Source organism: Telmatherina bonti (genome assembly GCF_933228915.1).
Source record: "Telmatherina bonti genome assembly, chromosome: 9".
Classification (NCBI taxonomy): Eukaryota; Metazoa; Chordata; class Actinopteri; order Atheriniformes; family Telmatherinidae; genus Telmatherina; species Telmatherina bonti.
In genome coordinates, this window is record NC_136627.1 from 24,796,681 (window position 1) to 24,940,859 (window position 144,179).

At 38.0% G+C, this 144,179-nt stretch overlaps 6 protein-coding genes across 6 annotated transcripts; 4 read left to right on the top strand and 2 right to left on the bottom strand.

Annotated features, from left to right (window-relative positions):
* Positions 1-11,764: 11,764 nt before the first annotated feature.
* Positions 11,765-38,925, top strand: sh2b2 (SH2B adaptor protein 2). Its single transcript, XM_079246713.1, has 9 exons — positions 11,765-11,937; positions 27,112-28,048; positions 33,415-33,516; positions 33,738-33,829; positions 34,192-34,292; positions 34,382-34,546; positions 34,663-34,865; positions 35,348-35,522; positions 37,530-38,925. Exons 2-9 carry the CDS (start codon positions 27,143-27,145, stop codon positions 37,862-37,864), a joined length of 2,079 nt encoding a protein of 692 aa, XP_079102839.1. The 5' UTR covers positions 11,765-11,937; positions 27,112-27,142; the 3' UTR covers positions 37,865-38,925.
* A 3,551-nt stretch (positions 38,926-42,476) lies between these two features.
* dnajc30b (DnaJ (Hsp40) homolog, subfamily C, member 30b) lies at positions 42,477-44,410 on the bottom strand (the record flags this gene model as incomplete). Its single annotated transcript, XM_079245973.1, has 1 exon — positions 42,477-44,410. One exon carries the CDS (start codon positions 44,408-44,410, stop codon positions 43,283-43,285), a length of 1,128 nt encoding a protein of 375 aa, XP_079102099.1. The 3' UTR covers positions 42,477-43,282.
* A 1,042-nt stretch (positions 44,411-45,452) lies between these two features.
* Positions 45,453-52,006, top strand: bud23 (BUD23 rRNA methyltransferase and ribosome maturation factor). Its single transcript, XM_079245895.1, has 12 exons — positions 45,453-45,594; positions 45,884-45,921; positions 46,353-46,448; positions 46,796-46,878; positions 47,583-47,679; positions 47,787-47,883; positions 47,976-48,026; positions 48,173-48,258; positions 48,454-48,499; positions 48,590-48,651; positions 51,089-51,178; positions 51,300-52,006. Exons 1-12 carry the CDS (start codon positions 45,547-45,549, stop codon positions 51,352-51,354), a joined length of 849 nt encoding a protein of 282 aa, XP_079102021.1. The 5' UTR covers positions 45,453-45,546; the 3' UTR covers positions 51,355-52,006.
* An 882-nt stretch (positions 52,007-52,888) lies between these two features.
* stx1a (syntaxin 1A (brain)) lies at positions 52,889-120,466 on the top strand (the record flags this gene model as incomplete). Its single annotated transcript, XM_079247065.1, has 10 exons — positions 52,889-52,918; positions 67,930-68,007; positions 75,072-75,171; positions 98,186-98,260; positions 102,724-102,797; positions 103,278-103,386; positions 113,120-113,193; positions 113,295-113,429; positions 115,278-115,388; positions 120,389-120,466. 10 exons carry the CDS (start codon positions 52,889-52,891, stop codon positions 120,464-120,466), a joined length of 864 nt encoding a protein of 287 aa, XP_079103191.1.
* Positions 120,467-132,668: 12,202 nt separating this feature from the next.
* LOC306760181 (caspase a-like) lies at positions 132,669-134,390 on the top strand (the record flags this gene model as incomplete). The annotated part of the gene is made up of 7 exons (XM_079245974.1): positions 132,669-132,753; positions 132,851-132,933; positions 133,159-133,335; positions 133,425-133,659; positions 133,756-133,902; positions 134,012-134,121; positions 134,271-134,390. 7 exons carry the CDS (start codon positions 132,669-132,671, stop codon positions 134,388-134,390), a joined length of 957 nt encoding a protein of 318 aa, XP_079102100.1.
* Positions 134,391-137,862: 3,472 nt separating this feature from the next.
* Positions 137,863-140,222, bottom strand: LOC306760750 (caspase a-like). The gene is made up of 7 exons (XM_079246730.1): positions 140,053-140,222; positions 139,801-139,955; positions 139,399-139,575; positions 139,073-139,307; positions 138,830-138,976; positions 138,611-138,720; positions 137,863-138,461 (listed from the first exon to the last, which is right to left on the bottom strand). Exons 1-7 carry the CDS (start codon positions 140,135-140,137, stop codon positions 138,342-138,344), a joined length of 1,029 nt encoding a protein of 342 aa, XP_079102856.1. The 5' UTR covers positions 140,138-140,222; the 3' UTR covers positions 137,863-138,341.
* Positions 140,223-144,179: the final 3,957 nt, after the last annotated feature.

Consider the following 144,179-nt stretch of genomic DNA (forward strand, 5'->3'; position numbering starts at 1 on the left):
AGTTGTGTATGAATGGGACCTTCCTGTTGAAAGAAATGGTTTGAAAAAAAAAAAAAAAAAAAAAAAAAAGGACCAAGTGGACAGTCATGTCCTTTCAAGTTGCATGGGCACCTGACTTTAGCACATTTTTTTTTTATCCAGTTTGTCATCCCTCTGTGTGTGTATGCATGATTTTGTTCTTGATTTTAAATCATGAGAATTTGAACTGACACTGCAATTTTATTATTTATTATCACCAAACATTGGCTGTGTTTGGTGAACACACTAGAAGGATTTTCCACCCTTGATGTGATAAAACGTGTTTTCTCATGCAGAGATTAAATCACTTTCATTATCATGCATGGTAACAAAGTAGCTTATTTTACCTCAGCGACTATATAACCTCAGTAAAATTGAGAAAGTTTGAAATGCAGGTCGCAAGAAATATAGCTGTTTTGTCTTTTTTTTTCTTTTCAGAAATGAATGAATAAATAAGTTCAAAGAAAAATCCTACTCATGTTTTTTGTCTTTATAAATGGATGATTATGCGCAACCATACCAAACAAACTGAAGATGAGTAACTTTGGTACTTTAGTATGGTAATACATAAATATAGTTTGTATTTTTTCCTAAGTTGACAGTGATGGGGTATAAATGTGTGCTGATACTGAGCACCCTCTGGTTTCTTAAACAGATGATACTAAAGGAAAAAGGGGAAGTAAAAGACTGATGTCTGCATGAAGTACAGAATCTGCTGATTGGGGATTTAGACCTCCGTAGTCCCACTTAAAGTTACCCTCATCTTACTAAGACCGAATTCAACTGCATTATTCATGGGAGGTCTCCTCTTAAAGAGCACCACGGTTCGCAGCCATTAAAGATTGGCTGACCTCCTCTTCCACTTTTCACTGCATCTTAAGCACCATTTTGCTTATCAGTCAGAGCAGACTGAGCTATCTCAGCACAATTACAGCCTCATTCTGCCCGCCAAAGCACCATTCACCTTTAACCCCAAACTGAGATGAACACACCTCATTCCCCACACCCACTCACCCTTTCAAACATCCCCATCTTACCTCTGCATGCCTTATCTCAGCTTCTCCAGCTGCCCATCATCAGCTCCATCCTCCATCTAGAATAACAAAGGTTTTAAGTGAACCTAATGGCTTGATGTTATTTTTACTGCCTGCATTGGGTCATTTATTCATGCTGATCCCTGGTCAGAAAGCTTTCTGTAATGACAGCACACTGATAGGTCAGCGTTTAATTTTTGTTGACATGTCATCTTTATTTCTAGTCTCTCTTCAGCCAGGAGCAAATGTCTTTCTGCAGTCTGTTGGGCTGAAGAGGTTTGAGACTATGAGAATATTGGATTATCTCATTTCCAGTTTGGGTTCAGCAGACAGCACAAAAGTTATGTTTTATTATGGATATGAATTATTTAGCTGACTGGATTTCCTACAAACATAACTGGCAGATTTTACCGTGCATTATTGCTGGCAGAGCTGCTGATGCTTTCATTATCTGTCAAAAGTTTTGTTTATTTATTTTTGATCAGTTCAGTTCAAGAGCTATAATTGTGTGACAGAGCTGCTCCTGCCGTAAGAATTCATTGTCTTGGTAATTCTTTAAGGTTTAAATTAGAACATTTCAACAACCAATAAGGCAAAAAAAAACCAAACAAAAAAAAAAACAAACAAACACAAAAAACAGAATATTGATTAAAAAAAACAAAAATAATGCTGAACACAATTTTTAGCACCTTTTTGGAAAAAATTAGATCAATTACACAAAAATCCGACCTGTGCTCCCTTTACCTGATTTAATGATGATAGAATGAAAAAGGGAACGAATGTGTCCAAACCAGAAATCCTGTCGAAATGTTTCATTATTCTTAAGCTTTCTTTTTTTTTTTGTCTTTTCACTTTTATTTGGAAACTGTATATAGTTGGAAATTTTTCACTGTTATTTTTTATACATTTGCTGGTACAAAAATATTCTGAAATCCCCTGCTGAGAACAAGCCAAATCCACACTCCTCAAATGTCTCAAGTAATTCTCAAGTCAGTTCAAAATCTGTGCTTCTCAAGAACAACGAAAAAAAAAAAAAAAGCATCCTTTTAGATCCCCTTTTTTTCTGCAAAGGTCTATGTCCACATTGTTACGAATATAAGTTGCAGTTACTTTGAGTTAGGAGCATATTTCAATTATATGACCTCCCAGCAAGTTCACATTTTCTGAGTGTTAACAATACACAGTAGAGCAAAGGTAACTTATATTTTCACCATCTCGTACGAGTAAAAGACAAGTAATTTACTCTGGAAGAGTCATGCAAAGTCTGCCCCAAAGTAGGATTATGTATTCAATCCAATTTTCCATGTCTGCCTGAGTTTATCTGTCTGAAGTCTCAAAACAAGAGTAATCTTTTCCTTTTTTTTTTTTTTTTTTTTTTTAAACATTTCCAGTATTGTGTTATGCCATTCTTCTTTTTTCACTTGCCTATAACAGAAGCTGTCTTGATATCACACTTCCATGTCAAGGCCTGAACATTTCCTAGATAGAGAGCATTAAAAGTCAGAGGTATTTCAGTCTTTAAAACAGCATGACATGTTTTATGAATATCTCTCCATTACAGGGTAAGTTTAGGGCAAACTCCAAAAATATTAGTGGTTTGCCTCATCTTTACCACTTTGTATCCAACAGTTCAGAGTCAAGCCTGGCTTCTAACTTGATGTGGGGTTATTCCTAAATTTCAAGTTTATCAACATCCCATCTTTCTGGAGTTACTATAAATATCTCTTCACAGGAGACATCTCCAATTGCAGTGTGAATTACGTAGGAAATACCACACAAGACATGTAAATTGTCTTGTTGGACATATTGAAGTAGCAGGTTCATCTTTTGACATAATGAACCTTTTAGATCTCCATGATTGAAGGCAAAGAAGGATGCAAATATTTAAAGAAATATTTAGGAACATGAAACAGAAGCAGCAATTGTTGGAACTGCAGAGATTTAGTTTGTTTACAGGCAACTACATGTAGCTAATTAGCAAAAGATCAGCAGGTAAACATGGTGGAGGTGCTCTCATGCAGTGAAACTGCTTTGTTGTCTTGATATTAGTGAAATATAATGAATTACTTCAAGCAAGCTTAGATGGGATGCTTTAGATGCCAATTGAAAACTGAAACAAAACTGTATTCTAAACATTTATCCACAATAAAATGAAAGTGTTGAAGTTTATATTAGCTAACATTGCCTTGTTGTGCTACTTTAGATTTTATTATTTAGAAACCCAGTTACTAAACAGAATGTGTAATACAGTAAAACGTTCACATCTTGCACATCACACCTTAGCCTTAAATTCTCATACATTGTGTTGGTAATGAATGCAACATTTTCAGTGGCGCCTCCATGGCTGAATGAGTCCTGTTGGGAGGCAAATTATGTGAACAGTATGTATGAATCCTGCTTCAGTAAGGCAGGTAAGATTTCTCTTCTCCCAGACGTCCCTCCCATTCAGAAGCATCATCTTCATTCACTCCTTTGCAGCTGTGAAAATCTCATTCAGTGCTTTCATTGAACTCATACCATTCAGGATTTTCTTCCTTTGTGTCACTAAGTAGCTCAGACCATAAACTGCTGAGGACTGTTGCATGGATACAAAGAGTGTGTGGGAGAGCACGCATCTGAAAGATTGAGGCTGGTGTTAGTTTGTACATATGCGTGTGTTGGAGGGTTGTCACAAATTTTAAAAGAAAACATAAAAACAACAAAACATGTGACAATTCGAACTTTCACAGTCTTCTTCATAAAAGCTCATGTCCTCACCTCTTTCCATTATTTCCACTGCCTGAGTAAAGTCGCTTTTACCACCCTCCGCGATTTAACACCTCCCATCTCTGTCCCCCCATCACTGGTGTTGCTATGGAAACAAGCCTCCCCTGTCAGGTGGCTCCATGCTGAATGCTCCCCTGCGCTCTGATTTGCTCTGACACTGGCTGGTTGAGTCACTCTGCCACGTGATCCCATATCAGCCAGTTGGGACCCTGAATACGGAGCCGGTCTCTGTTGTCTGTGTGCCACCACATGTACAGTCTCTTCTTCATTCAGCCTGCTTCTCAACTCATCCAGGAAAGTGACAACAAGCGCTAGAAGTTAACTAAGATGTTCTGTTTGCCTCTCTGAGTCCAGAACCATCCTTATGCACACATAAACCTTTCTTAATGTTCTTTATCCGCTTGGTTTTTAATAGTATACCATTTGATTGATTGATTGATCAATAAATTTCCATGTACTCTATGTGTAATAACTTTTTTTTATTTCCACTATGACATTTTGTTATTACAAAACCTGACAAAGAAATATTTACTCCTGTTCTGTTCTGTGTAAAAATGTGTGTAATTGTTATTTTCTATTCCTAACAATGTGTACTCACATCACATGGCAATCCAAGTGTTTACCATTCAGCATAATTCAATATAGCTCTTTCCATAATTATATTTTTTCACTTATTTTGTAGCAAGCAAAGGTCTCCCATAAGGTTTGAGGTCTCAGACCATTTTGTTGGAAGCTTGGACTTTAATTAAGCTACTTGGAGTCATGACTCGTTCAATATAACTGTCAAAATAAATTACATCCAAGTACATTTTTAAGACTTACAAAATAGTGTCAGGCCTCAAACCATGTCTCAGTAATCAAGATTCATAGGGTCTTCAAAGGAGCTGCCCAGCATTATGAAGAGAAAAATAGTTAGCAGAATAAGCAGAAGAAAATGAGGAAAATAATTTTAAGGTGGGTTCTTCCCTCATACATAAAAATATAATTACTGGGATTGATTAAGAGATGACATTTAATGAGGATATGTAAAGAGGAAGGTGAGGTGTGAAGTATAAAAAAAAAACTATGTAAGAGAACTAATTCATAGGTTTCCTTGCTGGATATTAAAAAAAACAAAACAAACAAAAGAAAACAGTGAAATTGGGCAGACCGGGTTATGGTGAACAGCTCTTTACAATGTTACCTCAATGAGTTATTTATAAACTCTTCCTACATCCTCACCAGAACTTTCAGCTATGAATGGAAATAAACAAGCCTAGAGTATTTTTTGTATTTAGTCCTGTGTTAAAACAAATAACAGGAAAAAAAAGTGCAAAGTTAAGAGCAAAGTTTTGCTTGAAGAAAAGAGGATGTAGATCAGGGACCTTGAATCAGGGCTGGCGCCTGCAGGTTTTCCAAGTGTCCCTGCTGAAACACACCTGACTCAGACAAGCCCTGCACATGTCTGCTGAATACACATAGATTTGAATAAAATCCCTAACTTAGACGATCATGAGATGACTAGAACATCTTTTTAATTCTTTAGCATCAGAGATTGATTTTAATTTGGGTTTGCGCTGCTGCCCATAACACAATGAACATTTCACTGACAAGGAAATATTGAATGTTATTTTTGACTCGTTGCATTTGAGAAATGGGGCTTTTACTAAGTCAGCTATGAACTATAAAAAAAATTTTTTGTTAGATCTCAGAATAAGGAAAGAAAATCCCCACAAAAATTCTGGTTTTACAAAATTAATAGAAAAAGTGTGTGGTTGCTGTAAAACTATCACAAATACACTCGAGGAAACAGTATATGATTATATGGCATGTTTCATTTGAAGGAATGAATTAATGAGCTGTGTTTCATGCTTTAGCTTTTTGATTATCTTAGTTGTATAAAATATGGTTAAGTTTTCAGGCTGCAACAATCAGCCATGATTATATAGATTATGTTACTGCTGTTATCCTGATATAGTAAGAAACTAATAAAATTCATATTGTTAATCAGTAAGAGCACTACTTTTTTCCAAAATGGAAGTTTTTCCTAATATAAATACTAATAAAAAATACTAATACCTAGAAAAATGTCTAAGTAAAGTAAACACTTTATTAAGTGTTCTTATTTTTACTATATGTCTCTCCTGCTGCACGATGCAGGTTATTTCCGTCATCTGTACAACATGGGACTAACTGATGTGCTTTGCTTGTGCTGTTGACAGTGTTATTGATGGTGTGATTTATTCTGCTATCTTGGGCTAACCTCCAACATGGCAAGGATGACATCACCATACATGTCGTGCTTCACCTCCAATCAGCTCAGCAGGAGAGAGGCACACACAGGTGCAGGGTGACATAGAAAACACACACACACACACACACACACCAGTGTCTCACTGGCAGGTTGTTGTAGGATCAGTGCTGCTAATTTCTTGGCACCTCCTGAAGGCTGATTCAGGTGAAAGTTTGTGTGAGTCTGACTGACACTTTTAACTCTGTGTGATGATATCTAACAAGGTCTAATGACACACACACACACACACACACAGGAGAAGCATGGCTTGAATTAAACAAAGACTGAGTAATTCTCTCCTGTCAGTGCATGATTCATAATTATATAGGACTTCTTTTTCTGAGTCACTGGTACTCCTGAACTAAAAAATAAAAATTATATTATGTCTGATAACTAGCAGTAACCTCTTTCTATAACCAGTAGGAAAGTGGAGTTAAACCATCCAATTTGAAATCACACCCATTAACCCCTAACCCTGGCCACTAAACCTAATTAGTTGAATTGGATATGGATGCAGTAGCAGGAAGCTCCAAGTCACAGTCAGGCATACTTGGAAGGTGGGGTGGGACCAACCAACTCTGCCTTTATCAAAAACATTTTTGTTGTTACTTGTGAGGCAAAACCCACAACACATTAACCTCCCCCTAAACTAAATAATGAAATAATAAAAGTAAATAGAATAGGTATTTTGTGTTCATTTATAATGATTGTGCAATGATTAAAGTTTTCTTTGATTACATTTCTTTACTATTTTTCTTTAATTAATTTATTTTTATAAATATATCTTTTACTAGAATTAGACCAAAGAGGTATAGCTGCACCAGGCTGTCCTAAGGTCTTATAATCAATAACACTGTATTAGTGAAGTGTCAGGTCGTACTAATGGTGTTAGTCTCTTGTAAGAATGACCCCACTTCTGCATTGAAAAGAATGGATTCCTCTCACCGTTCTTTAGGTTCAGTAAATCAGTCACTACGAATGCAAAAATGAACATCTGACCATCATCTCCTGCTGCAACATTAATAACAAAGGTGTTACACATTTACAGTCGGCATAAGTATTGAGGAGCACTGGAAAAGGTAAATGGAAAAAAAATAATATTAAGTTTTAAAGCAGAAGAAAGAAAATGTTACCACTGTGACATCTTCACATGAGTGCTGTTGAGCATCTAAAAACCACTCTGTAGTCTTCTCAGATCTGATAAGCCTTTAAATGCATTAATCAAACTGGCCCTTCTGGACTGATGCTTGTTTTTCATTGATTCGCTGATGTCGGAAACCACACACAAGCACCATTTCTGTGGTATTTTACAGCAGGTCAGATGTGGGCCTGAATACCTATGGATTCTCATTACATGACTATCACAGAGACATTAACTCCTGCAAAAAGCATTTTTCACAGTCTGTTTTATTTAGTTTAATCTTGAGCTTCTTCTGGTTTTGCATTTCTGTCTCTGGTATTTTGACTTCAGGTTACAGCATCAGTACCTTGATTGCATCCATCCCGAGTTGAAAAGTTTTTTTAAAGGCAAGGTGCTTTCTGTAATCTTCAGTACTGTGTTTTCCTGATCAGGAGACAGTGAGGAGCAGTTTCTTATTAAAACCTGCTGACACATTGATCCTCAAACACCCCCAGGAGGCCGATGTCCATCTCAACCATTTTAGATGCTTTTGTAAGAAATCAACTCCAAAACACAGTTTTTTTCCTCCCTTTTGATGTCCTGCTCCCTCCCAGCCATATCTCACCCTTCTAAAGTCGAGACATGGTATATGCAGTATCTGAACTCCTAATCAATGAGGCTTACTGAATAGTCTTGTTGTTTAATAGAGGGTCTTTTAAGGGTCATCTGCCATCAAACTGAACTGAGTAAACACAAAATACTGTGACCTTTGTGGCAACATGGGAGGAATTAAGAAGAAATAGTGTGATAAGATGGTAATTTGTACATAGCAGTGAGTTATGACATGAAGATGATGGGACTGCAATAGATGCAATGCGGGAGAGACAGGGAGGGTTTAAGCAGCCACTGCCCCCTCAGGTCTCACGTCAATTTGTCCTTCTGGCAGGAAGTGTTTAAGGATCAATAAGAGGCGAGGGTCTCTGGAGGGAGACAATGAGAGCGCCTTCACTCAGCCCAGAACTTGTTTTGTTTCATTAGGCTGCTTCTTGCTGGGTTTAACTAAAGAAGAATTGGCTTAAAAATTTTTCTTATTTACAACGTCACAGTGATCACTGCAAATAAAAAGGTCGAAGGAGGCTCCTCTTCCCCCAGTTATTATTATTAAACTGATACACTGAACACTTTTTGTGAGCATACTTTGTAAGGTAATTTCAGAAGGAAAGATAATACAAGAAGGATGTTTTACTGGTGAAATATATACACAGTATTTAGTAGGGGTGAGAAAATCGAATCGAAAAATCGAAAATTGGGATTTTTTTGCTTTACAATTTTAAGATCGATTTTTTGTTAAAAAAAATCTAGGTTTTTTTCAAACAAATAAAAATAATCCAGTTTAAAAAATTTGTCATTTTTATTGTTTTTATTGATATTTTTACTTGTCTTCTGGGGCGTTAAAGCAGCAGAATGATGATCTGGCTACTGTGTTGTTTTTTTCTAATTGAAATCAAGAAATACTACGAGCAAAAAAATAAGTTTTATACATTTATATTGTTTTTAATCTACAAAAATCAGCAATATCAAAGAATTGTGAGAATCGCAATTTAAATCGAATCGGCACCCAAAAAATCGGAATCGAATCGAATCGGGACGAAAGTGTATCGTCACAGCACTAGTATTTAGATAGTAAGCTGGAGTTATTGTAAATGATTTATTAGTATTTCAGTAGACAGATACAATTAACCCTTCTGTGTCTTCTGTGTTATTAGACTCATGACTGCTGGTATGAGAATGATCTAATTTAATGTCCTTAAATTAAAAGGTTTGGGTGTCATTGAGCTGTTTCATTCAGTTCAGTTCAGATAAAGTGCCTAAAACTGGCAACTCCTGCTTTGTTTAATCGTCTGCTGCTAATCATTGCAGAGATCACTTAGAGGTGCTTAGCAGCTGAGAAAAGAGTACGGCAATAAGATTAAAACATCGCTTGTTTAAGAGGAAGCACTAAATACTGACCTTCTGGAGGCACTCATCCTACCCCCAACACCACCTGTCTGTAGTCTGGCCAGGTCATTATAAGGTTATTGTTTCACCCTTTAACCCCACAGACTCAATCCTCTCAGAGTAGAGAGGATTATAATGAGGCTAAGTCTCTGTGCCACTTCATGAGAGGTAAGCATCAACAAACCACACAAGAAGTCAAACCTGGCCAGTCAACATCTATGTAGTTGTTATACTAATAATATTAACCTTTTAGTCATGAGCCAAAGCTCAGAGGGATTTACCTGAAAGAAGAGGATTTCATTCTGGCAAACTGTTTAATGAAGACAAATAAATAAAACAATGAAAAGAGGTTTTGATTCTAAATTAGTAAACTGTAAATTGATTGTAAATGGTGCTGACATGGTCCTGGTTTGTGTCACTTTGAGTTGAGTAATGGAATAACATAAAAAAAAACTGCAAGTCCAACTTGTTTGGACTAAGATATGTCATGCCATTTATTTTCATTTTTTGAAAGTTCAGCCGATTGAAAACTGGGCCTCTGAATCCACATAAGGAACGTTATCTTCTCAGTGTGTCGTTAAACTAATGTTTTCATAGGTTCAATGGAAGGATTTATTGTTTTTGGCTTAATGAGCAGTAATTGCTGCCACTTGAGCTCCAAACTGCAGTTAAGGGTCCGATTTGCTCAATTTTCACTTGACCTGCTTTGTGTTTGCTGCCTCCAGTGTGTTTCGGTATTTGCTGGCATGACTTTTTTTCAGCTGTCTGTCCTCATGTTTTTGTCTTGTTGGATAAATGTCTGTGGGTCTAGCTGAAGGTATATACGATCGGATTGAGAGAAAACACATGAAGAAGGCTGGATCATTTTGCCAGTCACTGCTGTTGCTGTTCATTTGCACATTTTAAGCAGCCGGTCAGTGCATCTGTTGTTGGACTGGATGATATTTGTATTTTCAAAATCACTGCATATGCCTGTGGGTGTGTGTGCGTATGCTGTGAAGACGTGGTTAAGTGTCCTTTTTAAAAATGTTCAAATTTGGATTCTATCCCACAAAAACACAGACACACATGTAACACATCTATTTTTTCCTGTTAAATCAATGGAGTAACAGTGAATGAATGGGCTTAGCTAAGGAGCTGAGGCATTGATTAATAGCTCAGTGAGACAAACAGTCAGTGAAGGAAGCTGTCAGTTCAAGTGTGATGCAAAGTGATGTTCAGTATCCATCCGTCCATCCATCCATACGTCCATACATACATACATACATACATACAAACATGTGCTTAATCCAGTTGATGCACAATACAAAGAAACTAAAATTTATCCATAAACTATCAACTCATAGGATATGATAAAAAATTTTTTTAGGTTGTCATCTATCCAACATTCTGCTCATGATACCCACAAGTCTATATGCACATATAGGCATATGCTTTACTTTGCGCTTGTTATCGCTTTGTGAGATTTAAAGATCACTTCCACTTAAATGGTTGTATGTCTCTTTGCAACCTCTTTGCTTGTTTGCATATCTTTGTAGTACTTTATTTAAGGCCATTTTTAGAAATATGTCCCTCTCTTGTTTTATGCTTACTTCACTTTTTTCAGCTTTATATGTCTCTTTCTGATAAGTAATTTTTGAGAAAAAGCCAGTACCAATGTTACCACATGAGCACAGTAATCCATCAACGGAAGTAATCATGTACTACAAATCCTCCCAAAATGTTATATAAATCATCAAACAAGATGTGGATACAACCATCTGCATTTAAGTTTCCATTAAGATGAAAAGTACTAAGCTTGAAAAAAGCAGGCAAAAAAGTGATTTGATTTTTCAGAACCTCTGGAAATATTGCTGCGGGTTTTGTAGCAGCTCAAGAAATGACCATGTTTTGAGAGCCATTCACAAAGAGAGAATATACAACAATAAAAAAGAAACATTTATTACAATTGAAAGTAACTAAACCAGGATTTAAAGAACAAACGTGTAATAGTTCAAATAATCAGAGATTGGGATATTGTGTAGAATTATGTTAACTCTGAAAGTGCTCAGGTTTGGCATTGTTTAAGTTATCATTATATCATTTAAGTTTTGTGACTTTAAATGAAGATTATTTGGTGGGTCAGGTCTATTGTTAGTAGATATTTCAGATCATTGTTCTCGAGAAACTGCATGAATTTGATCATTTGATCCAATAATTTATGAGCCAAACAAATGTTTTACTTTAAAAAAAAGAAAAGAAAAATGAAGGATGGAAAGAAACAAACAGACCAGAATTCAGGGAAAAGGCATTTCTCTTTGAAAAGGATTTTCTCTTTGAATGATCAATACGACAAGGTGAAGACATGCTTTCTGTGTCATACACACATCCCACTTTTGTTATGAGAAGTCCCTTCCGACAGTCGCTGGACTGAGAACTAGCTTGTTTTATATTTTCAGCTTTATTGTGAAGGTATTATCCGGAAGTAGCACTCTTTTTAAAAACATCTCTCTTTGGTTTCTCGAGGTCTGTGAAGCGGCTGAGCCCACAGTGTTCAGCAGCAGTAGTTGAGTGCGTCGAGCAGAGATGGAGGGATATCTGACCGGCTGTGAGCTCCTGTAAACCGGACAGAAGACCAGCAGCTGAACCAGGCGGGGAGAAACCAGCCATGATCGGTTTTGAAACGTGAGCATCCTCACAGCAGAACCAGGATCGTCTGAGAATCATGATGAAACCAGTCTTGTGTTGAGGTGAGTGCTGCCGGTTGCTGCAGCCGCTGCTGCGTTTTCTTTTTCTGATATTCAGTCAGATGCGTCTGGAGCATCCTGGCGATGGTGATAAGAAGCGTTTTTCTTGTGCTCATGTTGCGAGGAGGAAAGCATCGTATCGTGATTTATAAGGAAAACAATAACAGACCAGCAGGGGTTGACGAGGCGGAGTGGAGGCTGATGTGTTAAACCCGCTTCTTTCTCACGGTCATCCTCTTAGTTGTAATTCGGTTTGTGATGGTAGAGAGCAAGTGCGGTGGTTTGATCATCGCATTTGGTGTAAAGAAACGAAGAGCGTCCAGATGAGGTTCTCCACATTTAGAGGGTGGGGGTCGCGATGTGGAAAGAGGCTTCTACCATGATCCATTTAAGAGACTTGAGGGATGAAAGTGTGGTCATTCATTGGACGTTTTGGGGGCCTGATGGGATCTGATGTGATGTAAAGGCCCTCTCAAGATGATCTAGAATTAATGTACCGATTCGTGACTCCACTCACACACACACACACACACACACACACACACACACACACACACACACACACACACACACACACACACACACACACACACACACACACACACACAAGAGCGCGCGCGCAGGCTCCCATTCATCGCCAGTATTCTGAATCCAGATCTGCCAGCCATTGAGCAAGAGGGTGCTGATTCCCATTCATGAAGTCCAGTACGCAGCCTCCACAACGAGCCACTGTTTGCTTTAAATGGCTCTCTGGGCCTGCAGTAGGCCTATTATAGGCCTGCTATAGACTTTCTCTCATGCATCTTTTTATGGACAACCTTAGATATCTGATATGAAGTTTGTGAGTCTGATTGAAAAGACAGATAACAGTGATACAAAAATTATTTCACTAAAAGTTAAGCTTCCCAGATATGACCTAGCTTTTGTGCCATCTTATACTCAGCTTGCATATTCAGTACAATACAAACAGCATGTTATAAGTCTTTAAATAACCGCAGTTAGGATTTATTGCAGGTCAAATATTAAGTTGTGATTGTGTTGTGAAGTAAAATTATGTACCTAACATATGGAGCTGTTCAGGCTAAACTAAGTATGTATATTGAAATATTGTTGTAGTTACTTTATTGTGACACAGCATCCCTTCATGGTAACATTTTACAAAGATTCAGCCAAACAAAGTAATCCGTCAGCTTTATAGTAATATGCCAAATTTGGAGTTCTTTGACTTTAATACATTTAACACCATGACTGTCCTTTGGATGTTTTGAAAACCACAGTTTTACAATACTTTGATCTGTCTGGTACCACTCATGTTAGTCTGCACATCCAGCAGCGGATGAATAAAGAACCACATAATGTGTGTATTATTTATATATGTATGAAATGGATTGACTTATATAGAAAAACTCTTGCATCATCATCCCCTCTTAGAGCACCAAGGTCAACCAACCAGATGCTCTGAGATGTTCAGAGATCTGGGTACAAAAATAGAGACTATAAAGCTTTTGTGTTGGCAGCTATTAATATGTTGTGCAGCAACTACACAAACTTCTGAAACTATAAGCTGCAACTAGACCTGATGCATTTTTTATTGTTAATATTTTTATTTTGTATTTTTTCCAGGCTTGTTGCTTTGTTTCTAATTTGGTTTGCTATGTCATAAAGCCCATATTATGTTTCCAGTTTGTTCTGATCGGATCAGCTATGTTAGATAGCTTTTTATTTTTAGTTTTATTCTTAGTTTACCACAGCAATGCCAAAAATGATGGTGAATACAGTAATTAGCAAATCTAAAAACATAAATTACACAATAGAACATAGAAAACACATCAGTGGTTAAAAGTGGAACATTTTACTATATTGTGAAAAAATATTAGCTGATCATTAATTTGGCAGCAACAGCTCATTTAAAAAAAGATTGAACACCATATTTACCTCTTCTTCTTCTAACAGCAGTCCTTAAACAGCTAGAAACTGCTGAGACAAGTTGTTGAACCTTTGAGAGAGGGGTGTTGTTCCATTTTGTCTGAAAAGGGACTCGACACAACATTCCTGGGTCTTTATTGTCTTTTGTATTTTCTGTTGCCGAAAGGTCTGGATTGGATGCAGGATGCAATTTTGCATTGTCTTGCTGAAATATGCAAGTCCTTCCCTGAAAAAGGTTCTATGTATGGCAGCACATATTCCTCTAAAACCTGAATACACCTCACAGCAATGATAGGAGTTTTCCAGATGTGTATATTTTCAGTTTTAAAGGTACTAATGTAACCTCGTACCATCAGATATGCTGGCTTTTTACTTGATCATAAATAGCAAGTCATTTTTTTATCTCCTTATCTCCTCAGTTAATGGCATGACAGTGATTTTTTTTCTTAAATTGTGATTCCACTAACCACAGGATTTTTTTTCCACTTTATTATATTTGCTATGCCAGAGAGGACATTTTTGGATCCTGCTGGCCTCTTTATATAAATTTTTCTTTGTATGACAGAACTTTGTGGATTTGTGGATGGCACATAGACCATGTTAACACACCATTAATTGTGGAAATTACATTAAGTTTGTAAAATTATTTCAGTAATTGTCTTGGGGCTAAAAGATCACAGGCATCCAATAATAGTTTTCAGTCATGTCCCTTTACATTTGGAGATGCCTCTGGATTCTCTAAATCCAATTTGGAAACATTATTTTAAGATTATTCCACTATTTATAAAATAATCTGTGTCTTACTTTTGAAAGACTCTGCTTCTCTAATGTGCTCTTTTTGTAACCAGCCTCATTAATGAGCCATTACTGCCAATTTTCCTGATCAATTCCGACAGATCCCTCCAGCCACTTCTTCTTTGCATTACTTAACTTTTCCAGTGTTTTTTTTATCCAGTACATGAATCTCCATGTGTTGGGGATCTGTGATGTGAGGTGTCTTATTACTGAAAGCAAATTAAAAACATAACACACATAAACGTTCCACAAAGGTTGTTCAGTATTTTTTTTCTTCTGTGCATGCCTCTGTAAGAGGCCCGTGGTCATCTGTGGAATTAGTTAGACCCAGTGTGTGAGAGACAGGAAATGGAAGTCAGTGGTGCAATGTGCAGCTCCCACGCGTGGCGTCCTTTATCGGCTGCTGCCATATGGATGCCTGAGCTCGCTCAACATTGACATTGTCGTTGTTTGCCAGAGGAAGCATGAGGGAAAGCCTCAGAGAGGACAGTCTGCCTGTCGAGGACACGCTAAAGTGTGATGAGTCTCTGCTATCTATATCATTAGATGTGGTTGGAAACCCCGCACAGGTAATTTGGTGAGGACTTTACTGATTTGGTGCTCAGGAATTCTCCATCTTGTTATCATGTCTGCATTCTTATCACAGGTTAAATCTGTCTGCCGTCACGTATTGTGCACACACACACACACACACACACACACACACACACACACACACACACACACACACACACACACACACACACACACACACACACACTGCCTGTATGCAGCTGGTGGTTAAGCGTCTGAATTAGAGCTTAACAGCTTTACTAATATCTGCCTGTGTGCCATCATTCCTCCTGTCTCTAGTGGTCCTGTGTCATGTTGGCACTGATAGAGAAACGTCCCAGACAACATTCAGGCTCATTCAGGAGACACAAGGTTATCAGTGCCTGGGTTAAAGGTTACTAACTGGCTGCTCTTAAGCCAGTAGATCTAAAAGTAGGTCAAGGTGGGAGTCTATCACCGCTGACCCCTTTCTCTGCTCTTTCTCTTGCGACCACGTCTGATCCCCCTCCCTCATCATACCTCTCTATCTGCAATCTCTCCTTCCGGGGAGCTTTATCTCGTGTCTGTCTACCTTGCTTTTTTCCCCTATCAATCATCACATCTTTTTATCCAGTGTTAAAGCTGATTTTCATAGTTCCTGTCTCTGTTTCTCTCTCTAACTTCACAACACACACACACTTGGATGTTTGCATTCTGACTCCTTAGGTGAGAACGTTTTTGTCAACGTAGCTTCCCTCTTGAGTTTTTATTTCTATTTCCACCCTTCCCCAACTCAAGAATAAAACTTAAAATACATCCTGTTCATTCCATTTACATCTCTGTTTCCTATATTGGTGACGCAGTCAACCTCAGTTTCAGTTTTACTCATTTTTACTTTACAAATGAATGGATTGCATATTAAAAGGGAAAGTATGCTATCTGACTACTGTGATGCAGTGTAATTAATACTCAAGCTCAAGTTTTACATGAGAAATGTAAGAAACATAACTCTACTTGTACTAAACAGCGTGGGTTTGTCATTCAAAAAAACAGATCATATCTATCCTCTAATTACAAAAAAGTTAGAATACACAGGTTCACAACATACATCTGTTTTTGTGTAATAAATCATAGCAACAGCCAAACCTGAGCTCAAGTATTGTTTTGAGTTGAAGTCAAGACCCTTTTGACTGATCTGTATCTGTATAACTCATCTCACATTGACCCCCAATGTGTGTTTTACACCAGCAGGAATGTGTTGATTAGGACCTCGCTAACTGGAACACCAAAACAGGCTGCCATTGCCATATTAATAGTATACAACATAGCCGGCATTTCTTTTGAATGATTAAAACAGCTGCAGTTTACCAATATTACCAAGCTAGAGAAAGATAATGACAAAAAGACAAGGTCTCATATTTAAGTGATGAAGAATTACAGTACTTATAGTCTATTTGCAGCAAAGTGCAGTAGAAGAATACAATAATTGGTATGATTTCATTTTCTAATGTGACTTGAATCAAACTAAAAACCTTGATTTGGACATCCTCAATGAAAAACTATATTGCAGATAAATAACACCAACACAGAGTAAAAACTAAACAATAAGTTATTTAGATTATCGTGCACATAAGCCGTTATTGTGTTACTCTTTCTGGATGCAGTTATTTTCATTACCTGTCTTTGTTTTTTTGGATAATCAATTGCTCATTTGATTGATACGATATCAAAGTAGTCATTGTTAAGTAATTTGATATAGCTAGCATTAGCTAATTTACATTGATTAAACTTACCACATATCTACAAATACTGACTGATCACTATATTGTGATTGGTCGTGATTGCATATTCAATCACTTGGCTTACTTTTATAAATTAAAGTTAGTCTGGTTATAGTACATTTTATTTTATTTACATGTTGAAGGAACACCAGCAAGGGGAACATTTTCAGAACACGCTTTTCTTTTCTTTGTTTCTTTACAAAGAATGTGAGTAGAATGTAAATTACAAAATGAAAAATAATGCCTTCAAATGAATTGTTTTATTTCAAATGAAAGTAAAGAAAATGGAAGACTTTCATGTTGGAAACAATACTTGCGTTCCTTAAAAAAAAATCAAGTGGCCAGAAAATAAATTCAGATTGATTTGGAGAATAAGAGATCTGAAGATTGAAGAACTATTTTTCCAAGGCATTCTTCTCTTTAAAACATCCAACCAGTCAAAGCAGGGCTTTGTTATTACAGAGGTTATTCTCTGCTAATGTAGCCTGACCTGCCTTGACTGCAACCGCCTTGGTCCTGCGAAGTTGCTTTAATGTTATGTGACAGGATGACATTGTTGGCACTGGTGAAAGTCAGACAAGATTTCTAACCAGGATGCTTCACTTCAGGACCCTCAGGAATCATGTCAAAGTAGCGCTGAATAGCATTAAGTCAAAGGCACCGTAGGAAATCCTGAATCATTGAATGTGTTTATACGAAAATGTTGTTGGAATGTTGCAGTTTCAAGGTGAAAAGCTCAGCCACGATGTTGACTCCTGATTTTGCTGATTATATGTCTTCTATCATATAAACAAACAGCTCAAAATGTTCTTTGAAGGGAGGGAGTCTTTAAAGCTCATAATGATGTATTTAGAGTGCTTGTTTAGTCAAACTGTGAGTCCAACTTCCCACATTTAAAAACAAAGTAAAGCAAATAATTAATACAAGGAAGGGTTTGTTCAAGTTGGAATCAGATTTGTTTCTCATATCAGAGTTGTTGGAAAGACGTAATTTGAAATCACATCAGGTTTGTGTTATTAGATATCAATAACCTATCTGCATAGGTTGCTTTGGTAACAATACAAGTATTAGTAACTTTTAGGATCATCAATAGATATTGCTGTTGTTCTCTGTGCTAAACTTCAAAGCATTCCTGGCTCTAGATTGGACGTTGTCATTTTGTGTAGCATTGCAGCTTGTCCAAAGGACTCGTTGCAGTTCTGTGTGAAAGTTTACAGCATCCGAATTGAGACATATATCAGGTCTATAAACTGATCAAATTTCAACCACCTCAAAAGACTTGATGAAATAAGCCCGGATAGACTTTGCATGTGTAAAAACAGAAGATCCTAGTTTGCTGGCCAAATAAACCCAATGACATCATCAAAAGAGTGTAATGGTGGGAGTCTTTGACTGTACAGAGACCTCCCTTTAATCTCTGTAGTAATAATAGATTTTAAAAAACATTTTTCTGACCTTTACCAGTTAATCTCTTGACCCCGGTTTCAGCTCTATTTGACATGTTTTACAATTATGCTAGTTTTGGTTGAACATTGAGTCACAATAAATAAGTTGTACTTTCTACAGTGCCAGTGGTGCCACAGTTCAGGGTTAAAAGTCGCCAAGTGGGGATGCATATACATTTGTGGAAGGAAGTGTATGTTACAGTGCCAGTCATCTGTGAATATTAAGGCATGAAATCCTTAACTTCACCATGTATTCTGTTGCATCTAAACCTTACCATGTACACTCCCCATTTAACAAAAATCACACACACTATTTTGTTAGACTGCCTTTAGCTTTGATTACGGCACGCTTTTACTGTGGCATTGTTTTGATACGCTTCTGTAATTTCGCAGGATTTAATTCCATCTAGTGTTGCATCATTGTTCACCAATATCTTGTATCGACTATAGAAGAGACCAACTACTGTGAAAAACCTCTCTCAAAGATTTTCTATGGGTTTTAGGTCTGGACTCTGTTGTGACCAATTCATGGGGGGAAAATGGAGTTTCACGCTATCTTACCCACTCTTTCACAGTTTGAGCCGAATGAATCCTGGCCTCGCCATCTTGGAATATAGCTGTGCTATCAGGGTAGATGGAATGACCTTGTCAGTCAGTATATTCAAGTAGGTAATCAACACATATTGTTGCTGAACCATGACCTGACCAACTGCATTAACCATAAATCATACCACTACGGCTCCAGGCTTGTATAGTAGGAACTGGGCATGATGGGTACATCATTTCATCCTCATTTCTTCTGTCCATAGGGTTATATGACTTGCTGCTACCTGAAGCATAATCCATGCAATGGGAGTGCTCTAACCTATTTGGTTAGTCAAATCCAGATGTTGACTGTTTGTTTTTGAGGAACAGTAATAATCTTAAACCTAACCATTCACAGGTGAGGGTGCAGTAGAGAAGTGAATGGACAGTGGAAAATGTCATGTCAGTGGGTTTTGATACTACAGTATCTGACTTGAGGCAGGAGACTAGTGCTATGTTCCACCTTTCATCCTCTTTAAAAACAACCAAATCAACAGTTTGAAATGTGTACATCATCATGTAGCAAGTTGCATCAGGCAAACAGTCATCATGTAGCATGTTGCTAAACATAGTGAGAGCAGAGGTAAAAGTTGGATCTTTACATCATCACATTTAGTGTATTCTCAAAGGAAAATGAGTAGAAACCAGGGGACTGTTTGTAAGTCTTAATTGCCAAGCTGTTTTGCACTGAGAATCAACATACGTAAGGTACTTTTTACCATGACATCTGCACTAAGTGTTGTTCTGCACCGGCAGCCTTCTTGTTGAAGAAAATATGATGAATAGCTTCACACAGTGTTCAGGACGTTGTGTATGTGCATCGCTTTACTGTACTGAGTGTACGCCTAGTAGCTGTGCTGTGGAGCAGGCTAATCTTAGAAAACATAGCTAGGCCCAAACTCCCTGGGGCGGGAACACAACATCACCAATCATCCTCATCAGCCAATCACAGAAGGTGTGCTGCAGGCACGAGGCTGCTCGCAGCATGTAGTATAGGAGTCTCGTCATGGTGTTTATCTCTGAGAGAGCACAGAGCTTTAAAAATACAAATCTATGTGCATCTGTTATGCGTTGCTACAGTATCATCTCCTCACATCTATATTACTACCTTCAACACAGCAGTATTCATGATGCATATGTAATTCCATTCTCTGAACAGTTCAGTACTGTGAGGACTCTGCAAGGTACATGCAGTGAAAGGATCTTGTACAATGCGTTTTGCAGGTTGTAGATGATTGCTTCTTCCTGCACGGTAATGTCTCTTTCCTCCCCAGTCAGTTTACTGTTACAAACAGAACTCCCAAACATCTGACAGAGATATCTGCCCTGCTCCCCTGGGTGAGGAACCAGCAGGAGGAGGGAGGGGGGCAGTAGTGGTAGATTTTTACAACAGATAGGCAAGAGATACAGGAAGGAAAAAGGCTTTTGAGGCCTGAAGGATGGTGTGAACACTTTCAGATTTCCCATGACTCTCTTTCCTCTGTGTTTTTTTTTCCTCTTGGTTTCCAGCCCATCAGAGCTGAAAAGAAGTCTGAGGGGAGTCGTGGCAATGTGAGAATCTACATGGTGCTCTGCTCCCCTTGTCCTGCAGCATGTCTCCTTTTCAATGTGCTCCGCTTGTCTCTTCCACCTCCACACACTCACTGATTGTTTTAGCAGCTGGCCTGTGGAGCAAAAACTTGCCCCCACTTTACTGATAGAAAAAGTTGACCGAATCTTTAACTAAAAGTACTACTATAACAACAACAAAAATACTTAAAATATAAGGAAAAAACTAGATAACAATTTGTCAAAATGAAAAGAATTATTTATTTACTAATTTTACCACAGCCTTGCATAGCTGCCTGCATTAAACAGCAGGCAGACGAAGTTAGTAACTCTGTGGAGCTGTAAGAATCGATTAGAACATAGACACTTTAGAAATTGTGAATAAAAACTGAATGCAATGATGTGGAGGTGCCAACTTCTAATATTTTATTCAGAATACAACATAAATCACAGGTCAATAGTTTAAACTGAGAAATTGTATGATATTAAGGAAAAATATGCTCATTCAAAATTTCATGGTGTCAACAAATCCCAAAAAAGTTGGGGCAAGAACCTATTAGAGGCTGGAAAAAGTCATTTGAGCATACAGCAAACACCTGGAAGACCAATCAGCACTTATCAGGTCAATTGGCAATATGATTGGGTATAAAAAGTGCTTCTCAGATTGGCAGTGTCCCTCAGAAGCCAAGATGGGTAGAGGATCACCAACTCCCACAATGTTGCGTAAAAAGATAGTGGAACAGTATCAGAGAGGTGTTACCCAGCGAAAAATTGCAAAGAGTTTGCCGTTGTCATCATCAACTGTGAATAATATCACCAGAAGATTCAGAGAATCTGGAAAAATCTCTGTGCGTAAAGGTCAAGGCCGGAGAATCATACTGAATGCCCGTGATCTCCGGGCCCTTAAACGACACTGCATCAAAAACAGGAGTGCTACTGTGAAGGAAATCACAGCATGGGCTCAGGAGTACTTCCAGAAACCATTGTCAGTGAACACAATCCACCGTGCCATCCGCCGTTGCCAGCTGAAACTCTATTCTGCAAAGAAGAAGCCATTTCTAACAAAGATCCACAAGCGAAGACGTTTACACTGGGCCAGGAGTCATTTAAAATGGAGTGTGGCAAAATGGAAGACTGTTCTGTGGTCAGACGAATCACGTTTTGAGGTTCTTTTTGGAAATCTGGGGCGCCAGGTCATCAGGACCAAAGAGGACAGTGATAACCCAAGTTGCTATCAACGCTCTGTTCAGAAGCCTGCATCTCTGATGGTATGGGGTTGCATGAATGCGTGTGGCATGGGCAGCTTGCACATCTGGAAAGGCACCATCAATGCAGAAAAATATATTCAGGTTCTAGAGCAACATATGCTCCCATCCAAATGTCATCTCTTTCATGGAAGACCCTGCATTTTTCAACAAGATAATGCCAGACCACATTCTGCATCAATCACAACATCATGGCTGCGTGGGAGAAGGATTCGGGTACTGACCTGGCCAGCCAACAGTCCAGATCTTTCACCTATAGAAAACATTTGGCGCATCATTAAGAGGAAGGTCAGACAAAGAAGACCCAAGACGATTGAACACTTAGAGGCCTGTATTAGACAAGAATGGGAGAACATTCCTATGTCTACACTTGAGAAGCTGGTCTCCTCAATGCCCAGACGTCTGTTGAGTGTTGTAAGAAGAAGGGGGGGGGGGGGGGGGGGGGGGGGGGGGTGTAACACAGTGGTGAAAATGGCCTTGTCCCAACTTTTTGGGGATTTGTTGACACCATGAAATTTTGAATGAGCATATTTTTCCTTAATATCATACAATTTCTCAGTTTAAACTATTGACCTGTGATTTATGTTGTATTCTGAATAAAATATTAGAAGTTGGCACCTCCACATCATTGCATTCAGTTTTTATTCACAATTTCTAAAGTGTCCCAACTTTTTTGGAATCCGGTTGTAGATAGATATGTGTGTAAATTTTAATTTTAATATCAGTAGTCAAGTCAAAGGTTAGCAGGTGTTTTTGATGCTGCATTCTTCAGGGGTTGTTATGAGGAAGGTTGTTGTCTCACAGTTGGTTTCATATTTTTTTCTTTGCAGCAGAAATAGCAGGAAATACCCATGTCTATTACAGATGACCTGCTGTTGTGCTTGCTGGGCCACTGTCAAGGATATCTAGGGTTTTTAAAGGTAATTTAATGACTTTGATTTTAATGACTTTGTCCTTGATTATATGTTTACCTTCTCACGCAGTGACCAAATCTGCTCCCTCGCTGTAAAAAAAAGGTGCATCTACTCAAAGCCTTAGAATAGCCATCTTTGCAGTATGTTAGAAAATACTTTCCACCACAGTATGACATATACCCCTTTGCTTTTTTTTTTTTTTTTTTTGTCAGCAACATTAATGTTCAACTCATTTCTACCTTCATTCTCACCATTTCAAAAATACATCCTGGTGTTCCTTTTTAATATTTTGCTGAGCCTTAAAAAACTATAATGTTGTCCACTTCCCTGAAGAGTCTCACGGCTTGAGTTTCATGCTGACTGGATGACTGAATATGTGTGTTTATGTGAGTGTGTGTGGGGTGCAGTTCAATATCCTTGAGCGAAGCACATCCTCATCTTTGCGGAAGGGCAGGAGATTTGGAAATGCACCTCATTGTGTGTTGTTGTTTTTCTGCTGAATGGGTGGAAAGTTGGCCGAGTGCAGGTTTTTAAATAGCTGAATGGGTATTGACTTCCTTGCCAGCAACAGCAGCACAGAGACGCAGACAAATGCACATTTACTAACACAGGGTTGGCTAATTATTACAACAACACTTAGTGATTAGCAGTTTAGTTTACAAATCCTGTGTGGTTTGAAATGAATAGATGCATAGATGTTTTAATGAATGAAGTGATGGGTTTATGAATGAGTAAAAAGGGCTGCTATTTTTATCCCAACTCAGTGCCATTTTCTACTAATTATGTCCCCGTCTGTGTGAATCAGAATGGGATTGTGTTAGCGGATTATGAAAGCAGTGTCATGATTCCTGTTTGTTCAGTGTTTATTTTGTTTTATGGTTAATATCTTATGCTTACTATGGTTTTTCTTTGATCACTTACCCTTGTCTCTGTTTCAGGTCCGCTTGCCCCGCCCAGTCTTGTCTGTGTCTGCCCTTCCTTCCATGATTGTTCACACCCGATTGTGTTTTCACCTCATTCGTACCTGCATATATTCTCCCCTGTGTTTCTGTCTTATTGCCAGCTCGTTGTTTGTTCAAGCCATAGTTTTTGGATCGCTACCATCTCTGGTTAAATAAACCTTGTTTTGTTACTCACTGGATCTGTTTCGTGCATTTGAGTCCCAGCCCTGTCACGTCCAATTGTCTTATTTAGGGACTATTGGTTGGATTCTCAGCTACAGTCTACACATTGCAGGAACCAGAAACAACACAGTGTAGCTCATTTAATTCTTTTCACATTCTAGGAACATGAAGCTATGCGTTTCAGAAACTAAAAGCGCTTCATTTAGGATCCATTAACCGCTTATTTGATACTTAGGTGGAACTAGGAAATCAGCTATTTCCAAGTTCACACCTGTTTCTCAATCTTATGTATTCCTAGACAAGCCTGTTTGTAACATAGAAGCAAGATAACACTACATTATGTCATGTTTTATTATTTTGACATGCCGTCACTTGATCATTTCTGGATGTCTTCTGTCATTGTTCTTTATTTTTAATCCTTATCCAATCAACAGTAGCAGCCCATTCACCTATTTCCCTGTATGGAGACTCCGAGGCAATATAAACCCAAACTCAGAAAGGCTGATCACACGATCCCGTTGTCACATTTTTGTTGTTGTTGTTTTTCTTGCTCTGTATCCAAACACACATGGTATTTGCTAGAATTACCAGATTGCCAGTTCAAGCTTGATGAACCTTTGAACATTTTTTACCTCGGTTGTTTTCCTCATATTAATCTGGTTCTTCCACAACATTTCAAGTCAAATACATGGCTTTGACTTAAAACATATACTGGATTTTTGTGTCAATATTACTTTTATTGACCTAGAAGCTGCACAGTAGGTCCAAACCATGATGCCACTACTCCTGAATGGACATTCACATTATACAGTATGAAAGATGTTGATTTTGCTGATAAATTATCATTGTGATGGTAAGACCACAGATTATCACACTGCTTGTTTAATGATCATTGTTTGTTGATCGTGCCTGAAGATACTTGCAGTTCAGTCAGTTCATTTTGCACACTATCTCTGTGAATATGGATTGATGACAATGAATCAACATCTTTATGTGATGTTATAACCTTGAGAAACATCAACCATTCCTTTCTGAGACCCTTATTAATCCTTGCTTACGTCACATTTACTCTATATTAATATCAAAATCAAATAAATGAATAAGTTAATGTTTTAAATTAGCTGTCTTTCATCATCTTGTATAGCTTTTTGTAAAAATCGGATGATCTTGTGTGTGCTCTGTATTTATATAGAAATACAGGAAACTCAGTGTTCACAAACTTTCAAGCATTGCTTTTATTGAGAGGAAGAAAAATAAATTTTCCACAGTGTTTGAACTTATGATTCTCTGGGCACGTCCATGCAGATAAGAAAAATATTTCCTTTGCTTCCTTTGTTTCTTTTATTCTGTTTGCAATCCCACCCTTTCCTTCCTCACTGAGTGTCTCTAACCATCACAGTATTCCTCTGAAATTTTGACACCAGAAAAGGAAAAAAAAAAAAATTCAAAGAGCTGGCTTAACTCCTGCGTATTTTCTTCATTATATTCTCTCACTGATCAAGATTTTTGTTGTTTCTGCAAGAGAAGGAAAAAAAGTGATTAGTTTGTAGTTGGACATGTGTGTCAGGCTTGATTCCAGTTGAGACTGGGCTTTATTTTGGGCTAATCCTTTGTGAACAGACAGCCCACACTTATGCCTTTAAATATACAGCTGCGTGCAGGAAAGTCTGCGGCGCCAGTGTTTGCAAGGTTTAGTTAAAGAGTGCATTGTTTGTTTGAATTATTAATTATTACTTTGTTAATGAATAGGTAAGATAGCTGAACATCTTAGGGAGAGTTGGCCATCCCACAGTGTGTTTTGCCCAGCTTGCCCACTTACATGACATCTATTTATCTGTATGATTTGCAGCACTAATCATGCCAACATTTGCCTCACAGTTTGGTACTATTCATCGATGCTTTCATTGGCTGTTGCTCCTTACAGAGTTTTATTATCATGACTATTATTCTCTATGCTATTATTATGACTGTGTTAGGTCTTAGTAGTTCTGTTATGTGTCTTGGCCGGGCAGGGACCTAACACAGAGGAAGTTGTATTATACAAATACATATGCCAAAAAACAGAGAAGGGATTGTATTCTTACAGTAATTAAAAATAATTAGAGAAACACAATTGTGATATTGCAGCGATATAAAGAGAAGCCATGCAAACATTTATCTGTTGCATTCATGTTGTTAACCTGCTGTGACTCAGCAGATAAGCAGATAATTAAGTCTGTGGGCATGTCAGAATTGATCACACTATGTAGACGAAGGTTTTCGGATCATTTCCATCTGATTTGTCATCACATTTAACTTGTTTTTAATCTGATCTGAAATGGACAGCCCATGCTGCTTTTTTTCTTGAATTGATTCATCACATTAAAGAAATTCCCGTCAATGAAATAGCATGTTGTTTGAGCTTTTTGTTCAGGGAGTCACAAACCTGAATCATGACACACTTGATATTGTAAAGTAGTGAATATTCAGCTGTCCAATGCCTAAAAATTTGGTTTCAGTAGATTCAAGAAAACTTTATAAGAAGCCCTGTGATGGACTGGTGACCTGTCCAGGTTGTACCCTGCCTTTCCCCCAAAGACTGCTGGGATAGGCTCCAGCTTCCCTGCAACCCTTCATCGGACTGAAAATGAATGAGTGAATGATCATTTGAGAAATAGGCTAATAGGCTAATAGCTAATAGTTGAAGATTAGCCCTATTTTTTATAGTATTATAAATATTTTTTAGAGTATTATATTGAGAGAAATAATTAACTTAATAAATGAAAGATTTAACTGGCTTAAATGGATGTAATAAGAAAATGTTTTAATAATTCAGGGTGTCCAGTCATATTTTTCATGTATAGATGATATTTCATGTATATCGTTGTTTCACAACTTCACTCTTTTTAAAATGTTGTCTGAGATCCTGTTACAGTTTCATGCTGGAAATGGAAAGTTCACAATATAGAGGGATTTTAAACGTTAAAATGCAACAAAAAGGAAGCTTTATCTTTTTAAGTTACATATTTCATTAATAAACATGACAGAAAAGAAGCAAATATTTTATTTTCATATTAAGATCTAAATGTATTAGTGACACACACAAGCTGGTTTACAGTCTGTTTCATTCACGCGTATTTCATTTTTACACCATCACACATGCAGGCTGTTCCACAGCTGTTCTGTGTGCGATATAAAGCCAAGAGCTACACAAATACACACTACTGCATCTATTGTATTCTGCTGCATTCACACTAACGCTGTGCTTCTCTTTTCCTCTACAGCCTCTCCTCGGTGGGTTGGCATGGCCCAGTGATGAACGGAGCGGTAGTGCCTGGTAGCCCGGAGCTCTCTTCCTCGTGCCCACTTCCAGACTGGCGAGAGTTCTGTGAGCTCCATGCTCGAGCCTCTGCTGCAGACTTCGCTGACAAGTTCCAGCGTTTTCTGTCAGAGAACCCATGCTACGACTCACCCGGCGCTGATGCCAACTTCTCACAGCACTTTGCCCACCACTTCCTGGAGTGCTTCTCTGCTGTGCTGACCCAGGCAAAAGAGAACCAAGCATCGTCACCAGGGGAGGAGGGCTCCAACGCAGCACCCAAATACAGTATTGTTCCCTTCCTTGGAATCCAGGGTTGCCCGCTGTCCTACGGTCACGATCTCTACCAGAGGCGGAAGGACGCTGGGGCTTCAAGTGAATCTCTGGACAGCATGGACAGTGGTGGGGGCGGGATAGAAGGAGGGGGCAGTTGCACCACCACCTCCCGAGGCCCCCAAATGACCCACAAAGTTTCTGCTCTGGGACAGTCTCGCAGCTCAGAGGACGTTTCAGTCAGTCACCCAAAGGCTCGCTTCAAAAAAGGCTTTTCCCTGAGGAACATGAGCCTGTGTGTGGTGGACGGGGTCAAAGAGATGTGGCACAGACGTGCTTCCCCTGAGCCTGACACACCCTCTGGGACCAGGAAAGCAAATGGGGGAGGAGGAGGGGAGGCTGCAGGGGGAGAGAAGTGGTCTCAAAAGCTGCGGCTTCCCAGGGCTTCCCAGGGCCACAAGGCAGAGCTCCTGGAGATCCAGAGGGAGGGAGCGCTGAGATACATGGTTGCCGATGACACAAACTGTATGGGTGCTGCACAGTGGCAGAAGTGCCGCCTGCTCCTGAGGAAGACAAAGAGAGAGGAAGGAGGGGAGAAGTTCTTACTGGAGTTCTATGTCCCCCCCAAGGTATACAAACATTTAAACCAATTTATATAAATAGATCAGGGTGGTAATCTATTAATTTATTGAGCACTATTTTCTAGTCACTCAGTTGTTTGTGAGTTTGTGATTGCTTTTAGGAGCTGCAACCACTTGCTAAAGTAAGACATTTCCATTAGAGAATCATATGGGGATGCACTTGTTCTGTAACAATAAGAACAAGAGTGTTTCCCAGCACAGCACTGCCCAAAGCTTCATTTCCCCTAACGGATTCCCTTCTTCCCTCATGCCATGTTTTTCTCTTCTATTTGACCAGACAGGCTCCAACCATCCACAGGCCATCTTCTTTTATTGATTCGGGGTCCAGATGTGATGCTCATGTGCCCATTGGTGGTCTATATACTGTAGTTCAACCAATATGCAGCCCATTCACAACAAACTATGCTGTGTGCATGTTGATTTCTTATCATCAGAACCAACCATAGCGTTTCAGCAATTAAAGCAAAAGCATCTCTTTTGTTGGATCTGTGAGTCAGTTGTGTAACCATTTTAATTTTGCCTTATTTAAAGTTGTACAAATTGTTATGCACTTCCATTTTCCAGCTGGGGTAGGTAATGTTGGGGAGCCAGCAAGATGTGAAAATAGCACCCTATCTTGGCTCCTCCCACTCTGGTTTTGCTCCTTGGGTCATCCAAGGCTTTTTCTTACCTCCGCCAAAGAGGTTGTGTTTTTACTAGTGTTTACCTGTTTGTGTTCAACGTGACTCAAAAGGTTATGGATAGTTTTTAATTAAATTTTCAGAAGTTGTTGGAAATGTGAAAAGAAAGAAGTGATTTAATTTAGGTGGCGATCCGGATCGCCGTTTGGATCCCGGAACCTTTTAAAGACCTTAGCGGAGGTTTGCGCTCTCCGAGTGTTTTTCTAGTTCGCAGCTTATTCCACCAACGATGTTCTCTTTCTTGGCTGTTTCGCGGGTGGACGTAAATAAACCGAGCCAGGTTGGGAAATCCTTCCTGCAGTTTCTCAGCCATATTTGCCTTCCAAGTTTCTTCTTCACTACTTTGTATTTTCATTCTAAAACGCTATTTATATGCAGGGTGTGGAATCAGGTATGCGCTGCGGCAGGGGAAGGAGGGGAGCAAGGAGAAGAAACTTAGAAATATAAGAAATAAAATAATTGGGCGTGCACGTTTTTACAGATTTACAGTAAACTGAGGGGTCTAACTATAGTTTGTATTGTTTATGATTACAAAATTTACAGACCACCATCAGGACAAGGAACCACTTCACCCAGAGTAAAAAAAAAATTATCTGTGAAAGATTACCAACTCCAGCTTTATGTAATTTCAAATGTATACATTTTACTAAAAGAGACAAAACTCAGTCATGAAAATAATCATTTGTTGCAGACTTTTCTAGACCCCAGCTTAAAACCATGCCTGTGCGCCATTTATTCTGACACTGAGTAACCAAATGCAGGTCAGACCACACTCTTTTGGGCATGCATGTACCTTTCACGTTTGTCTATATGGGATTTCCAGATCATTGCATCTGACCTTAAGTAGACCATGAGGCTGTGCAGCTGAGTGTGTGTAAATCTGCCACTGTCCTTTGATCATGGCTGGTGGGAATGTGGATAAGGCTACAAAGAGTGCGAGTGGGGTGAGGACAGGTGGGAGGCAGGCGTGAGAAGGGGTCTAGAGGAAACTGCTTAAGAAAACCAGTTTATAGGAAAAGAGAGGAAGCTGTTTCATTGATTTCTATAAAGCAAGCGGACCTGTGAGTTTCTATTTCATGTACATATTGATTACTTCCTCATATCTGGTATACTGGCTGATGTGACAAATGGAAAATAGTAACTAAAATAGTTCTGTGAGTCATTCATTCTTTGCCGAGTCAGTAGGAGCAATAAGTGGAACAAGTTCAATTTAATAATTGTCTCAGCGTTTTTATCAGTTACATTGTGTTAAATCCACTCATGGGAAAATTATTGTCAGCCACGGACAAGGCTGAGATTAGGAAAGACTTCGGAGTCTATGGCCTTGATGACAGGTTAATTAAACACAGAACTCGGCAGGCCTGCTCTGCGGTCTGGATGATTCTATCACCACCATCCTATTCACATCTTACAAATAATAACAGTGCACAGTCAATAGTGTTGGAGAGATAAACTAAGCATAAAATCTCAATTCTGTCAGCTTCTGGCTCTGGTTCTGTCCCTGTCAGGGTCGTCAATCTGACAGCCGCGCTGTGTGGCAAACACAGCACGCTGCAGCACGCTAACCGCCTGCATTATGACACAGCAGCAGACCCTGAGATGACCCATTCTCCAGTTCACACCACCCAAAGTAACATGAAGTAACACAACAGGGAGAGTGTTTCTAATCTGCCACAGTTTTCACAGTCCAGTTGATATTCACTGTAAAAGCTAATTTCCCATGACATGAGCCAGCAGGCTAATACTTGTCATCTGAGTCTGCACTTTCTTTACCAAAAATAAGAAAATATGCATGTATGCAAAAACAATGATATACACTGTGCTCAACACGATGCTCTAGAAGACTGACAGTGCTTTTTGTGATCTTATTGTTAAAGTTTTTAGTCTTGTAGCAGTTCAGAATTAAATCAGTCTTTGTCTCTTAAAGAGTTTAGAAAATATTAACTTTGTGTCTGACTTTTTTGTTCAGAGTTACATTGATTAAAATTCTATACATATTTTTTTTTAGTATGTGTCGGTTTTGGAGTAGGAATATTCAATATCCATCAAAATCCAATACGGTGGATAAATAAGCTAGAAGTATTTGACACGACTAGATAAAACGTCCTCTCTCTTAGTTTCCCCCATTACCAAGTACAACATCTGTTTTGCCAGCAAAGCAACAGTTATTTAACAGTCTGCATTTTTGCTTGTTGGTGGTGTGTGCAGACCTGTCTAGTTTGGTTTTGATTCAAGTGTTGCTGACGTGACCTAGCTGCCTTTTTGGTAGCTTCGCTGCTAAATTCAGTTGGCCACAAATAACTAATCCTTTGAAACTTTGAAAGTGTTTTTTAAAGATTTGACTTCAAGGTTATATTGGCCATTTGGGGGAGAAAATCTTTAGCGAACTGAAAAACTTTTTGAATATTTTATTGAAATCCAATGTGGTGGAAAATCCAGTATATTGGAAATAGTCTCTTAGTTTATTATTTTTGCACCTAGATGTACATGAACACATTAAGAGTTCTGTGTCATGCAGAGATAAAAGTTAATTCGATCTTTGTGCAAATCCATTCAGTTCTTGTTGAAATGTCAATGGTTAACCCTCCGTCAATCTCAGGAAGTGAGGTGGCTGACCTCAACAGTGTGCAGTAAGAAATAGGAGCCAGATAGGCTCAAAAGCTTGTCAATATGGTGGATTAATCAGCTGCTACAGAGCTTTTCCTTCATGAGCAGAGAGAAGAGCGAATAGTTGACATATATTATTTTGTTGATCAAGAAAGTTGATATGTAACTGCCCAGAATATAAAGACTGCAAACATGAACAAATTTCACAATAATAACGCAACATAACTTAAACATGAGCAGATAACATTGCTGAAGTTACTTTTCTATTTTTAATTCAGACTTAACTATGTCTATAAGCAGCTACTGCACTTTTCGGTAGATGGTTCTCCCTTAACAGCAGAGAAGTACAGGAAGTGGTCAAATGGTTTAATACAGGAAGTGGTTTTTGACATCTGATCCACAGACAGAAATTGTAGGCGTGGATGGCAGCCAGCTGCACAGGCGGATCAAGATGAGGACACTGTTACTCCAGACAGATGAGCTGATAAGCCTCTGCCAGACTATCAGTCAGTCTCCTTGCTGTGCCTCTCCTGACACGCACAGAAACAAATGAGCACACACATACATGTACATCTCACTGCCCCAAACAGACTCATTGAATCTGCTAAGATTATCGTCTGGATCCGACTCTGCAGAGGGACAACTGGGGCCAGTCTGTTCTCTGTGTTCACCCTCTTGTAAACTCTTCCTGTTTAGTGTTTATTTGTCAGTCAGCAGGAATAATCGCTGAGATGCAGCGAGAAATGAGCGACTGAGCAAAAACTGATTGGTAGGCTGATTTCTGTGGATCATGCAGTCTTTTGTTAACTCTTCCCTACTCTTAAAGCCGGCCCTTCTTTTTTTATTTCACTTTTAATTCAGGGTAACTGCCCAAGTCTAACCAATACGTTTAACTGCATGTTTGCCTTTAATTATCATGTGTGAAGGAGAAGCTTAAGGGCTAAGGGTGCGTTTCAGTAACTAAACGTTTACCACTAATTTAAAGCCCCATGTTGGACATTTTGGTACAAAAACATGCACTTACTACTTTCAGAGGTGCTGTGCTGGCCTCCTACAGAATGCACTTTGACTGTGCACCATTCATAATTGCTGAGTCTGACTTTGGTGCCGGTAGATTGGAGAAAAATTGACCGGTTATTTGTCCTCTAGAGCAGAAACGGTTTAGAAACTAAAAATAACAGAACCACATCAACAAGTACCAGGTGGCACATTTATTTTAATGTCTGATGCCTTCTATTACAGGAATCCGCTAATCTTTACTTCTGCCAAGGAGGTTATGTTTTACCTGGTGTTTATCTGTTTTGGTGTTCAAGATAACTCAAAAAGTTATGGACAGATTTTCATTAAATTTTCAGAAGTTGTTGGAAATGTAAAAAGGAAGAAATTATTTCATTTTGGTGTAATTCAGATCAGCGTTTGGATCCAGAATTTTTTAAAGGCCTTAGGGGAGGTTTGCGCTCTCCGAGTGCTTTTCTAGATGGAGCTTTTTCCACCAACAATTTCATAATTATTTAACACACTGAAAGTAAAGTCTTTTCTCAGATATGATCAGATCAAACCAATATTTCCCTTTTAGTATTAAGTTTTACAAGTCTTATGATTCTAAATACACACTAGTAACACAAGTGTCCGAATTATTAGTGAAGCATAACAGTGATTTACAAATCTTATGAACCAGTATTTTGTTCACAAGTAGCACATAAAAACATAACAAACATTGCATTTTACTCTCATTTCTGGTATTTGTGGATCTGGAGTTGAAAAGGCAAATATTAGAGAAAAATTTGAATAAACTCACAGTGCCATGCAAGATTCTGTTTATCTTTATTTTAAGTCTAACCTGTTGGAAAACACATCTGTACAGTGGAAAATTTAGTTTTTATACCTTTCCAAAACAATTTAACCAGATGTTCCTGCCTCAAACTTTGGAATGTTTTGTTGCTTTTTTCAGTAAAAATATTATTCCAACCTATCTAATGGGTAGATTTTGTCTTCTGTATTATTACTGACACATAATAAGTGAGTAAATAAATGAGTTTTATATGTCTGCTTTTGTGTTGGTTATAGTCCTCAAAGCCCAAAGTGAGCATCCCTCTGTCAGCCATTGTGGAAGTGAGGACCACCATGCCACTAGAGATGCCTGACAAGGACAACACCTTTGTTCTTAAGGTATGTTTTGCACAACTATTTTTACACAAGTGTACCTGCATCATCTAAAAACAAAGAAAAAGGGAAAACACAGAAACAGTTCAGAACTTGAAACTGCTTCTTCTTGGAAAATGATGTCGCCGATGTTTTTGCTGAGGTAACACAGGATTTTCATTTCTCTGTACTCTGAGATCCACTGAACAGAGCTCAAGTTGTGACTGCAGTGTTTGGCTGTTCTGCAGGTGGAAAACGGAGGGGAGTACATACTGGAAACCATCGACTCGCTGCAGAAAAATTCATGGGTTGCTGACATCCAGGACTGCATAGACCCGGGGTAAACCACCAGATAAATATTTGCTGCTGACTGGAGATGGAGGGAGGGGAGGTACAGATGAATGGAAAGGTGGGGGCAAAGTGAATAGGAAGGGGAAAGGAGGGGAAACCTACAGTCATTAATCATCCAATTAGTGGACTTTTTGACAGGCTGCTTGAGCACAAACATAGGCGATTTTACCACTGAGAGTCTTCTGCACTTACTTGGATTAGAGGATGCTTGTCAGCTCAGGACATAAACAGAAAGATTATTTGTGTCCATGTTTGTGGATGGGCTTAGGCATGCGTGTTAGGACACTGTAATATTTGTTTGCATGTGTGTACACTCTTGTGGTTACCCTGACCCCGCCTGCTTGTGTATAGTGACAGCGGCGATGACATTGAGCTGGCGTCGTGTCCTCATGGTCAGGCCTCCAAAGACTGCTCCATGGTGGCCTCTTGCAGCTGCGAGCTGCTGTCTGAGGGTGAGCAAAGACTCCACTCTCCACTGGACGTCACATTGTTTACATACCTTTATCCTGACACATGTGTTGATATATAAAAACATGTTTAGGTGTGTATCGCGCTCCAGAGAGGTCATGTTCTGCAGCAGCAGCAGAGCATTATGGTGCCCCCTCAGTCCGCTGCAAGGAACCTCCGTTCACCCAGCACCCATCCCACATGCCTTTAGAGCGCTTCCTTCAGTCCCCAGAGGCTCAGAGCTCCAACTCTTCTGCAGGTAAAAACAAATGCATTTGCTTTAACTGTCAGGATGACTTACAGAGATGACAATAAACACAAGACAGTTACAGTTGCAGAAAATTAAAATGGGAATATGTGTGTGGCAATGCTCAGGTGGTGGCGAAGGTGGGAAAGAATCAGACGGTGATGCCAGTTTGGTGGGTTACCCATGGTTCCATGGTACGTTATCTCGTGTGAGAGCGGCTCAGCTGGTGCTTGCAGGTGGAGCAAGGAGCCATGGGCTCTTTGTGATTCGTCAGAGTGAGACACGGCCGGGGGAGTACGTTCTCACCTTCAACTTCCAGGGTAAAGCCAAGGTGAGCTGATAACAAATAACAAATCGGCTTTCATTTAAAACTATACATTAGTTTCTTTTTTGTCATATTTACTTAATGTATCTTTTAAAACGTGGCTCTGCAGCCACTTTAGCTCACAGGAAGCTAAGTTGTTCAGTCACTGGAAAAACTGCAGCAGCATCAGCGCTCTGTGTTGTCTTATGTAACAAGATCCCTACACATCACATCCTGCCAGCCGGCAGTGTTGAGGGAGTGTCAGCTGCCACCTCTTCCTCTGGTGTCAGCCGTGGCATTCTGTAGCTCCCACAGAAAGACGCCTAATGTTCTGACCTCTTTCTTGGTTTGTGGATTCTAGATGTTCATCGGCTCTTCCTGGCCTTTCTCTCCCTTTCATCTTTTATTTCCCATATTCTGTCTTCCTCTCATTTATTTAATTGATTAAAATCCATTTCTTCACCTTGTTAATGCCCTCTATCCTCTTCTCCTTTTTCTACTCCCTCCAGCATTTGCGTTTGTCAGTTAATGAGAACGGGCAGTGCCACGTCCACCACTTGTGGTTCCACACGGTATCAGACATGTTGAGACACTTTCACGCCCACCCAATCCCTCTTGAATCTGGAGGCTCAGCTGACATCACACTGCGCTCCTATGTGCAGGTGCAGCGAAGCTCCTCTACAGGTACTCAACACACTAACTTAAAGCAGCTCACACACATAATATAATGCTGAATTTAACTGGTTTTAAGTTTTTTTTCTCAAAGTGTACACCTTTACTGGACAACCTGTGATATATATTTTAACTGTTAAGAAACAGTATTTTTTATCAGTGTTGTGTTTTCTCAAATCCTAAAGAGAGGTTGAATACATGATATGCTGGAAAACTCATACAATTTAATTTCAGTGAAGTGAAATATATTCAACATATTATTGTCAACAATCTGACTGTAACATAACTAAACAAAAAAAATAGTGACAAAATGGCACAAAGCATCACCAAACAAAGTAAATAGAAAAGTGCGTGAAAGTATACACTTTAAATAAATTAAAAATACAATGATTTTTTTAAAAATTGTATTTTATGAAGAAGACGATGTATTAAAAGGATACACTCTATATTTATGCTAATATTTAAATAAATATGTGTTTGCATAACCTAAAGAGTTTTTGGATATTTTCAATAGTTAGAAATTTTCTCACGTTGCTGAATAAGCTGAACTGAGTCACAAAAGTCAGCGTTACCAGGATGGGAAGTCATCACGATTCTGAACGAGGCTGTTGCAAGCATTTAAGCAAGGTGATTACAGCCTGTGAACAAGGTGACATTTGTCTCAGGAAGAAGCACATGCTGGAGCTATAAATTTAAACACCGACAACAGCTGGGTTTTAGTCATCTGCCGCCGTCTCAGCACCTTGGAATAAACTTTTTTTTCACAGCACACAATGTGACCTGTTCAAGCGGTAGAGACACGGTTGTAACATAATCCAACAAATATGTCTTTGTTTCATTCAAGCTCCAGTAAGATGTGATGGTAAGGGAGTGTACACCGGACTTGCAAAAAACTAAATACTTTGCTTTCTTCTTGGAGGTTATTTACAAAATATTTGCTTTTCCTACTATGACATTTTAAATGTCTACTTTGAGAAAAGTCTCACAATGGTAGTTAAATAAAATAGACCTTTTGTTGATGTTGTTTCTAGCACTTAAGATTTTTCCCCTACAATTGTCAGGGATGTAATTTCCAAATAAATGAATAGAGATCCATAATTTAATGAAAGATCATTTTCATACAAAATAGTCACCGCAAATGTTGCTGGTTTCACCCACAGCTCATCCAGTCCACTGTCCACCTCCAGTCCTGTGCCTCGTTGCTACTGTGTGCATGATAGAGATGTGCTTTATGGGTAGAATTGCAAGAATGATACACATGTGATATGTATTCTTTAAATGGGCAACTTATTCAGTAGTTCAGTAGATTTAGTACAGCCTGGTTATAGCTGTCCTCAATCAGCTGCTGGTTTTAAAAGAAGCCTCGATGGGTGGTCAAGCTTATCACTTACAGAGATCCAAACAATTTATAGGTGGTTTTAATGAAAGAAATGTGTCAGTTCAGCAGTCACTTCCTAACTTTTTTTCCAAATGTTTTTTTGTTAGATAGTAGAATTTTGAAGTTAATGGTTCAATGTGGACTCGGAGTTAAAACTCTCTGACCTTGCGTTGTTCTGTATACTATTCCTACTCTGGTCCCACTCTCTCCTGGCATGGCATAAATGCTCCCCTGTGCAAGAAAGTGAGGGAGCGATTATAGGTTTTTTTTTTATAGAGTTTTGCATGCAGGCCGAAACTCCCACTCCATCCCACCCTGGTGGCCACAAAGAGGCCCTCTGTTTTCCCAAATGCTGGATCTACACCCATTTATGCACTCACTCGCATTCACATAGAGTAAGGGCTTCATTCAGGGTGTAAAAGGCTTTATTGATAAACTGGTCAGGGTTGTCCTTGGCCCCAGTGCTGTCAGTGTTATTGCCCACCAAGAGAAAGGATAATAAAGAAGGGCCACACGGTTTGTGTTTACATGCTGTTCTATGGAAGCTTTGCAACTCTCCAAGCTTTATCCATTTAATCCATTTCATCAATGAATCCTCTTTAAAAAGATGATGTCTTTCTTCTTTCCATGAATTGCTGCAGATGTGACCGTGCCTCCAGTCCTCATTCCTTCCAGAGATGCAGGCTGCAGGACAGATTCAGCCCTGCCAGCTCTTCAACCCCCTGGAATCACAGCGCCTGTAGGATCACCATCTGATGCCCCACTTTCATCAAGCACCTCTTCTTCACCTACTGCCCTTCCTTCCCTCTCCCGAAGTGACCCAGGTACTGGAGGGGGCGTAGGAGGAGGGTTACAAAGCCGAAGCAACAGCTCTGAACGCCTGCTAGAGGCCTCTAGTGGTACATCTGAGGATTACCATGATGCAGATGGGACTCGCAGGGCCCGAGCTGTGGAAAACCAGTACTCTTTCTACTAAACAAACCAGAGCAGGGTTGAGATATTTACTTTCTGACAGGTTATTTGGAGTGACATAGGGTACTCTGCGCATGAGTAAATTGGTCCAAATCCCTGGATCACAAATCTTTTTGTTTGTCCATGCTAAAAAAAATCCCTAAAACCTCTGTGGCTGTTTTAAACCAAGTGTCATGGATGAACGTAGACTGAGACTCAGAAGGTTGCAGGTACAAAAAGAGAGTTTAAGACTTGCAAAGTACAATAGTGAGTCTAACTGTAGACAACGAAAGCAAGAGGAAGTCATCTATTGCAATCATATGGCTTTAATTCACCTCTTCTGACCGTTTCCTGCTCAGTTTTATCCACAGTTCCCTGGGAGCAAAGCCTGTGTCATCACTCTGCCAGAGGACTGAGAGTTTGAAATGACCCTGAAGAAACGGTCCCTTCCTTTAGAGTTCCTCAGAACCTCTTGTAATGTTTTTAAAGCTGCATTGAATCTGTCCCGGATATCCTCACTGTCCCTGTGGGTTTTTCCTACAAAATCCTGTTCTGGGTTTTTCCTTTACACTAACATCAGTGCAGCAATCACATGTGTTAGTGTTAGCTTGGAGATGTTTTTCTTAAACATGTACAGCGTAAGGCCTTAGAGCCTGTCAGTGACCTTGGACTTGGACTGGTGTCTATAGCAACAATGATGCTGACACCAGCATCTCAAAAGTATAAAAAATTAAAAGCAGGTGATTACCCTACAGTCAATTTTTACTTTAAACATACTGGACACGCATATCTCCACATACTGAAATGGTCCTGGAAGTTTTGTTGATGGTCATATATTGTATTGCAAATAAGTTTAAAATCTGTTTGTATGAACAGGATAAGATGGCTCCCATGTTGTCATTACTTCGAATGTGTGGTGGTGTATTAGAGTCCAAATATTTTTAAATGATGTGTGTGCTACAGTAGTGTTTTTAAGACATGGCTTTCTGGGTCCCTCCGTCTGGTGATGGTTCTGTGTTCATGCAGATCATATTATTAACATGTAGATTAGATATGCTGTTAATAGAGATTACTTTGAGGTAACGCCTTCGAGACATTATTATTATGATACCAAATCCAGCATTTATCGGAGGGACTTGGGCCATATTTTTTGAAAGGTGGTGATATTGTACACTGTTTTATTTGGCCTGAAGGTGAGCTTTTGGGTATGAAGTGGAACAGTACAGTTTTTAAAAAAAAAGATAACTTGGTGGCCATGCTTGAATAAAAAGATTTCAACTTATTGTTTTACTTTTATACAAAGTCTGTGTTGAGCTTTTATTTTTGTTTTCTGTTGCCTAAAACAAAATCATATTTTCACAAAAAAAAAAAACAACATTTGTTACTGTGTGTATTCTTGCCAAAATGTACAAAATATCACATTAACGAATAAAAAAAACCATCAATGAATACAAAAATCATCAATGAAGGACAAGTAAGATGTACTTATTAGTTTCATTGCAAACGGAGAGCTGTTTTTTCCGCTCACATGTGCAGCACATGAAGCTCCACTGCCAACAGATGGCTAACTTAGTTTATCACCAAGACTGACGGCATAACAAGATAGCCAGCCACGTCTGTCATAAGGTAATATGTTTACTCATGTACTGCTGGACTTTGAGCATTTTAATTTCAATATATTTTAATTTTGAGAATGAAACATGGATTTTAATTTTTAAAAAATACAATGCATTTATATAAATTAAAACCTTTTTTTTTTTTTTTAACCCTTTGGGTGTCTGGTGCTTTTCATAAAGCGCCACATACTAGTAAATGTCAAATTTCAATGATCTAGTACAAAAAAATAGTTTAAAATGATATATTTGACTGAGCGTTTTCTCTGACAGATTATTGGTTGAAACTAGTTGCCATGCAACCAGCTGATGTTTGTGAGAAAATTTACGCCATTGTTTTCATTTCCTTTAAAGCCTTTTACATCTATTCAAGGCATGGGTCATCTCACAGTCACACCTTGTTGTTTTTCTTTTGTTTATTTGCTTTTTTTTAATCACAGTAGCACAGAACGGGCCGGCTCTGGTTCTGAAGCTGACCTTTAATGGTTTACACCATAGTGGTTTCTCTTCTATAACTGGAAGGGAAAACTGGTGTAGGTGTCACATCAGGTGCAGACTGCAACAGTGCCTCATAATCAGTAAAAACCTGCTCTTGGGACATGTTTAGCATCAGTGTATTATAAGGGACAGTTTGTTTGACAGTGAGAATATGTGAGACAGTATAAATTTCTTTAAGTACAAAAACAGATATTTTTCTCCAAAAAGTAGCATTAAAAAACTTACACAGGCTAAGAGTCTCTGTTCTACTTTTAAAAATACTATGATGTGAATGCAGTCGTGTGCTCCAAAATAATTCTGAAAACAAAATTTAAATAGTGTCATAAGGCGATTATCTCACATGCCATTACCTTTCCGTTGCAGATACCCTTAAAGTTTATTGCCATCACTGATAGCGACCTCATTTACCGTCATCACTGCCTCTCGCTGAGACAGGGAAGCGTACTTCCACACATGCCAAACTTTGTTTTACAGCATGTTGAAAACAACCAAAAACATGAAACATATGCAACACTTTCCCTTTGTTGGTATAAACATATCAGGAAGCCAGCTCTTGTATTTTCAAGCATGGCCACTCAGCCTCAAAGGTCTGTCTGTGGGAGAGCGAGTGAAGCAGTTCATGTGCCAATTTCAGTCCTATGTTTGAAACATATTATTATTCAGCTGCTGTAAGTGACATTTTTTTCCTATTGACACAACGTATTCTTCTTGATGAAACATCCACAGTGGAAATTGTCTATGGCAAAGAAACCCGTCCCACATATCACCGTAGACTTACGTCGCTCTTTCATTTTCTTTACTCCATTACAGCTGAACCTTCTGTTGTCTGACTGAGTTTTGAAGAGTCTGTGCAATTTTGTACAAAGTGATGTACTTGACATACTACTTTATATTTCTGTGAATAAAACGTGACCAAGCTGTTGCATTTATTTTTTCTTCAGTATTTTAGATAAAATGTTTTCATAACTCATAGATCCAGAAGGATAAAAGAAAGGTCAGCATGCAGAGTTACTTTTTCAACCCATTAAAACTTATGTGGTTGATGCTTTGTGAATGAAAAAAGATATCTAACCTTGGTTTCTAATAACACAACAACCACCTCCCTTTTTTTTCAGGTTTGGTTCGTACTGAGAATTTCGACTCTCAAATCGACCCCCTAATGCAGTCAGTCTGACCTGTTGCACTTTATCTTGCCTCATAAACTTACATAATGGGGTATAATCCATACATAAAGATCATAATTTTAAAAATATAGCAGCATAAATGGACCACCTTATACAGTTTAAAGATGAAAATTTGGATTTTTTTTTATCTCTGTGACTAAACACGGCATAGAATTCAGACAGTCTTTCAACACAAGCAGCAGCCCTGCAAGCTGAAATCCTCAGAACATACATTTCCTCCCACTCTGTGTTAACGCTCTGAGCTTTTCGGGCCTCTGAAAGTTACTGAGAGATCATTTTTGAGTATTCAGGTGTCCTCTCTTAAGCTCTTATGAAGTGAAAGAAAAGGCACACATTGAATTTAAATTTACATTTATTTTTAGATACCCATTAGGTTTCTCCTGGATTCTATAAATAGGTGGCAAATCACTGTTTATGACCATGTTAGAGAGTTGTTATCAACTACTTTATTGTCAATTATCTTTGCCTTTTGTCCTTTTTATGGTAAAATACCATGTCTGAAATTAATATTCTCTCTGTAACACATGCTGAGGCTTTTGTTTGCCATTACAGCATTTAAATAGTTTCAAAACTTGCTGACAATCCTTCAGATCTCCGCTGGGATTTTGAACCACTCCTTTTCATGGTGATCTGCAGGTCTTTCAAGCCTAAAAGGCTTTGAGAAGTTTTTACTTCTGTAAAAAGATTTTACACATAAACTCGGCCAAAGGTAGTTTAATGTCCACTTTGGCTAAATGATTCTAAACGCTGTCTTGTTTGAAGGCTGCTGTTCTTCAGGTTCAAGCTTCTCTCAAGCTACCTTAATGTGGTCCCTGTTCTCGTGATTGTGTTCATAACAGCATACTGCCTGACCCAGCCACTAAAAAAAAAGGAATAAAATAAAATATTACAGCAGCAGCAACATTCCTATCCAGGTTATGACCAGAGGCATACAGTCATGTGAGTGAGACTGAAAGCCCCTGTAGACATGCGCAGAAAGCTTGTTAGCCATTTTTAGCAAGCAACTTTTAGACAACTATGATGGAAAAGTTTTGACAAATTACTCAAAAAGGAACATTTTTAACTTGGAATTTAAAAAAAGCACACCAAAATATATTAAAATGTCACTGTTTCTCATCATGAACAACCAGAATAATAATCACAATTGTATAAACGTACAATAATGTACAAAAAGTTACATTTAGTTATAAATAATTTAAAATGCAACTGGGCATATTTATGGATAAATAACAAAACTAAAGAAATTCAATTAAATTGTTTTGTTTTTTTTTTTCCTCAAATGCAGCATCCCTTAAAAATAAACATTTTTCCAAATAGATAACATCATTCATATTGTGGCATCCTGTATGTACAATACAGACTTATAAACATTTAAACACCGGCAGAAAGATATCAAGGTGTATTAAGGGTGTATTAATTTCTCAATGAAGAATAACATTCAAATTCTACACCTAGACGTAACTTCTTGCGAACAGGTACAGTGTAAAGGGAAAGGTGAAGAACTTTTCCAACGTGAAAAGCTTCACGATCGCAATCTCTGTGCTTGCTGAGATGTAAAACAAGCAGTTCAAGATACCAAAGGTTGTTCGGCTTAATATTGAAGATTTTTCATAGAAATAATAAACAGAATATTGTTTACAAGGCACTGTTTTACACCTGCTTAAACAATTATTACTGAACCAGACTTTCAGTGGTTTGTAGTTAAATTGTTATCATTTTCAGAATAAATAAAATCTATTAGAAAGAGGCTCTTATCATAATTCCCTGTGGTATGATGTTGTTTCTCATTCCACTTTGAAGTACCTGAAATATAATCTTGTTATTCAAGGCAGACATTGATAAGAAAGACTTTTCTTTTAGGTCCTATTAAATCAAGAAAGGACAAGATAAATGAAGAACATATGCATTAATGCATGACTTCATTTGTTTTACAGATGAAAAACCTAATTTGCTTTAAACCATTTAAATATTTAAGCATGTGCTTTCTGTCCTTGGGTGGGAAACTACAATCATGCTTTACAATTTTCAGAAACTGTGCAACACTTGTAAAACAGTCTGACGCAGCAACCCGATCTCTGACTCCTCCATCTGACTCCATGAAAAACACAACATGGAGCAAAGAAAGGCATTTCTCAAGTTGCTGTGATTTCAGGGCTTGCTAAGACTAATAAAAATCAGCCCTGCCATGGCAATCATCACTGTCACAATCAGCTCAATCATTTTCTGCTCCCTCCACTGGCACTGCCTCTGCTCTTGCATCTCCTTCATCTGCTGCTTCTTGGCTCTAATTTCCCTCTCTCTCTGCAGCTGCTCCCCATAATGAGCCTGATAGAAGGCATCAAAATCAAACATTGGCTTTCCACCAGTCTGGGAGAACTTCCTGGCTCTCTGCTGCTGTTGGGAGGCTGTGGATTTACTCTTGGCTTCTTTGGAGGACGGTCTCTCAGCACTGTGGACATCGGTGTGGTTTAATATGCCGCGGTCATACTTCTTCCTCAGGTTAATGTTTCCAAGCACAGTGTAAGCCTCACTGATCTCAGAAAAGCGCTGAGTGGCCTCCTTATTCCCCGGGTTCTTGTCAGGGTGGTAGGTAAAGGACTGTTTGTAGTATGCTGTCTTGATCTGGGACTGTGTGGCACTAGGGGACACTTTGAGAATGTCATAATAAGCCGTTCTGCTCCTGTGCAGCAGAGAAGCCTCCTCTGACCTCCAGCTGTAGTCTCTGGTTGCTGGTGGTTTTGCTTTCAAGGCATCAGGATGAAGTTTTAGACGTTTCAGCCTCAGTCCACAACTCAGCCTGGCTGATGCCTGCTCTGCCAGAATGAAGATGACAGTGGAGAAAGCTCTGTGCTGCTGGGTGTAGCTGAAGGTGTCAGGATGGATGGAAACCACTCTGGTCCATGGCGACATCCTGCAAGATTGCTTCTCCATGAAAAGTCCTGCAGTCCAACATAAGGCGGTTTTATAAGCTTGTAGACTCTCTTTGGTTTCAGCAAATCTTAATAGACATGTTGAAGTCACATCTTCCTGCCGATTTTCTGCGTTTCTCTCTTTGGAAAGTTTCTCTGCTCTGCGCCTTGTTGCTCTGTTTATGAACCGTGGCGGAGCTCCACCTTGATCGTGGACGAGTTCCACTTTAACTTGACAGAGATTGGAGGTGCTGCTTATCCTGCGGCTTTCGGGGCAGACGCCGATGGCTGCTGGACGACCCTGGCTGATCCTGAGGGCTGCCAGCCGGTAGGCTCCGTTCCCAAGCCTCTGACTGACCTCTGCCATTTTACTAACAGCAATCCAACCGGCCGACCGGAATAGAAATACTGCATCCGGCGCGTGAAGAACGTGAGCCAATGAGAGTCAATGTTTACAGGAAGTAACGCTACAGCTGACCAATCAGTTTCTAAAACCAGAGGGTGCGTTGAGGGCCATATGGAAGGTGCATTCCTGGCAACTGGGAATATCTTATTACCATCAGGGAAAAATATGTCAGGATATTTATTAACCTGTCATTGAGAATCCTTATCCTGAATTTGGGATTCTATTTAATGCCGCAAATAGCATGTTACACCGACAATCTCTGTCCATCTTGTCAAAACGATTACTCTTAAAGTACGTCTTGCACTCTGTTGCCCTGGTTCTTTATTTTAATAAGGTGCATTAGTCTTGGGCCACTTTTCGTTAAAAAAAAATTCCGAGGTACGTCGAATGCGTTCTGGTTTAATACGTAATCTGTCTCTAAAATATTTCCATTTTGTCCTGATATATTTATGTATATTTTTATTCATACAATATTTATTTATACAACACTGATTTATATATATATATATATATATATATATATATATATATATATATATATATATATATATATATATATATATATATATATATATATATATATATATATATATATATATATACATATATATATATATATATATACATATATATATATATATATATATATATATAAAAATCAGTGTTGTATAAATAAATATTGTATGAATAAAAATATACATAAGTATATAAGGAAAAAATGGAAATATTTTAGAGACAGATTACGTATTAAACCAGAATATATATATATATATATATTTATATATATATATATATATATATATATATATATATAGAGAGAGAGAGAGAGAGAGAGAGAGAGAGAGAGAGAGAGAGAGAGAGAGAGAGAGAGAGAGAGAGAGAGATGAAAAATAAAATGTTGTCTACTGGGTTTGTTTGGTTAGCCAGTAGGTGGCAGTAAACGTCTCTTCAATGAAAAGCACCATTATTAAACTCAACGAGAAAGAGGCAAATCACGTGATCGCGCTGTGCTTCACGTGTGAAGAGTCCAGTACTACAACATCTAGCGTTTCTTTCTTGTTTTGTTTGTAGGATTTAGTCTCCCAGCCGCGGGGACCATGGCTTCCAGTTGTCGACGACCAGAACACTCTGCCCCCCCAGACGTGGTTAGTGGACGTTTTATAGTTTCTGCTGCCGTCTAACTGCGGATTTTGTTTAATTTACTTAAATGAGAATAGTGTCTCTGTAGCCTGATGGTTTTTTTTACGGCCTTCACCGTCTTTAAAGCAGCAGTCAGATTGATTTATTTGGGTGACTATAGTCGGCAATGCTATTTTTCAGAGGGGGGTGTTGCCTCAATTTCGTTTGAAAAAACATGAATAATCTGTGTGTTCAGCCCGCAAGTGTGTCAAAACGTTACTAATCTGTTTGTGTGATGTGCTGTCATCTCTGTAGTTCTACAATGAAGAAGAGGCAAAGAAGTACTCTCAGAAGTGAGTCTGGATGTTTAATGTCTATAGCTATAGACCTTTGTTTTTTTTATTTTTAATATAAGGTGCACAAATTCGTGTTCTTTAAGACAGTTAAAACTTCATTCTCATTTCTTGTTAGACTGAGATTTCAAATGCAGCTGTTGCATTTGTAAATACACTAATAAGTATATCTCACGGAAGCGAATAACGACTTAATCAATTGATTAATTGATATAGCACTGCTTTTAAGTTTTTTTGTTGTTTTTTTTTTTTTGGTTTGGTTTGAGTGTTTGGTTAGGTGAAACTAGCATGTCTGATAAATACACTGTAGCAAGTTCTGACTTTGAATCATCAGAAAAAACAAAACAAAAATGTTGTTATCCAAAACTAAATTTTCTTATGCTAAAGTGTCTTAAAACAACTGAAATCTATGTGTGTTCTTCAACTTGCAGCTCTCGCATGATTGAGATTCAGACTCAGATGTCTGAGAGAGCAGTAGAGCTTTTAAACCTACCTGAGGGCCAGCCATGCTTCCTGCTAGATGTTGGGTGAGTGACTGGCACAAACTGTCTTTACATGCTAAATTAAACTGGTAACTTCATACAGTAGGCAGTAATGCAGTCCTACAGTTGAGTACAACGTGGATAACATCATTGTTTGCGGTAAATGCTGCACTAAGGATCTCTTAGCATTAATTAACATTTCCACATTTTCCTCAGGAATCAAACACATAAATTTTTCTTTTTTTCATTTTACTGCTTTTGTTAAATTATTAAACCACTTTAGGATATGTTATGAAAAGGTTTGTGTCATTATGTGAGCTTGAGCACAACCAGATCTTAGAGCCAGAAATGTAAGAACTGGATCTTGTGTAACGGACTGTTCTGACTGTCAGGTGTGGATCTGGTCTCAGTGGAGACTACCTGTCAGAGGAGGGACACTACTGGGTTGGAATCGACATCAGCACTGCAATGCTGGGTTTGTTTGAAACTCTTTTGTTTGGACATAACTAGAGCTGAAAAACTACAATTATGACGCTGTTGTTGAGAATTACTTGAAACTGAAATAACACATTTATGTTGTGCCATATTGTAAACCAAATATCAGACGAGAAGAAACCAGAGAAAAATTAGCAAATAAACTAAATACTTGGTTGTTGTGACTGCTCTCAATCTGTTCAAAAGTTTGTAATCATGGGATCTCTTGCTCTTTGAAGGTGGAGTTGAACAGTAAAAAGAGAAGTGATATATGTTATAACCAGACAAATTCCACCCAAGAAAAGCACTTCACTGGGCATATTATGTTCCATATTTAAGAATATATTTAAGGACACACAGAGATAAAAGTCAGTGTTCAGTTCAGGGAAGTTTCCTTAAACTTATAAGATATTGGGCACATTTTTTTTCTTTTAGCCAGTTTTTCTGTCTTCATCGCTGCAGTGTGTAATTTATTGAGTTGTCTCCAGAGTTTGTACGAACCACGGAATAGTAGCATGACTTGCAGGTTCCCACAAAAACAATCTAAAACTATAAAAAAAGTTTTTAAGATTGTTGGTTTTTTTTGCTATCTAAGATTAAAAGAGAGATTTCTGTTGGATTTTGTGGTTTTCCTCAGTTTTGAGACAGATGGATGAGAGGAAATGGAGAAATCATTGATCAAATTGCAACCGTTTCCTTTGACAGATGTTGCTCTGGACAGAGAAGTGGAAGGAGACCTTCTGCTGGGGGACATGGGCCAGGGGACGCCTTTCCGACCCGGGACCTTTGATGGCTGCATTAGGTGAAGAATAAAGCTCTTTATCACACGTAATAAAAATGTTTTGTTGAAACTTTTGATCGATTTCTACCTTATTTTTAATTTATGTGAGCATTTTTCCCCCCTTTCAGTATCTCTGCTCTGCAGTGGCTCTGTAATGCAGACAAAAGGTCCCATAGTCCACCAAAGAGACTTTACACTTTCTTTAGCACTCTCTACTCATCTCTAGTAAGGTTTTATCATACATACTTCTTCCACAAATATTCCAACGTTCTCGCCTTTTACTTGATTATTAAATTATGCCTTTTATTACTTTGTAGTCCAGAGGCGCTCGTGCAGTTTTTCAGCTTTATCCTGAGAACTCAGAACAGGTAAAAAAAAAATAAAATAAAATAATAATAATAATTGTCTTCTCCTTGTTTTGATGATGTCTTTTTGTTGGTAGTTGGAAAGTCTGATTTGAGCTCCAGACTCCTTTAATCACTTGCAATGTTTTTCATGTTTTTTTTCTCCAAAGCTCGAGCTGATCACAACACAGGCCATGAAAGCAGGTTTCAGTGGTGGTCTGGTGGTGGATTACCCCAACAGCAGCAAGGCAAAGAAGTCAGTTCCCTTCTGTCTGCTGAATTTAGCATGTAGATGTTTGCTCACTGTCTGCTATTTGGGTCTGTTTTTAGTAGCAGTCGATTCAACATTAATGTGAAATTGGAGCAGGACAGTTGTGTTGACTTAGCTTGCATTGCACATGATGACACAGTGAAATAGTTTGTTTCACTCAGACTTCTTGTTTGCTTCCAGGTTCTTCTTATGTCTATTTGCTGGTGTATCAGGAGTTCTTCCCAAAGTAAGAAGATGTTTGTGATGTGTGTGGGTTACTGCTTTCTGTTGTAGCCACATCTGATCTATGTTTGTGTGGTTTTTTTGTTCTTCTCAGGGACTGGGCTCAGAAACTTCAGACAGAACTGTTCCAAACCAGGTTCAGTACTCGGGACAGAGGTAAAGATGCTCCTAGTGTGCGGACTGTTTGGTGTTACTTCTTACTTGATATAACAGTTTATTTCAGATGTCAGTGTTTATCTGATGTTGTTATTTGGGTTTATTTTTCTCGTGTGATGAGATGTCGTCATCTGAGTGATTAAAATGAGTATTTTCTTAAAGCTTTTTCTATCTTTTGCATAATTTACTTTAATTACTTTAAAATAATTTTACATATCTTGAAAATTTCTCTTTGAACTCTTAAAATTTAGATTAAAAAAAAATCTTCTGAACAAAAAGATTAGTACAGCTTGTGAAATTTTAATTTTTAAAAAAATGGATGTTAGTTTCAGCCATCATTCACTCTGGTTTGGTAACTCCCTTTTCTTTCTTTCTTTTTAAATTTTATAAGCAGTCACACAACCTTCCATATTGTACCCATTATGAGGATTAAAATCCCGGTCTTGGCCTCGATAAGTGTAAGTCAACCCATGCTTGCCCTGATGAAGCCGAAAGACCAAAAGAATCTCTGAAAGGGCCATTGTTCTGCCTGATTTAAAACTCTGTCAGGCAGCTTTTCCTCCCTTTTACATGTTACGGTACAAGTCAATGTGACATATGTTGCTCTGTGTTGGATGTGCTTTTTTTTTTTTTTTTTTTTTTTTTTTTTTTTACAAATGCATTTTAAATAGGAATCAGATACCACAATCTTAGAGTACAGATGCATAGAGTTGAGAATTTATAGAGTACCGCTATGAGTCTTAATACATACAGTTAACCACTAAGGAGCATGGATCAGTGTCAGATGAGTGATTAGTTGTGTGATTATATAATCCTCTTAATATAAGGCTTGAAAACTGTCAGAATCTTCATTGATAAGGAGGATAAAGTGGTTTCCATTTATTATGTTCACAGCTGTGACATCACATCAAAGGCGGTCTTTATGCCTGGACTGCATATTCCCAAACTCCGCCTCTCTTGCATATAAAACTAATAGAAACTTACAATTTAAAGCTTGAAAACCCATCAGAGACTTGATAAACCAGAGGCACTCTGAGAGGACAGACTTCCACCGAGTCATAGGGTCACTCACCTGAGGAAAAACCCCAAAAGGCCCCAGAACCCACCCAGTTACCAACCCCATAATAACACTCTTATTATTCTTATACACTTCAAGCAAATATCACTGTCTCCCTGATCAGGATCAATGCCACATCTTATTTAGAATCCTTGATCCTGGAAACCTACTATCAGACACCAAGCTGAAGCAAATGGCCGTTACCGTCTTGAAGTTGATGAAGAAAACCAAATTTTGTCTCACAGTGGCAATCAGGGTTAGCTGTTAGTGTTCTTACATCTACCATGATTTCATCTTGTATTTTAGTTTTGATGATGACGCTGGGCATTATCTGATAAGTTACAAGCCGTCATATCTAAACTATCTCCATCTCTTGATAGCAAAAAATTCTTTGAAAAGTTCTTCGATCCACACAGTGATCCTGATTGCCACTGAAGTCTTATTATTTGTTCCTTATTCCATTTCTGAGGTCCTGAAAATTTAATCAAAATCCATCTTTAACTTAATGTTGCGAAGAGACAGACATAGCAGTGCTGGTGGAAACATGAACCCCACCTTGACAGGTGTAATATGGAGGATAAAATGCTTTTTGGTGGATTCAGTTGTTTGCTGTGACAAGGCAACAATGTGTACAAAATTACCTCTCTCACCAGGACACTGCTGAATTGGGATTTTAAATATGGCACCGGTCATAACTTTGTTTATAATTTATTTATTTATTTATTTTTTTTTTTTAATAAACACACAAATCTCTACATGCAGTGGCTCAGGTGGTAGTTGCTTCTCTTGTGACCTGACAATTGGCAGTTCAAGCTCTGCTCCCCTATCAATTAGTCTTCATTTATAAAGCACCTTTCATACAATAAAAATGTGGCACAAAGATTAATAAAAACATTAAAATGAGATTAGAAAATAAAAGCATAATGTAACATGTAGTAAAATAATAAACAAAACTTATAAAAGAATAAAAGCAATTATAACTTCAAAAAATATTAATCAAAAGCTTCACTAAAAAGATATCAACACTGCCAGCTGCCCCCAGGAAGGCTGTTCCATACACTGCTCCAATCCTGAGGGGGTCACGATTGTTCTCCGTCCCAAGCCGGGTAAATGCAGGTGGTTACATCAGGAAGAGCATCTATGCGATGATTCACTGTGGCGACCTGTTCAGAGAGACGAATCAAAAGGGAAACAACAATCTACACTGACATATTCATTTTGACAGCCTTTGTTTTTTTTTCCCATTGTTATACTCCTATAAATACTTTTATTGTATCAGAAGACTTTTATAAACACCGGATATGAGTGTACTGATATTGTATAGGATCTGTAGGATTTATCTCTCATTTTAAATTCATTAAAAATCTGAACCTTGTGCAGATGTCGTTTTAAAAACATGAAGGGGAAATCTGTGAAAAAGGGACGAGACTGGATCTTGGAGAAGAAGGAGCGAAGACGGCGACAAGGAAAGTATGTGATTTAATATCATTTTATGTATTTTCATCTCTTCATAAATATTCATTCTGCTTAAACAGAATTTCTGAGTAGCTGAAGGTCTTTCTCTTGAGGCTCTGTGTTTCTGTGTCCACAGGGAGGTTCGAGCGGACACAAAATACACTGGACGTCATCGAAGACCGCGGTTCTAGCTCTGACTCATGCAGTCATGCCTTCATTAGCTCTCGTCTGAACAACCACATACAGCTGCCCCTGGAGCTGCAGAGTGATTGGACTTTTCAACTCGTTACTTCAAGTTAAAGAGATGCAAGCGTCAAATGCTTTTATATTTGGTCAAGTATTTGTGGTGAGATCCATTTATGGTTTGGCCTGAAGTAAATGACTATATGAGAGTGCTGCCTCAAAGCAAACAGAGATGAACTGTGACCTATAATTAAAACATTTTTAAATTAAAATTGTTATGAAGTGTCAACACTTTTTCTTCAGCTCAACTATTCTTTGTGTTATCCACAATATTTGCTCGATTAAAACCGTTTATTCTGTTTTTGTAACAAGAAGATGTAGGAGAGAGGGATTGTTACAAAAGCCTCACAGTTTCACAGTCAATTCAAAACTGTAGTTTTAATAAGGGATACATTATTTAAGAAATTACAAAGTACACTAGAAGGACGTTCCTGCTGTTAAAAAGGGTCTTGCTTACTGTACTTGAGATAAATGGATGTTGATTGATTTGAGAATAGTTACAGCTTAATGCTAGAGAAATTAAAACATAGATTTTCATCTGATTTTTTTTTCTTTTGCTATATTGTGAGATGCATTTTATCCTACACACTTATAATTGAACCATGGAACAACTGATTTCTGTTTGATTAAACTAACTCAGCTTTAACTTAACATTTCTGCCTGACTTCATTCTTATACCTACCTACGTAATGAATAATAATTTTAAAATAGCATACAATAATTTATGTCAGATGATTCTTGACTGGGGTGGTAAACAACTCTAGCATTAAGTAAATCTGGCTTCTTGGTGTGGAGCAGGCTAGGTCAGGGGCTTTTTGTCTTTGTGCAAAATAACATAGTTTGCCGAACAGAGATACCAAATAGACTTAACTATTTTCTCTTAAAAAACTTTAAGATAAAATGCAAGGAAATATTAGGAAAAGTAAAACTTGTTAATTGAGGTATTTGCTGGATGTAAAAAAAAAAAAAAAGTGGTCCATTTTTTCTGCTTCAGTACCAGTATGTGTCGAAAGAGGTCGCTGTTCACCTCGTTAAATTAGAGACCACCTGGGCGTTATCTTTTAACCTGCTCAGTCGATAGACACCCAACACAATCTCACCACGCCGGTACAGAGATACTCTCCTTCAGTCGTTTATATAAACTTTTCCACATCTCTTCACTGTAAAATTCACTGAACAGAGAATCAGAAACAGAAAGCACGCTCAAAACAATCGTATCAATTAGTGCAGATTGAGGAGGGAGTTGCGGGCGTGTAATGGGTTAACAGCGGAAGGCCTCACCTTTCCTGCGCGTCACCCAGTTCTGTAAAAGTGGTCCCACCATCCCTTCATCCAAACCGAAAAGGGGGTGGAGGGATCGCTGTTCTGTGCCCATCTAGACGCACCTCCTCACCTCAGTCGCATCATCCTCTCGGTCTCCGCCCCGCCGCTCCATCATCACACATCCACGAGACGAACTGGGCAGGAGGAATAAACATAACCATGAAGGATCGCATGCAAGAACTAAGACATGTAAGTTACTGCTCGATCCGCTGTTAAACCACCTCCACCCGTCTGTTTTTCGAGTATGGATGGTTTTTAAATCGATGCTGGAAGTGCTTTTAGCTGGAAAGCGCGCTCCTCAGAGGAAGGTGCGCTGCCTGAGCAACAGTTGTGTCTGATGGAGGCTCAAATATGATATTTCATCACAGACAACGATCAGATTACGACGAAGGTTTACTGTGAGTGAAAATCTGGATTAACTCCAACTAAGACGAGAGAGTGCACCTGCTTAAGCAAACAGTCATTTTCTGAAAGCAAAATCACTTGGACCTGTCTGGTTTGCATTAGTTTTATGTTAGAAGGTCTCGGTGAATAAACAGGAAGTTATTAGATATATACTTTTTTGTGTAGGGGATTTTATATTTAGATTGATTCCTAATTATGTCTTTAAGTTGGATCTGTGTCGTAGGCTAATATTTCAGAATACAATACCTACCCGAGAAGAGTTGGATTGAAAATAGGGTTTCCAGTGTGGAAAAATCTCAGCCAGCAAATAATAACTAGGTGTGTGTGTTTTTAGTCGATCTGACAAATGGGTTGTGTGATTGAATTGGGAAATTGTTCCCTGCTCGTTCATTTCACCTATTAAATGTCTTCCCTCACACAGTTGGTCCAAAAACCTAACCATTGGTCTGTTATTTACTAAGTGTGCCGAAGTTTACTAATGGCTATTCGGAGAGGAAACGTTTAATTTGGAATAAATTGCACTAAAATCATATCTAGTCATTAAAATTGAATGAAATCGTGAGTGGTACTGAAGAAGAAAAAGTTTTTTTCAACACCATTTGTAAATATGGCCTAAAGTCCAATGAAACCTAGTGGAAACATATCTGGTGAATTTAGGGGATACACACACACACACACACACACACACACACACACACACACACACACACACACACACACACATATATATATATATATATATATATATATATATATATATATATATATATATATATATATATATATGTGTGTGTGTGTGTGTGTGTGTGATATGTAATTTTTTTTTGTATATTTGGTTTACACAGACATGATGTTATTTAGCACTGTCTTCCACAGAGCTGCTGCTGTTTTTGGATACTGTGTGTGTGTGTGTGTGTGTGTGTGTGTGTGTGTGTGTGTGTGTGTGTGTGTGTGTGTGTGTGTGTGTGTATTTGTGTGTGCAGATTTGGCCATAGTAATGTGGGTATTGCCAGATCTGGGTAATTGGCAGTTAAGCTAAGGGAAGTGGGGGAAACAATTTACAGCTCCTCTGTTTTCAGTGAAGATCTTGCAATGAATTGGCCTCAAGGGAAGCAACCCAGTCTTGCCAGTTGTGAGTGTGCTCAAGACAGGCGTGTCTTCATCCTGCTTCACTGTTCCTTCTTTGTACTGGAGGGATGCAGTTATACTGAGAGACATTGAGACATAACATTTCCTCAACAGCTTTGGTGAGGAAGCTCCGACGATAATTCAGACATGCTATGTGGGGTCGTTGACATGCCAGCTGCTGATTCATTTCTCTTTCATCAGTTTTGATCCTGTCATTCATGTCTGAGATAACTGCAGCTGGAGAAGCTCCAGACAGATCCACTTTAGCAAATCCAGAACAGATAAAAGGAGGAAAGTTCAAAGTCACAGACAGTTATTTCTCTCCAGCACTATATTATTATTGTTTTCCATTTAGAGCCTCAAAGTGAAGGTGTCTTTAAAAGTCATGCAAATGTTTATGGGTTTTGGACATTGCAGTTCAACAGTGCAATATTTGTGTGCTTGAGTGTTTTGTGTTTGACCCGGGAAAGTTGTACTTAAATCCTGATCTTTTTAGGCCTAATAGTCACATTTTCAATCTGCGGAGGAGACAAATAAATGTCTGGTGGTTGTTCCATCTGTATTCATGCCGTATTTGCATATGGGATGAAGTATCTGTTTGTTGGAAACAGATTTTGATCTTTCTGAAACTGCTGCTACAGAGCTTAGAGCTTGGCAATTGGAGTAAATATATAATATATAGAATTTTTGATTGATCTGCCCAGCGGTCGTAATTTTGATCCTTGTGTTTGTTACTTGAGCAAAGACTAATGACGTTTCTTAATACTGCAGCTTTGTTGGCAGTAAGAAATCACCGTCCTCAGTAAAGTAGAAATAATCAGCTGATTTTGGATGTTTTTGAAGGCTGTAACATAATAAAAACATCTGGTCAGAACCAATCCCGAAGCAGTGCTCTTCTCTAACAGATGCCAAGATTTATAAACCTCCTATGGTGTAAGGATAGTTTTTACTCAAAACTAACTATAGCCCCCTGGATCACTGTAGCTCTATAATGACAGCAACAAAGCCCAAATCAGTATGAGAGTGATAGAAAGATACAGGGTTATATAAGCATTAATCTTCACCGACAAACACAGCATATGAGCAGAAACAAGACTTCTGAGTATTACAGCTTCTCTTGCTTACATCTCATTGTGTGTGTGTTCTTGTCCAGTCACACTGTGAGTTTACTCACTCATGTGCATGTGTGACATTTTGGCAGGAAATTGAGTTTTGCTCATATTCGTGTGAGGCTGCAGGTTGTGCTTCAACATTGCCCATATGCACATAAAGCTACTTTATGAGCTCAGCACCTGCTTACCACTCAGCTCTCCCAGTAGCTCATTAGCTAGCTGCCTAAAGCTGCCAGGCTCAATAATAAAACGGTCATACAACCTCTTTCCCTCCCCTCACCTTGGCCCATCACTCCCAGTTGGCCCAGCAATGATTTAGTGACAGATGGCACAGATATGATGCGTTTGTCAGCTGTCTTCAAGCTCTGAAACCTGAAGGGAATAGAACTTAAGAGGTCATTGCAGATTTCACACACCAGGGGAAATATCATACATGTAATGTGACTGTTTATGATTTTGCAACATCAGTTGTTTATTTCAGCTAGCATGATGAACGCTGCATCTGCAACAGTTTGTTTCTCTCTCAAAGTTTCCTGACATCTTTTTGCCACTCTTCTTGTATTTATTACTTTTTTCTGTTGTCATTAGCCAACAAGTTTCTCTTTCACTGCTCTTTGCTATTTTCCTGTCATTGATTAATCAGATGGCTTCCTGCTCTCTCCTACGTTTCTCGTCTTCTTTTAACCTCCTGTCCTCTCTGTGCAGGCTTGTTGTTCAGTATCAGTGTTGGTTCAAGCAGCCCTTTGTGTGTTTGTGTGTGTACATTGGGGTCTTCACTGTCACTGCTTGTTGGCGTTCAAGTGACACATTAACTAATAGGATGGATGTGGTGTGCCTACTCAGTTTGGATCGCTTGTTTCTTTTAGCAATTCTCCCCCCACTTTCTTTATTTAATTTCATTTCAGCTCTCCCTCTTTTTTTGTGGCAGCCCTTCAACCCTTAACTTGATCTTGACTGCTGGTAGTGCTTTGTTGGTACTAAGGTTTTATGTGCCCTCGTTGAAAGCCTCCTAGCCTTTGTGAACTCTTGGATCTGTGACGGACACAATGGCCATCTTCTGGATGTGACCCACAGATTGGACCTATCTGCAAAACCTGTGGCTGCAATAAAATGCATCGTCATTGCTCTGTATTATCAGAAAGGCACACACAAACTCACAAGCATTTTATTTATTAACACATAGATTCTGCACATAATTGCATTTATGAGCCATGAAATTAGTGTGACTGAGCTGGCATGTCACCAGGGACTTGCCTGTCTTTTCCAGATCGGGTGACAGTTGTAGTGATATCCAGTATCTGTTGGCTGCTTTTTTAAAACATGTCCACAGAGCTATTCCTACCAGTGAGAATGCTTCCACAATGATCAATGCGTTGTGCTATTACAGTGATTGATTTTTTGTTTTTGTTGTTGCTGCATGTGCAGCATTTTTACGTAATTATAGAGATCAGCAGCCTCCAAGGTGTGAACTGTCAAAGATCTTAATATTACAATACAGATGATAATTCTGTAATCAAGCCTCACCCATCTGCTGTACTACTGTGGCTTTGGGTTATCTGCAGCTGCTAAAATTGAATTTGTAATGCGCTGACTTCCCCTCTCACATCATCTTATAATTGATGGCAGCAGAATAGTTCTTTTATAAGTGCAGATAACACCTTTTATCATACATCCATGTTGGAGATTGGGGCTGTGAATTGCCATTGTCCTCATTAGGCCGCAAGTAGCCCTGTCTGCCTTTGAATGTAACCTAGGTGATATTAGCCAATAATGATATATTGCGTCATGGCAGCTTGAGGGTGAACAGGCCTTTTTAACTGGCAAGAAGTGGCACACAAAACATCTGCCACCAGTTCCCGTCTGGAATGTGGTAGCTATAATTTTCAGGACAGCATTAGAAGCAGTCTCAGATGTGAATGTGCTGGTTTGGCTAAGCTAAGACCAAACAAATGACATCTATTAGAGTAAGGTTTGCTGGTAATGGGTTGCACAGTGGTTTGATAGCTGGCACTGAAATTTTATTTGATCTGTTTTGGTATTTTGGCTTCCTCCCACATGAGGAAGCTTGTAGGAGGAAGCCAGAATACTTGCATGTTAGGTTAATTAGTGATTCTAAATTGACCCAAGGGACAGCTTATGTAGAGGTTTTTGTCCTTTTTTTCCTTTCTTTTCTGCAACGGTTTATGCAACAAATGCCATCCTGCCATATCACTGCTTTTTCAAGCGAGTATGACAAAATAATTTGCAACAACCACTTATGAACTAACCTTGACTGGAACAGTGCCAGCATTCATTTAGAGTTGTGTCCGTCTATCAGGCAAATGGACGTTCACTATTTATTCACCTTTTGGCTCTTTTTTTTTTGTGTTTTCAATGATTTATCTGTCTAGAGGGTTAGACTTCACTGCTCTCACCAGGCAGTGGCTCACTCTGACACTGTCTGCCGGTTGGTGCAGCTGGTAATGAACAGCTAATTTTAGAGCATTTTCTGCTAAAATAACTGACAGTTGTGCCTGAAGTGAGAGTGTATCAGGCATCCAAGTAGTGAAGAAAAAAAAAGCTTTTTTATCTATCTGGAAATTTGAGATGCAAGTAATCTCTCAGTAATAAGAGCTCAGTGTCACTCCCACCTATCTTACTGATATTATCCAACCTTGTGAGTATGTTGCAAGGGTCTGAAAATCTTGACTTAATGCCAAACCATCTATACATTTGGTTGCCTGTGTCTTGGTGAGAAGCATAAACAGTATGCAAATCTAAAGTTTCTAAAATGTCAAAATTACAGTTTTTCCTTGCTATACAAAATGAAACCGTAAAGAAACATCACTGTTCTTACTCACCAGAGCACAAACTGTGAAGTTATTTTTTAAGCCAATAATTTGGTGTCTGTCTTGCATCCTGTCTGTACTCTGAGCTCGTTCCAGTCAGATAAAATCTGCCTGATCTTGACTCTTTCTTGGCTCTTGCTGTCTTTCTCTTTCTTTCCCTCACTTTCTCCAATAATGTCCTCTTTCCTTCTGTGCTGATTCAGCCATAGTAACCATATAAAGTTGCCATTGGGGGGAGGGGGGTTGTGAAGATCTATTTCTCTGCCTCTGGATGCTAGAGGCTATCTCCAGGAATTTGCAGAAACAATGTCAGTATGCCATCAAAATCTATTGTGTAGTATTGTGTTAAGACTGAATGTAAAAATGCACAAAACAACAACAACAAAACTATTTGTGCTTCTTAAATCTGAGGTTTTGAAGTGATGCAATGTACTTTTTAAAGGAAAAGAAAATCTGGGGATTCAGCAGATTAAGTAATTAGAACCTTTGCTATCAATCTGAAATGAGTATTTCAAACACTTTTCTCCATAATTTTGTTAATGAAGAGTGGTTTTTGTCCTTAATTTTGAGCCAGTCCTTGATACTTTCCGACTTATTCCACAAGGACGAAGGAGATAGGGCTGGTAGAGGAAGAGGCTGTGACATCATGGATGACAACACATCTCCTTTCCCTGCCTGTGATCTGTTATTAAAGTTCAAGTGAAGCTTTATGACATTTTTTTCACCGACTCCTGCAACTCTGATCGCTAACCAACCTGCTGATGCTGCCTATACGCACACCCAGAATGACCACGTATATGTATACGCATTCTCAGCTGTGTGTCATTTATACATTCACATCTATACCCATTGGCCAATTATGAGCTAACAAGACAAAATGTGAGTGAGCATCCACAACTTAGCCTAAAAGGTCATTCATCTCATGTGTGTCCCTGCGGCACAAAGAGATATCTTTGTGAGAGCTGGCAGCTGCAGGCATTTAGATTCTGGCCTGAAATTGATTGATATTGATTTGTGCAAAGTCATGCTATTATCGCATTATAAGTCATTATTTAACCTTTCGTATTGTAGCAGTTTGAGAATTTGTATTTATCCATTTTTAAATGGCATCGCTTTGATGATTACATTGTTAAAGGTCAGAAAGATGCAGTGAGGAAGGCAGACGGGTAGCTGGAAATGAACAACTGTGAAAAGGAAAGGGGGAAATACACAGTATAAAATATGAGGTACTGGTTAATGATAGTTGGATCTAAGGTAGGAAACGTGAATACAAGTGAAGGCGTACGAACTTACGGAGACTTGAGACAAAGGTGAGCGAGTCCATGTGTGGGCCTGATTCTGAAAGAATATAAAAATAAAAACGAAGACGATTAAAAGGACGACACTGTTGAGGATTGTTAGGAAAGGAAAATTGCTGCACATGCACACACTTTGACAGTGTTGCAACTGGAGCATTATTTCACTCCTTCTCACTCAGGGCACATCATTGCCCTGAACGTCACAGCAAATTCAAACAGGTGATTACATATAAAGGCTGGGCAAAATTATAATTTATATAATGGATAAAAAGAAACAGAACTATGATACAAAAAGGGCCTTATGAGATTCACATTTTAATTGATGATTTAACTGGATGGTAGCTTTTAATGTGGGGTCTAGGCTGATAAAAAAAAAAAAAAAAAAAACCTTCATAATAAACGCAGCAGTGTTTGAATTGCAGCTTAGTGAGTAAGTTAGAAAAAAATACTTAATGTAGCTGATGACAGAATATAATAATGAGTGGAACTTAGACAGTGTAGGACTCTGTGAAGCTTTAGGGTCATACACCTGAGAAAAAGCTTAAAAGATCATCCACCCAGTTACCAACTCCATGCCAGCACTCTCATGTATACTTAAAGCTAATATTACTATCTATTTCCATCATCAGGATAGATGATCCTATTTAAAGTCCTTGACTTTAAAGAATTTAGCATTTCCTCTAACGGTGGCAATATAGTTCAGCCACAGTCAGGGAAAGCTGTTTGTTTATTTAACATCCACCTTGGTCTCATCTTGTATTATTTTTATTATTGTTATTATTTTTGCCAACGACCCTTGGCATGAAAAATAACATAATTTGGAGGTAAAGCAGCAAAGACTAAATTATTTCTGAATAGTAAAGAATCCTTTAAGAAAATCTTTGATTGCAGATGGTGATCCAGATCCTGCCGAAAATGTAATCACTGGTTTTATATTCCATTTCTGACTCTTCCTGAAAACTTTAATCAGTATCTGTCTATAATTATTTGAGTTATGTTGCAGACAGACAGAAAAACAGATGAACCAACTTCTCTGAAAAAATATATTCCATTTTAATATGCATGCATAAGTGCATTTCATGTAAATGTTTCCTGTTTAGAAATAAAGAATAAAATGCAATAGACACACAAATGCTGGCTCAGTGAACAGCAGAAAAAAGATACACACATATTAGTTGTTTTTCATTACTTTCTGTTAATGAAATTTGATTCTCCTTGGATTTTCTTTTCATTATTACTTGAATTTGCTTTTTCAGTTTGACATCGTCCCTCTTTTAGCACTTTTTGATGGACTTTTCAATGTTTTTTTTTATACATCATCAATACCTTTTTCTCAGCAGTAACTAATGATCAACTGATTGTGGATTTATATGATTAATGTAATTCATTATTTGGGATTACTTACTGTACGAGTACACACATACGTCTATCTCACCATGCACTGGCAGCAGATTCATACCTTTGATTTTGTTCTTTGTAAAACCTACCTATTGTACATAAAATATGAAAGAATTAAAAGACTTCTTTATTTAACAGCGATGAAACAATCTATCAGCAGACTTGCAAAGGAACTTTTAAAAGTGGACACACTTCTGCTATTTGATTTTAACAAATGTCTCTGTCAGAACTTACCACTGTTTGTGTTACTCTCAGGTTAAATGACGTTTCTACATACTTGTCACATTGTTGAATAGTTCAGTCTCATAACACTCCAAGATCATCCACCTCCATATTTTACACAGCCTCCCATTGTATTATGCCACACATTCCCAAAACCAAGTGTCTTTTTTATTTGCTGCTTCTGGTGACTGAAACCCCTCTCAAGCTAGATGTTTTTCATTTCTGTCAGTTTCAAAACATCTTTTAAATGAGATTTTAAATGACACCTGTAAAGGTTTTGCTGCAACCTAATAACACTAGTAAAATATTTTAAATGATTCATTAAGTGTATGTTTTACAAGTGTTTTTCAGGACTTGCAAGGCCAACATTGTAAATAAGAATTTGCTCTTGAGGTTTTTCCTTGTAAAAAGATCTCTTTTTTTCTCCTTATGATCCACTCATTAGAGGAAGCACCACAGACCTACAAACTGGAAAATGTGGCTTACAATAAATTATGTGCATATTTTCAAAACTATCAATACATATTTGCTTATTTAAGTTTTAGTATTAAAATCTGCTAATTTGTTGGCATACCAGTGAGTGCATGGCGTCACAGTAAATTGATATTAATCAACTGAAAATTATGTGTGAAGTACGGCTGCATAATATTAGAAAAACATGCGTTGAGCAACAACAATAACAATAATAATAATAAGATAATAAATTACTTTGACTAAGATGCTTGTCAATTATTCAATATTTGGACCAAAAATCAGAATCAGTGGGTTTCTTGCCTGCAGATTCTGTGCAGATGTTACAGAGGTATAGTATTACCAACAGGCCTGCACATAGAGCTTGTGCACGTAGAAAAATTAACCACATTGGGGGTTTTTTTTTTTCTTACAATTGTTGTATGTCATGAGTAATGAAGAATTCTTGATTTCCTCTGTTGTTGAGAGGAGACACAGTAATGTGAAAGGAGATGAATTAGTTTAACAGCTGGTTGGTCTTCTTCTGGATCAATCTATCACTCCCTGCATCCTCTCATCAGCCTCTCTGGTCTCTGGTTGTGTGATTACTCTGATTTGATTGCCTTACACTGTCTTCCTGCTCTAACAGTCACTCAGTCGCCTCATCAGACATTGAAGGTTTGTGGTTTTGCTGTGTCAGCATTATCCCTCTTCTGATAACGCTCCACCTTTTATAAACATAGAAAATTAAAGATTTGTAAGATTGCTTTCAATTAGTTTTCAGCTATTATAAATGTGTTTGCTCCTCAATACTTTTGATTCATGCGCCGTTCTTGTGACCATTGAATTAAATTTACACTATATATATATATGTGTGTGTGTATATATATATATATATATATATATATATATATATACATATATATACACATATATATACATATATATATATCACCGTTAGTGAGATCTTTCCTTGAAAGTTTGCTTTATTTTATTCCACTTCTGAACTCCTGCATTTCCGATTACTTTTTTTTTTTTTTCAGTTGCAGGTTTCTTCCTCACTTTTTTAACAGTTTTGGTTTTATTTGCCAAAGTTTTGAGATATCATTTCTCACTATTAAAAAAAAACCAAGGTGGGTGAGGGGGGAATATTGTGTTTTTATTAAATGCTTCTTCTCTGTCAAATTGTAGGGCCATGTGCACAAAACCTATTCAGAGCCACGACTAAAATTGCATGTTTGCTCAAAAGAAGACGTGTAAATAAACATTCTTTGTGTCATGTATAAATTTTACTTATATACATTGTTCCACTATCTGAAAACCATTGTCATCTTATCCACACACCTGTAGACACACCTACATTTAATGTGGCTTGTAAAGAAAAAAAAATCTTTCCTTTTTTCAGCTCCAGAATAAAAAGGTAAATGTTCCTTAATAGACATGATTAATACAGGACATCAGGTCAATGTTAAAGCAATTGAGCAGACAGTAGCAGAGCAGAGATCTTTACACATTTTTTACACCTCATTTACCCTCTTTTTAATGTCAAACAAAATGTGTGAATATTTTTCCTTTTATTTGTATATACCCACCATTCATCAATAAAACCCATCATGCCTTTATCGCTGACACTTGAACTAATTCAACACCCAAAATGGCTAAATTAGCAGTAAAAAGCTCATTTGGCTTTTACATGTTCGAGTTGTCACAGATCTCTAACAGCAATTGCTGGGACCTGAATGCACATTTAATCAAGAAAATTGGTGGAATTTCTCTTTCGAAAATTATGTCAGGAAAAAATAAACAGTGGGAAGAGATCCAGAAACAATAATCTCAATTAATTGTAGGAGATCTTTTAACATTGATTAAAGAAGTTTCTCCTTGTGAAAAGAGCCGGGTGTTAATGCTGTAGAGGTCTGTAATTACTTCAGTTTATTTGGATTTTTACTTCTTAAAGCACTGCAGAGTTTACATAGCAGAAATCATGGTTTTATTTGCTGCACACAGCAGGGAGAGAGTAAAAAGCAGCAATCTAATCAACACACATATGACGCTTGATGCAAGTTTATCCCACAATTACCTGTTGCACTCATTTCCAAAATATCTGCTCCTTGTGTGAGGTGGTAGAGATGGTAGAAGGTAAATCATTTCGGAAATGTCCAGCTGATTGGATGGACGTTTTTCTTTCCTTCTTCTTTTTTTTTTAAATTTTAGGTCACTTGTTGACACTACTGACATGCACAAGTCACCATCGACTAAACTGGTGTTCTCATCAGAAGAAAGTTGCTAGAAACCCACCAGAGGTGAGAGATTAAACATCCGAGCAGTGAATTTGGCTTACATGTATGATGAGGTTCCCCCAAAGAAACTCCAGCTAAATGGACAGAACTCTAATTTACCAACTTTGCATGTAATTGTACTGACTTGGTTAACAATGATACCAAACAGGAGTCAATTGTGGGGCCACCTGTCTGCCCGTTTGGGCATGATTGGGTCATGCAACAGGACATTGATCTCCAACACATCAGCAACAGAATGGCTTGAAATGAATGAAACCATAATTGAAAATATAAAAGGTTCCATATGACGCAATGGCCAAGCCAAAGTATGAACTTAAGCCTAATTGCAATGCTGATCCAGGACCATAAAATCCTTACAACTTATTTTGAAAGTGTGTTTTTTAAATGACACTTAATGTTTCTTCTGGAATACTTTTGATGTTTTATATGAAGCGTTTTGAATAGTGTTGTAGATTAAATGTGATATGCAGATTAACTTGCATTGGTTGTCTACTAATCAAAAACCCATGTAGCATCACAGTCCAGTCAAAGGTAGTATACCAACCTTGTAATCTCATAAAATTTATGATTTTCATGATTATCAGAAACATAACTTGTGCAATATACAGTGATATGTCTTCATTCATGTTGTCATAGTGACGGGGTTGTCCTTTTAGAGTAGTTAGTTAGTTGTAGCTTTTAGAGCCCTGATGATGAACCAGCTACTACTTGGATTGGACTTTAAAAACTTTAATTGGCCTGTTTCAGTGGTGTATCTGCATTTAAAATCCTGTTTGAACACGATAATTTTGGTATAAAACTGTATTATAGAGATGTGCATCAAGAAACTTCAATGAATTGAAGCAATGTTATAATATAACCGGGTCTCCACAGCTATAGAGTTTATTGCTGCTTTAAATGGTTCCACAAACTGTTGAGTTATGGGAGATGCTAAAGTTTTTCAAAGACTGTCTCTCAGTGTCTATCTATTTTTTTTTTTTAAAAAAAGCTCAGCTTTTGTTGTGTTTTTGTCAGTCTGAGGTTGCATTCACTGAATTTTTAGATCTGGTTTGGATTAGATTATCCTTAGTTAGACAAGGTATGTGATACCTAAAAATTAATAGAGAATATGTTTGTTTATCTTTTTTTTACATGATTTAGATACCTGGATAATGCATAGAAAACTCAGTGATTGAAGCTGGTGTGTGAAAGCGCCTCACATATCCTTTATCTGAGCAACAAAAAGATTTTCAGACTGCACAAACAGAAAAACTTTGCAAATGAAGCCCAAAAACAAAATTCACTTTTTGCTGTTTGCGTCTGTGTGGTTTTCTACAGTAAGAAACATAAATATATAATCAAATATGTGTGTGTAGATGATTGTATAAGTCTATGAGCCCACATCCTTAATAATGAATGTTACCTTGCTGTATTGTTCTAACACTTCTTGTTATGCTCTCAGTATTTCTGTGCAGCTGACAGATTTTTTTTTTATGACTCTCTTTTAATTGGACTCCAGAAAACTGCTTAAATGTAGTTATGCATGAAACAGAAACAAAGGGTACAACACACAGCTTATTTCTGGCAATTTTAACATTATTCTTATTATAATTATCACATATTTGCATTTTTGAGACAAGCACAATATGCTGAACTCTTTCCATTAAATCTGACTTCAACACATTTGAACACATGCACTTGTTTTTACACTTTAAAATCTTTAAGTAATTCTTGCAGGGTTTTTTCCCCATGTGCTTTTCTTGGATGAACCCTGATTCTTGCAGCCTGCTCCCTGTGCCTGTTTTATCTCTCACCCTTCCACTCCTGGACCACATTTCCTCTTCATCCTCCTGTGTACACTGGATGTGCAGACACACTGTCTTTATGGTGAGACTTCCTGCTGGCATGGTGCCAAGAACAGCTCTAATCTAATAAACAGAGCAATCAAACCACTACTGTACTGCACCACAGTGGGGTTAAGAGTGTGTGCCTCAGAGGCAGAGGGCATTGATGGGTTACAGTCCAACAAGGACTGGCTTTTACAGACCCTATTCTCTCTGCATGCTTGCCATCTGTTGTGTATTGTCAGTGTGTCAGCTGTGATGTGAATGTATGTTTGTGTATCTGGCTCAGAGCTTCTGTTGTTTTTGGACAGTCAAATCTGTAGGCTGAGTAAAGACTGCAGCACCGAAGGCTTGATCTTGAGATCTGTGTGAGTTAAGGAGGCTTTGAGTGCAGTTTTCTTTGCTCCTGACCACTCAAAGTAAAACCAGGCCAAAGCCATCCTCTCTCTGCAGGAGGTACAACATAACTCTGTGGACACTGGACATTGCTAGGGCTCTTAATGTATTCTCATTGCTTACTTGTAGTTCTCTTTATCCTGCACTGCAGCTTCTTCTTCAGACACACACTAGTGCCATACCAACAGCAAACCTCTTGGGACTGAAACCATTGAATTAATGTACAAAATATGTTTTCCCTTGAGCCCAAATGGAAAGGAACACTTGGAAAACCTGCAGGACACCGGTCCTTGAGGACCAGGGTTGGGGACCCCTGCATTAGATAACAAACTTTATGTATTCCCCTGCTTATAGTATGCTCATATTAGTGCATTTGTCTGGATGTATACTGCCATCTGCCTGTGTGTAAAACTCATAAAATATTACCATACATCTGTCCGGTTTTTAAATATTTATTGGATAATTTTACCCATTGTGTGATCTGATGCTTTTACACCTTTAGAGCTATGGTCCAGTGCAGTCAAAAGTGTTTGAGTCTCAGCCACTCGTGGAAGTTAGGACTTTATTCCCACTGACCTGAAATTTTTCAGTACAATAAAGGAGGCACTTCAGGCAGAAAATTAGAAAACCTGCACTCTGCTGTTACAACATTGATAAGGAAATGGAGCTCATAAGCCACTAATGGGGCACTGAATTAGTTTGACAGTGACTAGATGAATGAGATGAAGCCACATGGGAACCCTGTTAATGTAGCATAATGGCTGATATGTGATCAGAAATAAGCATTTATTTCAGGATGAATCACAGGCTGGATGATGGGAAGTTTGAATTTTTTGTTGTTGCTTTTATGTTTTGCTTTCAAAATGAACATGATGTAATACTGGAAAGGCTTAATCCGTATGATGAGTTTGTCACTCTGCACCACGTAATTGCTTTTCTGAGTTTCAGTCTTTTAGAGAAAGAATTTCCAATAGCTGTTCTTTTCCTTGATTTTGGAGCCATTTTGCTTCCTGTTCAATGCTTATAAAGAGGAGCTGTAGTTTTTGTTCAATGTTTTTGTTTTTGTTCAAAGAAAGGTTTAGCAGTTTAAGTGGACTTGCTACTTCAATAGACTCTAACCAGCTGATTTAAACTTATTTCTGTCCTAAAGTTAGTCTTGGCTCACCAGTTGATTGCTCTAAAGTGGTACGTAAACACGCTAAATGATGGATCAAACTTATCAGTGACTTCCCTCTAAGTGAAAAAACATACAGATAATTTATATCTACTCTGTATTAATTTGTCATTTGCATGAAGATGTTATAACTGAGAATGTTAAACAAATTAGAATACCTTAAGCCAAGGGGATTCCTTATGTTCCCACTGGCTTATGTCTCGTCTGACCTCACCCCAGAGACATATCTATTCATTCAGGGCAGTTTAAAAAACAACTCAAAGTTCAATATTGCAGCAACATTTGTGTCAGTGTGTTCATGTGAACAACTAAAATCCCCACATGTGTAAAAGTAGAGGTGTGAAAAGTCAAGATTCTGTCTGCCCCTAGTCCCGGGTCCTAATTAAATTATAACTGGCTAATCACTTGAGCTGTGATTCTAATCACAAGTGTCATTAAGTGCTCCTTGTGTCTCATCAGCTGACAGGTGGAGGTGGGGAGAATGTTGATATTGTTTCATTTAACCTTGAATTATGCAAAAGCAATCTTACATGGTCCAGTCATTACCAATGTTAATAGAAATTATGATTACATGTGCTTTATTTAAAAAGAATCATATACATAATGTTGTTGTTTTTTTAAACTATCTTTGGTCAACACTAAGTGTGTGTGTCTGTGTTTGTCCAGGGGAAGGAGACGGCAGAGGAAGAAGATGAAGTTGCCGTGGGCATGGATAAAGGCTTTATGGATGAATTCTTTGAGCAGGTCTGGTTCTGTCCTTTTCTTATCATCTTTCTCTGTTTGTCTCTATTTTTCCATTCATGCAGCAACAGGTTCCTACTTTGGTAATGTCATGCCGTCCTGAATAATAACTCAAGTCATTTGTAACATCATTATTTTCCTGGTTATTACTCTGTTTCTGATATTGAATCAAATCGGTTTGGTTTTTGCAGGGAGCTGTAATCAATCACATACAACTGGTTTGCATCTATTTGATTTATAACTTTTGGATTAATTGCATTATAGGTATTTATTGATTCAGTTCATCACACAAGTATTAACTCAGCTCTTACATTTCACTTATTTCTGTGCAGTGCAGAAACCACTTGCACTGAGCTTGACTACATCTGCATTCTTGTTTGCATCTAAGAGTGTATTTCCCTCTATGAGGCCTGTGCACATAGGGACACAAGCTGAATCTCATCATGGCTCTGAGGGCGAGAACCCCATTTCAGTGGAGCTGCAGTTGGCATCTCTGGAGAGATGGAGGCCTGCTGTGAATCATTAGTCATATGAAGGCAGGCTGACTTCACTTTGGGATATTTTTTGCTGTGTATAAAATAGCCTCTGAAAATTCCTTTTTAATGGATCTGATCTCCCACAGTGAGTTTAAAATGTCGAATTGGTCACATTTAGCTAGTAAGACTTTATAACCCTAATCCAAATAAAGTCATGTAAAATGTAAATAAGAACAGAATACAATGATTTTCTAATCTTTTTTAACCTATACACATCTGAATACACTACAAAGAGAAGATATTCAAATTTTAATGCATTTTTTTAAAAGAACAGCTGAGATGGTTTCTGCAGAGGAATGTTGAGCGGAGTTTATTAAGGGAAATATTATTGCTTTCTCTCCCAATGCTGTCGTGTCAGACACACACACACACTGCCGTCCTAAATGCTGCCGTTTAACTTCACATTGTTCATGAGAGAGACAATGGTATTCACTGTGTTCAACAGCTAATTACACTTACTGCTTCACAACCATTAATCTCCCTCCATCTTCTGAGTGCTCCATACTTAGCCTGTAGATTTCTCCAGCCAGTAGAACGTACACTCCCTGTCCAATGGGTGTGAGCCGAGAATCGCAGATATGCAGAATTTTGCCTCATTGGATTCAAATCTAAATGGAAATTTGTAAAATTTGTGTTTATTATGAATGAACTGATGAAGAACTCAGCCTTTAATCAAATATAATCTAATAAATACTATTTTTATTATTTTTCGTTGCAATTTTCTAATCATTAATTTATCTATCTATCTATCTATCTATCTATCTATCTATCTATCTATCTATCTATCTATCTATCTATCTATCTATCTATCTATCTATCTATAACATGCATAAACTGTATATTTATAATTTCATACTCTATCATCTTCTCTACACATCGCAAAAATATCTATCCCATATGATTTCATATTTCCTACTCCCTTTTGTTTAGTCTGTTTGCTCCCTTTCTCTTTCTCCCTACTTCTTCCCATCCTCCTCACATGTATTTGTACGGGTTCTCATGTCCTGTATGTTTGCTCTTACTATCACAATTTTTTTTTAAAAAGAAAAGAAACTGAATAGCGGGGTGTTCATTGCTGTTTTTGTAGTTATGTTTGTAACTCTCTTTTTTTTCCATTTAGAGAGTTTAAATAAGAATCAAGCTCAAGCAGTTTAGCAGGCTGTTTAGTAACCAGAAGTTGAGGGTTCAAATCCCACTTTATCCCAGTCACTGGTTGTGTTGCTGTGAATAAATAATTGGTTAATTGTAAAGTGTTTTGTCTGGTTTAAAGTAGAGGTGAGATACTTTAAGGGGAGGGAAAACTTTATAAATGATGATGACTTGGAATCTCTGTCTCTCTGAGTCTTTGTCCTGCCAAGAGCTAAGATAGAAGCAATGTCTGGTTTCTGAATGAAATTACATGAAATTAAATGAAGAATACTTTATTTAGCCCATAGGAATATTGCAACATATTACGATGAGAGATCAAAGTGCATAAATTTAAAAGGACTGTATCATCTGACAATAGGGCAGATGTCACCTCATTATCCCCAAACTGGCTGTTTTTCTCTCATTTCTTCTCAGCTGTTCATCTCGGACTTTCTGCAAACTATGTAGGAAAATACCTATTTTATATATATATATATATATATATATATATATATATATATATATATATATATATATATATATATATATATATATATATATACATACATATACACTACTCACAAAAAGTTAGGGATATGTGACTTTCAGGTGAAATTTATGGAAAATGCAATATGTTCATGCTACAGTGATATAATATCATAAAAGTAAGACATTTAAGTAGAAGGATGCACTACTGATTTCCTCATCTCAAAAAATTCATTCAACACAAAAGGTAACAACAATGGTAGTTACACCACAACAAAAAATTTGAACGTCTCAGTATCTCGTCATGTGCCCTTGAGCATCAATTACAGCTTGACAACGACGTCTCATGCTGTTCACAAGGCAACTTATTGCCTGCTGAGGCATGGCATCCCACTCTTCTTGAAGGGCAGCCCTCAGGTCATTGAGGTTCTGGGGTGCAGGGTTTCAAGCCTCTACACGACGGCTCAGCTGACCCCACAGGTTTTCAATGGGATTCAGGTCTGGAGAGAGTGCAGGCCATTCCATTTGAGGTACACCAGTCTCCAACAGCCGTTCCCTGATGATGCGGCCTCGATGAGCAGGAGCATTGTCGTCCATGAAGATGAAATTAGGCCTGTGCTGTTCATGTAGGGGAACAATCACTGGATTAATGATGTTATTCAGGTAGTATGGGCTTGTCACTGTACCATTCACAAAGTGTAGGTCAGTTCTGTACCAAGTGGACACCCCTACCCACACTGTAACACCGCCACCACCAAAAGCTCGCCTGGTGACAACAGTGGCTGATGCATAGCGCTCTCCCTGACGTCTCCAACATCGTTGCCGGCCATCATTTCTGCTCAGTGTGAATCGACTTTCATCAGAGAACAGCACTGAGGCCCACTGGTTCCTCGTCCAGCGTAAATGCTCCCTGGCCCATGCAAGACGATGATGCCTGTGCCTGGTGGTGTGGTCAGGTACCCGTGCAGGTCGTCTAGCACGCAGACCACGCTGGTGGAAACGGTTTCGAATGGTCTGACGTGACACTTGGGTGCCTCTCACCTCTCTTAAACTTGCCTGGAGTTGAGTGGCATTCATCATCCGGTTTCTCAGGGCAGTGTTCACAATGTAGCGGTCATCAGCACGAGACGTGGCCAAAGGATGTCCACTTCTAGGCCTTTCTGTGACTCTTCCAGTCTCTCCATATCTCTGTTGCAACCTGCTGATGACACTCTGTGACACTCCAAGCTCAGTGGCCACTTCTGTCTGAGAACGTCCTGTTTGAAGCATCACAACGGCAAGGGACTGTTGTTCCATTGTTAGGTGTCGTCTTGGTCTCATGATGTCAAAATGTGAACAGCATGATGAGGACAACTGTTTAAACACCAGCTCTAATTGAACCAGGACATTTATTGGTCAATTCAAGGATCACACACCTGCCGTGATTTTTGCCGTTAAGCTCCTTGTTAGAGAAAAGCAACTTGTGCAAAATTTATTGACACATTTAACAGTTGGACATGTGCATTTAAAAGCTTAGAGAAGATCACATTAAGTTCACCTGTACAGGTTTGAATGCATTTTATGCTTGTTGTGAAATTTCACCCAAAAGCTGAATATCCCTAACTTTTTGTGAGTAGTGTATATATAATTTTAGTTTGTGGCATTTGAGAAAAAGAAGAAAGCAACAATTTAAGAAAAGTTGTAGAGAGATCAGCAGAAAACAATTTGAGCTCCAGCTAGAACAATTTTAAGATGAGAGCAGTATGTATATGTTGGACAGCAGGGGGAGAGATGAAGAACAGGTAATGAGAGCAGATTAAGAGAACAGCAATCATGCTTTCACACTGACTGCATTAACTAAAGTTTTAATGGTGATTTGGATGGATAGCAAACAGTGGAGAGACTCCCAAACCAATACCGTAAACTGAACCTCGTAATGTGGAAAATCATGGTACAATCTATGTGGAATTTGTTCATGAATAAAGGTGGCTGTGTCTGGTTTGGGGGAACCTATTTGCTTGTCCATTTGTGTGGCTCTGCAATGATTTCCTGTATTGTTTTTAATATGTAATTCTCAATTTTGCATGGCTAGAAGATGCTTTGAAGAACTCAAAACCAATAACATCTTGTACACTTAATATTTTGACTATTTTGCTATTTTTCTTTATTATTATCTGTTACCTGAGCTATTTGTTAAGGAAAGAAGCAAAAATAAATATGTTACTTTTAGTTCAGTCTGAACATGAAAAGGTTTATAAGGAAAAAAAAAGATCTTCATTTTAAGTAATAAAGTGCAGGAATATAGGAAAAAGTCTTCTAAAAGAAAAAAGTTAATGTATTTGAAATAAAAGAGTAAAGTTTTAATGATGTAAAAATCATTACATTTGTCAGGACTGCTCTCACATTGTGTAACAAAGGTCTTGTGGTATCCCTGGAGTTCTTCACCTCGCATGATGCAAGAATCATGTGTGCAAAGGCAAGACAGTCTTGCTGTGGCCTTAAGCTTTTGTTCCCTTTACTAGGTAATAATTCGACTTTTACAACAGGAGAACTCACATCAGAAGACATTGCTACAAGCTTCAGAAGATTTTGAGTTTTGCTGGCTGACAAAGTGAGGAAATGTTTCATAGTGCCAAAAAGTATGTTGGGTTCACAGTGAGTTTGGCAGTTTGGTGATCTGCTCACACTGTCTGGAATTATTAATAGGTGCATTTTAGTAAAAGCAGCAGCAAACAATGTGGAGCACAACAGAACCAGTGAATCTTGTTTCTTGTAATCTAACAGCTGGGATGACTGTGCTCAGCAATGTCAAGTTGTTGAAAATATTTCTAGGCTGCATGTTTTGACTAAGAAATAAAAATTCAGCTGCTGACTTAATTGAAGACACTCCAGAAGACTGAATCCTAGTTTTATGTAATATCTCTGTGGAAAACTATAATTATCTGTCAACGTCCCTTCAAGGCTGAATTCCTGGCTCACTTGGTACTGTCTGAAGATGTTTAATTTTTTTGGAGGACTTTTTGGTCATTTAGGAGCCACGATGATGCAGTTGAAAATGTGGACGGTGAAACCTCAGGTTCAGAAACTGCTGTAAGACCTAGAGAAAAGTTGAGTTGGATGGACAATTTTGTTGTTGTAGTCGTCACACAGCTAGCCTTCTCTCCTACGCTTTATCCCTTGGCACTACTTTTTATCTGTCCATCCATCCATCCATCCATCCATCCATCCATCCATCCATCCATTTACTATACTCACTCATTCCAGTCCGATGCTCCAAGAGCATCTGAGCTTATCAGCTGCTATCAGGGAAGAGACAGGGTAAGAGGTTACAGAACAACAGAAGCAGATAAACGCGGTAAAAACCTAACCTCCTTGGCAGAGGTAATAATAACAGTTGTCTTTCATGAATGCCAAAATTGGACTTGTCTACTTGAAAAAAACTTTTTTTTTTTGTGTGTGTGTGTAAGTGTATCAATTGTTGTATATCTATCTCAGGAGTGTCAGAAGTTTTTTTTTCTCCCCTTTGAATAAATATGGCGCCAGGTTGTCATTGTAAATGTGAAGTTGCTCTCAATTGGTTTTACCTGCTAAAATAAAGTAAAAAATAAAATAAAAAATATTGCCGTGTGTCTTATGAATACTGGAGGATACATTGTTACTCAGTAACATCATTTCTCAGCTGAGGCAGCAGTTTCATTTGCTCCATTTCATTTGTTATTTTTCTCACATTTTCACATAAAAATGTAAGCTAGCAGCATTGAACAATGGAATTATCTTCTCACAACATAAACAATATTTATATCCATTCACACAACTCTTCTCAGTCTACTCTTACAGGCCAACAATGCACACAGATGAATGCATTATATACAAAGTGGAAACCACAGATCAAACCACTCACACTCTGACTAGTGACCGCTCTTCCCCCAGAACTACAACTGCCCCCATGTCTAACTTATTTATTGTCTCTGACTCTGTATACAGACAAATGAATACTCTACTGTACGGTGTCTCCCACATGGTTGCTCAGAGCAATTAAATTGTTATTAAAAGAAAAAAACATTTACAGATTCAATTGTCAGTTAATTAGAAAGATAATTACAGAATAACAATTAAGGCTTATTGAAGGATGGCTTTGAAATGTAGCAGAGTCATGAAAAATGAAAGAGGGAAGATGGACAGCCACTGAAAGGGGATAAAAACTGTCTTAATGATGGATGTATTATCGAGCAGAATGAAAGGAGAAGGTGCTGCTCACAAGCAGAGCAGGTGTAAAGGAGGAGAAAGTGATGAGCAGTATGACAGAATGAGATGAAAGTTCAAATTGATGAAGTCACCGACAGATGTGGCCCGCTGCTCTTCCAGCTGTTGGCATGAGCCTGCAGCAGCAGTGTTGGTGATGAGGCAGCTGCAAGCAGGAGGGAGGTGATTGGTCAGAATGTCAGACCTTTATCTTTGTGGCAGATGATGCAGAGTTCAAAGAAAAATATGAATGCGATAAGCTGCCTGGGTCAGTTTTCTCTTATTAATGATATAACATGTAAATTCTGATAGGTCCTACGATCTGTTGGGGGACAGATCATTATACGACTCCTTGTGTAGCATAAAGGAAAGGGGAGAAAAAACTCACTTGGCAGTTCTACAAGTTAAAATGAAAAGAAATGAAAGAAATCAATGTTACAGAATTGGATTTAATGAAATTGTAATGAAAGTCAAGTGTCCAAACAAACTATGGCATAAACTTCCCTTCTCTTCCCCTGCTGACTGCTCAGTAGCCCCCTGGTCACACACATGCCTCATAGAGTTTTCTCATTTAACAAAGTCACAGAAAATCAGTGCAAAGTTCAGTCTCTGACAGCATCACTCAGGCTAATGACTGCTGCCTCCTGCCTTTGTGCTGAGCACATCTAAAGCACCTCTTGGTCCCTCTTTTAACAGGTTGAAGAGATCCGGGGTTTCATCGAGTCTCTGGCAGAAAAAGTTGAGGAGGTGAAGAGGAAGCACAGTGCCATCCTTGCCTCACCTAACCCTGATGAGAGTAAGGCTGTTTGTTCTATTTACCATTTCTTCCAGCTATTGTGTTACATGTGTGTATGTTTCCCATAAGGTCATGCATTGTGTCCCCAATGCTCTATGTTGTAGTGTGACTCCTGCATTTGGTTCACTGGAATCAGACTGACACCTACATGTGTCTGTGCATCAGAGTGTGCAGCTTTGATCAGGTTCAGTTTGTTTGGACTTGTATCTGTTCTGGGTTGAGAAACGGGTCCATGGCATCCATGCAGACCCTTCACACCCTGCACACTCACTGTTCAAACTTCTGCAGTCTGGTACACGGTTTAGAGCTCTGTACTTAAAAACTGACAAGAACAGTTTCTTCCCCCAGGCCATCGCTGTCATGAACAAAATTCTCGCTGACGCACATTTACACCTGGCCCTGTAACCTCAACCTGTAATCACTGCCAATATGATGTGGATGCCATGTAAATAATTATAGAATACCATGTTTGTTGTTTGTACTTATATGAGGATTTATTAATTTTTTATTTAATTTTGTTTTTATTTTACATTTATAGATAATTATTTCAACTTTTTTTCTTATTCTTTTAATTGTAAGAACAAGGAGAGCAACTTGCCACTGGAGTCAAATTCCTTGTTTGTACGAACTTGGCAAATAAAGTGATTCTGAATCACACCTCCTCAGATTTAGTTAGTTTCCCTTCAGATTGGGCTTCCTGTATATTGCTTTTTTCCTGATTTACTCTGAGACATTAGACTTTTTTTACACAGATTTCCCACCTTACAGCACAGAAGAGGAAGTCTTTATTAAGCAGGTGTCTGTGGGACTTAGCCTTTGATTTTCACAAGCAAAGAGAGGTTGCTCAGCACCGTACTGATGTGTGCTTTCACTCTGCAAGTTACTTTCACATAGTAAAATTCATTAGTAAGAGCCTCGTGTTCCACTTTGCCATCTCATACTTTTCGCTTGGCTCTTTGTCTCCATTGTTGACTCAGAAATGTGTGTATCAACCTTGACCTCCTATTCTGCCTCTGTACTTGCACACTTATTCTCAACAAAGGCATTTCAGTCTGATGCAACGGGGTCCTGAAAAGCAGGGTAATATAATGTAAAGTATTCATCATGAGTCTCAAGAGACTTGTACAGTCTGTGAAATTGTCACGGTGGCTGTAGTGATGTGGACCCAAATGCAGGAGTCGGGAAGCCGGTATGCAGGAATCAGACATCATTTTAATCCATGCCAAAGTGAGGGCCAAAAACCAACAATGAACCAGCAACACAAGACAAGAAGTGAGGGGTATAAATACACGGAACACAATGACAGGTGAAGTAATTAACAAAATGAAACCAGGTGAATTCAATAACAGGAAATCAATGAAGCTAAACGAGAACCGAGGGAACTAAACAGGAAACTACAAAATAAAACAGGAACCCTGAAAACAAAGCAAAGGGAGAAACCCAAATCCTGACAGAAATAGCAGTGAAAATAATAGTGATAAAGTTATATGAGCCAAAACTGACCCTCATGCAAACTGTTTGATTTTAAAATGAATGTTTAATTAATTCTATTGTCCAAGCTGCAAAGTCTGATGAAAAAAACATCAGAAAAAAAGGTCCTTCATTTTATAAGAAATTGAGAAGATAAAAGATCAGTTTGTCAGAAAAGCAAAAAGCCTGCCTGTAGATGGAGTCTGTGATAGATTACAGAGGACCTTGAAGATGTTTAGAGCTGTACTGTCCACCTATCAGTCCTGACTGTCCTTTTAAGGCATTTAAGTTCTCACAGTGAAATCCTGTCTCCTGTTTTGTCCATTTTCTTCAATTTTCTGCTTTTCCTCTCTATTACTCTCTAATCCTGCCTTTACCTCTTTGGCCGTTGTTTTCACTTTCTGACATATTTCTCTTTTTTCTTCCCCTTTGCTCAATTTAGCCACTCACATCTTTGCTTTTGTTTAAATTGTACTGGATGTTTTCTCCACTTCATCGGTCCCCCATCTCTGTCCTCTTGTACCTCTTCCTCTCATTTATGTCAGGCATTTGATCCCAACTTCTGCTTTCACAAGGAGGGTGTTACTCATAATAGTGACACCACCAATCCTTTTTCCTCTCCCATGATCCCCTACCTCCCACCTACCTGAAAACATTGATTTGCTCACTGCTGCGGGCATCAAATGAGCCCCTGTAAGTAGCATGAATGTGTCCGTCTCAGGCAGGGCAGGGCAAAGCAGCACTGAGGCAAGGTGCTGTGTTGCAGATACAAATTCTTCTACAAGCCATATCTCTTGTGACTGCACTCAGTGCTTGGTGTCTGTGTGTGTGTCAAACTGATAAATGCAAAAAAATTCACATTAGTCAGCTGTTGATGGAAATGTCTGGTTCATTCATTACTGGGAGGTTTTGGTTTTTTCTTTGCTGCCACAGAAGAGAAAGAGATTAAAATAAACTTTATAAAATATCCAAGAAGCTCCTTTGTTTGCTGAGCCATATTTTTTGTGGCATGTTATTTTTTCTGTGCAATTCTTTCTGCAATGATTGTAAATCCTTCCAAAACTTTGTGTTGAAAAATGCATTTTGATCAGAAACTTAACTGAAAAGATGACTTTTCTGTCAAAATATTGCAAAATGAACAGCAGTAAAATATTCACACTGAAGGTTGCTATGATGTTTTTTCTCACTTCTCTCACTCTATGTATGCTTCTGGCAATGATGGCATGATGAATGTTTTTATAGTAATACATTGCGGTCTCACTTATACACTTGAAAAAGCAAATAAATAAATAAATGGAAAAAAGGGGTTAAGGTCAGCAGCCACACAAATGGGTGTTGTGAGGCTTTACGTTGCCACAATAATGCTTTAAAGTCTTTGTAAAGGCTGGCTCTGCTCTGCAAGCACTCCAGTTGCACCTCAAGGCTCTATGTTAGGCTAAAAAAGCAAGCTTCGTATCAAGATTTATGGAGGGGATAACTATGACTGAGGGTTTAGTGATTACAAAGACTTAAAAACAACAAACTGTATCTTAATGAACCATTCAAATCTAATTAAATATGACTTACTTTATCTATACCACTATAATGTTCTCCTTTCTTGCTACCCCTCTTGTCAATGCTTATTCAAAGTAAGATCTAAGTCTCTCTTCTCCATAACGCTGGATACAAGAAGGAACACACTGGAGTCATTCTATATAGTTTATTTATCATTTTGGTCATTGCCTTTCGATTTTTGAAATAGGTGAATGATTAATAACACAATAACTATGCATTACTGTCTGTGAGTCTTTGTTTATCTGTATTTGACTTTAAATTAGACCATGTTCACAATATTGACTGTTGTGTTCTGTCTAACAAGTCATGGCAAACCTAAAAGAAAGACTATGTTTATCAGGATCGCACATCAAATGGATAGTTAGTTAAATTTGTGATAGATTGCTGCACAAAGGGCCTTGTTTTTGTCCATAAACTGATCTGGCCCTGCGATGGACTGGCAACCTGCCCAGGGTGTGCTCTGCCTCTCGCCATAAGACTGCTGGAATAGGCTCCAGCTTCCCCGCGACTCCTTATTGAACGAAGCAGTTTGGATAATGAATGACTGAATAAACTAATCTGAAATTCTAATGAAAGGCTGGATAAAAAGTTGTCACTAAAAACATAAAAAATATTTAAATAGGTATTATAACTTGTCCAAGTATTTTAAAAAATGTCATGGTTGTGCATTCATAGGCTGTAGGGTTCTCAGTTCAGTCCTACAAGAGCTGCAGACCATCAGGTTTTCCATCTACCATTGCTCCTACACAGCTGACTCAAATGAAGTGTTTGAAATGGAAAATCTGTTGGATTGCAGCCTTCCTAGGACCAAAATGAATGCCCCTGGGGTAACTTTGGGTAAAAGGTCCCGTGGTTTAATTTAATTTTAGTCTGTTCTATCTATCTATCTATCTATCTATCTATCTATCTATCTATCTATCTATCTATCTATCTATCTATCTATCTATCTATCTATCTATCTATCTATCTATCTATCTATCTATCTATCTATCTATCTATCTATCTATCAAAATGGACAGACAGTCAGTCAGTCAGTCAGTCAGTGCTTAGTCCAATTTCAGGGTTGCGGGAAGCAACAGTAGAACCTATCCCAGCAAACAGTGGACAAGAACCAGGGCACACCCTGGACAGGTCACCAGTCCATCACTGGGTAGTAAGTATTTTTCTACAAGTAGTTTCCCATGCAAATCCTGTCATTCTCACTTGCTTACTCATATGCAAATAGCTATATAGCTGAATCAGGTGCTGTGGCTTGTCTGGGATACAGAGTGGGGGTGGTCACGGCTTTGTTTATTTTCTCCCCAGGTGGCTGATAAACAGGGCAACAGAAAAGTAGCAACAAAAACAAAATGATTTGTACATTTCTTAAAGCGTTTTGCACAACTCTCCCATTTCTATCTCATTTTGTTCTCCTACTGGTGATTTCCTCACCGTTAATTCCAGCCCACCTGCAGGCTCATGGTAATAAGCACACTTGTACTGATACATGCAGTTTCTGTATAATATTATATTCACTCCTGCAATATGCAACATTCCATTTTACAGTTTATCCACCCACTTAAATGTAGCAAAACTAATTCCCAATAGGACATTGTAATTTTTATTCAGCTCGGTGGGTGTATGTGTGTTGATGCGTACAGTGTTCAGCAGCGGTATACAGCAGAGTTTCGACAATGATGATCTATCAGGCAATCGCCTGGTCATAATGGGTATTAAAGCTGTGTTTCCTCACGAGCACATTCCTCTCGTGCACAAAAGTACGACACAGATGACATGATGGAAACTATTAATTGCTTTATTTATTTTTTGTTTGTGTTGTTGATAACCCCCATTCAGCACCGCGTCTCATTATGTTGATCTATGATGATAGAATTGAAAGATTTTAGAGTTGTAGGTCCAAGATCATTTATACTGATCCTGCAGCATTCATGAGGGTTTTATACATGGCTACTTCCAGGAGAGGATGCTGGATCATTTGAAATTAAACATAGCTTTCTCAAGGTCAAAGAACTAAAGAGACCTTCTTGAATGGCCAATATAATGGTATAGTTGTGTAACATAGGTCTACAATATGGTGATAATGTCAAATGGTAAAGTGTCATTTTATATTCAATCACTTCCACTTTCCCTCTCTTTAAGCAGTAAAGTAGTCCCCAAGGTATGCAAGAGATGTTTGACTTTTCAGTGCTTAAGCTTAGTGTTAGGTTGACGTCAAGTGCGGGGGATTCATATGCGGACTCGGCTTGGAGTTTCAAACAATGCTTTATTTGCTTCCTTCTGATTTCGGTTTCTTTCCCAGGTGGATGCGGAAGATAGGTTAGTCGGCAGGCAGACAAGCGGGGAGGTAAACCTGGCGGTCAGAGAGGCGGGCAGGCAGGCAGGCGGGCGAGCAGGCAGGCAGGCAGGCGGTAGGGCAGCAATCGGGCATGCAGGCAGGATCTCTGACGGGGAAAAAACACACGGGTTAACGATCAGGAAATCACACTGGGAAGAATCCTTCAGGCCGAGAGTTGTACCAAAGGCGTTCAACTATCTGGCGATGAACAGCAGGCTGGGCAGATCTTAAATAGTGCTGCTGCTGATTGCCAAGATGCCGATCAGGTGCTGATCCAGGTGCCAGGATGCCAGACACGCCCACCAGGGAACAGGATCACAACACTTAGAGTTATTTTATTTATTCATTCATTCATTTTCTGAAACCGCTTAGTCCGATGAAGGGTTACGAGGAAGCTGGAGCCTATCTCAGCAGTCATTGGGTGAAAGGCGGGGTACACCCTGGACAGGTCGCCAGTCCATTGCATGGCTGTTATTTTATTTATTAAGTTTATTTTTGGCACTGTTCTATTATCATTTGGTATGATGATAACAGCACAGATTACAGTCACATGACTTCATTCAAATTTAGCAGAGAATCATTTTAAAATATGGTTTTTAAGATCATTACAATTTCTTTGTATGCATCACTCAGGAAACTTTCTTCAAAAGTCTGTATATTGCAGCATTTACCTGCATGGGTTGTTAGTTATATACGTGCTTCAATAAAAAGTAAAAGGTACCTTTGGTAGTTCCCCTTTTTATCGGGTGTCATACACTTGTGAGCAGTTTTAAAAGTTCACTTTGCTTCAGAGGACCTACTGCAGATCCCTCAAAAATGTTCTGATGCCCATTAATGTATGATTGTGTGTTAAAGCAACTAATTTCACCCTTTTATTACCACACGGTTAACATGTTTGACAGATTGCACAGTGTTTACAGCTGGGCACCACCCTATTGTGAGTTTCAGTCAGCTCATAAAGAGCTTAGATTCTGGGAGGAAACCTGAGCAGCAATTGTGCAGATAAATAAAATTTAAAAAGCGTTGATTTACGTGCTTTAAATGTGACATCCTACTTTATACATTAAAACTATCTGAGGCAATCACACTGCTTTAGAAGGTCTGCTTCAACACTTCACAAATACAAAACTTTGAAAGTAGTGCTTTATTTCTGACGTTTAAAAAACACTTAAAAATTTTAACATCACAATTTTAGATAAAAGTAAGGGATGCAGAACACTAAAGCATTTGGATTGTCATAACCAACACTCGACACTTTTTTCATCCTCTCACAAATCACTGTGAGCAGACATGAATCTATCCATGGTAAATGTACCTGTTTAATTACTATGTCAATTTGTCAACAAACTAAGTCACGAAATGTAAACATTTGAATGACAGGAATAAAAACAAGGATGGCTGGTTGCTCGCTACCTCTCAGAATTACAATCCCTATTTAAAGTTAAGTTGGGAAACTTGCATGCATTGAAAACTTACATCGATCATTTTGTTTCTATGTTTGACCCTTATCTGTAATGATAAAATCATTCTATCAATAGATCATTTAGGGTTTGTAGTCCATGAATCATATTTAGTTAGAGAATCATCAATCAGTTCAATAAAAAAATTTATTGCAAAACTTCAAAGAACATTGGTCTTCCAACATTTGCATTAAATACAATGAAATCTTCAGGTAGTTTAAAGAAAGCTCAGTGTGAAAGGCTGAGGAGCAAAGTCAAAAGGGAGGCAGCTATATGATCATGGAGCCCTGAGGTGGCACTGCATGAAACTATCATGACACCATGATCAATATGACCACTTGAGCTCAGAAGAACCTCAGAAGACCATTTTCATTCAGTACAGTCCATCACCACATCCAGCTTGTAACTTCAATCAATCAATCAATCAAATTTTATTTATAAAGCGCTTTACAACAACCTTAGTTGACCAAAGTGCTGAACAAAGATAAAAACAAGTAAAAATATAAAATAGCAGTTCATTCACATGTAAAAATCTCAACAGCCAAAGGCTGATCTAAACAGATGAGTCTTTAGCCTGGCCTTAAACAGAGGCAGGTCCATGATGGAGCGTAACTCCAGAGGCAGAGAGTTCCAGAGTGTGGGCCCTGCCACTGCGAAGGCCCGATCGCCCCACTGTTTACACCTAGACCGAGGGACCACCAGGAGGTGCTGATCAGAGGAGCGCAGGGCTCTGCTGGGCTGGTGAGGAGTCAGGAGGTCGCAAAGGTACGGAGGTGCAAGGCCATGGATGGAGCAGAAAACAAACAGAAGGATTTTTAATTGAATTCTGAACTGAACCGGGAGCCAGTGTAGAGAGAACAGTACAGGGGAGATATGGTCATGTTTGCGTGTGTTGGTGAGAAGGCGGGCAGCTGCATTCTGCACAAGCTGTAGACAGTGCAGAGAAGCCTGGCTGAGTCCAATGTAGAGGGCGTTGCAATAGTCCAAACGTGAACTGATGAAGGCGTGGATGGCTGTTTCAAGGTCTTGACGAGTGAGAAAGGATTTGATTTTGGCCAACTGGCGAAGCTGAAAAAAGCTTGCCCTGACCACAGAGTCTATTTGTTTATTGAGTCTGAGATTATTGTCCAACGTCACTCCAAGGTTCCTAACTGTCTGACTGAGATGGTTGGTGAGAGGTGTGAACAATGGAGCTGCATTTGCTGGGCTGGGGGCACCAAAGAGGATAAATTCAGATTTTGACTCATTCAGACAGAGGAAGTTTTGCGATAGCCACTGCTTAATGTCATCCAGACACCTGTAGATGGACTGTGTGTCTGAGGAGTTCTGGGAAACTGGCAGATAGATTTGGAGATCGTCTGCATACAAGTGGAATGAGACATTATGGCGGGATATCACAGAGCTGAGGGGCAACATATACAAAGAGAACAGAACAGGGCCAAGAATGGAACCCTGTGGCACACCAGAAGACAGAGGAGCTGAAGATGAAGAGAGGTCATTAATCATTACTGAGAAAGATCTATCAGTCAGGTATGACTTGAACCATTGGAGCACAGGTCCCTGAAGACCCACTTGCTGGGCTAAGCGAGTGAGAAGGACAGAGTGGTCCACTGTGTCAAATGCTGCGGTAAGATCAAGCATTACCAACAGCACAGGTTGCTTTAAATCCAGGGAGAGCAAGACATCATTTTGCACCTTAAGGAGTGCTGACTCTGTGCTGTGGCGCGTTCTGAAACCAGACTGAAACCTCTCAAAAATGTGATTCTGATCCAAAAATGATTGTAATTGTGAAAAAACCAGCTTTTCCAATACTTTAGAGAGAAATGGCAGATGGGACACGGGTCTGAAATTTGAGAGAACTGCTGGGTCTAGGTTAGGTTTCTTGATAAGTGGCCTGACCACAGCCTGCTTAAAAACAGCCGGAACAGACCCTAACAGCAGGCAGGAATTGAAAAAAGGAAGTAGACATGGCCCCACTGTGTCAAAAACCTGTTTTAAAACTCTAGATGGGACAATGTCCAAGGGACAGCTTGTTGGTCTCAGCTTCTGAACCACTTCACAGAGCTGAGAGAGTGATACTGGCTCAAACACAGTCAACACAGCAGCAGGGGCAAAAGGCGGGGCACAAGGTGGAGCAGTAGCTGCAGCACTATTGTTGCTAATGCAACAATAGTGCAACAATAAACTTGAACTGCATGATGCAAGGTGGACGCAATGTACAATATACTCTACACAGAAATATCTCTGAGCAGGAGCTCATCTTAGATCATTAGAAAGGCACTGAACACAAGCGAGAGTGAGTGACTGCTTTGGGACAAAAAACAAAAAAACAAACAAAAAGAATGCAAGCATAGTCCTTACATTCAAGATGAAAAAGGCCAGTTTTCCAAAGTTCTGGCTCACCTGTTCTGTACACGCAAAACCATGCAGGGAAAAATCCCTCCGCCTTTCCCCCTGCTGCAGCGGTGCGTCGGATGTAAAACAGGAGAGAGCAGGTTCTTCACAATGAATTTATCTGTCTGGCTCTGAAAGCTGGGGTAGGTCATTTTCCTCAGAGGCATTTTCTTTTACTCTGGGTGAAGTGCTTCTTCGTCTTGATTTTGTAATCATGAACAATAAGAAATATAGTTAGACGCCTCCATTTTCTGTAAATCTGTAAACACTCTGACCAATCAAAATGTTTGGGTTGAAATGGAGTTGTTCATTTATGATAAAAAAGCCCTGGATCACACAAGAATCAAAACCAGAGGGGGAGGAGCCAATGACAGGGTACCACTCAAATCTTGCTAGCGCCCCAGCATTACGTACCCTAGCTTTAAAGTGGAACTATTATGTGCATTTCAGGCTAATTTAATTTTTATTTCTGAGACCAGAAGGGCTGGGATTGATCAAGTTATTCTCACAAATCGCTTTATTTACTTCAGACCGACCCTCTCTCACTTCAGATCAGCCCTGTGGGCAAAACGAGTGGATTGAGACTCTTCCGCATTAAGCCCCGCCTCCCGCCACTGCACTACATCGGGAGCGCGCACCGCACCTGCTTTCGCCGTCGTTGTAACATCTCATAAACAGAAGGATTACGCTAATATGAACTCAATTAAAAAAAAACAAAATACAATGTCAACACATAGCATACAGTCCTACATGTTGGAACCTGAATCAGACCCTGAAAACGAAGTGGAAAACAGAAACCCACAGCAACAAATGCAGCAGGATGTCTCTCTTTGGTAAACTCACCAGCCATCGTTGGAAACAACTATATCCCACGTTTTCCACCTGCCTGATGTATTTGTACATGCCCTTGTTAACCAGTAGAAGGTAACCAATCTCCGAACCTTATGCCCCGGGACGTCACAAGGATTTCGAAGTAGAAAAAACTCTCTAAAACGACGCGTTTTTCGTCGCCATGGAAACTGAACGGAGAGCGTGCTGGAATTCAAACTCAAACTCAAACATGCGTTTAGGTGATAAAAAAAAACAGTGCCGTTACTATTTCTAGTTTTAGTTTTTGGCCTGTGTTCTTCCACCCTCAGAGATCTGCCTACCAAACCTCCTCCATCTTCAACCAAAAATTAAAAGCATGGGTTCCCCCTGCTTTTTCTCTTTCTTTTTAGTTTTTATTTTCATCCGTGTCAGCTGTACTTTTTTTTATTGTATCTTATTATTTTTATTTCCCTTATCTTATGTATCCCCCATAATGTCTGCACTGATATAAAGACATTGCTTTACACTGTCCATAATTGTGAGGTTAATGTGAAGTTATGTCCAAGGCTAAGTATAAAAAGAAAATCCTTGGTCCCTATTGTAGAAATACAATAGGGATAAATGTCAAAAAGATAGCCCATAAACATCTTCAAACACCATCTGACCCTGTCATTATGAAATCAGCATAAAGTGATGGTGTGAGTTAGTGTTCTGGTTTAGATTACATTCTCATTTGTTTGGAAAGATTAAAAATAACTGTAGCATCACCATGTTAACTCAATATAACTCCAATAATCTGTGTTGGAAGATCATACATCCATTATCTGAACCGCTTTGTCTAATTAAGGGTGTGTTGGAAGATCTTGCATGAAAAAAAGATGTTGTTGGAGGTCAGTATTGAAGGCAAAGCAAGGCAAGTTTATTTGTATAGCACCTTTTATGTACAAGACAATTCAAAGTGCTTTACATGAAATATTAAAAGGATTACAGATGGTTTAAAAACAAATTAAAAAAAGCATAAAAGAAAACACAAATAGCAAAATCACAATAAAATAATAAATTATATTAAAATAATGAAAAGCAGAATTAACTTATTAAATTAATTAAGTTAATTATCATGCATAGGCACATGAAAAAAGAAATGTTTTTAACCTGGATTTAAAAGTTTCTACATTTGGGGAGAGTTGAATCTCCACTGGCAGTTTATTCTACTTGTTTGCAGCGTAACAGCTAAATGCTGCTTCTCCATGCTTAGTCTGGACTCTGGTCTGGACTAGTTGATATATTATACATCTGTGATATATTCTCTGAACATATCACAGATGTATTCTGGTCCTAAACCATTCTGGGATTTGTAAACAATCAGCAGGGTTTTGAAATCTATCTTGTGACTGACTGGAAGCCAGTGTAAAGATTTTAAAACTGGTGTGATGTGTTCAGACCTCTTAGTTCTAGTTAAAGCTCAAGCAGCAGCCTTCTGGATGAGCTGTAAATGTTTAATGCTCTTTTTGGGAAGTCCTGTTAAAAGACCGTTCTAGTAATCTAGTCTGCTGGAGATGAATGCATGGATAAGTTTCTCATGGTCTTTCTGGGAAACTAAACTTTTAATCCTGTTGATGTTTCTGAGTTGGTAGAAAGCAGTCTTTGTTACAGCTTTGATGTTGCTGCTGAAAGTCAGATCTGAGTCTATCGACACTCCAAGGTTACAGACTTGATTGATAGTTTTGAGAGCTCCAGGTGTTTACCAACGCTGACCCTCTTCTCTTTGCTGCCAAAACAGAATAATCTCACTTTTTGTCTTCATTTATTTTAATTGAAGGATAAAATGAAGGCATAATAAAAAGCCGTAAGCTTTGTGGTCGGTTTGTGGTTGTCCTGCTTTCCTGCTAAACAGTGACAGATGTTAGTCTAACTTGACTTCTACAGTAAAATGGAACATGTTTTTGACTGTGTTTATCTGTCTGTTAGCAACTTTAAGGAAATAACTACTGATCTGATTTTTGACCACATGACCATTTCAATTCATATGAAGTTGGAGCAGTATGGATGGTGGGAGGCGGAGACCGAAATCTTTTTACCATCCATCCATCCATCCATCCATCTTCTGCCGCTTATCCGGGGTCGGGTCGCGGGGGCAGCAGCCTAAGCAGGGAAGCCCAGACTTCCCTCTCCCCAGCCACATTTGCAAACTCTGCGGGGGGGATCCCGAGGCGTTCCCAGGCCAGCCGAGAGATGTAATCCCTCCAGCGTGTCCTGGGTCTTCCCCGGGGTCTCCTCCCCGAAGGACATGCCTGGAACACCTCACCAGGGAGGCGTCCAGGAGGCATCCTGACCAGATGCCCGAGCCACCTCAACTGGTTCCTCTCGATGCGAAGGAGCAGTGGCTCTACTCTGAGCCCCTCCCGGATGACTGAGCTCCTCACCCTATCTCTAAGGGAGAGCCCGGCCACCCTGCGGAGGAAACTCATTTCAGCCGCCTGTATACGAGATCTCGTTCTTTCGGTCACGACCCACAGCTCATGACCATAGGTGAGGGTAGGAACGTAGATCGACTGATAAATCGAGAGCTTCGCCTTCTGGCTCAGCTCCTTCTTCACCACGACAGACCGGCGCAGAGCCCGCATTACTGCAGACGCCGCACCGATCCGTCTGTCGATCTCGCGCTCCATCCTTCCCTCACTCGTGAACAAGACCCCGAGATATTTAAACTCCTCCACTTGAGGCAGGACCTGACTCCCGACCCAGAGAGGGCAATCCACCCTATTCCGGCTGAGGACCATGGTCTCAGATTTTGAGGTGCTGATTCTCATCCCAGCTGCTTCACACTCGGCCGCGAATCGCTCAAGCAAGAGCTGGAGATCACGACCAGATGAAGCCAACAGGACCACGTCATCCGCAAAAAGCAGAGACCCAATCCTGAGGCCACCAACCTGGATCCCCTCAACACCTCGGCTGCGCCTAGAAATTCTGTCCATATAAGTTATGAACAGAATCGGTGATAAAGGGCAGCCTTGGCGGAGTCCAACCCTCACCGGAAATTAATCCGACTTACTACCGGCAATGCGGACCAAGCTCTGACACCTGTCGTACAGGGACCGGACAGCTCGTACAAGGGGGTCCGGTACCCCATACTCCCGGAGTACCCCCCACAGGAGCCCCCGGGGGACACGGTCGAATGCCTTCTCCAGGTCCACAAAGCACATGTAGACTGGTTGGGCAAACTCCCATGCCCCCTCCAGGACCCCAGAGAGGGTATAGAGCTGGTCCACTGTTCCGCGACCAGGACGAAAACCACACTGCTCCTCCTCAATCCGGGATTCGACTATCCGGCGGACCCTCCTCTCCAGGACCCCTGAATAGACCTATCGGGCCTTCTTGGCCTGTGGGACTCTGGAGGCAGCTGATGGGTACCAACGGGCTAAGCGGCATGCGGCTTCGGCCGTTGCCGAGGCAAAAACTCGGGCATGGGAGGAGTTCGGCGACGCCATGGAGAAAGACTTCCGGACGGCTTCGAGGAGATTCTGGTCCACCATCCGGCGGCTCAGGGGGGGGAAGCAGTGCTCCATCAATACTGTGTACAGTGGAGATGGGGTGCTGCTGACCTCAACTCGGGACGTTGTGGGTCGGTGGAGGGAATACTTCGAAGACCTCCTCAATCCTACCAACACGTCTTCCCATGAGGGAGCAGAGCTGGTGGACTCAGGGGTGGACTCTCCTATCTCTGGGGCTGAAGTCGCTGAGGTGGTCAAAAAGCTCCTTGGCGGCAAGGCCCCGGGGGTGGATGAGATCCGCCCGGAGTTCCTTAAGGCTCTGGATGCTATGGGGCTGTCCTGGCTGACACGCCTCTGCAGCATCGCGTGGACATCGGGGGCAGTACCGCTGGATTGGCAGACTGGGGTGGTGGTCCCCCTTTTTAAGAAGGGGGACCGGAGGGTGTGTTCCAATTACAGGGGAATCACACTCCTCAGCCTCCCTGGTAAATCTTTTTACAAATACTTAAAAAGAAAAATTTAACTGCCATCCTTGATACAAATATAAATTATTGCTTTTATTATGCAACAAACTGTAAAAGAAAAACAACTGACTTGTTCACAGATGAGTGAGGGCTCAAAGAGCCTATCGAACAGAAATGCTATTCGCAAAAAAAAAAAAAAAAAAGAAAAAAAAACTCCTCTCAAACAAATTCTTGTACTGCAAGTGCCAAAAGGGCAGGGAGGAACACTTGAACACTTGAAATTTTACACTTTAATGTGAAAAAAATTTAAAATATGTAAAGATTAGAATACATGAGAATTTTGTTTTGGTCTAAGAATCCAGGTTTGCTTTGAATTGGAGTTTAATGGGAGAAAAACTGGATTTTCTGACGCTTACAGAAATGTAGTTCATGATTTGTAAGTCCCAGCTTTTTCACAACTTAAATTCTTCCATTTTGATATTTAATTTTTGTACACAGGGGAACTGTAAGCATTAAACACTCTTGTTTGGGAAATTTTCAGAATAATTTTTTTAACCAGATGAAGAATGTGAAGACATTTTAGTTGATTTTCTGATTTTTTTTTTTTTTCTCAAACGTAACCTGCATTTTAGTGCATCAAACTTAGGATATAAAGATGTCCTTTCAGTAGGGACATTGCCTAAGAATTACTCCCATCTAATGTTGAAATCATTTATAACTTTCAAACAAATAATTCATTCTAGTTTCAGCATCTGGCTTCTGATGAGTCAAATTTCTGGTGGTGGATGTCAGTGTATAACACTGTCCTCCTGCAGGATGGTCCTCATGGGATAGACAACCTGCTGTGTTACTTCTTCAGAAAGTTTATTATGAATTTTATAACTGAGAAAGGGCACTTTAGCTAGTTCAGGCTCTAAAATACTTTGATGTTTACCTTGGTGTGTCTGCTTGTGTGATTACAGTTTATACTGACCACAGTTCTTTTGTGTTCTTTGGTCAATTGTGCAACTCAGTAGCATGCAGTGACAATGCATAATGGTTTTTGGACATTAAAGTTAACAAAGATTTAAATGTAAGAGTTTTTATTTATGTATTATAAATATAAAAAGATGGGCAGGTAGCTTCCTGGTCTGGGAACTCTTCAACAGTTTGGTAATTATACTTTACTGTGCTACCAGTTTGTCATTACTTGTGTTCTCACGGTGTTTTTGCCGTACAGTAAATGCGAGTCATGTTTAAATGATGAGCTCAACTTCTGTCTATCTGAAACAGACATCTGGACTCTAGACGATCAATAAAGAGAACAAACACACAAAAGACTGGTAATATATTTACAGAGAGAGCAGAGGTAGACAGAGATGGCCTGAGTGTTGAGGACAAAGATAAATGGTTACAAGATGGTTGGACGGCAGCAATTGACCCGGTGTTAGCGAGTGGAAACAGAAGCATCTTTTCAGATGTCATTGTACTCTGACATCAGACTGATGCCCACAGACTGTGCTGCTATAATGGTTGGCCCTTCGACTGCTGATAGTTCTGATAAATGGTTTCATGTGGGAAGCTTAATAAAGGAACTGATCCAGACGCTTCAAATCCAGTCCTGATGATACATAATTTATTTTCATGGTCCATTTTAGTGATAAAGATAAAAATACTATACAGATCAGCAGACATGAAGTGGAAAATGGGAATCAGGAGTTGTGTGAGAGGAAGTAGAAAAAATATGACAAACACAATGCTTTAAGGAAAATGTTCACACTTTTCAATGAAAGTTGATGTTTACTGTTGCATAATCATGACAGAAATTGTACAACAAAGGTGCACCTGTAGCAGAAATTTTGAAATTGTAGTAATATATGTACTTTCTTGCTGAAAGGAAACAGTAACACAATTCTCCCTGAAGCAGCTAAGCTCCTTTAGCTTGGCAGAAACACTGGAAGCTGTTAGCATGGATCTGTCTCAAGATAGCAAAATCTGCCCACCAGCACCAGCATAACTCACTAATTATCACATTAATTTTAGTCTATTTAAGGAAAATATTCAAGAAAAAAGAAAAAAAAGTTAAATAACTAGTTTATACCGGTTATATACCAAACAAGTCATTGGTCATAAATAGTTGCTTGGCAACCAGTAAAAACTCCTGGGCTTCTGTTCACATAACATTTTTGGCTTTAGCTTTGTTTTGGTTTTTGTTTCACAGAAAAGTGCTGGCAGGCTGCTGGGTAGCCATTTGTCTGAGTGCTTTGTTAAAAAAAAACCAAACAAAAAAAAAAATAGAAAACAACCGTTTAACCACACAGTTCACAACAGGCATGTATTTTGACGACATCGTCCACACCAACCAGAACCGCATAAATGGCATCAGGGATACTAATAATAATCTTGTCCTCATTTGTCCTCTATGCTGTCTACATTTATTCCTTACCATTAGCATATATACTTATATTTATGCATTATAATATCAAAAATCTTCCTTTGACTGTGACATTTCAAATAGCAAGTCAGAATTTTATATTTTCACAAGTTATGCATGAAAATAATAAGAGATAAATATAAAAAGGCTGTACAACAATATTTTAGTTGGGAGTTGTGACATTTTTTACCAGTCCACGGATGGCCTTAATCTATCTTGATCATTTTTCTGCCCTTTTATAGCCAAGATACAAACCTGTTCTAAATTCAGTGTGAAAAATAAGTTTGCACAGATGCACAGAAACAGTGTGTCTGAAACCCTTCACTCATTTGTGAATCCTTACTTGCTACTTAGACAGGATTCCCAGATGTGCATTTTAGGATTCAGGCAGTGGGAAGTTAAGAATAGTTCAATTTTTTAAGCAGCAACTTGTCACATTGCCTGACTGCATGCGTCTGTATGAATCTTGCTCTAGGTGCACACTGGACACATCTTCTGGACACTGCTCAGGCTATTTTCTCTGTGGGGTGAATGACAACACTATTATGGTGCAATTTAAATTACCACATTAATAGATCCTTTTCATAGCCAAAAACTACATCACTCACACATGCTCGTAATAACTAAAGGCAGTTAGAAGAGTTTTTGTTTTGTCATTTTTATATTCCCATTGCATTATTTAAATTTTGGCAAAAAACATGACAAAGATTTGAAGAAATTTTTTTTAAAAAAGAGAGAATTATTAAAGATTACCAAAGCTCCTTCAAAACTCGCCCAAGAAGCTGATTAAAATATTTTGAATCACAATTTTGTTGGCTAAACCAGCACACCTTGCCGGCAAAGAAAATTGAAATGATGCGAAGCAGGGCGACAGATATATGCACAATAACAATAGATAGATAAAATAAGAAAAGAAGATAACAATAGATATGCACGAAAACAAAAAATGTCTTTATCAGTCTACATTTTTGCAGTTTACCAAGTGTGAAATATTTGTTATGGAAAGTGGCTGTTACAACTTTTATTTCGCACAGGATACTTCTTACTAAAATAGCACATTAAGGTATTTTAATAAATAATTTAAACTGTTAATGAAGAATAGCTTAAAATCTTTGAAAATTACCTTAAAATGTGGAACAGGGTTGGTGCTTGTGCGGTTTTACCTGATTAGTACTTTGTATTTACTGGTTAGAGACTATCAGCTCATAACTTTATATAATTCACTGGGCATATATTAAAGGTGGATTTATACTTGCGTGGCTTCTGCATCAGGTCGAGCCAGGTTCTGCAGATGGCATTAGGACCAGTTTTTATTTATGGTTTGCTTCAGTTCCGACAAGTATTTCCCCATTTTAAAGCAACAAATAGTGGCTAAAGGCATTTATTCAGCGATAGACTCATATACATATGTCCATACATACATGCATATGTCATGCATTCAGCTACAAGACCCAAACATCCAGCAACACTATCACACTGACCAATCACCAGGGATTTCTTACCTGTAGCTGCGTTGGTATCACCACGATGCATGTCCAGTCCGAAGAGGTGTGTGAGTCAAACCCCTGCAGAGCCTACAGCAGTTACGGTGTACACAACCTGACGTCGATGCTGCGTATCCAGCTTAACAAGCGGTGTTCTTTAAAGTCAAGGTGTTGACACATGTTAATATCTGCGTGGATACTCCTATCTCATTCTGTAGAACTTATTAGGACACTGAAAGTAAAGTCATAGCAAATTAGAGTACACTGGATTATTACAACTGAAATGAAACAAGTTTTCATTGCCCTGCTTTTTTCTTTTACCATCTGTTTTACACCATATTTAAATACCAAACTTCTTTGGGGAGGGGGGTCATGTTTTCACTACATTGAGTAAAAATGTAACAAATTTACAAAAAAAAAAAAAAAAAAAAAAACTCAAACTGTTTTCTTTTTTTCTCTCTCTTTTTAGCTTTCCTGTTATGGTTTATTAAAAGCCAAACTGACATTAATTTGAAAGCTGTTTCTCCCTTTTGCACTTAATATATCTTCTTCTTTGTATTTTAACTTGCAAGTAAAGTTTAAAGGCCATGAAATACCATAAAAAACAGATAAACTAATTACGCTGGAATACATTTCCTACATCATTTACATGGTCTTATGTGCTCACACTGGCCCTCATCTAGCTTTCACATTTTTCTTGCTTTGTAGTGTCTCTCTGGCTCTCCTTCCCTCTGTCACTCTGAAACAATTTGAAGCTGCTGAGAGGACCAACTGCACACATCGCCATAGCAACACAGTCTTAATGATGGCAACAAGCGTGACCTGAAGATTCCATTTGAGAGCGTCTGGGAGAAGGATGGAGTGTGAAGCTACAGCTCAATTGACTCCTCAGTTTTGCCCTCTAATTTGCTTTCCTCTCACTTCCATCTACTTATTCATCTCTGACAGCACTTTTCCTCTTTTCACACAGCAAATAATGAGGCTGAATAGACACTTGATCGGGCAGGTTCGCCTCCTCTGTTCGACAACTATGAGAGAAATTAAATCTTAAGTCCAGAAAACATATTGACGGATATTCTAAACTCACCCTTAATTTAAGATGAATTTTTACTTAGTTTTCCACATTATGCTGTTAGCAGCCTTCATGAAACAGGTTAATACAGGTTTCTATGGTTACAGAGAAAGAAGGAGATACTTTCCAAAAATTTCACACATCTTTGAGTGTAAAACGAGTGCATTAGGACTGATCTTATAGGTATATATATATATATATATATATATATATATATATATATATATATATATATATATATATATATAAATCATCCTTTACCAGCTGCCATTAGGATTGTTGTTTTCCCTAAGGATAATTAGGAAAACGGTTATAAAATCTGACCTGCCTAACAGTGATCTCACTATCCCATTCTATGCCCACTGTGTCTATAACAAGCCAGGAAGTTGACTAAAATAGCATGACCTTACAGAAAGCAAGGTAACAAGTTCAAAATCAAAGTCTTTTTAATACCAGCCCAAGGCCACATATTGAATGCAAGCAAGAGCAGCAAACAATCCAGGTGAAGAGCATGCAAAACCAGCAACAGGCAGAAATGAAAAAATACAGACAAGGCTGATACTTCTGACAAGGAATAGGAACAGGAAAGAAATATAAAAGGGAAAGTCAACAGTGGGGCTACATGAACAATACAATGACTTAAGAAAAGGCTTGGAATTGTGCCAGAAAGCAGTGTTACAAAGCAGCACAACATTTCTGTCTCATAAAGAATGCAAAAAGAAGAAGCGCTCTCAGAACTACAGTGTCAGACCTCTTTGGCCTGTTTGATGGTCAGATCTTACCCACGTATATGAAAACATAGGAACGTTTTGAGCTTTATCTGTTTTGATGCAAAGCAACAAAACACGAAAAGTCAGCAAAACAATCCACAAAAAAAGGAAAATCAATGCAAATAATCTACAACAAGGAAGTTAAATTTAAATGAAAGAATAAACAGTATTAAAATATACTCAGAAATAAAAAGCTGGAAAGTTATCAGAGTATTCACCACTTTGTTTCCAAGCTGTATGTTTTAGTACTGTTAGTTGTCAAAGAAGGTAACACTTTTCAGACATTAGTGCTTCACTTGTGAATTTTTTTTAACAAATTGTTGTAACTGAATGACCAGATAAAGCATAGAATAAAGGTTTTTGTTTTCTGTGTCAATGTGTATAAAATGACAGTATTAGCTTCCATTTACATGTTTTTCTGAAATGTCAGTAGCTGTCCTTGATCAGGTCATACTGACATTTAAAATGGGTGATGAGAGCGAACGTTAGCTTTCCATTGCCCGAGTCATCTTCAGGCAGTCTCAAGAAAAAAACAATATGAAACCTATTCTGAAGCAGTATTCACTTTGCACAAACATTCACACCAGAGATGATTTGTTTCTGAATTTTTCTTGACCTGAGGGGGTCAGAGACTGATCTGAAGAGGTGGGCTGATGCATACATGTGGCCATCGGCAACAAGAGAATCACTTATGGTAAAAGCTCCAGTGTTTGTTTTAAAAACATATATTTGTCTTGAGCTGCTAAAATACAATTTAATTTTTGTGTTTTAAATAATTAATTTAGTGCTTATTTCCTCTTTTCCTGTGGTTTAGTTTCCCTCCGTGTAACAAACTGCTGCAAAATGTTTTTGTTTTGTTGTTGTTTGGCTGCTTGTGAGACAGTATATTTGCTCTTAAATGCAAAGCTGAGGATCCTTCTTTAGCAGGTTGGTTCTCCAAAAGTTGCATCCCTATTAGACTATGGAGTCTTTTTTGCATTCAAAAAGACATGAGAGTCCTATAAAATGGGCAAACATCATGGCAAAAGTCTACTAATGATTACACAAGGATACACAAAAGCATCCTTAAAATGTTACCGTATAAAAGACTTGAAATAGTCTTTTGAGAAGATTTGGTGACAGGAGCTGCTGAATGGGCTCAATATATAGTAAAAGATTTTGCAGCTGTAAATAAATGTTTGCAAATAATTTCAGAGTTTATTTGTAAATCAAGTTTTGTCATTCTGCAAAACAAATCTGCCACATAAAAATAAATCAATTTTGTAAATGTGCAAATGAATTTGCATGGTTGTTAAAAAAAAAATAAATAAATTTGCATTTGTGGAAAAATAGAATTTCTTTTGCAGAAATGCTCTCAGTAGCCACTGTCCAGCAGGTTTTTAGATAATTCCCTGCTCCAACAGAGCAGGGAATTAGCTAGAATTGTGTTCAGTTAGGTTCATGAAAAGATTGTGGTTTGGCTTACAATCCTTAGTACAAATCACAAACTACCAGTGATTTATTTTTATTAAAGTGATCACTTTCTTTTCTTACTTGTCCTAAATGTACAATTCGCATTAAATAAAAACTTTTCACAACATCTGAATAAGATTTTGGGCCTCAGAAAGTAAAAATAGACTAAAATGTATTGTGGATTTTTCTTATAAGTATCATGATACAAAATTTAGGTAACAACAACAATGTAACAATAACATGCCATGTTGCAATCAAAGTTAAAATTTCCCTGAAACTTTTACAGATCATGCTCTTCTGACCTTTACAGCTGGGTGTGAAGGGATCTAATTTGTTAACTGAATGAGTCTGAAGTTATCATCCAGCTCCCTGCATGACCTCGGCTTTGTCACACTGAGCTACAACAGGCTGATGTCTACTGATATGTCTGTCAAGCAGATTAAAAACTTGTAGCGGTTCGCTGATCAAAGTTTGGAGGTTCAACATCTTCATCAAACTTGATTATACAAGCTGGTTAGAGGATTTATCCCAGCACGTCTTCGTGAGCATAAGCTTCTGACTAGAATTAATGATTTGTTATACTCAGTGTGAATAGTTTGAATTGATAACCTTCTGCTTCTGTTGTTTTCAGCTCAGTATGACATGCATCCATGTGGGCTGCAATGACTGTTTTTAATCCTCAAAGTGTTCGATCTGAAAGTGCCATTAAGAGCATTTATATCATTTAGATTTTCAGTGGAGAGGAGGAGATGTAATTGATGTCTTTTTTTTTCCTCAACTTCTTATGAAAACGTATGTGCAAATATTATGTTTTAATAACTGAACACGTACCAGTGACTGAAGTCTCCCTCGTAGTGTGTAATCAAATTATCCACTGAGGCTCCGTCTGTAATTGGGTTCAGATGTTTGCTGTGAGTTTTGGTTCAACAGGGCTACCACTGTCTCTAATTTATCTCTGTGATTTATGCAGCCTTAAAAAAGCCTGAAACATGCAGAAATAAACTTATAAAAATGCAGGCAGCCAAGTTAGACTGAATTAGATGACTGAGTCGTGTGTTTCTTCTCTCTCTTTCCTACAGCAGCTTGTTAACATGTAGATGATAAGGGTCTTTTATGAAAATGTGATGGTAAATTTAGTGTTTGTGTGTGTTTATGTTACTCTCATGACAATTTCTCATGAGAATAAACTGTGATTTATCTAAACCAAAGCCTGTTCCTGTCGAAAAACATAATGTGTAGGACTGGTTAGGGCTAGGTGGTAAGATTTTGATTTGGCTGTCCATAGCGAAAGGAAGACAAAGCTGTTTCCTAATATCATCAGCACATCTTTTGTATATATATATGTATATATATATATATCTATATATATATATATATATATATATATATATATATATATATATATATATATATATATATATATATATATATATATATATATATATATGTGTGTATATATATATATATATATATATATATATATATATATATATATATATATATATATATATATATATGTGTATATATATATATATATATATATATATATATATATATATATATATATATATATATGTGTGTATATATATATATATATATACATATATGTGTATATATATATATATATATATATATATATATATATATATATATATATATACATATATGTGTATATATATATATATATATATATATATATATATATATATATATATATATATATATATATATATATATATATATATATATATATATATATGCGTTCGTATATGTGGGTAAGTAGCAAAGGTGTTTTTATGTGTAGTTTTAATGAGTTAACTAATACCTGTCTTCTCCCCTTCTTAGAAACTAAAGCTGAGCTTGAAGATCTAATGGCAGACATCAAGAAGTTGGCCAACAAAGTACGCTCTAAATTAAAAGGTAATTCACTTTCTTTTTTTTCCTGTAGGGCTGCTACTAATTTTCTGCAACATATAATTTTTCTTCACCAAAGCAAAGGTTTTCATTTAGCACAGATTTCAAGATATGCAAAACATACAAAGCTCAGTTAAAAAAAACACTAAATCATTATGAAAACTAGGAACATGGTTTAGAGGATCTGATCTTGGTTAAGAACACACTATTTAAATTCAGTTTTATTCATTGTTGTGCTCAGCTAATTAAATCTTTACAGTAAAAAACAAAAAAAATTACAGGTATTTAGTTTTAGCTGCTTTATGATTTATCTGAATCTGTGGCACTTAATAATATTTAGACTTATTAACTGAAAGCCCATCTGTCTAATTGGTCCCATTGTGAAAAGAGCAATTAATTGGTTGACTGTATCAGTAGCAGTGATAATTTTAATTAGCATTTTTATGGTGATTTTCTCCACATCTGTGGTTGGTTCTTTTCCCGTCAGGCAAACTGAAGACGTTCAAGAGATAAGCATGGATTAGCCACAATAACTTTATCTGTATCTTGGTGGCTGTGGTTCAGTTCACTAGAATTTTTTTTACTTGTCACTATATACGCAAATATGTCACAAACATGCAACAATCTTCCCTTTGCGCACATGGTAAAGTTGACTTAGCTAAGCTAGTGCTGTTTTTAACCTTCTAAACATGACTTTTTGTAGGTTTTCACAAAAATATAGAGCTGCAGTATCTCATGGTGTGATGTAGAAGAATAGTAACCATACACAGCAGATGACACTGAATTCATGTGGAATGTGGTTATTTTTATAAGAAGACAGACAGATAGATAGACAGACAGATAAATATTTAATAATATAAAACAATTTCAGTTAAAATTAAAATGGATTAATAGCAAGCATTGAAAATGATAAAATAACTAGGAAAGCATGAGAGCGTAGACTTTAGTACTGTTTCAGAATTTTGCTGAGATCCACATCTAACTTTGATATCTTGAGAACTTCTCCTGAATTTTTTGCACCAATCACCCCAACCATTTATTGTGGAGTAATTTATTGTGAATGTATGCATCTCACAGCGATAAAGAATGGTTTTTGAAAAAAAAATCCGGATCCAGATGGTGATGCGGATCACTCCCAAAATTTATTAGATTCTAAGTGAGACCAAAATCCAAATTCAGAAAAAAACATGAAAATCCGTCCCATAGTTTTGAGTTAAAGTTGTTAACAGACAGAAAGATAGATAAACACTGGTTTTAAAAAAAAAAAAAAAAAAAAACTCCACTACTAGCTTGGCAGAGATAATAAAAACTAAAATGATAAAGTGTACAAGAAGACTGCACTGGATTATTGCAACATCCTCAAACCTGATAAGAGATGCAGACTTTTTGCAGTTCACAAGTCTTATGGTACATATTTTGAAGCTGTTGCAGAGCCTGACTGGTCTGCACTTCAGGCTGAGGGACCTTTTGCCAGCGGCCAGCAGAGAGATAATTGTCTGTGATGTGGATCTGTGCAGCTTCTGATGACATTTTTTGCTTGCAACAGACAGCACTTGACACCCATGTCCTTGATTGATGGAAGACAAGTCCCTATAATCTTCTCTGCAATGGTGAGGATATTGGCAGGCGGAGAAATCCTTTTCATCCTGCAAAGGAAGTGCAGATGCTGGTGTGCTCACTTTATCAGAGACGTGGTGTCCTGAGGCCAGGATAGATTGTTTTTGATGGGCACCCCCAGGAAGTTGGTGCTTTCTGCCACTTCCGCTGATGTGTTTTTAATCGTCAGTGGAGAATGACAGAGTGGGCTCGTCGTCAAGACAGCAATGAGTTATTTTGTTTATCGACACTCAGGAGAAGATTGTTCCCCCTGCACCTGTTGTCCAGATGCAGCACCTCCTCTCCTCTCGACACCTCTGTCGACCAGGTCATAGTTGCTCCAAATCAGGCCCACTATTGTACTGATTTGTAAGGGACCTGGCAGCGCAGTTGTGTGTCATCACGCTGAAAAATAAACTCAGGACACAGCCTTGAAAAGAGCTCATCCTCAGAGTGATGACTGAGGAGATGTCCCCACATGCATGGACTGGGGCTTGTTAGAGAGGAAGACCAGGATCCACATACACAAGGTGGTCTTGAAGTCCAGGCGTGCCAACTTGCTTACCAGATTCCGGAGAATGATTGTGTTGAACACAGAACTGAAATCAAACACTTACCAGATTACAGTAAAATGTCATGCTCTGCCTCCCCGGCGTCCCTTGTGCTATCTATTCCTACATGACTCTTTCTCCCTCTCTGCCTGCAGCTGCACATAGCAGGATTGCACACCTGTCCCTCATGACCTCATCACACTCTTCAGATTAAAACCCAGTTGCTGCAGCCACTCTTGGTCAGTCTATTAGCTACAACTGATTCTGTGATATTGAGCCCAATCCTGAATTCTTTGACTGGGCTGTGTCTTTTCCCTTAATAAATCTTTGGGGGGTTTTTTTGTTTTTGTTTTTTTTTGCTTTAGATCAGCTTTTGATCATTAATATAACTGAATACATTAAAGTAAATCCAATAAATTGAACATTTTCCCAGAACAATCAATATGATATCTACCTTGGGACAGGAACCATTATTATATAAGATATTATTCAAGTCTAATCTATAATTTGATGTTAATATTATATGAAGCTGAATACTCTTTTGCAGAGTCACTGTGATGAATCAAGTGTGAGCATGTTTTTATGATAAAATCATAAGCCTGAGATGTGATGTTAACTTAAAAAATATTTCTGAAGCAAGTCAGTTGAAGATGATGCAGTAAGCTGGGAGTTACACAGTACATACAGCCCTAGGGATTGACATTTGATTGTGCATCTGAATGAGTGTGCTGGAGGCTATAACGTCAATTTATTAGAATTTTAATTACAGTACTGGTGATGTACGTTAGCTCACACCAGTCTGGATTTCAGTAATTAACTTAGTACTTAATATAGCTTCATTATGATGCTCTTTGACCAACATGGTTATGTTCAGAAGCAGCTCCTTCTGACAGAATGAAAATTTATTTTCAATGTGAAAACAAAACAGAGCAAGAAAAAAAGATATTTTTAAAATCCATCATACTGACAGTAAAAAGTGATTATGTTCAATAATTTGATATTTGTAATATAGATGTGTATAATAGTTCTCACATTTACATAATCTCTGTCCATAATTAAACCTAAAGATAATGAAAGTGTTTAAACATAATTATAATTTTAAATGTAGGCTTTGTCTACTGATTTGCATTTTAATGGCATTAGATCTGTGAAAGGCTGATAAGGTGTCAAGATGTGGCTCTCAGCATTTAATAAGTGCTGACCATGAAATATGGTGAGAAAATTTCCAGCCACCTGTGTCATTGTACGTCTTAAAGTGTAGAGCCACGGACATAAGAAGGAAAACCATTTTAATCTAGGCAAAATGACTGAATACTGAAGATGATTTATTGTGAAAAGAATGTCATTGGAACAGTAAAGGAATCACTGTAGGAAATGCAGATATAAGAATAAATTCTGGGGTGGCTCAGCAGTGAAGACATGACGCACGCCACACACCTCAACAGAGGACCAGACTGCCACAATCAGAAATAAATCAATCTTACAATAATTCAACTGTTCTATATTTTTTATTATATATCTATGTGTTTGCATAACCTATTGATTTTATTGACAGTAAAGTCAGTTGACCTATTGACAGTGGCTTATGATTTTTTTTTTTTTTTTTTTTTTTTTTTTTTTTTTTTTTTTTTGCATCTCAACCCATAAAAGCTCAGAGTGACATACACGATACATATATATCTGAGCTATTTGGCATCAATTTATGGTAAAACTTTTTACCAGAAAACAGTAAACATGGTAATAAATGGTAAATATCCCAAAAAAAAGAAAAAATATTATCTATTTTTCATTTTTATACATATATATATTCATTTTTTTACATTTTGTTACAGCAAATAAAGACCTCATATTCGAAAATTTGACCTTTCTTTATCATTTTTTCATGGGTTGGGTCTTTAAAGAATTACCTATTTCTACAGTATATTGTTCATTTTCAATTTATTTAATTGTTTATATGTTTCCACAAAAATGTAGGAATTACAGTCTTTAATAATTTATTTAAACGTGCATTCATTGATGTTTGTTTTTGCGATATGGTATAAGGTTTTTCTTTGTTGTTGCTGTTGTTTGACCTGGTTAAAAACCAGGATTTCTCTTCTGTGGGTTGAGGGACACTTGTTGATGGCCATTCCTGCTTTAGGGTTTGCATAGAAATACTCATTTTATCACTATACGGCTATTATATTCTACAATAAATAAATGGTTTGGTGTAATAAGCATCCTGGAGAAGTTACTTTTTCTTATCTTTTCTGGTCATTCTTTTTGAAGTTAACCATCATATAGTGAGAAAGTGTGTCTTTTTGTGTTGTTTTTTTTGTCCAGGTATCCAGCAAACAATAGAGCAAGAAGAGGGACAGAACAGGTCATCAGCTGACTTGAGGATACGTAAAACGCAGGTACATTTCAAGTAACAGAAATACCTTCATTCTAGTGGAACACTACACAGTAAAAGATATTCAACAGGTCTAATGCTAAATCTGTGTAGTGTTGTAGTTAAAGCTGGGGTAGGTAATCTTGCTCAGAGACATTGTTTTTTTACTCTTGGGGAATTGTCTCTTTTAAAATACAAATCCCTAAATGTGTCAGATAATGTCTTCTTAAAAACCACTTACAATTTTTAACAAACACTTTTTAAGTAATTAAACTGCTAGTTTAATATCACCATGGATTTGGACCCCCCCCCACCAATCCTATTTTCAGTAAATGTGTTTGTAATTCATGTGAATTAGGCATTTTGCATAAAGCTACAGTTGTGCACTCGCACATTGCCACCATTTTTTTTTTTAAATTTAACTTTAAATTTAACTAAATCTTTTGTCCACTGCTGGCATCGAGAAGTCTCAGCTGAAGTATTTCATTGTTTCATGTTTTTTCAGCACTCCACACTGTCTCGTAAGTTTGTTGAGGTGATGTCAGAATACAACACCACCCAGTCAGACTACAGGGAGCGCTGCAAGGGACGCATTCAGAGACAGCTGGAGATCAGTGAGTACCTGCAAGACAACAACAATTTGTCACTGCAGACATGCTCGGCATGGAAACAACATGTGTTTTTCCGCCGTGGAGTATTTCTTTACTTTTGATTTTCTAAATAAAAATTCAGTAAAATATTTCCTCAGATTCATTTAGCCTCCATTTAAATCAGTCCCGGCATCAGGACACAGTAACATGTTGGACAATTGATTGCTGTGGGTGGGCCACATTTTTCATGTGAACTTTGAATTTATCAGAAGACAGAGATCAATAATTCAGTATTTTGCCATTGCTGAAGCAGATTAGACAAAGAATACAGTTAAAAAGAACTATTTTCCTCTGCTATTAGAAAAAAATTGTTTTGAGGACACTTAAAATGGGATCCAGTAAAAAAAAAAAAAAAAAAAAAACAGATTTGACAGAAGATAGAAGAGGCTATTTAGTCATTTCAGCCAAAAGCATTTTATAATTAAATGTTAGACTGTCTGAGGCTGAGATCTGTTCATTTAAAAACAGCAATAATATGAGACATACATTCAGACCCATGGATAGAATTTTACACAAAACATCAAGGTTCAGCACAATGCACATGTTTTCATCATTCTTTAGCCACTCAACAAACTTCTACATCCCAATCAAAGAAGACCTGTGGTGGAACGCTCACTTCTGAACCTGCACAACTAAACATAAGTTTATTTAAGTGAAAGGGTGATGGATCTCATACAAAATTATCCTGCTTAATTATGTGCTGCTTCAACTCTTTAAAACATCCAAAAAACATATGCATTAGATAAAACATACCAAAAAATGTAAAAGTGACTTATTGCACTGTGTAATAACGAGTGTGACTGAGTTTTATCAAGTCGCAGGCAACGAATCCACAGGTATTGCGGGACACATGTACTTATCTGAGTAGGTCTCGTCATACTGCAGGAACCATTAAAACCACTGGAAGTGGTTGATTCTTGCAGCGTGACACATGTTCCTTTCTTCATGTTTTCTTTGGACCGCTTTCTTATTTCCACTGTCTAAATGTGTCAGTCATACTTCATTGACGCGAACCAATGACTTCGCGCCAAATAGTGATAGCTATGCTCTTTATCTTACTCATAATTTAGTGATTAAATACACACATAGATTAAATATGCAAACACACACAACTTGCAAATATCTCGAGTGATAAGTTTTCTCAATGTCCAAAAAGTACATAAAGGAACAGATTCTACAACGAATGATTTAGTACCATGATAAAAATAAGTGTTAAATTGAAATGAAATGAAATTGAATTAAATTAACACTGCTTTATTAATCCCCAAAGGGAAATTCAATATTGTAGTATATAATAATTAATTTTAGGAGGTCTTGTTCCGGAGGCTGATGGCTAAATAAATAAATAAATGATAAATAAAAATGATTTTTAGAAGTATATAAATAAAAAATTAATTAATTAATAAAAATAAAAATGCTAAATGAGGTCTGACTTGCAAATGGGCAGCCCTTGCCCACTGGGGTTTGCCCATTGCACTGGTAATCTAATATCTGCCATTTGCGACCTAACATCTTGCTCATGTTCTGCATGACACACTTTTTGTCCTGTTTGTCTTTTTTCTTTTTCTTTTTTTTTTTTTTTTTTTTTTTTTTTAACAAAGTAGCATCTTAAAAATACAGAAAATAACCATGAACTGCTAAAATTTATCATCACCAGATGCTGTATTGATAATCATCCTGTAATTTTCAACAGAGGGATCACATGTCTCTCATTTTGTCAGTTTGTCAGATCTGTCAATACAAAGGTTTGAGACAACCTTCATGGCTGGATCTGCTTCTTTGACAACTGATGATAACAATCCTACCCTGTGTTGCACATATAGAGGAGTACACTGGAAATAGTTACCGTGCAAGAAAATTTGTCTTATGTCTGACAAACATAAGACAGTCATAATCCACTTTTTCTATATTTCTTTGCTTTTTTTTTATTTATGTTCAAAGCATCAACCTGCACCATCCCTCTTTATATCACATGATGTCTAAATCTTGTTAAAAAATTAATCATTGACAGGTGATATGAAAGCAATTCTTTACTTGGAAATCTTAGGTCATGTCAATATTACAATAACATTTACCGCCTACACAAGCAATAATGTAGTCCAAGCTAAATCTCCCTGTGTCAGCTGGACTCTTTGACAGCATTAGCATGAATGTCACAGTCCAAAAGTTGCTTGGGTATAGCATCAGGAGAGAAAGAAATTAAGGTTTTTTACACAGCATCCATGAGATGAACAAACTCAGTCATTAAACTTCATCATCCAAGTGATCTACCACCAACATTTGGAAGCAAAATCATCCACTAAACACACATTTTATGAAAGATTGTAGAAAACGTTTTGTCTTTATTTTGCACAAAGATAATTATTCAATGCCTGTGTACCACTGCTTCTTCTAATACATGTGCATGTAGCATTGCAAGACTTCTCCTGGTAAGACTGTCATATTGTACAGCAGTATCACTTTCAATGATCATTTTAATTGTCTCAGTTGATTTAACTGCTCAAAATTAATCTATGAAATTCAAGGTCGCTGCGAATCATCTTTCCGTTTCTGTTTTTAAGTTTTAACATAATGAATCCTTTTCAATGTCTTTCATTTATTATTTATTGTACAGACTGACAGTTCATGTTACTTCTTCACTCTTTTGTATATATTGTTCATGCAAATGCATATTTTATTTTGAGATGTTTAGGTTTTCAGGTTATCATCATACTTGTCTATATTTTATTTAAAATTTGCCAACTGTTGTGTTCCTAAACAACCTCTCATATTGAAACTGCTTTCCACAACACATATACCACCAACACCCACTCCCATATGCATGCACATGCCAGGTTACTGCAGCTCAGATCTGAGCTCCTCACACTCGTGTTACACTGTATAATGTGATTTGACAGGTATTAGCTGCAGGCCTCAGGCTCCTGGACCAGGCAGCTGACTCGGCCTCTGCTACGTCATCCTGGCAGTCTACACCACACCAGCTGCCCCTGACAGTCACCATGAAAGAGTCACCTTATATACAAAGCACACACATGTATACAGAGACCAACGCAATGAGTCATTTAGTGGTTAATGACAGTGGAGAGCAAGTTATGGAGCAGGCTGTTTTGCTTAGATGTAATTTCCTCTGGCCATCTGTCAGTTTAGAGTGGACACATGAAGCCCATTTGTATGTGTGAACTCCACCCTGTATTATGTACGCTAAATGAGACCCAGTCAAAAGAGCAATAGTGCTCATAGCCCTCTAGGGTTGAACAAAGGGCTAAATGACTGAGTTAAACATACACCTGAATCACTTTTTCCTTGAGCTCCCCCAGATCCATTTGGATTTGATTTGTCAGGTGGTGGAGTCACAGGAGGCCTCTGCTGATCTCACTTGTTGCCAAGGAAGGGATTTGACACACATAGATGGAATAAAAGCACAGAAGACAGGGGAAATTATGACTTTATCACAAAGATGGAAAAGATCATCTCGGGCTTTGGGGGGGAAATGTTCACAGTTTTTTCCCTTCTGGTTCCATCCAGTCAATACTTTGATCCAGTGAGGTTGAATTCCTTTAGGGTTATATGGCAAAAGAGGTCTAGTCTCTGTTATTCCAACACCTTTTACAAATGAGTGTGTGAATCAATAAAAGTATGTCACACACACAGAGTAACATTCTCTGCTCTGTCAGACATAGTATTGATTCCACTGCTGCATCTCCCTTTTCCTGCTCACCTCCACTCCAACCTGCTGTGTGCAGAAATAGACAAGTGACAAATGCTGGGACTAATTGTTAACATATTGTTCTGGCAGAATTTTCATCCCAATTTCCATGAATTGCAGTGCCAGTTAGGACTGCAGCAACAATTACTCTGAAATATTATTAAAAATTAAGCATAGGATCATCAGATTTTTGTATGGGCTTAAACCATTCAAGATTCCAGGGACAGGGTGGCCTTATTTTCGTGGGGTTGGGGAAATATATTTATCCAGATGGTTTCCAACCCCCCATATGAAGAGTTAGATACAACTACTCCATGATCTTCTTGTGAAAAGGACCATTATTCCTGCAAAATGGCAGAGTACAGTCAAGTGGACCAAGCAGGAATTGTGATGGTTTAGTTTGGCTGTATTCTGTGGCTGCTTACATGATGGGACATCCTATAAAGCCATGTCCAGCCTTCTTAAGTAGTGGGATGATAAAAAAAAAAAAAAATACTTATAAGGTCTTTCATTTTTTTGTCTTTGTTATTGTATTTGTTAATCATAATTCAGGTTATCATTCATTTTTCTGTCATAGTTCTTGCAAATGTTTTACTGATATTTTGCATCATAGTATGAGAGGACTATTCTGCTCCAGCTTTACCCACAGTAAAACATGGTGGTAAGTTTACCCTACCAGGCCCTGAGAAATTTATGCTGTAAATTTCCTCTTCTTGACCAGTTTGCAAAGACAACTAACCACATTCAGCTCAAAATATATATCAAATTTGTAACAGTGAGGTTTTAGCATATCAATTATGTATGCATCTGCATCAATTCAAATGCAAAAACAACATACCAGAATAAAAAGATGGGGAGCAAAGGAAAAACAGTCTCGTTTTAAAGAGACACTTCAAAGACAGTCATCTCTAGAGTAGATTACAGGCTCATGCACCGATCCCTCTGACATTTGATTGTTTTATTTCATTTCTCAGCAGACACTTCATCAGCTAGGTGTGGCACACTCGCATTGCTAGACAAAAGACTGCAGTTTGTTTTTGTAATTCAACCAAGGAGATTTACTTTTCTTATTTATATAGCAGTCACAGACAGAAGCATGAAAATCATGTACATCATTCACTCCCTATGCATGAACATTCATGTGGTCTTTTCATTCTGTTCCTCTGAGATCTCATGTTGTCTGTGTTGCATAACACTAGAAATTAAATAATGCTGTTACCGGTAGCAGCATTGCATTAATGATTTAATAGCCTATAAACACTATGGCTGTGGTGAGACTACTTGGCTTCATATTTGGCTTTTCAGGTTTTAAGTCTCCATGGTAACAAATAAGAGCCTCCCTCAGAGACTCAGAGCCTGTCATGGTTTAAAAAAAAAAAAAAAAAAAAAAAGAGTGTGTATGTGTGTAGGAAGTGAGATAAATGGGACAGGATAGCACCAGAGTGTCTTTGTTGGTGTGTTTGAGCTGCCTCCATCCACTCATTTGTCACCCTACAAAACATAATTACTGAACATAAGTAGATTTTTAAGCACAGTAATGAAAATGTATGAGCACTTAATCACACCTTAATGACATTCTCTGGTTTGATGCGGATAGGAATTTTGAATTACTTGCAATATGCTTTGTAAATATATAGAGAAATGAACAACTATTCACTGGTAAATGTTAGACAGCAGCTTCATCAGTATTCTGATGGTGAAAGCAATCGTTGAGCCCGACTCCCAACCATTAGCCTATCACTCACCCCCAACGTACTTGCTCTGCCGCTGAGGCCACTATGGCAAGTGCCAAGTCTGAATCATGCACAGTCCCCTACAGTCTCACACACACTCTGAATAGCTCAGTTTTTTTTATATTTGCATCTGATGTTTTGAATGAGGCTTCGGGGGGGTCTGCATTTTAGAAAGAAGAGAAATATGCGACAAAGCTGATTTTGACTGACATCAGTCTCATATCTTTGCGGTGAAAGGGAAGAGGTAACCAGTGTCTACCACAATCAGCCCAGAAGCACTTCTAAACCTGTCTAATACAGTGACACAACTTGCAGCAACAGCAAACTAGTTTGGTGCTGACCCCATTTCTTTTAGCTTTGCTGATGTCAATTATTGCTCTAAGCAGACTATAGCAATTTCCCTTAAAAATTGCGACTTGAATGGTCTTGATTTACTTCACCATGACAGACTGATGTCTCCAGCTCAGAAAGCCAACTCAGGAAAGAGAGTATATCTTACAAAAGTTGTTTTTTATTGTAGTTTTTTTCTGTTTTTGTTCTGTTGAGTGTGTAGAGAAAAACGTCCCAGTGAACTACCCTGAAAGGTAAAGCATCTTCTTTACTGCAGTTAAACATCTCAAAAACTTTTCAAGACCATAAGTTGTGTGGCTCTAGAACAAGTCAGCACAAGATCGGGCTTTCTATCTGCACTCTGAACTAAAATTAGAACAAGTTCCGCTTGGGCACCTGAGCGTAATGGCTGCCTAAAGTTAGTCCTCGTTTTTGTGACTTTAGTTGACATTCCCCAACAAGCTGTTAAATTACTCCCTACTCAGCCTGGAATAGACCTGGAGGCAGTCACTGTACAGGTGCAGCTCCTGGATAAGTCAAAACTCTCCAAACTGCTTTCATGCCCTGGGGATATTATGACCCAACACCCTTTTAGCTGCTGCTCCTCTCTTCCTTCACCGCAGTGAAAGTAATGCCAGGTCTTTCCTTTAACAGTTTGACACATCCGTCCTGCATCCTGCAAGTCCATAGCATTAAAAAGTTGCTAAATTTTCGATGTTTTTATTCATTGTACTGATGATGAATGTGGTATTTGCATTTACACCCTGCTCTGCGCTGTAACCCTGTGGTGCCACCAGAACACAGCCAGTGCCACATCTATGTGAGAGTCTTATTAGGTCAAAACGCTGCCATGGATAGTATTAAATAGATATACTCAAATACCTTAATTTTGTTTAAATTTTAGATTGCTGGACTTTACTTGGGTTTTTAATTCTATGTCCCTTCATAAATTTATTGAACCACATTTCAGAGGGAAAGTATGCTCTTTTATGCTGCTGCATTACATTTATAGGGGTCAATAGGGAAATCACAGAGAGAATTAATGATGGCTTCCTTCCATGAAATGTTCCCCGTGACAGTGAGCCAGCATGTGCTTTTTGGAATATACTCCCTATTAATTATACTTCGCTTGTGCTTTCCCTTCTGTGAGAAGTCATAATGTTTGCAAAGCAAAAGATTATCTATCTGAAATTAATTGCCAAAGAAAAAAGCGACAGTGTTTCCTCGTGAGGCATCCATAAATGGGCCATTTTGTATTGTGAGTCCTTTTCATACTTCAAAGTAGTTTTTCCAGACTTTATCTGATACCTTTTTTTAAAATTCCTCCAACTCCTGCTTTTGTACAACTTATGACTGACTTAACTACATAATCATTGTTATAACCGATGCAGTGTGTATACACAAGGAGGTAGGATGTGTGGTGTACACTGTATGTGGCCCTACTAAGGATATGAAATGTGTGTAAAAAAGACTAAAGATTATTCTGACAATATATGATTGTGTCCTGCAGTATCAGTGGGGCAAGAATGGAGCCCAAGAAAAGCAGCTTAGCAAGTGGATGTAAAGTTCAGAGGACAGAATAATAGTGTAGATGCAGAGGAATGTTTATGAAGTGGGACAACACAACTTGGAAAAAATAATAATGGATGAGGAGCAAATGCATCAGTAGGAAAATGCTGTCATATAGAGGCAGTTGGTAGACTGATTTTCAAAAATTTTTAGGATATGTTAATTATCTTGCAAATTTAATGAAGTAGTGCTGAATAAGTTAGTGCTGTCATTCTTTATCCAAAGTCAGCTACATATCCAAAGGATTTTAAGGTTTGCCTCATTATGTTAAGGGAAAATGGCAAAAAGATTATCTGTGAGTTAACACTGACAGACAGCCGGTACTGTTAACTATTAACTAACGATTAAAATATGTTAATCTATTAGTTAAAATTATTGCTGTCCGATTGTTGTCCTCAGTACAGCCAATGCAATAACTCTACTACACACTTTTATATCTTGCAGGATTTACTTCTGTAACTCCATCTTCTGTTTTTTTACAGACAACCTCAGCAGTAAAAATGTCTGCCTATTACACCAACATTAAAGACTCTTTAATAGCTTCCTGCGGAGTTGATTCTAAATAGATTCTCAAAACTTATCACAGTCATGATTATCCCAATTGATCAGATCTGAAACCTCTTACTAAACACACTGTTGTTTGAGAGAGGAGTGGTTCCCACCCTAGGGTCCCTGGACCCCTAAGGGGATCCCCCTATAGGAGGTCCCTGAGGCTTTGACTCTTCAGAGGCAGTGTGTTTTAAATGAAGGTCTTCGGCTGAGGTGTATTTGTTCAAGTTTTTTGTTATTTGGGTGTTTTAGTTACATGGAAAGCGATAAAGGTGTGAAATGTGACAGTGCAGATGTTTGCCCTTATTTTTAAAACTTTTGTTTTCAATGGAGGAAAGGAGTAAACAAGAACACAACATTTACGGTGAGAGCTAATGAAACCATAAAACCAAGCATGGTTCAACACGGGGTGGGCAGGGTGTCCACAGCTTTTTGATGGTGCCATGCAGAGGGTCCTTAGGGAAAATTGATTGGGAACTACAGGTGTACAGGGTGTGAAGAATTGTCCATTATATTCAGCAACTCATGCATAAATACTTCTCTGTACAATCAGCTTCTAGGGCTCCAAAACTGTCCCCGGCACAGACCAAGTCCTCTTGATTAGCATGTTCTGTTTATGGCTCTGTTTATGGCTCTCATGCTGCTGCTGCATTGTTTTACAAATAGTTGTATGAAAAGGTATAATCTACATTCTTCCTTCTACATTTTGATAAAGAAATTGTGCTCATTTAGACATTGTGATAGAAGGCAGAAATACTACTACTTCACCTAACTTAAACAAATTTAAGATTTGAGATTTTAAGATGGACAACAGCAAAGAACCTTTTGTTACATCAAAGTGCAACACAAATCATGTCTGACTGTGTGACTGCCTCAGATAAAATACCAGAACTGATTTGCACAGTAGTTTAAAATGTAGTTCTGACTTTTTCACATGACCTATCATGACTAAATTCAGCACAGATTACTTACGGGTGATTGAACCAAATATATTTTTTCAAGTAAAATATTATATCTTTGCTCTTACATCTGAGGTTGGTGACACCTGGGTTGCATATAAGAGGAGTTAATAGTTAACAGATATTTGAATGTTTCTGAGTTGTTGTCTTTTTTTCACATTAGTTCACCCTAACAAAGAGATATCTGGTATTGAAAATGTAATATATGTTTCAGGATCAACTCCTACACCATTATCCATCTTTATATCAATCTGACATACTGCTGGATCTGACCTTGTATAAGTGCAGAAAATGTGTAACACTTGAGTGGCAAATGTAAACAGATCAAATGTGAAACACTTTAACATTCAAATCAGTAATTTGTTATCTGATGATCCAAATTGATATCATCTGCAGTAGTTGTGTTTTTTCAGATTTTTTTCTATTATGCATAATTTTTTCACTTGTAAAAGATGCTCTGACTGTGTTCTGGCACGATATATGTACATTCGTCACTGATCTTCAGACACATGGGAATAAAGTTTCAATGCTGTACAGACGAACGACAGATGGAAAGAGAGAAAAATGAGCATGTGATATAACATGAAGCAGCTCTTTCTAATTGACCATAAAAGAGACATAAGGGAGGATGAGGGTGGCTATTGGCACCAAGAGCTTTTTTTTTTTTTTTTTTTTTTTTGAGAGAGAGACTTAAAATAATTGTTAATGCCTTATTTTGAAAAACCTAAATGGAGTATAACTGCACTCATAGGTCTTTCTCCTGGGCAAAAACATTTGAAAAATCGATTAATATTAAACAATATTCCTCCTACAGATGTTTAATATTATTATTGTATTTTCTTCTCTATTAGCTGGGCGAAAAACAACAAATGAGGAGCTAGAAAGCATGTTGGAAAGTGACAACCCAGCTATTTTCACCTCTGGGGTAAGTGAAACAACAAATGCAAAATGAATGTGAATGTATATGAGGGTTTTTAATCTTATTGTGCTGCTTTCCAACCATTTTCTTGCATTTTACCTTCTCAGATAATTATGGACAACATCACCCAACAAGCAATGAATGAGATAGAGACGCGGCATAATGAGATTATCAAGCTGGAGAACAGTATCAGAGAGCTCCACGACATGTTCATGGACATGGCCATGCTGGTGGAGAGCCAGGTGAAAACTGATTCTCTCTCTGTCGCTCCTCTCTCTCTCTGTTCCTACAGCTGTGTTGTTTGGGACTCTGCCAAATGCATATCAAACAAAACTGCAAATGCTAATGATGCTTATCAATTCATGACTAAAAGTGATAACTCTCATTGAGTTTCTACACACAGTGCTGTGGTGTTGAAAATGTTCCCTGGCTAATGCACATTGAAATCATTAACCGCTTCTTACAGCAGCTGCTGCTTCTCTCTTTTGACTATCCAATACATGCACTCTAGACAGAAACTGGCAGGTTTTTTTTTTCTATTTGTTTGTTTTTAACAGACAAATTGTTAAGTGTATTTGTATTGATTTGTCATGTTTATGCCAGCAGAGTTGGAAAGAACCTGTGATTTTAGTTCCATCTAGGATTTTAATGTCTGTTTGCAAAATAACTTAGTAAAATTAGGTAGATTTTGGAAGGCAAATTGTTTTTGGCTCAAAACTAGTTTTCGAGTTTTGTTCTGATTGCAGAATTTGGGATTCCTGCCATTATCAACTTTTTTTTTAAATTGCTCTCATGTGACATTTCTAAGCTGAAAGATTAATTAGTCAATTTTTTTAAGTGTTTAACTGAAAACAAATCCTTAAGTATCCAATGTTTGAATCATTAAAATGATTATGTATTTATGTATTCATGCCTTTATGCGTAGTGTAGAGTTATTTTGTCCCTCTTCAGTGAAATAATGCTGGCATTCTGAATATAACTCCATGTTTCAGTGGGCTGCTTGCCCTCACTGAGATTTCTTCCATCAAAAATATTAAGTCTGATTATGCAAAATAGAATATGTGTGGAAAATAATATAGAAAAAAATCTAAATACCTGAGAACAACAGAATAAACTATTAGAAAAAGTACATTTTTTGATAAGTATAACTTTATCTCTTTGTGTACTCTCTTATTCTCCTGTCAAGATTTAATTAACTGACTTTTTCTTTACTTTTTGACAATGGTATAAGTAGAAATTATACTTGAATCTTAATTTTACCCTTTTCAGCTTTCTCTTTTTTCTCACTTCTTATCTTTCCCATCATCACACAACTCTTTCACCTCCAATGACTCTAAGCTGTAGAGAGCAAACAACACTGCTCTCCTTCTAACACAGCAAGGTAATTGACCTTAATTACTTACCTTAATTCGCTTTGGTATCCTTCAGGAAATATTTGTAGAAACTGGTTTTAATAGTTATTTGAATAAAAAAAAAAAGTTGAATGATTCTTGAATATGAATTATACCGAGTATGATCAATTATGGTTTCTTTGTTGATTTATTATTTTATAAATAGAAATACTAGTTTTTCACATTTCTTGTTTCCTTTAAATAAATTCATTGTATGCCAACAAACTTATTTGTTCATAAAGTTGTTCATGTTTCAAATACTGGAAAATATATACAACCAAAGATTTAAAAAAAATGGACTTAGTGAAACTGAAGTTACCAGTTGCCTACAAGTCATGCATGAAATATAACTGACACCACAGTAAAAGACGGTGATTGGGCAGATTTTTGACTCTTCAAACTGTGTGCAGGGCGGGCTGCTGAACAACATCCAGCGGAGTGTCCTGGAGGCGCAGGAATACGTGGAAGAAGCAAAGGAGCGCATCCCTAAATGCAAAAAGTTCAAAAAGACCAGCAAGCGGGTGAAATAATTATTTCTCTTTTTCTGTCTCCTTTTTTTTTTACCTCCTCCCCTCTTTATATCTCCCACTTTCCTTCACTTCATCTCTATCTATATCCAATCTCTTCCTGCCCACACATCTGCCTCCTTCTGTCTTCTTGTCTATCATCCCCACCTCCTCTGTGACTAACCTTTCCTAGGGGGAAATGATAGATCGCATAGAGTACAATGTGGAGCACTCAGTAGACTATGTGGAGAGGGCAGTATCAGACACTAAGAAGGCGGTTAAATACCAGAGTAAAGCCCGGAGGGTGAGTCACTAACAAGAGTGCATGTACAAAAGTATGGTACTTCAGAAAGATTGCATGTTTAAAGTGGAGTGCAGTGTTTTGTGTCATTGATGTGCATGCTGACCTGTGTGTTTGTGTGTTGTGGTTTTATCTGATATACTGTAGCCCTTATCAGTTTCTCTCAACCGTGTTCGTTTCTGATGGTACCACTGCAGTTATAGCACTGGTGTCAATGTAAGATTAGCTTTGGAGTTTGTGAGAAAGTGATCCACATGTGTGTTTATAAGGAAAATCCACACAAATATCAAATCATACATTTTTCTCAGGCAGATCTTGACCATATCTGTCACCAACATAATGTATAATGGACAGGAAAGAGTGCATTGAAGGCAGAACAAGTTAAATCAGCTAAAGCACTGGTTGGTTGGTTGGTTATGTGATTTAGGACATAATGCAAAATTCAAAATGGGTCAAATTATCGCATACATGTTTGACATGTCCAGTGCATTTCCAAATAGTCTGGTGCCACGAAATCATTTCTTGTGGTCGCATCTGAGATACTAAAATATCTTTTTTTCACTCTGCACAGCAAAATCTAACAATTCATTCTTTAAATAAGTAAATAAGATTAGAAAGCTCAGTGCCTCAAAAAATGGTTTTATCAACTCCTGTGAGTACAATTAACTAAAATGGTTTGAGTATGAATAACTTTCATGAACCTAACATGCTTTAGATCCAGGAAGGAAGCCAGAGTATCAGCAGAGAACTCATCCATACAGGGGAAAACATCCAAACTCCACTGGTCAAACTTCCCCCAGCTTATTGTTGTACCTTGAAAGCCACATGGCACTACCAAAATTAATTAAAAATCATTCATTCCTCCTTCATCAAGATTTAAAAGGTAAACTATTATGTCCATAAGTTGTTGTCTAGACACTGAAACTAAAGCACAGTATAGGGATTATTGCTGATATGTGGTCAACACAACCCAAAAATGTTTTGGGGCAAGTTTTGCTAAAAACTGCATTCAAAATTCCTGGATTCCTGAAAACTGTATTATTATTATTATTATTATTATTATTATTATTATTATTATTATTATTATTATTATTATTATTATTATTATTATTATTATTATTATTATTATTATTATTATTATTTCAAAGTCAAAACAACTTATTGTTATATCGTTATTTGCCATAACAGTGACACACAAGAAGATAAAAGAGAACTAAACAAGAGGAAATTTGAAACCTCTGATGTTTCTGACTGGGTAATTACTGGGTAATTTTAACTGTTGCTAAGCTGCCAAAATTAAAGTAAAAGTACAAGTTCCATACAATAAATTTGCCGTAACTTGTTGTGAGGGACCAAGCTGGCAAAGGAAGAGGAACACAGGTAGCTTCAAAAGAAAAGGGTTTTTTTTTTTGCCCAAACATAAAGGAATTAGGCCTTTAAAAGAGGTCAACTAAGCAAAAACCTCAATCAAAGTCCAAAAATAACTAAACTAACAGATTAAGTAACAGAATCACCATAGCAAAAACACAACTGACCTAACAAACAAGAAACAAAGGGAAACTTGTCTGATCAGACCAGTTACAAAACATATGGGGTAACACATATTAAACTTACTAACAAACTAGACAAAGAAACAGAACCTAACAGTTAGTTTAATTATTCATAACAAAACTACTAAAGAAAACAAAAGAAAACCCAAACTACTCAAATGTGGAAAAAAATGAATATGGCAAACATTTAAAGAAACTAAATTAAACTTATGATCTCCCACTCTGAAGATGAGGTCTTCCCAAAGGCCTCTGGCACTTCCTGCTCACTGGCTTCCCTCCTGTGCTAACTCCTGCCCCCCAGTGCCCAAGCTAATCCCTTCAGCACCAGTAAAAAGAAACATAAGGTTAAACCAAAACATAACAAACAGTTGAAAACACAGTGGCTTCTTAATGTGCACGCTAACAGAAGGAACTAAAGCATTTCAACTAAGTTTAAATATAAAGAAAACTAAATAACTGAAAATGTGTTGGTGCTTTCACTGCCTTCATTTGTGTGGCCATTGGTCTGGCCATCACACTTGTTGTTAAAGACATGAATAGCACTGTAGCAATCCACCATTTTTCCTGTTCTCATTTTAGTTACACTGATACATGATACTGACATGCATTTACAGTGTGTTAATTTAGTAGAAAGAAGGCTAACTGCTGAGTGTAGCTGTCAAAACAACAGGAAACTTGTATCGACGTCACTGAGAGGATTATCCATCAGGTTAATCAATATTTTTAAAGTGATTACATCCCTTTGTTTAACAGCTTTATGCAGGAAGTACTTTGTGTCAGTAGGTAACTTTACATCTGAGGAGACTAAAATAACACGTGGAGTTTCCTAAGGTTCCATCCTTGGGCCTCTATCTACATGCTCCCACTGGCACAGGTCATAAAGAACAACAACATTAGTTACCATAGCTACGCAGACGACACACAGATTTCTATTACAATGTCACCTGTATAGGCTCTTGGTAAATGCATTGCGAAGAGTATGGATGCACTTAAATTTTATTCAGTTAAACAAAACCAAAACTAGGGTGGTTGTCTTTGAAACCAAAGAGACGTGGTTAAAGGTCATGACAGAACTTTATTCTATGCATCTAAAAACCATCAACGAAGACAGAAATCTAGGTGTAGTGATGGATTCAGACCTAAATTTAAAAAAACACATCAAAGGAATCACAAAGTCAGCTTATCCACCTTAAGAACATTTCAAGAGATAAAGATCTGATGTCATAGCAGTACCTGGAACAACTGAACCATGCCTTTCTCTTGAGCCCACATAGGGCATACACCAGCAGTTTAGACATGAAACAAAATGTTTAGTCAGATAGTTACACCACGGTGTCTAGTGTATTGCTATTGGTACCATTGGGCCCAGGAGCCTTTGCACTTTGAATCCTGCCCTGCGTCTTTACACTGGCTGCCTGTCTGTTGGAGGAAAGACTTTAAAGTTTTGTTCCTGGTCTATAAAACTCTAAATGGTTTTGGACCAAAATACATCAGTGACCTCTTGACCCAGTATGAACCTACTGGACCCCTCAGGTCATCTGGATCTGGTCTTTTATCAGCTTCCAGAGTCAGAAGAAGATATAGAAGCCGTATTCGGCTTCAGTGCTCCACATGTCTGGAACAAACTCTCAGAAAGCCTCAGATCAGTGGAAACACTCCAGATCAAGACCCTTTTGTTCTCAGCTGCATTTTAATAGCTTTTATTTAAAAGTCCAAATCCGCTATTTCTTTTAAGCTGGAATTTTTAAACTCGATCATGTTTTTTTTCATAAAATTTGAAACTAATATTCTTTCCTTTTTCCTTCTTTCTTGTGTTTTAAATTATGTTTAAAGTTTAATGTCTCTGTAAAGCACTATCCTCTTGTTGAAATGCCCAAAACAAGTAAACTTGCCTTGTATTACAGTGCAAGTCTGCCACCTCTTGGCTATAATCTATAACAGCATTTGAAAACTTTCCTGCTTGCTTTCTTTCAACCTTCCATCTCATCATTTGACATTTTGCTTCTCTGTTTCTCCCACCCAGAAAAGGATCCTGATAGGGAGTTGTGTTGCAGTGTGTCTCACCATCCTCATTATTTCCCTCGCAGTGGGACTCAGTTAGGACCTGAGACCTTAGCAGACAGGAAAGGGTCCAGTCTTGATTAGTGATTGCTGCAGAAAACACAACCAAACACACATCTGAGTTTAACTTAACACTTGAATATTATGCATTGTCTGTGAAATGTATTTTTAGATTCATATGTTGGGATTTTTTTTCTTTTACCATTTTAGATAGATTTGCAACACGGTTTGCAATGACCTCACATCAAACACACCCATGTAAAAGTGTATTTTCACACTTATTCTCTGGACTGACTTACAGGCTAATTTATCTGATGATGAATTACTCATTGGTAGATTTTGTAGACATTCCCTTGTCTTTACTTCGCTATTCTACCCTTGTAGCCAGTATTATTTTTTGTCTTTTGGCATAAATAAGTGGTATTTATCAGGTGAGAGCAAACAGGCTAGCTTTCTAAAATTCTTACTTTAAGTACTGATGGAGACTGAATCCACAAGGTTAAAATGTTTGATGCTGGTTGTTTATCTAATCCTTTCTTAGGCAATGCATGAAAAATGTTAAACAAGATTCAGACCTATTTTAATCTATGTTGCTTGTGTTTATGTGCTTTCTGTGTGTTTTTTACTATTATACAACCACCATGTAGCTTTAAATAGCTTTGCCATGTTTGAATAAGATGCAGAGAGAGCTTAAGTCACTGTAACTTAAGACATTGCATCGACATACACCAAACAACAAAAACAAAAATGATTCATTTAGGTCACGTGGTTTTTCAAGGCAGTGCTGAAGTTAATAAATTTAACCTTTTTATTTTTTATTTTTTCAAACTTGGTTGATATTGACCTTTTCCAGAACAATGCTTGCAGAATTAAATCCGGTACAAAACCTCTGTCATTTACTTGTTATTGTTCTTTAAAATCAGACTATAACTCAAATAATTTTTTGAGCTACTTTATTTTTTGTCATGTATAAATTAAATGTGTTCTCATCATTCAGCACTTCTGTTTTTGCATCTTTCATGTTGTCAGACTTCAGAAAATATTCTATAATGTTGTCAATGTGTGTTTAAAGCTGTGATTTGAGTTCCCTCTGCCTCCTTGATGCACATTTTTTACTCTGCCTGTTGTTGTTTAGCGTGAAATGAACAAAATGCTGGAATCAACAGCTTTTGTTTTTAAAGGCAATCCTGAATAAATTCTTGTAATCGTCACACTCCAGCAATTTCATCAAATGTTGTTTTTTTACAAAACAGCATTTTGTTTTGATTTTTATACATAGTCACGTCATGTGAGCCAGGTAATATTTCTAACATGATTTCCTCTGCTCCCTATTTGCTGCGTGGGATGTTTTTGCTTGTTTGTTTGTCTTTCTGTTTCTGGTTAACACTACAGAAGAAAATTATGATCCTTATATGCTGTGTGGTTCTGGGAATTGTCATTGCTTCCATAGTTGGGGGAACTCTGGCCTAGAACTCCATCCATGGACACACTGAGAGACACAAACCACCACACAGCCACACACACCAACAGGACACTTATCTTCAAATTCCTGTTAATGAATGCAATTATGACATGTTCAGCACAAGATGCACTACATAATGTACGATGCATTTTACTCAGTGTGGGGCCAGAGGTGTATCGCATGAGTTGCTATTTTGTAAACGTGTGGTGCTGCAAAGTGTTTATCTGAGTGTTGAGTGTCGTCAAAGATATGATGTTTCTTGACTGAAAAATATATTAATACATTCCAACTTGCAAATATGACACTGATTCATTTGTATTGTTTGTTTTTGTGTTGTACAGGCGAAGTGACAGGTTACTCATCTGCAGTGTTTTCAGAGCCATGTTATCTGCTTTCTTGTGTATTTATTTGATCTTTTGTAGTCTTCTTACTGATGTCTTCGACTTCCCCCCACACCCCTGCATGGTTTAGTTCAATGTAAAATTGTGTTTTGTATTCTGCTCCAAAGTGAACACAACAAAAAGAACACAATTGTACTGATGTTGATATTTTTCTTCACGACACTGCCAAACTTGTTTTAAAAACAACAATCTAGATGTTGACTGAAGCAGTGCTGCTATGTACTGTATGTTTGCCCGGTCTTACCGGTTGTGCAACATTTCACTTTGAATGTACGTGAGTGGATGCGTGCATGTGGGTGAGAACATATTTTCCTGTATCTGTATCTGTGTTGAATGTGTGGTGTTGAGTGACATCAGAGAGTTTGTAAGCCCCACTAAGCTGTAGAAGAGACTCGAGTCTAGTTGGATTGATGATTGGGGTCTGCAAGTGACAGACAAATTCTTTATTTCTCGCTCCATAAATAAGTCCCAAGCATTCAACAGTGTGTATCCCTCTGTTAAGCTGCTTTCTTGTTAACTTTCATGATGACTTGATAAGTCAGTGAAGTCAAAGCGACCTTGTAAAAGACACTCAGATCCGTTTTTGGGAACACATCAGACATGTTCTGTAACCATGTTGCCTACTCAAGTTGCCTTTGTGTTGTATTGTGATAGCATGGTTTGATTTGTTAAACTGGAGGGTTTTTGTTTTGTTTTTGTTATAGTTTCTTTTTGAATAAAGTTGGTCTGGAAAATCATTTAGTCAATTTTTTTTTTTGTATATGAGAAATATCACATAAGACATAAAAGCTGTCATCTTAGCTCTCAGAAGCAACCTTTTATGTCATCCCCTATTAGACACTGAAAAAATCATTATGAGTAAAATTAAACATTGAAGAGCAGAATTTGTAATCATTTCCAGTTACCATAAGTTTTTTTTACTACAACCTCAATCTACCTCTGGGTTCTTCTGGACACATTGATATAAAGGCTCTTTTTTATGTATATAGAACAGCTTCATACCACTAAATCTCCTTCCTATCATACAATTAGCAGGTCTGTTAATCTGTTTTCTATACCCGCTTTATCTTCTCTGGGGTCACTCACATTCGCTTTGAGGTCAATACAGTATCATCATTTAGCAGGGGTGGATTTAGGACTGAAGAAGAACTGGGGTTTTGTCCAGAAGAGTGATGGATTTTTTTACCAAGTGCAAAAACAAAACTGGCAAAAAAATACAGCATTTTAGCTTTCAAATTCTGACCATCTTAAAGCAGACAAAAAGCTCTGGATCATACTTATATAAACATATGTGGTTTGGTGAAGTTAAATGACACAATGAACCAACAATAACATCACTCAGTCAGCTGATGACAGAAGTCACGTGACATCATCTAGGAAATACACTTCACATCCACTTAAAGCACAAAATATAAAACAAGAGGACTCCTGAGTTTGACTATATAAATAACATACAAAACCAGCTAAAACTAAATGCCTATTTATTCTCATCCATTTGAATCTGGCTGGCACCTCTGCTGTCTTTTCCTGCTTTGTCCTTGCTGCTCTTACCTACCTACATGGAGCTGACTCATCTGTGTGACAAAAACAAACTCTTAACAGTTAATTCGCTGACCTACAATTCAAGAGAAATTTCATGATTGTCATAAAAAGTTTTATAATTAATTTAGTCAACTTCAGCTTTTTACTAACAATAACACTACTCTTTTTAATTTATGACTCAGTCTTAGAGAGCAACGTCCTCTTTATTTATTTTAATTTAAATTTATTTTCTTTACTGTAGCCCTGCGATAGACTGGCGACCAATCCAGGGTGTACCCTGCTCTTTCGCCCAATAATTGCTGGATAGGCTCCAGCTTCCTTGTGACCCTTAATTGGACTAAGCAGTTCGGAAAACGAATGAATGAATGAATGAATGAATGAATACTCTACTAATTTAACTATTATTGTCATAGCTTGTTTGGATTCTTCCAACGTGACAACACACTTGGCATTATCTTTCCCAATGTCTTTGCAGCAAAAATGGACCTACTGTGAGCTCACATATAAGAAACTAGCAGAGGTTCGCGGCTGGGATGAGAATCAGCACCTCCAAATCTGAGACCATGGTCCTCAGCCGGAATTGGGTGGATTGCCCTCTCCGGGTTGGGAGTGAGGTCCTGCCTCAAGTGGAGGAGTTTAAATATCTCGGGGTCTTGTTCACGAGATCGACAGACGGATCGGTGCGGCGTCTGCAGTAATGCGGACTCTGCGCCAGTCTGTCGTGGTGAAGAAGGACCTGAGCCAGAAGGCGAAGCTCTCGATTTACCAGTCGATCTACGTTCCTACCCTCACCTATGGTCATGAGCTGTGGGTCGTGACCGAAAGAACAAGATCTCATATACAGGCGGCTGAAATGGGTTTCCTCCGCAGGGTGGCTGAGCTCTCCCTTAGAGATAGGGTGAGGAGCTTGGTCATCCGGGAGGGGCTAAGGGTAGAGCCGCTGCTCCTCCTCATCGAGAGAAACCAGTTGAGGTGGGTCGGGCATCTGGTCAGGATGCCTCTTGGACGCCTCCCTGGTGAGGTGTTCCAGGCACGTCCCTCTGGGAGGAGACCCCGGGGAAGACCCAGGACACGCTGGAGGGATTATATCTCTCGGCTGGCCTGGGAACGCCTTGGGATCCCCCCCGCAGAGTTGGCAAATATGGCTGGGGAGAGGGAAGTCTGGGCTTCCCTGCTTAGGCTGCTGCCCCCTGCGACCCGACCCCAGATAAGTGGCAGAAGATGAGATGAGATGAGATGAGATAGCAGAGTAACATCAAACACTTTCAAATAAGATTAAAAAACTTGATCATCAGCTGTTTCATCACAGCTAGTGGTGTTGTCATCCTGTCAGGGTACTTTGTCTAAAAAACTTCCTAATATGCATGTTTACATCAGTCTTCCCATGCACACAGCTTGGGTAGGCACATTGTGCAGGCTAATGAAGCACTTCTTCAGGGAGCAGTTTCTGTTAAAAAGTGGGAGGAAACTATTTATGTAACATAAGCTCCACATAAAAAGGCCCCAGCCAAGACAGAACCAGAAGCCTTCTTGTTGTGATGCAAATAGCTTCAAAGTTCATTCAACCATTTCTGTTTAGTGATTCAACCAGGATATCATTTTACTCTGTAGTTTTACTTTCAGATTTTGTCATAGGAAGGTGCTATAGGGCTGCTGGAATCCAGTTGGACTCAGGTGTTGACATGTAGTGCTACAGGCTTTTTTGTTTTGTTTTTTTCTTTCCACCCCACATTATTACCTATGTTAAAATACAAAGAAAGAATACCATGATATTTGTTGCAGAAAACTGGGCTAAGTTCTCCAACTTTTCCGACAAATGTAGCTAAACTAAGTGCGGAAGTGCTCCTTGCAGAGCTGAGTCCTCAGCTTGCTCTTAAAAGTAGACAAGGACTCTGCAGATCAGACAGAGTTTGGGAGGTCATTCCACCATCGTGGCACAACAAAGGAAAAGAGTCTGGCTAGTGAATTAGTCCCACATAGTGATGCTAACAGAGGCATTTTTCACTGGTGGAGCGCAACTGTCGAGGGGGAGTGTAGGTCTAGATTGAGGAGGGAAGGTAAACAAGCTGTTTGAGTTATTGTTTTGTAAGCTAGAAACAAAGCTTTGAATTTGACGTGTACTGTGACCAGAAGCCAGTGAAGTGTGATTAGCAGCGGAATAACGAGCCCTTTTGAGTTGGTTGAAGACAAGACATGTTCCGGTGTTCTGGATCATCTGCAGAGGTTTAACAGAGCATGCAGACAGACCTGCAAGTAGGGTGTTGCAGTAATAGATGCGTGAAATGACCAGAGCCTGAACTGTTGACTTGTGAGAAAATTGTTGTGTAAGTGTGGTCTTATATTGATGTCACAGTTGTCTGTGCATGAACAGTATAAATAAAGAAGGAGGTTAAGGTCTCTCTCTTCCGGTTTAGCACCACCGACGAAGCAGTGTGTGTCTTTTTCCTACTTGAAGGACCAACTTAACCTGGCTATCCTGCCTATATCCTGGCTATAAGGTCTGATTCTCTTGATGTTGTAAAGAGCAAATCGGCAAATACGGGCAACAGAGGCAACATGGACCTTGAAGGTCAACTGGTCATCCACCATGACACCAAGATTTTGGGCAGCAGTTGGAGCCATAAGTGTGATGGAGTCAAACTTCACACTTATTTGCAGAGGTAAGGAAGAGTTGGCTGGACAGAAAATGAGTTCTGTCTTGGACAGCTTGAGTTTAAGGTGGCGAGCCTTCATCCATGCAGAGATATCAGCAAGGCAAGCTGATATTTTCATTGAGACAGTTGTGTCATCTAGTGGGAAGGAAAGGGAAAGCTGAGTGTCATCAGCGTAACAATGGTAAGAGAAGCCGTAAGAGCTTATGACTGCACCAAGTGAGGAGATGTACAGTGAAAAGAGAAGAGGGCCAAGCACCAATCCCTGAGGCACCTGTGTCATAATCCAGAAGATGTACAGGAAAGTAACAACGCTGGAAAGACACGTGAAAAACGGAATACTTGACAGGTATGTCACAGACCCAAGGTGTTGCATGCAGCAGCAGATGTGGCCAGGGTGAAAAGTGGCAATGAAAATGTGGACCATGCCATGCCCATGCTTCATGTTACAATAAATAATGGAAAATAATTAGTATTGGTTAAAATACCAGTGCCATGCAACTTTGACCTTTATCCATTCTATTTTTACACATACTGTTCACATGGATTTATTCCAATGAACCCTCGAGGCCACATATTCTTTGAACACCATTATGTTCTTTCAGTGTGGATGAGAAAAATGCCCCGTGTGGTCATGTTTTTGAGGGGATCAGTGTCTTTCAAGAGACACTGTTTAGTTTGTAACATAACAGGTTCTCTGAGCAGAAGACAAGGAGGAAGACTTTAATTCTGTACTAATAAAAGCATAATGATTAAGAGAAAAAAGAAAAAGCTAGGATTTAAATTCTGTGGACATCGGTGAACTACTGATAGCTAAGCTATACCAAGGTGTCTGGTATTGTGGAGTACCCCTGATCTCTACTGGTTAGAAGAAATCAAATGTGGTTGAAAAAAGGACAGCATGTACGACGGTGTAAAGGTTCATATGAAAAATGTTCATTGATCCACATGAAAAGCCAGATCTACTCTGTGTGCTCTGATACCCAAAAGAGCTGTTACATCTGATATTGTGAATAATTAAAGTCCAAATCACTAAAAAATATTGCTGATAGAAATGTATCACACATTGCTATACATGCTACTGCAAAGCAGTATCTGCAAACCACTTTCCATCATAAAAAAAACCCTAATACATAAAAAAATTATGGAAGTACATTTTCTTTCATACCACATTGACAGTTGTCTCTTCTATAAATGTCCATTTGTGAAACTGGGGGTAGCAGGATGCATTATGGGTAGGAAATGGACAAAGAAAGGTAGAGCTGGCTTTTACATTTCACTTTGAAACATCTTGTCCTGTTTCTAACAAAAAACACCTCTTTGGAGCATCAGTGTTCCCTCAAGGCAGAATCCTCTTTTCAGAGTAATGTGTCCTGACACACTGCTCAACCTGTTCAGTAGTGGTTCAACAAACAGGATTTTAGAGCCTGAGGGAAACTGGAACCAACTCATTTCTGGGCTGTGAATACATCTTTAATGTGTTTAAACATTCTTTCTCCTGAAGCTGAAGACTATTGGAGTCCTCTGTGTACGGTTTTACTACGCTAACTACTGTTAGCGCAATAACTCCCACCGCACAGGGTGTGTTTAACTGCCATAGTTTGTTGAACCGATTACGAGGGTTGACATTGTTAGCTGTGCATCACACAGGTACACAAGCTACCTTTCTTTCATGCTGTCTGGTAGCTTACTCTCAATTGACCGGATTGCTAGCTGGTTCTTAATGGCATCCTCACAACCTAGGTCAATAAGGTCCAACAGTGCCCTTTCCACTGCTTGGATCAACTGTAATGCCTCCCTCGGTTGGTTGTTACGCACGCCAGGTGACTCCTGTAGCTCGGGAGCAGCTTCAACAGTTCAAGAAGTTGCAGACTTATCTATAGATCACACAAAAAGAGAAATGTTTTGTTCTGAAGATGCCAGCTCTCTCAGCTGACCCAACATGCAGTTTTTATATCAGCATTGATTATTGACATTAAAAAATGTTAACTCTGTTATAGTTTGTTTTGTAAAATGAAACTGCTTCTGAGAAGGAAATTTAAAACACATCATTTGGTTTGTGTTTAAATCTGTGAAACCTGTTCATACCATTTCTAATGTTCACTTTACCTTGTTCCTGTTCCAGCTTCCTGATGAGTAACAACATAAATAGATTTGTTTTTTGAGTACACAGTTTATTGTGATCTTTGTCAGACTTTGCTTCATCTACTTATCATTTCTGTGGGGTCACTGTATATTTTAGCACTTTGGTTTTTGACTCTGTTCCTACCTTTCCTGACAGTCAAACAGCACAGAAGATTTTCTTCATTCCATTTTCATTTACATTTACTGTGCATCTTCCCTTTACACAAGTCATTAACACGTAGGTTTCTGTGACACATTAGAAAAACTTGCTGTCATCTTTCTAGATATTTTTCCCTATTATTAGTTTGTTGAAAAAATTATAATTTTTTTTGTCCTTACCCAGGTGCATTCTGAATTATATGTACCTACAGTCCAGCTGAATACCCATATAACACAATGGTGTCAATTATAAAATGGCTGGATTAGTTTTGAACTAATATCTTGACTGAGGTGTGAACAGACACTATTGTTCTGTAAATAAGGCAATTACACATGCGAAACTGAAAGGGAATTACTGTTGTTCACTTTACCTGAGAAATCAGTGTGTTGTATTGTAACAAAATCCCCTTGTTTGTATCATGATGTATCAAGTGTGATTTCTAGTCTACGAAACGTTCACACTATACCATGGTTCATGGTTCTCTCATAGCAAGCTTTTTCTGTTTTGTTTCGTTTTGTTTTGTTTTTTAAATTGTTGTACACATTTTAAAACAAAATATTCACATCACTACAGTTGAGCCTATGACGTGGCAAATATTTTTGGTCGGTTAATGAGAAAGACGTGTTTGAAATACTGCAACATGTCTTAGAGAGAGAAGGAAATTAAACTTAAAACAATGTGGATATATTTTGACAAAATCTGCAGGAAAGTGTTGCACAATCACCATACATGAAAGAGAGGGCATGTGTTATGCAAGACAAAGGGAGCGATGCATTTTTTTGGCGAGGTTATCCACAGTCACTTGAGTCGGCTACGAGAAACAATATTATATTAATATTAATATTCCACTTTTGTGTTCACAACAGAAAAGCATTTCCTCTTCTCTTCTTAGTAAGAGGTTGACACAGTGGGGTTTTTTTTTTTTTTCATTTTTGCTGAGATTTATTTCTGGTGTACAAGATTCAAACAAGACTTTTTTTCTTACACACTACTGTGAGAGAATGTAGTAACACAAAAGTCTATTCAGCATATGGACCAAGTCATACTGACTAAAAATACTCAGACCTCTCGATTGTCTGAACATACTTAGCACTGCCACTGTCTCTTTTGGCATTTGCCACATGTGTACTTGTAGCAATCAACGCAGCATACAGTTGTGTAATTGTTCCTACACTGACAGTTCACCAGACACATTGGCCTTTGGTGTCCCATGATATCTTTAAAGCGGTTTCTATTTGGCTAGGATGGAGATGCCTCCCGACCTGCTCTTAACACCACACTGTGCCATCTTTTCCTTCTCTGTCAGCACAGTGTGCATCTCCGGTCAACCTGTCTTTACTGGTGGAGATAAATCTGTGTCTTCATCTGTGGGTTGATCATAGTTTGGAGATGTGAGCAATGAAATAATCAAATGATATGTCAATGAAAAACTCAACTGGGATTAGAAATTTATGCAAAAATATATTCTGAATTATAATTCCAAAACCTCTATAGTATATCCTTCCCCTGTATTGATATAGAATAGTTTACATGTATTTCTAAAATGTAACTCAATCAGGAAAGGACAATAGGATGTTTATGAAATCTTACCAGAAGAAATTTGAGAAAGTCTGAACTCTGCTGATGGGTTGACTTTGTTCAGGATCATGTCCAAAGCCTGCTGAGTATTGTAGAATTTCAGCATCTTTGTTTCAGAGTCGACAGTCCTACATTGTAAAATTCTTGAAGCCAGTAAACTATTAGACACTGTGAGTGAGCTATTTATCCCCTTTAGTACCAACCACACACACTCAGTAGACCTGCTTTTCAATTAGACATCCAGCTACATATTTGTTTTTTATTTAGTTATTTTCAGTGTTTTAAAAATGTTTTTTTTTTTAGCAATTAAAGTTAAAAAAAAAAAAAAAAGAATTAGACAATGTTCAAATTTAGGCAACACCCTGTGTCGATACTCGTGCTGTTTCTGTTTCTGTTACATGTTATTTAAAATTAATGCAGCTGGCATTTGAGTTATTGGCAGTTTTCATTTAAAATATCTGTTTACTTACACCAGTCTATTCCCTTTGTGTTTGACTAAGTTGCTGAAGTATCTGAACAGGTTAATATATTTCTTTTTGATTAACTAAGCAGGCTGGAGCACACAAGATTCAGCAGGCCTGTGCAGGCCTCGTAAGAACATTGACTGCCACCATTCCTTTTAAAATGCTTGAGAACTTTGTGCTGTTTTACTGGCCTGAAAAGAAGAAGATTTGCTTTGTGCAAGTACGTCTTTCTTTGGGTTGCATATGTTGTTTTGGTCTCAGAGGGAAAATCTTCAATATGCTGAATGACCCAAAATGATTACATATGACTGTTATGAACAGGCCTGTTCATTACAGGTTCACTCAAGCACTCTGCACATTGCACTTTAAGATATTCACAGCATTTGGTTATGCACTCTGCACTTGGGTAAGTGCGCCACCTTCTGTTTTAAACTCTCTGATGCACTTTATTCCACTTGGCACTTTGAGTTTTGTGGCACTTTACGAAGAAAATAAAAAGAAAAAGACGTGGACCACCTCCAGCCTGCCACTGCTTCCTCTCGTTAATGGTACTCACTCCACCGCTTGTGTCTTTCCTGGCTTACAATGACTCTTTTCATTTCTATTGATATTTTGTGATGCCCTTCAGTCAACTGTCATTTTGTTTGTAATTTTGTCACTAAAACTAACATAAAAGAAATGCTGACTTTTTTTGAAAAGCTCATAAATGTCATTGTCATGGCAGCAGGTGTTGAATACCTCGACAGTGTACTGGATAAGGAAAGGACCTTGGTCATCCTGGGTCGTCCAAAGTACAAAACAGTATCTACAAGAAAACATAAAGATAAAGGAACATCACAACATTTTGTCACATAGGGTTTTTGTACCTCTTTGTAGAAACTGGTGCAATACAAGTTGTAGTGGTCGTTCATGGTTGACAAAAACAGCAGAGTTAATTTATGTTTCATTTCTGCAAATAGAAATCAAGACATAATTGGAAATCCACTGTGAGCCTATTTTTCTTAATGTTTAATTTGATGAAGATGAAGAAGGTCATACTTGACTGGGACTCCTGATGGTTATGTGTAGACTCTTCCACAGTTTCCGGGCACATAGAAGGTGACAGTGGGTTTACCTCACTCATGACAGTTGGCCTGTAATTCCTTGAGGGGGAGGACAGTTGTGCTCTTGTTGGTGCCTGGATTTAACTGGACATATTTAAGTTTTTTTTTTATCTTGGGCTTTCTAATATGATGCACTCTTTACCTGAAAAATGTAACTATTTTCCCAGCTGTGCCATCAATTTCATCATATATTTACAAGGAAGAAAAACTCCGGGAAGTCTGCATACAGTGGTACCATGGCCTAAACATTGGTACAAATTGAGATTTCACCACTACCCTGTACCTCTACAGCACAAGGTACCAAAAGCTTTATAAACTTTATTAAAACCTGAGAAATGTGAACTTTTGATCGGGGTCATTTGTGTAATTTCTGTTGTCATGATGATTTTAAAAAGAGTAAACACAGTTGTTTGGTCATAAATGGCTTCATCTAAGCACCAACTATGACTGAAAGGAAGAGTTTTTGTGTTATCATTCATATTTTTTGAGAAAAGGCCAAGAAATCATAAATTCTGTAAACTGATGAGCACAACTGAAACTAACTGATTATGCTGTCAAATAGTTTGAAAAAGACCAGAGCAAATCACAGAAAGTGAATTCCTCCAAAACTCTGAAAATACTAGTCACTTTCCTTTTAGATTTCTGAACATGAGACCTGTGCTAGGTGTTTGACAAATTATTATCCACTCTGTGTGCTATGTCAACCAAAAACTTCTTTTCCCAGGTGTCCCATCAACCCCAGCTCTCACACATAAGGAGGACAACAAGGAAGAAGGTGACATGAGAGTTGTCTGCATTCCTTTGTAACACTAACATTATTGCCGCATAAGGTAAAATTAAGTAACAGTGTTTCTGTAGTGGTTTCTGTTGGGCAGGGATGGGCAACTGCAGTCCTCTGGACAAGTGTTAGGAGTTTTCCTGCTGTAACACACCTGACTCAAACCAATGGCTACTTAGCAGACTAGTGTTTTATGTCAAGCTCTAAACTAGTCTGCTAATTAAGTCTGCCATGTGTCAGGTGTGTTGCAGCAGAGAAACTCCTAACACTAGCAGGACTGCTGCTCTCAAGGACTGGAGATGCCCACCCCCTGCTGTAGGATTTATATTGGTTAGATACTTTTGTAGGTGAGGGGCATCGAAGCCTTGAAACAGCCCTGCACGTAGAGAGCAGAAACTAGTTATGCTGGTTAGGTCGAGTTCTGTTAAATTCACTGGAAGACAGTGGTAATATTTTTTTGGAGAACTGGGCACAACTATGTGAAGGTTATTAGATGCACATAAAGAGGGAGGACAGCAAATGTGAAAGTAGAAGTATTTATCTCTGGAAAAACCAGAGACACATTTAACAGTTCAAACTTAGCTGTTCTCCTCACTCGTGGTTCAAACCTGTGCAGACTCAGGTGGTTTAGCTCATTTAAGTCTGAACAGTCGACTGTCTCAAGATTTGAGTAATGGCAGGTAAGAGAACTTTTTCAGTACTTTGCTGGAATGATGTTTATATGCTGTCGGCAATATTCAGATGTTGAGGCAGAAAATAACTACAATACATGCAGAGACTGTATGATTAGAAGTCTTCTACAAATCATCAAAAACAAAGAACATACATTATGCAACTCATTTCTCAAGGACACAATTGTTGGCAAATGTCCTGAAATGATTCTTTCTTTGGTACCTGCAATGAATATTAATAATATTAATAAAGTATAGCTTGTGTTATGTTGCCACTCAAAAATAAACTGAGATAAAAAAATTTGTGCTGTCCAAAGTACCAAAGTACACACCTGATCTTCAAGAATTTTGTTGTTAAAATGTCATGATAAAATATCCCTTTGTTAGTATATTCTTCCTAAATTAAATAACCCCTTCAAAACAACCATACATATTAAGAATGTGCAGTAATTTAGAAAATGGTTTTAAATAAAGGCGGCTTTTTTCTAAATATTCCTATGTAATTATCCATTAAACAGTTTAGGTGAGATGATCATATACAGCCCATGTTTATAACGTTTTTGTTTTTTCTATATATTCTCTATTCCAGATAAACAGCTAAAAGCTAAGAGGAAAGACTTTGTAAAAAAAAAAAGTGAACAAGACAGTAGTTAACATATTTTGGAAGATTATAATACCGCCTATGATAGGGCGTGCCAGCTCATTGATATTGTGTGGAAGAAAGGTGCTGAAGCCAGCATGAAGATGATTTTTCATATCAGAGAAAATGATCCTTCACTTTACTCTGATCTAGGCCTGTCTTATTCTGAGCCTGCTCAGTCAGGTGAGTGACAAAAATAGATCCTGCAACTTAACATTGGTATTATCGCATCTTTATAGAAATATACCATCTAAATGCTTTTTCAATAATGTTGTTCCAGCATCACAACCAGCAGCACAACCATCAACCTCAGCCACCATCACCGTAGAGGAGTTCTGGGAAAAGAAGAAGGATGACCCAGACGTAAGTAATTCATACAGATATAGTTGTCTGCCAGACTTACCTGCAGTTATTATTGGAACCAATGAGAAAATGTAGTTTTTATGTATTTGTTGTAAAATATATTCCCTTGTACTCTTTTTGCTTTACTTCAGTGTTTTCTACTTTAGAATCAGTTTTCTACTTTAAATAGGATGAAACAAGAAGGAAACCGTTTTTTCATTTCCTTCTGTTAATCCTGTTTTTCAGAGCTACCCTGTCAGCAAAACTTCTTACGAAAAGCGAGTTGCCTTGATGATCACCAACATAAAGTTTTCTGAGACGAGGATGAACAGAGAGGGAGCCGAAAAAGATGAAGAGAACATGAACAAAGTGCTCAAAAGTCTGGGTTATGAGGTGGAGAAACATAGAAACCTCACAGGAAAGGTACTTTTTTTTATCTCAGAAAACAGTGTTGTCTGGGTGTCTGAATGAAGTGAAGCAACTGATACTTTGGCTTTTTTATATTCTGGCAGGAAATTGACCAGACGATTGCCAAGTTTTCTAAACGTCCTGAACTGAAAGAGACGGATAGTGTGTTTGTGGTTATCATGTCTCATGGGAAGTTGGGAGCAGTTCTTGGTATCGAAACAGGAAAAAATGGCGACGATGAGTTTCCCGTAGACAACATTTACAAACACCTGGGCTCACAAAGATGCCCAGCACTGATAAACAAACCAAAGATAATCATCATCCAGGCCTGCAGAGGAGGTGATTCTCTTCTGCTCTTACAGACACATCATATCACAGCTTCATTGTTTTGGATTTGTCCTTCTGATCAAATATTTCACCTACTTTATGTTTCAGAGGAGAAAGGAACTGTGCTTGTTAGTGACAGTGCAAACCAACCCGATGATGTGCCGCCTCCTATTGTCAGAGATGACTTTGTAGAGGATAGTGTGAAACAAGTACACAAAGAAAAAGACTTCATTGCTCTTCTTTCCTGCACACCTGGTTGGTTCATGTAAAATATCAACCAATCACATTGTCTGCAACCTGTAACATAAGATTATCATTAATATTCTGATGTAAATTTTAATACATTTTCATGTTTTTCCAACAGATACTGTTGCATGGAGAAGTAAAGTTGATGGATCACTTCTCATTCAGTATATTGATAAAGTTTTCCTAACTGCTTCATTTGAGCTTCACATTTACGACCTTTTCACAAAAGTGAGTTTTTCACGTACAGACCATCCAACAGAAGTTGAACACAGTGTACTAAAATGGAAAGTAATATCAGTTTTAACAAAGAAAAGAAAATTAAATGTAGTAACAAAGATTATGTCTCATTAATGTCTCAACCGCTTTTGTGTGCACAGGTCCTGCGTGAGTTTGAAACCTCCATCGGTTCCAGCGTAAGACAGATGGCGACAATAGATAGATGCACTTTCCCAAAGTACTTCTACCTGTATCCAGGACTCTCAGGCAAAACTCAATAATGTTTACTTTGTCTGAGATGAATAAATATGACAGCAGAAAATTAGCTGATTCTGCTCTGAAAACCTACAGTGCAGTCTAGTGATGAGAACTGCTGAAGGTTTGCTGATTAGATTTAAGATAAAATGATGTCTCACTTTGCTATTAATCAACTTCTATGTAACTTTCTTATAACAAAATAATATTTATATGTCATTAATAATAGTTATGTGTATTCAATAAGCACAGACAGCTCCAATCATCAAGATTTAAACAATGTTTAATCAATTTAGTTAACATATTTAGATCATTCTTTCCATTTTTATCATATTTCATAGCTTTTCTTTATAGTCACTAATTTCTGTTTTTTATCTTAATTGAATAATTAATCATCGCGTTTATATTTGCATCATTATTAATCGTTTCAACAATCGATGACATTAGATGTGTACACACATGTAAAAATCTGATATTTGAAGACAAGTAAATGAAGAAACAGAAACATTTGTATCATTGAAAACACTGATATGCGAATTGAAATGTATGATCTTCTGCTGAAGCAGCAGAACTTTGTCTGCTCCTATTGACTGAAGAAACTGAAAACGAAGAGAACAAAATAAAACAGACCGAGGGAAGATTTTTAGAGAATGAGAGAGGAAGATGGAGTGATGAATAGAAAAAATGATGAAATGTTGTAGGAATCTTTATTCTGTTTTTTTTATTTTCTGCAAACTTGTTAATGTTTGTTAGTCAAGTTTAGCTTCCATCATTCACATGTATTTATTTTGCAAAAATGTAAGTAGCACGCCTGCGCTTCACATTACTGGATTCTATAGTAACAATGAGAGTTTTGATGGTTAAAGCCTCTTTTGTAATTAGAAAAACTCACAAGAGCGAGGAAGGATCCCCTCTTCAAAGTTTGCTCTGTACATGATTGGTGTCTCAAAAGACTGGTGATAGTGAATAAATCATCCTATATTCGTCATTAATTTAGGCCTACCTCATAAACGGTCTCTGAGATTTGGTTCAGTTGGATTCAGAAATTCTTTCTTCATTTCCTTGAACATTCACACCACAGTTTAATTAATTCATGCTTCATTTTCAAAAAAAATTTACACTTTTTTACTATACTAACTTTGGTTTGACATCATATTTAAATTTTCTTTTAGCTTTAAATGTTCATATTATATGTGGTTTGGTAAAATGTTAATAAATTATTGGAACTGGTCTTTGTTTGTGACTTTACGATAGACTTTTTACACATATATTACAACCAGAAATATAAGTGGGCTACCCCCTGTGACGGGAATTTTTCTTTCTATAGTGGGGCCCACATTCACAAAAAAAATCATTGAAGCCTCATGCAGTCTCATGAGGGTTGGTGATGTTCTTCCCTGCTTGCATAAACTGTCCTGTTGGTCATGATGAAACATTCCTACTCAGAAGCTATTTAATGGTTGACCATGTTGCTTTAGTGTGATTAAAAGATCCTTTAAATTTTTCACTATAATATTTTTTCCGTGTTAGTCTAATAACTATAATATGATTAAATTTGTTTTCATACATTATATAGATCATTTTATTTGGGAAAGTACGATTCTGTACAAATTTCTTATATGATTTTTTTTCTTGAAATATGTGTAAATCCCACTGTAAACCAAGGTTTAGAAGTCGCTTGCTTTCTACCTTTATTTACCGTAACATATGGAAAGCATTTTTCATTAATCGGTATGCAAATATTTACTTGCATACCAAATAAATATTTGGTATGCATGATTTACATCAGTTTGGGTAGACACTTTTTCCCAAGATTGATCTTCAAACAGCTATTTTAAAGTAAACATGTTATTTTTATTGAATTTTCTGAAAGTAATTTTATCTGCAATGTTTATTCTATTTTCTTCTTTGATTAGGGAAAATTGAAAGATTGGGAAATGATCAGAAATATCTACAAATTGTATACCTCTAATAAGAACTTTATCTCCTGAATTAGTAAGAATATTATTAGAGTAACAGATTTATCTAAGATAAGAGGATTGAAGTAATAGCAATACAAATTATTCAGAAATGAGTAGGTTTCTCTTTTCAGGAGATTTATATTGTAGTATTGTAGAGAATAGAGGCCATTTTACCTTCTTTATTTCTTAATTCTAGTGTACTTGCCATGCTGTTACTGAAATGATTAAGGTCAGTATCTGCTGGGCGATAGACACATCCAATTATTATTTTCTGATCACTTCTAACCAATATCAATGCAATAAATCTATATTCAGTGTCCATATTTGAAGTTTTAAGTATAAGGTCATCTCTCTTATTAAAGTGGTAGTTGTCTTGCACAGACAGGGACACACCAGCCATGCCTGCTCTGTGACACACTTAAACAATAAACCTGACCAGGGAAAATATTTGTTCCAAGCAGAACTAAGTCCAACAACATTTATACCAGAAGACAAAGCTCAGCTGAACACATAAAACCCACCTTTGTTCAGAATTTATCAAGATACAGGAAAATGAGTCAAGCTGTTGAAACTTTATTGCAGTTCCACTTTTATTATTCCTCTCTTAACTTTTTGATAAGCTAACAAAAAAGGTAACAAATGGTACCCCATCTATCATGACAAGAGAAATCACATGCTGTAGAGGTGTCCTTTGCAGGATTTTTTTTTCAAAATGACCTTCTTCTTCTCTTTTTTTAAACAGAAATGTATTTGTTAGTAGAAGAAATTTGCTTTTATGTTTAAATCAAAGGAAATTATTAAGTTACAGCAATATTGTTGGTCTAATCATGTGAATTTTTTCTGCTTTATTATGCCATTGTATATTTTTAAACTTTTTTCTCTACCTTTAGATGAGTCAATTTTTATTATTAATTTGAACAATCTGATTAAATCGTTTTTGTTGAGGCAATGTCCTCAGATTAAAGTTTCTCACAAAGGTTTGTCTCAGTTTTGCTCAAAAGTACACTCTTAACAGGTCATCAGTCAACTTAATTCCTAGTTGGCCATCTCTATTATTCTATTGTCAAATGCTTTTCTCCCACATCTGAGAGTGAAAGCAACACAAGCAAGAAATTAAGCAGGGGAGGACATCATAAGAGACTGCTGTGAGTCCAGTTGAACACAGGCTGCTGTCATATAGTAGAGGCAGAGCTTTCTTGGTTTTGTTCTGTGTTCCCTTCCCCCATAATTAAACAATAATTATACAATAATATGGGTTTGCAGTCCTGCTGTACAATACAAAAGTCATCATCCAGGCCTGCAGAGGAGGTGATTAGCATCTATCTTGTGTTCAGAGCTACAGCTTGGACCGGAACTAAGACATTTAACCATTTAAGGCTCAACATATGAAAAAAAGACACCGTTTTTGATTAGGAGGTTTTTATTTAGCCGTATCATAGCATAATAAAATGAAACCATTTTGGGGGGATATTTACAATTTAAAATATCAAAATTGTTAGTGTGATCTTCTGCTTTCTGGTATCCTTTAGGGGGAAGGAGATAAGCATCAGACGGTGGTCAGATTTTAAAGGATTTTTTTACGATACAGTAATGAAAAATGTCTTAAACTGTATGTTATCAAATATGTCAATTATACTTTATCAGGCTAAAATCATGCTTTTATCCATTAGCAGTGATGCAAATGTAAACACAGTGATCAATTATTCAAAGAGGGTAAAATATGATGGAAAAAAAAGTTAATATAAAGAAAAGCTATAAAATATGATAAAAAATGAAAGAATGCTCTAAATAAACATGTTAACTAAATTGATTAAACACTATAAATCCAAATGATTTCAGCTGTCTGTGCTTCCTGAATACACATAACTATTAGATAGTAAAGTGAGACATCACTTTATCTTAAATCTAATCAGCAAACCTTCAGCAGTTCTCATCACTAGACTGCACTGTAGGTTTTCAGAGCAGAATCAGCTCATTTTCTGATATCACATTTATTCATCTCAGACAAAGTAAACATTATTGAGTTTTGCCTGAGAGTCCTGGATACAGGTAGAAGTACTTTGGGAAAGTGCATCTATCTATTGTCGCCATCTGTCTTACGCTGGAACCGATGGAGGTTTCAAACTCACGCAGGACCTGTGCACACAAAAGTGGTTGAGACATTAATGAGACATAATCTTTGTTACTACATTTAATTTTCTTTTCTTTGTTAAAACTGATATTACTTTCCATTTTAGTACACTGTGTTCAACTTTTGTTGGGTGGTCTGTACGTGAAAAACTCACTTTTGTGAAAAGGTCGTAAATGTGAAGCTCAAATGAAGCAGTTAGGAAAACTTTATCAATATACTGAATGAGAAGTGATCCATCAACTTTACTTCTCCATGCAACAGTATCTGTTGGAAAAACATGAAAATGTATTAAAATTTACATCAGAATATTAATGATAATCTTATGTTACAGGTTGCAGACAATGTGATTGGTTGATATTTTACATGAACCAACCAGGTGTGCAGGAAAGAAGAGCAATGAAGTCTTTTTCTTTGTGTACTTGTTTCACACTATCCTCTACAAAGTCATCTCTGACAATAGGAGGCGGCACATCATCGGGTTGGTTTGCACTGTCACTAACAAGCACAGTTCCTTTCTCCTCTGAAACATAAAGTAGGTGAAATATTTGATCAGAAGGACAAATCCAAAACAATGAAGCTGTGATATGATGTGTCTGTAAGAGCAGAAGAGAATCACCTCCTCTGCAGGCCTGGATGATGATTATCTTTGGTTTGTTTATCAGTGCTGGGCATCTTTGTGAGCCCAGGTGTTTGTAAATGTTGTCTACGGGAAACTCATCGTCGCCATTTTTTCCTGTTTCGATACCAAGAACTGCTCCCAACTTCCCATGAGACATGATAACCACAAACACACTATCCGTCTCTTTCAGTTCAGGACGTTTAGAAAACTTGGCAATCGTCTGGTCAATTTCCTGCCAGAATATAAAAAAGCCAAAGTATCAGTTGCTTCACTTCATTCAGACACCCAGACAACACTGTTTTCTGAGATAAAAAAAAAAGTACCTTTCCTGTGAGGTTTCTATGTTTCTCCACCTCATAACCCAGACTTTTGAGCACTTTGTTCATGTTCTCTTCATCTTTTTCGGCTCCCTCTCTGTTCATCCTCGTCTCAGAAAACTTTATGTTGGTGATCATCAAGGCAACTCGCTTTTCGTAAGAAGTTTTGCTGACAGGGTAGCTCTGAAAAACAGGATTAACAGAAGGAAATGAAAAAACGGTTTCCTTCTTGTTTCATCCTATTTAAAGTAGAAAACTGATTCTAAAGTAGAAAACACTGAAGTAAAGCAAAAAGAGTACAAGGGAATATATTTTACAACAAATACATAAAAACTACATTTTCTCATTGGTTCCAATAATAACTGCAGGTAAGTCTGGCAGACAACTATATCTGTATGAATTACTTACGTCTGGGTCATCCTTCTTCTTTTCCCAGAACTCCTCTACGGTGATGGTGGCTGAGGTTGATGGTTGTGCTGCTGGTTGTGATGCTGGTTGTGCTGCTGGTTGTGCTGCTGGTTGTGCTGCTGGTTGTGATGCTGGTTGTGCTGCTGGTTGTGATGCTGGAACAACATTATTGAAAAAGCATTTAGATGGTATATTTCTAAAAAGATGCGATAATACCAATGTTAAGTTGCAGGATCTATTTTTGTCACTCACCTGACTGAGCAGGCTCAGAATAAGACAGGCCTAGATCAGAGTAAAGTGAAGGATCATTTTCTCTGATATGAAAAATCATCTTCATGCTGGCTTCAGCACCTTTCTTCCACACAATATCAATGAGCTGGCACGCCCTATCATAGGCGGTATTGTAATTTTCCAAAATATGTTCTTTCTCAGTCATATTCAGGACACCATCTGCCAGAAGGCCGTCCGACACTTGACTAACTACTGACTTGTTCACTTTTTTTACAAAGTCTTTCCTCTTAGCTTTTAGCTGTTGATCTGAAATAGAGAACATACAGAAAAAACAAAAACATTATACATAAAGGTTCAACATGTGATAAGTTCTTTTCTGCAAAGCTACTTACAATGGATAATTAAGTAGGAAGACCTGCCTTCATCTGAAGACCATTTTAACCCTTCAAGGTCCCGGTCTACTATTTTAAGAGGTAAATTTGCAGTGACTGATTATTTCTTCTAAAAAATTGTCTAAATAAACCTGCCTGAACCATCTCTACCACTTGGTTTGAGTGTGTAAAACCCAAACTGTATGTTATAACACTGCTGTTTCAAATTGTAACAATTTTACTGTTGTTACATTATTAATAAATTCTTCTTTTTAACATCTCAAACATTTATTCTGTTTATTCTTTTCTAAAACAAACAGAAAAACACAGAGAAACATGTATGTTAGTATGAACAGGCTATTAAGTTTAGGAAAAATACACAAATTCAATTTATAATGAAGTAATTGACTTAGTCGATTTACATGTGGTTTTCACTGCGGCAGAGAGGTAAAATAATTCTTGGGTTATAACACGTTTGCGAATTTTCAGCTTTTTATTCATTCAGAGGTTGCAGTTTGCAATACTGTTGACTTTATTGCTTTACAGATCAGTGTTTCTTTCTTCTGTCACACATTTTAAGATGTTGCTCAGTGTTTTGTTTTGTTTTGTTGTATTTTATATCTTGGTTGAACCCCAGGAAAAGTATAGCTAAACTTGCTTATGGGGATCCAGACAATAAAATTGCACGTCAAAACTATGAAAGCATTTTTAAGGTATGTAATATATATAATATCAATATCAAAAACTGCATTTTCCAAAGTACCACAAAGTACCACGGTACCACAAAGCTGGATACCAACACAAGAGAACATTATAATCTATGAATATTAAATTTATTGCAAGTTTTTAATCGTCAACTTGTAGATTGTTTATTTAAAAATTAAGTTTAGAAACAGACATTTTAACAGGCTAATGCATCATAAAAATCATCAACTTGTTAAGCTGATGAGCTTTTGAAATTCTGGACTCGAATTAATTACTAGACATAATTTTGAATCACTTTGATTTCATAGTGTTATTCCATGCAAATATCTGTAATTTGGTGGACTGTATCACAGGTCAGACCAGCAGTCTCCCTCTCAGAGCCACGAGAACCACCATCCTGCAGGTTTTAGTGTGTCCGTGGTACAACCCACCTAATTCAAATGAAAAGGTTCCCCAACAACTTGTAATCATCTTCTGCATCTGCATATTAATGAACCATTGATTTTGGTGAAGTGTGCTGCAGCAGAGAAACACTAAAACCTGCAGAATGTAGCTCTTAGGGACCGGAGACCCCTGGTGTAGACAGCTGTCAACATCCACCGACAGCTTCCGTGTTGTGTGTTGAAGGGCGGACTTTGTTAGCAGTGGCTGTCAGAAATTGCTTTATAAATAAAGTTGGCTTGGAATGCTGTCGTGATCGTCATCCTCGTACAGAGAAGTTTAATTTTACTTCTCTTCACAGCAGACTATAATAATCAATATGTATTTTTTTAAGCAAATTCATATTTTATCAGGGCAGAGATCAAACATTTTTACAACAAACCTTTTAAAGATGAGATGTGTGGGCTTACTTTTGACAGCGTAGATTTTTTTTTATCTCGGTTTACAGTGGAGCAGTAACAAAACACGAGTTATGTTTTATTAAATGTATCGCAAGTACCAAACAAAAAATACTTTCAGGACATTTGCAAACAATTGTGTCTTAAAGAAATGAGTTACATGTATTTTCTTTGTTTTTTATGATTCATAGAAAACTTCATCAGAAGCAATTAGAAGAAGGAATTCAACCTCTGCAAAGTGAAACTATAACAGGCCTACGTGGCATGCGTACCCATACACGTTGCTTTTACTCTGTCAAACTTTACAGCCACAAATTAACGTGAAAAAGTCCTCATGCCTTCAGTGTCAGTGTTTCGACAGACAGCAGCTATTGTAACAATCTTAAAGTCTCTGCGTGCATTTTACTTGTTTCTGCTTCAACATCTGCCGACAGCATTTAAACATCATTCCAGCAAAGTGCTGAATAAGTTCTCTTACCTGCCATTGCTCAGATCTTGAAACACACGACTGTTCAGACTTAGACGAGCTAAACCACCTGGGTCTGCACGGGTTTGAACCACGAGCAAAGAGAACAGCTAGGTTTGAACTGGAAAACGCGCCTGTTTTTCCTGGATAGAAACACTCCCTACTTTAACGTTTGCTCTCCTCCCACTCGACGTCTATGTTATAACTCGCACATCCCATAGTTCGTCTTCCTGTGACATTATGACAAACTTAGTCCTGATTTGTTTCACTTTTCGCTGACGCAAACTTGGATTTTCTGACGGGACCCACATGTTGTGCTCCTATAATAAATCCATCAAACGATCATTAACATGTTGCAAAATTATTTCAAACAGCCTTGGTATTTCATTTTTCAGTGAGTTCATCTTTACTAAACCTGGACTGGCTGATGTTTGGCTGCTTCAACAAAGCAACACAAAATGGATCGCAGCCTACAAGTTATGAGATATATAGAACATTAGGTTACGATAATGTAATGCTTTATCAATAATTTCACAAATCAAAAATGCACAATTCAATCACTTATTGCTGTGTATCCTACCTTTCTTCATGACACCTCAACACTCCCCCTTTATGTAATCCACAGCAACCCAAAACAATAACATCTGCTCCCAATTACAGCACAGACCATGGAAACAAGTCTGAACTCAGGTGTAAAAGAGTTGATGCTTACAAAAAATAAAACTCGAAACAATAAATACTGACCTTGGAATTTAATTCCACTTTCATGTGAACTGAGGATTTTGTTCAATGTGACAATACAGACATCAAATAGAAAACGACCAAATTTCTGCAGTGTGTCGTTTTTATGAAAATAAATTTAACATCTGGAAACTGAGGAAACCAGCTGCTGAAGAGAATTTTTTTCTAATGCAATATTTTAATAGCAGCTTAGCCTCTTGTGTCCCCACAGCATATTGATTAAACTGTATGTTCACTAAACACTCAAAACTGAAAGACACAGTGTGAGTAGGCTTTATATGAAATGTGGAACTGTCTTTAATGTCAATTATAGATCTAAAGAGCTGCATAAACTCCATCCATCCATTTTCTGCACCATTTTGTCCAATTCAAGGTTGGGGAAGATAAAGCCAAACCCAGCAATCATTGGGCAACAGACAAGTGAAAGCAACACAAACAAGAAATTAAACAGGGGAGGACATCATAAGTAAGTGGTATCAGACAGCTGTGAGTCCAGTTGAACACAGGCTGCTGTCATGTAGTAGAGGCAGCGCATTGTTGGTTTTGTTTTGTGTTCCCTTCCCCCATAATAAAACAATAATTATATCAAACTCAATCAATCAAACTTTATTTCTTGAGCACTTTTCATGCCTCAGGCAACACAAAGTGTTTTACAGGATAAAATGAAGTCAAAAGGATTAAAACAAACAGTGGATAAAAAGGCATTTAAAAATAATAGACACAAGCTCTTTCCACACACTCACACACACACACAAAGACAAAGAGCAAAGAACCCCCCCCCCCCCACACCCACCCACATTCCCTGAAAAACATCATTCCCTGAATACTGTCTCTTTAACTGAATTCTGGTTAATAAAACAACTAAAAACATTCAGTAAGTGATAAAAATTCTGACTTGATGCTGATGTGAGGAAACAATACCTCGGGATCCATCCACACCAAGGGCCAGTCCCCTGCATGCTCATAGGGGCCGCCGCCACAGCAACCGCACAACTCCCAGGCAGTAACGGGGCCACCCCGCGCCAC

What these genes read in the sequence shown, in the direction of transcription:
- sh2b2 (XM_079246713.1), top strand. Translation starts at nt 27,143, where the DNA reads ATGAACGGAGCGGTAGTGCCTGGTAGCCCGGAGCTCTCTTCCTCGTGC. An exon ending in CAGGACTGCATAGACCCGGG is followed by an intron (nt 33,830 to 34,191) that starts GTAAACCACCAG and finishes GCTTGTGTATAG; the next exon opens with TGACAGCGGCGATGACATTG. An exon ending in GCAGCGAAGCTCCTCTACAG is followed by an intron (nt 35,523 to 37,529) that starts GTACTCAACACA and finishes GAATTGCTGCAG; the next exon opens with ATGTGACCGTGCCTCCAGTC.
- bud23 (XM_079245895.1), top strand. Translation starts at nt 45,547, where the DNA reads ATGGCTTCCAGTTGTCGACGACCAGAACACTCTGCCCCCCCAGACGTG. An exon ending in GTTCAGTACTCGGGACAGAG is followed by an intron (nt 48,652 to 51,088) that starts GTAAAGATGCTC and finishes AACCTTGTGCAG; the next exon opens with ATGTCGTTTTAAAAACATGA. An exon ending in CGAAGACGGCGACAAGGAAA is followed by an intron (nt 51,179 to 51,299) that starts GTATGTGATTTA and finishes CTGTGTCCACAG; the next exon opens with GGAGGTTCGAGCGGACACAA.
- LOC306760750 (XM_079246730.1), bottom strand. Translation starts at nt 140,137, where the DNA reads ATGAAGATGATTTTTCATATCAGAGAAAATGATCCTTCACTTTACTCT. An exon ending in AGAAGAAGGATGACCCAGAC is followed by an intron (nt 139,576 to 139,800) that starts GTAAGTAATTCA and finishes CCTGTTTTTCAG; the next exon opens with AGCTACCCTGTCAGCAAAAC. An exon ending in CATCCAGGCCTGCAGAGGAG is followed by an intron (nt 138,977 to 139,072) that starts GTGATTCTCTTC and finishes TTTATGTTTCAG; the next exon opens with AGGAGAAAGGAACTGTGCTT.